The 119,762-nt window shown below is 45.3% G+C and overlaps 2 protein-coding genes and 1 long non-coding RNA gene across 3 annotated transcripts; 2 read left to right on the top strand and 1 right to left on the bottom strand.

The window, feature by feature from the left end:
- Window positions 1-26,439: 26,439 nt before the first annotated feature.
- On the bottom strand, window positions 26,440-46,349 carry LOC146961044 (uncharacterized). Its single transcript, XR_015035216.1, has 3 exons — window positions 46,309-46,349; window positions 26,708-26,757; window positions 26,440-26,542 (listed from the first exon to the last, which is right to left on the bottom strand). It is a non-coding gene; the product is annotated as an uncharacterized LOC146961044 (long non-coding RNA).
- Window positions 46,350-52,547: 6,198 nt separating this feature from the next.
- LOC146961043 (inverted formin-2-like) lies at window positions 52,548-78,768 on the top strand. The gene is made up of 22 exons (XM_085771644.1): window positions 52,548-52,678; window positions 55,567-55,834; window positions 56,758-56,873; window positions 59,000-59,159; window positions 59,278-59,311; window positions 63,023-63,164; window positions 63,293-63,425; window positions 64,254-64,925; window positions 67,861-67,991; window positions 68,082-68,143; window positions 68,540-68,642; window positions 69,348-69,433; window positions 70,751-70,851; window positions 71,018-71,088; window positions 71,760-71,873; window positions 73,623-73,693; window positions 73,812-73,932; window positions 74,574-74,738; window positions 75,550-75,631; window positions 76,188-76,313; window positions 77,877-78,161; window positions 78,665-78,768. The coding sequence occupies exons 1-22, from the start codon at window positions 52,550-52,552 to the stop codon at window positions 78,766-78,768; spliced, it is 3,276 nt and encodes a 1,091-aa protein (XP_085627770.1). The 5' UTR covers window positions 52,548-52,549.
- A 4,054-nt stretch (window positions 78,769-82,822) lies between these two features.
- On the top strand, window positions 82,823-114,311 carry cep170bb (centrosomal protein 170Bb). Its single transcript, XM_085770951.1, has 24 exons — window positions 82,823-82,827; window positions 84,689-84,826; window positions 87,355-87,444; window positions 87,550-87,628; window positions 87,803-87,861; window positions 88,174-88,288; window positions 89,075-89,176; window positions 90,030-90,533; window positions 91,936-92,406; window positions 93,162-93,553; window positions 94,697-95,023; window positions 97,448-97,624; window positions 97,803-97,917; window positions 98,857-99,198; window positions 99,694-99,899; window positions 101,021-101,864; window positions 102,651-102,971; window positions 105,642-105,870; window positions 106,779-106,929; window positions 109,348-109,485; window positions 111,272-111,360; window positions 113,104-113,197; window positions 113,296-113,347; window positions 114,103-114,311. The coding sequence occupies exons 2-24, from the start codon at window positions 84,722-84,724 to the stop codon at window positions 114,309-114,311; spliced, it is 5,211 nt and encodes a 1,736-aa protein (XP_085627077.1). The 5' UTR covers window positions 82,823-82,827; window positions 84,689-84,721.
- Window positions 114,312-119,762: the final 5,451 nt, after the last annotated feature.

Below are 119,762 nucleotides of genomic sequence, written 5' to 3'. Positions count from 1 at the left end.
AACGTTGGTTCGGGTGGATGGCGGGTGGATGACGACTTTTGTGATGCGGTTGCGGATGAAATAATTGCCTATCCGCGTATCTCTACCCCCTAGGTTACATTCAAGTCAGCAAGTCAGGTTATATTGTAGCCTACCGTTCACCACCAGAGCCAAGATTCTAGTTCAGGATCTTTGGAAGGAACAACTCGGCTGGGATGAGCCGATCCAGCCACAGAGCCTCCGTGACAGATGTGTAGGAGCCGCATTTAAGTTTCCTTAATTTATTTACATATTTTGTTTGATTTTGTGTTTGTTCATTAACCTGAATTTTTTTTGTGTGAGCTCCTCCCTCCTCAGGTGGTGAGGGCAGGACCTACCGAGGTTTCAAATGGGCTGGGGGATGGCACAATCATTGGCAAAACTGTCATTGACCGCAGCCAGGCGCAGCATTGTTGATACATTGTTGATTCATAATTAATTACTTTTTGTTTACTATAATAAAACAGTCAACTTCTATACGCTACTCACTCTCCTGACCTTTTGTTTTTGCGTGCGCTCCTGCGCGTCAAGCACTTTGTCCTTTTTTAGTAGCGGCCACAGAAAAATAGGAAAAATAAAGGAAGGAAGGAAATAAGTTCTTTTTTTTGCCGCTACAAGATGGAACGAGAGATTCCAGACCTCATCCAGATGGAGATCCCCAGATGTTTTGCACCAGCGTCTGCATCCTGAACGCTAAGCCCCTTGGTTATGTCTCGTCAAGCGACGTAACGACGTACGACGTAGCTGATCCAGATCCCATCAGGCCTAGCATCCTGCTAATGGGACGCTATGATGCATCTCTTCCACAAGCTGTTTACGACCCCAGTAACACCCTCGGGAATCGTCGATGGCGACACGGCCAAGTCCTCGTCGACCACTTCTGGTCACTATTTGCCCAGCCTGCAGGAGAGACAGAAGTGGCTGAAGGACGGGAAACAGCTCGAACCAAACCAAGTGGTGCTCATCGTGGTTCCACAGCTTCCACGAGCTCTATGGCCTGTTGGGAAGGTAACAACCACTTACCCTGGAGCTGATGGACGCATCCGGACCGCGGCCATCAAGGTCAAAGAGCAGACATACGTCCGACCAGTAGCTCGTCTGGTCCAGCTCCCTAAGCTGGAGGACGCGGCCGAAGATTCAGTTACCTGAGTGGACTTTCTATCATGGATTCGACTGTCTGTGGAGACAGTCGGGGGCGGCTGTGTTAGAAAGCCCATGTTGTTTGTGATGTTAATATGTTCGGTGAACCAAATACCATTCAGTTACATTGTGTTTTTATGTTAGTTTACGTATTTCCGACGCTCATGAATGCATCGTGGTAATTCCAATGTTCGTGAACGCACCACACCTGAATGTGAGATGCCGTAGCTGCAAAGTTTACTTTCCTTTTCTCCTGGTGCAGCAGTGGACAGCTCGTACTTACCCAACCTTCACCTGTACATCCGGGGTTTCTGTGTGTCAATGCCAGAAGGTGAGTTATGTTGTTTACTGTCCAATAAGAACGCTACGTTGTGTTAATGTGTATTGTTTATCTACTAATGCTGCTGTTGTGATGGTCAGATAAGCTGTGAGCCTTGTGTGAGGTCGTTGTTTACATCATATCATTCATATTACTGAATACAGTCCTTTATGTTAGTGTTATATCATTATGTACATTATGTATGGTGTGTTCTGTACTGATGGTTGCTTTGTATCTTTATTATTATTATATTAACACATCAGATAAATCACCATAAACTGGACATCTGCATCCGTGTGTTTTAACGGACACACACCAACACCTGGCTGCTCTAATAATCCAGATAAACAACACTTTCTCCTTTTTAGTTCAACTTCTTCAGTGTTATGACAGCGTTTTGGGTTTTTTCAGACTTCTTCTGCGTTTTGTCCAGTAGGGGGCGTGGTGGTTTCACTGTGTAAAACATATTACGTAACCTGTCAGTGCTGTGATTGGCTGAGCTTCAAACATACATGAACAGAATAAAGGTCACATTCAGTGACTAGTTAGTTAGTTTAAGTTTATTTCGGACATGTTAAAAGAAATAAAACATAATACAGTAATGGACAGACATAACAAAAATACTTTGCAAAGACAACATGCATGAACAAAAATAAAATAATTAAAAATAAAGCTTTTTTTGTTTGTTTTTTCATATCCAAAAAGGAGTGGGAAGAAGAACAACGTATTTACTCCCACCCCCTATTCATAAATTAGCTATCAAGCTTTCTGTCATTACAATCTATACAATAAATTAATTTATGAGTTTATCCAGCTGGATTTATTCTAATATAGTATCACTAATCTTTATCTCTATAAGTATACATATATAGATTTATTCTAACATATTATCACTAATCTTTATCTCTCTAATATATAAGTATACATATATAGATTTATTCTAACATATTATCACTAATCTTTATCTCTCTAATATATAAGTATACATATATAGATTTATTCTAACATATTATCACTAATCTTTATCTTTATTACTAGAACTGATACAACTTTTATAGAAATGTTTGTATTTTTAAAAGAAAACGAAATGATGATAAATACAAGTATATGTATTAAAATCATAACAAAAATAATAATAATAATGATAAAGTAACACACACACATTCACTGATCACTATCTAACAGGCCAATCACACACAGTGTGTTTACTGAGACACGGTGGTGATGATCTGCTGCAGATCAAACTGAGCATGAATGAAGAAGAGAAAGGTGATTTAAGTGACTCTGAACGCAGCTTGGTTGTTGTTGTGAGCGTCTCACTGAACTTTTCACCACAAACATCTCTGGATGGTCCTAAACAGAGAGAAGATCCAGTGAGTCAGACTGGGTGGAGCTGATAGAAAGACAACAGAAACTCTTCTAACCATTGGTTATAAGAGACAGAAGCATCATGGGAGGACGAACCACCCAGTGCTCATATCTCTGTGTGCCACAGGGCAGCTGCTATCTGGTGCAGACGTGATAATAAAGACTTCTATATAGGCTATATAGGCTTATATTATAGGCTAAAGCCGTTACTGGACGTCTTATTGCTCTATGTCGTTCACCAGAACACGGAGAACAGAGACAGAGACACCATGGCTGAATTCAGATGGACTGAAGTGTTTGTGGTGACGCTGCTGCTGCTTCCACTCACAGGTAAGAACACACCTTTTATGTAGAAATGACCGGATCAGTACAAAGTACAAAGTACAAAAATTCAGTGTGTAGCCTACATAGAGACGAAACCTATGAGATAGGGGTGGGGGAAAAAAATCGATTCATGTAAGAATCGAGATTCTTATTCTGTAAGATTCTGAATCGATTCATAATCTTCAAAAATTGATTTTTTATTAATTTTCCCCCGTCTCAATACGCGCCCTCACTGCGCCGTACACAGCGCTGCAGCACGCCATGGCGCTAAAAGAGCAGCGCCTTTGTTACAGGTGATACATGTCTATGTGCATGTGCATGAGAACTGATTTTGAATCGAATAGACACCCAAATATTCACATCCCTTCAGTCCAGGCTTTTGAAATGAGAGTAGTAGTAGTAGTAGTAGCCTATAAAATCAGCTTCATGTAGCAGTTTACTTTAAAATGGTTCAAATATATTGCGGCTGAATAAATCTGAAACATGTGATGTGCATTTTGGGGGGGGGAATATGGCTTCTGATATAATAGTCTGTAGACATCATCATCATTCAACTTTTTCACATGGTCTGGTGTTAACAAAGCAAACTAAAAATCGCAAAAATAAAATCAAGAATTGGTTGAATCGAAAATCGATTTTGAATCGAATCGTGACCCTAAAAATCGGAATCGAATCGAATCGTGAGCCACCCAAAGATTCACATCCCTACTATTAGACCCGATCTAGCATGTGGCACATGGAGATACGGTGGTGGACGTGGGCAGGTGTCCAACAGGACCCCAGTCACATTAAAAGGACATAATTATCTTCTTACCACTCATTTACACATCACGTCAGAGACTGAGTGGACACAGGTGATAAACCAGTTGAGTTTAGAGCGTTGAATAGGAGCCACTTCCTTGACGCATGTACAGTACATCTATTGAGGTAATGCCTCAAGTCATCTGAAAGGTCAAAAAGATCAAGGTTTGTGGTGAGAAACAAACTTTGCTGATGCCCTTTTCCATTAGTTACCTGAACTGTGTTGGTCAGTGGTCCCATCAATTCATTATGAACCAGGAAATCATTTTACACTTCTCAATAGCATAAAATATCTCTAAAGTTGTTTTCTGCAGTGATTCCCAAATCAGTCAGCCCCAATTCCTCAAAGTGTCTCAGCTAGGAATTCTCCAATGACATTAGCGTGTGGAAACTTAAAGAGTGGGTGAACATGTAAAAAGCCTTTTTGCCATTCATAATGTCATTGTGGAGCTACTGTAGGCCTCAGAGGCTGTTTCAACATCTCTGTGTTCAGGATTTAATTGGTGGGTCTGAAATTAGGGCTGCAATGAGGTCAGTCCACTATTAAAATCACGTAAACAATCAATCAAACATCCTCAGTCTAATCTCAGATTATTCTCTTGTTTCTTTTCTCAGAAGTCACAGCTTCAAAACATTTATCATCAGTCACTGTCAAAGAGGGAGCTGACGTCACTTTGTCCTGTGAGAACGTGAGAGATGATCAGGATGGATGTGACAACACCACCTGGATCTACAGCGAATACGGGAGCGTTAAAATAACACTGATTGAACATGGGAAGATCCACGAAGACGCTGGAGAAAGGTCAGACAGACTGAGAGTCACAGAGAACTGTTCTCTGGTTATACAGAAGGTCTCATGGTTTAGTGATGGTGGTCTGTACATCTGCAGACAGTTTAGACAGTTTAACACATCAGGACGACCACAAGCCGACGATTCTCTGCTTCTTCTAAATGTTGTCCTCAGTGAGTATTTCATTTTCATTTCATTTTCCTTTATTTGTTCGAGAGGGACAGTGTACATTAATGAACATTTTAAAAAGATAAAATGTTATTTTAGCCAATAGGCTGATTTCCGTTGGCAGTCCCCCTGCCGGATGGAGCACGGCAATGAGACCTAGAATAAAGGAAGCAAATTACATTAAGGCTGGATTGCACCAACAAGGTTTAATTTAATCTAAGATTAGCTCTAATCAGAGATTAGTAAAACTCAGTTTAAAATGAGTTAATCCATGTTTAAAATTAAGCAGAGCTCTGTTGCACCATTTAAAATTAATCTCAGTTTAGTAAAACTCAGTTTAACTGAATTTAAACTGATTTAAATCAGTAGGGACAAGTGTGTATAAAGGAAACTAATTAAATATGCAAAATGGAGTTTTGTTCATTGCAGTTTGTAAACAAAACATTCAAACTGGGCGGGCTCAACTGTGTAGACTAGCCTCCTGCCACTGACAGCAGCAGTCAAGACCGCAGAGGAAACGAAATACAGTCTGGGCCGATACCCGCTGTCACCAACACCAGCCTCTGGTGTCACATGATTTGTTTTGTTTTTTAAACAGGAGAGCCGAGCTGGGAAGACGGTGTTAGCGGTGGATGCTAACCACTACCACTAGCCGGAGTTAGCATCGAGCTAGCTCCCCACAACGGTCCTCATACTTGTTACCAGTCGAGGCTTTAGTTGTCAGTGACGGTCAGGAATCGGTCTGCAGCTCCAGCGCTCCAGACTGTATTTCTTTCTTTTGTCCTCCTGACTGCTGCTGCTGAGAGAGAGGGAGAGACGTGCTAGCACTCGTTAGCATCAGAGACAGCTAGTGCAGCTAGCAGCCCTGAGCCTCCTACTATGCTGCAGTAGCTTCACCTGAGCTTTGTCAGAGAAAACACCGTCTCTCTCCAAGTGGAACTCGCTGCAGAACCACAACTCCAGCATCAGACAACACAGACAGAGCCTGTCTCTCAATTTTCCTCAAGGAACTTCATAATTTTGCTCACTCCAGCTCAAAAATGCAGCCATTGAAAAAATTAAACCTCCTCCACTGTCAGTTTAAAATTAACCCTAGATCACAGTTTAAACTGGAGTTTAAAGTTCTGGTGCAACAGGATTAAAATTAAACTTAGTTTAGAGTAAAAATTAAACTGAGGTTTAAAGGGAGGTTTAAATCTAATCTGTCTTAATTTTGAACTAGGTTTAAAGTTTAGTGCAACAGAATTTAAACTTAAACCATGATTTAATCTGGTTTTAAAGTTAAACCTTGTTGGTGCAATCCAGCCTAAGACAAAATAGCACAATATCTACAACAGCAACATTACACTTTAACCCCCACCCCTCCCACCCATACGCACACATGCACAAACACCATCCAATCCACAACCAGTACTCCCTTTACCCCTCAACCACACAGTAATGTAGACATCCCCATTCAGACAGGGGAATATTCATATCAACAACAAGAACAACAAGTACATGTCAGATTACACTTAATTAATTAAACCATGTACTACAGGGGATTCAGGGACTAGTGTTCACAAATGTGGTTTTCTATTAACCATTTCTTTAGATTGGCTTTAAATGCACCGTATGAAATGGACTCTCTTATGTTTTGTGGTATTGTATTCCACTCTTCGCCTGACCTACAGGAAAACACTGACTGACCAAATAAAGTTTTTCTAAATGGGATCTCGCAATCTCCTCTAGCCGCCCCTCTTGTACCACTTGTTGCAGGTGATCTGAATTGTATAAGGCTGCTGTGACGGAGATTGTATATACATCTACATCTATACATTTACATCCAACTGTGTTAGAAACATCTCAGTCATTCTGATTATTACAGTGATGAAGCTCATTTCTCTCTCACTGTCTCCGTCTTCACAGTGTATGAACAGAAGGACGATGAGAACGTGACGTTGAACTGCCATTACTCAACATATGGACTGTTTCCACTCTCAGTGAGGTGGTTGTATCAGGGTGAAGCTGTGGGTGGAAATCACAGTGACTTGTCGACGTCACAATCTGACTCTGCGGCCACTGTGAGGTTTCAGAAATATCATCACATTTATGGATCAAGCTCTAACTTCCTGTCATGTGAAGTCCTCGATGATTTATTTGGACAGCCGGCGACCTTCTTCCTCCAAACCTCACCTGAGAAGTCAGGTAAGAACATGTGGAGCTACTGAGCATTTACCAGCTGCAGGCAGGGATCAAACTTACATTTTTGGTTTACTCACCATAAAATCTACTAATTTGAGTCCAAGATAGCCTTTCTACTAGCTACTGGAAAGCTACAGGCTGTCTCCAAACAATGTAACACCTATTGTGAAGAACTCCATGTTAACTGGCCTGATCAGAAACCATTCTATTTCTGGTCTCCCCAAAGTGAACAGACAGATAGAGAAGACCGTTGGCCACAGCAAGTGGGGCTTTGGAGATAGAAATGGTTGTAGTGCTTTGAGCTTTCAAGGCCACCGTAGGAAACATCCTCAGTCTAATCAAAGACGGTTTATAAACCAAGACCTTTCATGACGAGTCAGCTTCCTGTATGCATGTCACGTGGGCTTCTGCACGGCCACGCCCCTTTAGAGAGACCAGAGGCAGCTTGGAGTGTATTGATTCCTATGGGACAATTTAATGTGAACACCGATTATGGTCGGGTCTTTCTCCCCACGGTCACTGAAGCAAATTTTGGACTCATTTCTCACAAGCCACATCTCTTCTGAACAGTTTGACACCAAAATGGTAATTTTCAGACGGAGAGATCCGGAGAAAATACACTTTGTTCCAGACTTGTCTCTGTCTCTACGACACACTCTCGCCAGATTTGGCTCAGATCTCCATGGCAATGTCAAACAAACTGCGAACTCCCGTGAAAATGATTTAAATTATTTTTGTCATGCTAAATATGACTGTTAGTAGTGTAAAGATTTAATGTTATCATAAGAAAATATAAACATCTCACTTTCATCTACCTACAAATTGTATAAATCCACACACACACGATCACAGACGAGGTGGTGACGGTTGGCCACGCCCATTTTGAGAGACAGGAAGTGAAACTGACGGTTGGCCACGCCCATTTTGAGAGACAGGAAGTGAAACTGACGGTTGGCCACGCCCATTTTGAGAGACAGGAAGTGTATACCATTTCATATCATTGGAGCAGCCGCTCATGGAGTATCTTACCATTTATTGAATATCTTTGGTCTAATCTCAGATTATTCTCTTGTTTCTTTTCTCAGAAGTCGCAGCTTCAAAACATTTATCATCAGTCACTGTCAAAGAGGGAGCTGACGTCACTTTGTCCTGTGAGAGCGTGAGAGATGATCAGGATGGATGTGACAACACCACCTGGATCTACAGGGATAATTGGAACATAGAGACAAGAACACTGAGTGAACATGGGAAGATCCACAAAGACGCTGGAGATAAGTCAGACAGCCTGAGAGTCACAGAAAACTGTTCTCTGGTTATAGGGAACGTCTCAGTGTCTGATGCTGGTCTGTACGCCTGCAGACAGTTTAACACCTCAGGACGACCACAAGCCAACGATTCTCTGCTTCTTCTAAATGTTGTCCTCAGTGAGTATTTACATCCAACTGTGTTCACCACTTTCCGGAGAATGACGCTGGGTGTCGCCATGACGCTCCATTCCACCGTGACTGTATTGTTGATAGCATAGACTGGTTGATAGACATCGGCCGTGATGACTTTTTTTATAATCATCACCTAATTTTAATGAGAATACAGACGAGGTTTTAGCTTTATGTCACATTTTCACGTCACTATATCACCGTTGGAGGCCCTGGGAGGGGTGCTGGAAAGTGCCCCAACTGGGGACTCCATCGTTCTGCTGGGGGACTTAAACGCTCACGTGGGCAGCGACAGTGTTACCTGGAGAGGTGTGACTGGGAGGAACGGCCTCCCCGATCTGAACCCCTGCGGTGTTTTGTTATTGGACTTCTGTGCTAGCCACAGTCTGTCCATAACAAACACCATGTTCATGCATAAGGGTCCATCAGTGCACGTGGCACGAGGACACCCTAGGACGGAGATCAGTGATCGACTTTGTAGTCGTGTCATCTGACCTCCGGCCGTATGTCTTGGACACTCGGGTGAAGAGAGGGGCTGAGCTGTCAACTGATCACCACCTGGTGGTGAGTTGATCCGCTGGCAGGGGAGGAAGCTGGACAGACCTGGAAGACCCAAGCGTTATCGTGAGGGTCTGCTGGGAACGTCTGGCAGAATCCCCTGTCAGGGAGGTCTTCAACTCCCACCTCCGGGAGAGCTTTGACCGGATTCTGAGGGAAGCCGGAGACATTGAGTCTGAATGGACCATGTTCTCCACTTCCATTGTTGACGCGGCCGTCCGGAGCTGTGGCCGTAAGGTCTCCGGCGCCTGTCGCGGCGACAATCCCCGAACCCGGTGGTGGACACGGGAAGTAAGGGATGCCGTCAAGCTGAAGAAGGAGTCCTACCGAGCCTGGCTAGCTCGGGGGACTCCCGAGGCAGCTGACGGGTACCGGCAGGCCAAGCGGGCGGCAGCCCGGGCGGTCGCAGAAGCAAAAACTCGGGTCTGGGAAAAGTTCGGGGAGGCCATGGAGGAGGACTACCGGTCGGCCTCGAGGAAATTCTGGCAAACCATCCGACGCCTCAGGAGGGGGAAGCAGTGCTCCGCCAACACTGTTTACAGTGGAGGAGGGGAGCTGTTGACCTCGACTGGGGATATCGTCGGGCGGTGGAAGGAATACTTCGAGGATCTCCTCAATCCCACTGACAGGCCTTCTGTCGAGGAAGCAGAGGCTGAGGACTCAGAGGTCGATTCATTCATCACCCAAGCTGAAGTCACTGAGGTAGTCCGGAAGCTCCTCAGTGGCAAGGCACCGGGGTTGGATGAAATTCGCCCTGAGTACCTCGAGTCTCTGGATGTTGCGGGGCTGTCGTGGCTGACACGCCTCTGCAGCATCGCGTGGCGGTCGGGGACAGTGCCTCTGGACTGGCAGACCGGGGTGGTGGTCCCTCTCTTCAAAAAGGGGGACCGGAGGGTGTGTCCCAACTACCGGGGGAAGTCTATTCCAGGGTGCTGGAGAGGAGGATTCGGCCGATAGTCGAACCTCGGATTCAGGAGGAACAATGCGGTTTTCGTCCTGGCCGTGGAACACTGGACCAGCTCTACACCCTCCGCAGGGTGCTCGAGGGTGCATGGGAGTTTGCCCAACCAGTCCACATGTGTTTTGTGGACTTGGAGAAGGCTTTCGACCGTGTCCCACGTGGCATCCTGTGGGAGGTGCTCCGAGAGTATGGGGTCGGAGGCCCTCTGCTGAGGGCTGTACGGTCCCTGTATGACTGGAGCAGGAGCTTGGTTCGCATTGCCGGCAGTAAGTCAGACCTGTTCCCGGTGCGTGTTGGACTCGGGCAGGGCTGCCCTTTGTCACCGGTTCTGTTCATTATTTTTATAGACAGAATTTCTAGGCGCAGCCATGGGCCGGAGGGGGTACGGTTCGGGAGCCACTTGATTTCATCTCTGCTTTTTGCAGATGATGTGGTCTTGTTGGCTCCCTCGAGCCAGGACCTTCAGCATGCACTGGGGCGGTTTGCAGCCGAGTGTGAAGCAGCTGGGATGAGAATCAGCACCTCTAAGTCCGAGGCCATGGTTCTCGACCAGAAAAAGGTGGCTTGCCCCCTCCAGGTCGGGGGAGAGTTCCTGCCTCAGGTGGAGGAGTTTAAGTATCTTGGGGTCTTGTTCACGAGTGAGGGGAGAACGGAGCGCGAGATCGACAGGCAGATCGGTGCAGCGGCCGCAGTAATGCGGTCGTTGTATCGGTCCGTCGTGGTGAAGAAGGAGCTGAGCCGAAAGGCAAAGCTCTGGATTTACCGGTCGATCTTTGTTCCCACCCTCACCTATGGTCATGAACTCTGGGTCATGACCGAAAGAACGGGATCCCGGATACAAGCGGCCGAAATGAGTTTCCTGAGGGTGGCGGGGCGCTCCCTTAGAGATAGGGGGAGGAGCTCTGTCACCCGGGTGGCGGGGCGCTCCCTTAGAGATAGGGGGAGGAGCTCTGTCACCAGGGTGGCGGGGCGCTCCCTTAGAGAGAGGGTGAGGAGCTCTGTCACCAGGGTGGCGGGGCGCTCCCTTAGAGAGAGGAGCTCTGTCACCAGGGTGGCGGGGCGCTCCCTTAGAGAGAGGAGCTCTGTCACCAGGGTGGCGGGGCGCTCCCTTAGAGAGAGGGGGAGGAGCTCTGTCACCCGGGTGGCGGGGCGCTCCCTTAGAGAGAGGGTGAGGAGCTCTGTCACCAGGGTGGCGGGGCGCTCCCTTAGAGAGAGGGGGAGGAGCTCTGTCACCAGGGTGGCGGGGCGCTCCCTTAGAGATAGGGTGAGGAGCTCTGTCACCAGGGTGGCGGGGCGCTCCCTTAGAGAGAGGAGCTCTGTCACCAGGGTGGCGGGGCGCTCCCTTAGAGATAGGGGGAGGAGCTCTGTCACCCGGGTGGCGGGGCGCTCCCTTAGAGATAGGGGGAGGAGCTCTGTCACCAGGGTGGCGGGGCGCTCCCTTAGAGAGAGGGTGAGGAGCTCTGTCACCAGGGTGGCGGGGCGCTCCCTTAGAGAGAGGGGGAGGAGCTCTGTCACCAGGGTGGCGGGGCGCTCCCTTAGAGATAGGGTGAGGAGCTCTGTCACCAGGGTGGCGGGGCGCTCCCTTAGAGAGAGGGGGAGGAGCTCTGTCACCAGGGTGGCGGGGCGCTCCCTTAGAGATAGGGTGAGGAGCTCTGTCACCAGGGTGGCGGGGCGCTCCCTTAGAGATAGGGTGAGGAGCTCTGTCACCCGGGAGGAGCTCGGAGTAGAGCCGCTGCTCCTCCACATCGAGAGGAGCCAGCTGAGGTGGCTCAGGCACCTGTATAGGATGCGGCCTGGACGCCTCCCTCGTGAGGTGTTCATGTCCCACCAGGAGGAGGCCCAGAGGAAGACCCAGGACACGCTGGAGTGACTACGTCACTCGGCTGGCCTGGGAACGCCTTGGGGTCCCCCCGGAAGAGCTGGAGGAAGTGTCTGGGGAGAGGGAAGTCTGGGGATCCCTGCTCCGACTGCTGCCCCCACGACCCGGACTCGGATAATGCGGCGGACAATGGATGGATGGATGGATGGATATATCACCGTTGTGACTACTCTGATGTTTATGAAGTCTATAAAACAAATTGTTGAACAAACATTTTAGATTAGCTGGGCTAACCGTTAGCTGTTAGCCGTTAGCAGTGTCAATAAACAATAACTCAATAAACGGCCCATGAAAAAAATATTTTCTCCAGTGGATATCCTAGTTCCAACATGACTGAGCTAACTGGAGTAGTTTCATGTCGTGTCCGACAACGGGAGGGTTTTAACAGCTGACGTCCTGCTGTTAGCTTAGCTGCTGTTAGCTGTCAGCAGCAGCAAAGCTAACAACTACGACAACCATGACTAATTACAAAAACGTGCACACAGAAATAGTAATGTTTGTTCAATAATTCGTTTTATAGACTTAACAAACATCAGATTTAGTCTAAACGGTTTTGGCAGCCCGGAGCCCCCACATGTGGTACCTACACCGGTGGCTAACGCTACCAGTTAGTCGCTAACGCTACCAGTTAGCCGCTCGCTAGAATGCTACTAAAACCCACTTCCGTTGTGGTGTGACGCAATGGATCATGGGAAAATAAAGTGGTGGATTAGAAACATCTCAGTCATTCTGATTATTACAGTGATGAAGCTCATTTCTCTCTCAATGTCTCTTTCTTTACAGTGAAAAAACAGAAGAACGATGAGAACGTGACGTTAATCTGCCATGTTAGGACGTTTGGACCGTGTCCACACTCAGTGAGGTGGTCCTATCACGGTGAAGCTGTGGGTGGAAATGACAGTGAGGTGTTGACATCACAGTCTAGATGTAGGGCCAATGTGAGGTTTCAGAAATCTCATCACATTTATGGATCAAGCCCTGACTCGCTGTCATGTGAAGTCACTGATTTAACCAAACGGCCGATGACCTTCTTCATCGACCTCTCACCTGAGAAGTCAGGTAAGAACCTGTTGAGCTGATGAGCATTTATCAGCTTCAGGTGTTTTCTCTGTCCTCCTTCTCTGTAGGAAGTGGCTGATATTAAGTTATATTTACCTAGTGTGTTTTCATGTTTTCATTTGCACGTCATGGTGTGGGTCAGAGTGAGGCCTTCCTGGTCTGTGCAGAATGTTTTTTTAATTTTTTTTATCCCTGTGGTATTGAAGATGGTATCGAGTATTGAATATCTTTCTGAATATCGATATTGAGTTGAAAATGTTAGTATCGTGACCATTGTCGTGACAACCAGTGCCAGTAACTGTAACTGTCCATCTGATTGGCTCTGGGCAACTGCAGTGTCAGAAGGTCAGAATGGAGAAGTTGGTGCCAAGGAGCTAAAAGATGATGGAGACCAGTGTATTGATGGAGAAGGGACGAGTTTGGAACCCCTTCTGTTTGTCCCTCTCTAAAGTCAGAAACACTGATCAAGTGACCCTTCTGTTTCCAGTGGACTGGTGGTTATTTGCTGTGGCTGTGGGTGCAACAGTGTCCATCACCATCTTCATCATCGCCATGATGAGAAAGCGCATCTCCAGAGCTGCGGCTGAGACCAAACAGAACAGGAACAGGAACAGGTACACAACAGCAGCGGATGAAGATGAGGTGAGTAGTTCCCCCTAAGGGATAAAATGTCCACTTCCAGCGTTTGAGCTAAGCTAATTAGCGACTTTAGGTGGAGGCAGGCTAACACTACCTATACACTCCCAGTGTTTGAGCTAAGCTAATTAGCGACTTTAGGTGGAGGCAGGCTAACACTACCTATACACTCCCAGTGTTTGAGCTAAGCTAATTAGCGACTTTAGGTGGAGGCAGGCTAACACTACCTATACACTTCCAGTGTTTGAGCTAAGCTAATTACGGCGATACGGCTCTATCTCCCTTGTTACTACACGCACAGTGGAAAGGATGGTGTCTATCTGCTGGTCATGGACTCGGGAGTGAGGCAAGACACGGACAAAAAGAATGTTGGCATATCCCTTTAAACCAGCAGTGTCTTTATGCTGAACTGAAACTGATCCATTTGTCTCTGGACTGAGCAGAGCGTTAGGAAGTTCACCTGCTGAAGCTCCTCCGACCTGCAGCTCAGGGTTTTAATCTGAACGTGTTGAAGCTGCCTCTCGGTGTTTGGTTGCTTTGTTTTATATTATTTGCATGTTTGGTTTCAGCCACTGACGCTTCATTCAGTTTGTGTGAGGAAGCTGATGAGGAAACGCTTCACTCACCTGTCGCTCACCATCACTGGACCACAGGGTCTGAAGGTTTCTGATGCTTCTCCTAACACAACCCTGTTTGGGAAACTCAGAGAATTCATAATATAAAGTTTGATTCTTGTTAATGATCCAGAACAAACAGGACCTCGACTTTTACTGACCCTTTTATTTGAAATGTCTGGTAGTAAAACGCCTTCATTCTTAACCAAGTGTTCTACTTGACGAGACAAACTGCTGAAGCTTCGTTGTGTCGTGTTTGTCGGAGCAGACGGAGGGAGGCGGAGTCTCCTCCAAACAAGATGGCCGACCTCCTGGAGGAGAACCAGGTGGAGCTGAGCCGCCGTCTGAACAGGTACAGAACAGCTTCAGTTTCTACACCTGAGCAGCAGAAACATGAAGCCACACATTTACTAACATTTATCTGCTTTAAAGGTATAGTACAGCGGTACTCAATAGGCGGCCCGCGGGCCGCATCCGGCCCGCCGGACCTTCCAATCAGACCCGTGACTGAGTTCTACTAGTTTACATGTTGTATTTCTCGGGCTCCATGCGCCTGTAAGTCAATGCGCTGGGACATGGAAACACGTGCGGAGCGTTTGTGTGTGCCTGTGAGGCGCTGCACTGGGATACAGAAACGCTGACGAACCCAAATCACCATTCGCGAGTGTTTGGGGAGCGGGCTGGACTGCAGGGTTTTCCCTGCCTGTCTGCAGAGACCGTGGGTGATTTTCACCGCCGTCTTGGTTCAACTGTGTGTGCATCATGCATGGGGGGCCGTTCAGATGAAGCGTCTTTTGCGCGCGCTCAAACCCATTCAATGTAGCCGCGCGTCACGCTCACAACTCAAAAGCCGTAGCTGCGCGCATTTGATGAGACGCAATTGTTTTTTCGTGCACGTCTGCGGCGCACAGCTGCACGACCTGCTTCTCCCCCGGTGTTGTGTCCCGGTGCCCTCGGCCTGTGTCTCTCCTACTGTTTCCCACTGAGCTCTGCCTCGTTTGAAAGGTGAAGGAAGTCCATGTGTGGAAAGACGTCTCCTCCGAGATGTAGAATGTGTATTATAGAAGAGAAACACACATTTCAGGACCAATGACTTGTATCCTCAGAACAGAGTCAGACGTCCTGTGATGGTCAGGTCATATTTAAGCTGAAAATCACAGGGCATGTCTGAGGATACAAGTCAGCAGTGTAAAGCTCATGATATGTAAATTATGATATGATAATGTCAAGACATTTACAAAACACCATGAAGTGTATAAATAAAAATTATGTGCTTACAAGTAAAATAAAAATATTTAAATTATTAGACGAAAAAGGTGAATTTAATTTCAATCTCGGCCTATTTGAATGTTCGGCCCCCAAGGTGTCTGTTAAGAAAAATTTGGCCCTTCGACAAATGTATTTGAGTACCCCTGGTATAGTACGTAGGAATTCCCCCCCATCTAGCGGTGCGGTTGCATATCTGAACGTATTCTTGATGTTGCATTCAGGTGAAATGGGGCAGACGTCAGACAGACAACAGACGCTGCATGTAACAGGATAAACAAGTGGTCCGTGACAACATGTTGTCATGGCGATGTGGTATTGTTTTACCTTTGTCTTTCTCTGGTGGAGTAAAATGACATCCGGTTGGTTTGCCGACGGCCGTCTGCCTGACTGCACCTGAATGCAACACCGGTGCCTCCGTCCTTCCTCACACTACACAGCGGTGACAGTTTTAACAGGCCGTTTCCGTGGTTACCTACGGTCACGAGGCAACATGGCCGCCTCGGTTCGGTGCGTCGCCCACTTATGTATTTGTAACGACTTGTAACAACTCATTCTAAGGAACCAGAAAGCTTTACTCTGGATGCAGCTGTGATTCACCTTCAGTCAAATACGGATTTATGAAAGACAGGTTTGATTTTTGATCATAAAAAGACAAATAAGTTACAGACTGGGGCTTTAAGCATTAGTTAAACATTAATAAATACTGATTTATTCATTTATAACACATAATACTCATTAGTATGTAGTTTATAAACAGTTAGTGCTTAACAATGATGAGTAAAACATTTTAAACTGTGTTTATAAACTACATACTAATGAGTATTCATGTGTTTTAATGATGAATTCAGTATTTATTAATGCTTAACTAATGCTTTATAATAAAGTGTTACCGAGATCAGGTGCATTGATACCTCTGCAGGTGGATGCACAGTAAAGTATCATGTTATATATAAACATTAGAACATTACACACCGGGGGTTTAATGTCTCAATAGCTGGGTTTCCATCCAAGTCGTATCGAATTTAAGAGCGGATTTTGTGAAAATGCGCAAAAAGCAAATGCGAATGTATGACCGTTTCCATTCATTAGTGTTTTGCGATTAGGAGGAGTGGAGCGCCGTGAGATTACGTCATAAGAGAGCGTGAATGTATCCAACAGTTGACACTCAGCTGACACTCAACATCATGGACAATTTACGTACTTTCCGGACTATAGACGCACCTGTATAAGCTGCACCAGCTACATGTTAAAAGAAAATACTGTACATATCTATAGGCTGCACTGGAATATAAGCTGCAGGTTTTCATGTTGTAACATGAGATATTTACACAGAAAGACAGTAGGAACAGTGACAGTCTGTTCTGGTTACCTCCTCTCCTCCATGTGCATCTGTTTAGAAAGCCGGCGAAACATCAATAAATGCGGTGGAAAATGTTACATAACATATACGATGTTACGGCATGTGATTGTGTAGTCTTAACCGTCATAAACAGAAGATTACGGGTTACGGAGCGTTTGTGTTGCGGTGCAGAGACGAGAGCTGGGACACCGGGGCGTCGCTGGGTGAAGTCCAGCAGCTTCACCCACAAACTCTGCCTCAATTCACATCATCTGTTTCCATAACAACAAGTCGCATTTTCATTTAATCGATACGCTGACAAATCCACCCCCCCAATAAAAACTTTTATGCGCCTTTTTTCGAATTTCTGGCGTTTCCATGCAAGTATTTATTCGCAATTTTTGAAAATGCAAATAAAAAAAGGTGGATGGAAACACAACTACTGTTGGATCTCGGAATCTTGGAAAAACGGTTGTGATGATCATCTGTATTTTCTTCTCTTCCAGCTCGCCACCGATCCGCTGCTGCAGACGACCTCAGAGTCTGGACCGACGGTGAACTCTGACCCTGCTGCAGAACCTCTTCTGACCTCAGCTCCTCCTCAGAGGTCAGAGGTCAAACTGAACCCTGCAGAGCGTCCTGAGCCGCCGTTGGCCACGCCGGACTCAGACTCCAAGACGCTGAGCAGCGCCGAGTCGTCTGAGGAAGAGGAGGAGGAGGAGGAGGAGGAGGAGGAAGAGCAGCAGAGCGCGGTCGTCAGCATCCTCCCGTCCTCGGTGCTGGACCGAGCCGGCGCCATCGCTCAGCACTTCACCAGCAGTGCCAAGCGAGGCAGCGGCAGCGGCGTTGCTCCGGACGACGCCCGCTCGCTGGGCTGCCCGTCGTCGCGGTTACCCAGCAGGAACAGCAGCAGCCTGAGCCTCCGCGCCGAACTAGAGCCCAGCAGCAGCGGCCAGTGGTTAGAGGACGCCGCCGCCGCCGTGGAGACCTTCACCACGGAGACCGATCAGACTCTTCTGTCTCCGCTGTTGGACGGCGACAGAGCGAACAGCCTCTCCTACATCCCCACCGGCCTGGTCCGCAGCTCCGTCAGCAGCACCGAGACCGAGACCGCCGAGGACCAGAGGGACCGAGAGACCACATCCACATCCACATCCACATCCACCAAGTCTCAGCTGGTTTCACCCTCAGACCCTCACGGCCGCTGCATGGTCTCTAGCGACTCTCTGGACTCTCTGAGGTCGGACCAGAGGAGCACCGACCCAGAAGACTCAGGACAAACCCCGTCGAGGTCCCAGTCCCAGAGCCTGCAGGACAATAATAATCCGTCTGAGGAGGATGAGGAGTTCAGACCTTCATCCGAGATGATCAAGATCTCCAGATTGCAGAGTGAAGACCGAGACCGAGGGCGAGGGCGAGACCGATCCAGAGGAGCTCCTCAGACCTGCAGAGCCGCCGTCGGCCCGTCGACCGGAGCGTCCGACCACCCAGAGACCGGAGCGTCAGACTTCTGCGCTGTCACCGAGGAATCCACCACCAGACCGAGTCTGAAGGACACGCTGAAGGTCTGTAGAAGAACAATAACATATAGAACGTATATATCGTCCTATTTGGGGCTTTACACTTTTCCTTCTCCATTTAAGTAAAATAAACTCAAAAACTCAAAACACGACACTGGAAAACATTAGGGCTGACCCAAAAAAATCAAAGCTTCGAAGCTTCGTTCGTTGCCATGGAAAATCGATCATGAAGTCTGTGATCGATTGTTTTTTTTTTTCTTCCTTTTTGACACCGGTTCTCATCGGCACTTGTTACATTACAATGAGTAGGCTACTTGGCATCCTGGAAACCTGCCTGATTTTTGCCATTACTTTCATTATTTCCGCTACGGTCGTGCACCCCGCCGGCCGTCGAAGCTTCAATTAAAACCGATTTTATGTCCCCAAAGCTTCGATTACCAAAATATGATAATCGGGTCAGCCCTAGAAAAGATGGATCTTCAAGTAGAGTTGTCTTTAATTCACTTCAGAACAAAGCAAAAGAAAACCAACCCGAGTCGCATACATAGACAAAAGATAAGAGAAATAAAGTTCAGAACTTCGTGCACTGCAAAGAGAGCGACAGAGCGATTGATTTCATATCATCCGTGTGTGGTTTATATGCTCCTGAGCCTGTACTTCCCCAGTACTTTCCCATCCCGTGGCCTTATCTCTGCTGACTGCTCTGCAGCCTTGAGTTCAGCCCTGTATCCTTCTCTATCAAGCCCTTCTGCCGTTGTCTTCCAAGAGGCCGTAGACTTCTATACGATTCCCTGAGCCCTTTCTCAGCCCTTTCTCAGCCCTTTCTCAGCCCTTTCTCAGCCCTTTTCTCAGCCCTTTCTAAGCCCTTACTCAGCCCTTTCTCAACCCTTTCTCAGCCCTTTCTCAGTCCTTTCTCAACCCTTTCTCAGCCCTTTCTCAGCCCTTTTCTCAGCCCTTTCTAAGCCCTTACTCAGCCCTTTCTCAGCCCTTTTCTCAGCCCTTTCTCAACCCTTTCTAAGCCCTTACTCAGCCCTTTCTCAGCCCTTTCTCAACCCTTTCTCAACCCTTTCTCAGCCCTTTCTCAACCCTTGCCTAGTGGACATTCAATGGATTTGCACGAGCATAACAACTTTCAGGAAAACACCAGGTGTTACAAGGGGTCATACATAGTTCCCTCTTGTCTCCTGACTCTCCACTTTGCCTTGTACTCCCTCATCCATTAAGTGGTGCTAAAGAGCATGTTGCAGTGTTTGTAGGCAGATGATGGCAGTCAGCAATGATAAAGCCACGGTGGAGTGAAACAACATAAGAACATGAAAAATAATGATATTCTAACTATTCAAACCAACACAGAATAACATCAAATGTAATCTGGTTGTTGTTGACTTGATCTTTAAAGGTGCAGAACTTTCTTTTCATTGGTCTTGTTGTTTTCAACCTCACCAGGTGTTTGGACATGAGGCCGTGGTGCTGAGAGCTGCAGCGCCGCGCGTCGCCCAGCTGAAGGCCGAGGCAGCAGGAGGACCGAGGACCGCCGAGGACTCAGAGGACCAGACGGACGACGGAGACAAAACCAAGAGCAAAGTCCTTCACCTGGCTCGTCAGTACAGCCAGAAGATCAAGAGGGAGGCTGCAGGTAGGACTCATGTACCGCTGTTTCACCAACTGTTCCCAGTTTGTCTCTTCTCAGGGAATAAATATATAGATAATAAAGAGAACACAAATACTGACACTGATTTAAATATACAAATGAGCAGCATTTAAAGGGACAACCAGGAGTTTCTCCGCCGGCAGAACAAAAAATTCCACGACAATAAAAAAGTCTCATATTAATGAGGATGAATCTCCGTTACCACTTGTTAATGGTCCATTTTAGATAAATCTATGGTTTTGTCTCTATGGTTATTTTGTTATTATTAGTGGTGGTGGAAATGCTGGGCGAGCCGACCAGCGTTTCTTTACTTTCGGTTTCGTGGCGAGTCATGAGAATAACGCCGCCGTATGAATCTCCGTTTATGGTGGGAACTACGACGGTATGTGATCGTCTTCCAACCTCTGACTTTAATTCTTGATGAATGAAAACATGAGTCTGTCTTGCACCGGTCAAAGAATTTCACGGTGCGGAGGCTCATAAATGTAGTGTGAAGACACCTCGCTTTCCAAAACTCCTCGTTGTCCCTTTAAGGTTAAATCAAGATGTTGGACTTTAGAAGGTACTTTAAAGCAGAGGTCTTCAACAGGGGGTCCGCGACCCCTAGGGGGTCCGCGGAGGTACTGCAGGGGGGTCGCGAAAGTTTTGGTTGAGGGAAAAGAAATATGACAAAAGATATGGAAGTTATGAAAAAAAGATCCATAGGGGCGTTCCCTGCTGCTGAACATCGGATTTTTACATACAAGTCCTTTGTTTTCCTATAATATAGGTGTCAGGGAGCCTTTGTATTGTATCTGATACAAACACTGCGCACCGTCTCTCTCTCACTCTCTCTCGCTCACTCCCCCCCACCCCCCTCTAAAATCAGCCCGATGGCGGGCGCGCGCGCACACACACACACACACCGCTGTCACTGGTGCTGTGACACTCGGCCCCTGAACCGTCAGCTACACAACGATGGGACTTTAGTTTTCATTCTCCATACACACTCGTTAATTAACAGCACACACTCATACGACGGTGACATTAACGTGCGCCGCCACGTCTGCTCATAGCGCAGCGACAATGAAGCAGCGTCAGGCCGTGACACCGTCACTGAAACGCTCCGTGGAACCGAGACATGACACGGCGGGCCCGGTGTAAATGTTCTCAGAATCAGCTCCGGTGACCGCGCCGCTGACGAGTGGGGGTGAGTTGCGAGTCTTGGTAGAGCACGGCCGCTGCAGCGACCCTCCGACAGTCCCATTGCTGCGTGTCAATCCCCCCTCTCACTTTCTCTCCGTGCCCCCGTCTCTCTCCAGCTGCCCTTTCAAAATAAAAGCATAAAAAGCCAGAGAAAAAAACAGTAGGGGAAACACTGCTTTGTTTTCGCTGTCTTTTTATGGTTTAGTAATTCTTTCATTGGTGCAGTAGCAGCATTCAGTTACCACGAGCGTAGTTGTGACCTGTTGTGATCATGGCATGGCATATATTTTTTATATAAGTCCCTTTGACTAAACTCCTAAAAAAAAGCGTGATTTATAGTCCAGAATATGGCACTTTGGGCATATGGCACCAGGGCCGTTGCTAGGAATTCTGGGCCCCCTGAAAGAATACTAAAGTGGGCCCCTGCCCCCTGACTTTTCCACTTTTTTTCATAGACTACGTATGTATTATCATTTCCTGGCAATACAGGACTCGTTAAATATAAAACACAATTTTATACAATATAAGTAGGGGGTCCCCGCTCCATCTCTCCATCAGTTTGGGGGTCCTTGGCCTGGAAAACGTTGAAGACCCCTGCTTTAAAGCAACTACAAATAACTTTCACTTTGTGTTGATTTGGCGCCCCCCTGTGGACAAGAGTGGTAGTGTCGTCCAATATCAGACAGGACAAAAATATAGAGATGAAACTGAGCTCGGTTTCAACTGGCTAGCATAGCAACAACTCAGTGCTAGTTGATATCCTGGTCAGGTGAAGCCGTCTGAGTGAGTGAATGGTTTGGTCCGGTGGACCGACCCATCGCTGCCTCCTGCAGCTTTAAGAGTTAAACTGTTTAGAAACAGCTGATGTTCCCACCGACGGCCTCATCTGCTGCTGGAGGTCACTCAGAGCTAAAAGTTAAAGGTTCTTTGTAGTTGCTTTAATGAAATGATAAAGTTTCTATCAGGGTTAGTCAATGGAAGAGGAACAAAGACTTGACGTCCCTCTCTGATAACCCTGTCACCCAGGGCGGCAGATCCGATGTCAGGATTGGGGGGGACACAGTGAAAAAAAGTGATTTTTTTTCTTACCCGTATGCAACTCATACTATGCCGCCATAAATCACAACTTTGTAGAGGCTCGCCCTATCATTCAAAAAGTCCTGCACAGGGAATCATTTATTGTGCTTCCCTGTCTTGTTTATTTGTCCTAAACAACCCACAGTGCGAATCACTGCTTACTTAACTGTTATATTAGTAAATCATAATTTTAAGGGTCTCGGGTATGTAATGTTCTTATCTTTCGCCTCCCTCCGACCCTCCCAGATCCCCAATTCTTCTCACCATCTTCCTTTTCTCCCAGTGTATGGAACTACTACTACTATACATGATTCATTGATATGGATGAATATCAAAATATGAAGCCCTAACCAAGTTGTGTAAACCAACTGATCATGTTTTTACAATGCCAGTTGCTGGTAATGCTGGTAAACGGTTCTAAAATGTGAAGAATGTGAAGTCCAAAAATACATTTGTTCAGTTTTGAATAATTTAGGGTATTTTTTATTAGGGGGGACATTCATGTTCTGCACCCATGCTGTCGGTCTTTTCTTTGTGATAATGAACTGGAATTAAACTTGACATTTATGATTGTTTGTGTTTCTCGCAGGAAACCCCGTCCTGCCCCTGGTGTCTCAGAAGAAGTCGTCCTCTCTGCCTCTGAGCTCCGCCCCCTGCAGCTCTGGCTCCGCCCCCCTGCCCCCCCCGGCTCGGCCTCGGTCCCGCAGCCCCCTCAGTCCCACCGAGAGCTTCCAATGGCCCGACGTGCAGGAACTCCGCTCCAAGTACTCGGACCACGGCGTCCGGCTGCAGAAGAGTCCTGTGGGCCGCAGCCGCTCCACGCCGGAGCAGATGTTCCACTGGGGTCTGAGACGACATTCCTCCTCCGGCCTCCTCCTCCCGCCCGGAGCAGCAGCAGCAGGTTCCCATGGCGACGCAGCAGCAGCAGAGCAGCATGGTGAAGAACCTGAGGGAGAAGTTCCAGAGCCTCAACTGATCAACTGAACTGGAGAAACTGTTTTAATTCAACTGTAAAGAGTCGTATCGAAGCTCCGAACGAATGAACCCAAAGATTTGGAGCACTGCAAAAACTCTACATCTTTACAAGAATATTTGTCTCATTTCTAGTCAAAACTAATCTCTTTTCACTTAAAATAAGACTCATCACCTAAAAATTAACTTGTTTTTAGATCATTTTCACTTGTTTCAAACTAATTTTCACTTGAAATAAGTAGAAAAATCTGCCAGTGAAAGCAAGTTTTTTGTGTTTGTAATAAGAAAGAAAAACTTGCTCCACTATCAGATTTTTCTACTTATTTCAAGTGAAAATCTGCTTGAAAGAAGTAAAAAGTGTCTAAAAACAAGCTACTTTTAATGTGATGAGTCTTATTTTAAGTAGAATGAGATTAGTTTTGACTAGAAATAAGACAAATATTCTTGGTAGATGTAGAGTTTTTGCAGTGAACCAGGTCCACGCTGGTCCAGACGCTGGTCCAGGGTCGTTAAAGGGTTAATTGTACTTATAAATAAACATACAGTATATATGAGTATTGTGGTTTTAGGAGACAAGGCAGGTCTGTGCTGATTGGCTCGTTGTGTATAATATATATAATATCTGGTCTGTTTTTCTACTGGATGGTGTGTACAGTTAAAGGGACATGCCCCCCCCCAGCTCCCACTTTCACTCCTGCTGCTGCACAAACAACCACTAAACTGCCCCATGCTTTTATTTTGAAGGTGAAGGGAAAGTCCAGGGTTTGACTCACCTGTCCACACTGGGAAAGAATGGTGGACTGCTCCTTTAACCTTCACGCGTCACATGAGAAACCTGTGTGTTGGAGCCGCCTGATGAAATCTAGACTGAGATTAGCAGCTGACTCAGCTGGATGTGGAGGAGCCCACCTGCAGACCTTCAGCATTAAAGGATAATTACCGTTTTTTTTTTACAATCTGGACCTTATTTCTATCATAAACTCCGATCATTTCCCCCCCCAGATAACTTTGGTGTCATTCCAAGTGGTTGTGATGAAATGAGCTCCAGCCGAGAGGCGCGTATATCCGTATAATGGAGTCTACAGGGCAGCAGAATGCAGCCTCTAAATAACACATTATCTGCAGAGAAACTCCTTCATTTCACCAATATTTAGTTCTGATAGGCTAGTGCTATTCCCCTCTGAGTCCGGGGTTAGCTGTTATCAACATCCGGGGTCTGTAGGTTGACCAACAATCGATTCATAATCTTCAAAAATCGATTTTTTATTTGGTTTCCTCCGTCTCAATACGCGCCCTCACAGCGCCGTACACAGCGCTGCAGCACGCCATGGCGCTAAAAGACGCTCGCTAACTGCCTACAAACGTTAACTGATCTGATTTAAATGCTCTATTGAATGTCTGTGACGAGGCTTGTGTACATCAGCAACCCACACACGCGCTCCAGCTGAGCAGCCACATCCACTGCGCTCTGGATCAGCTGATCGGTGCTCAGGTGACGTTAGATCTAGGGATGTCCCGATCCGATATTGATATCGGATTTATGTCCGATATCAGCCAAAAAAACGAATATCGGATTATATCGGACTGCATCTAAAATCTCCGATATAAACGCTCCGATAAAAGCAGTCCATTATTCCGCTCCAGCACTTCTGTCCCATATGAACAGGTGACTGGTTCACACTCCAACACAGTAGGTGGCGCCGTGGCGGTAATGCACCTTAATGTTGGTGCGCCGCCTGCTAGAGAAGAAGAGCGGCCGGCTGCAGCATGCAGAGATCACATGATCACAACAACAAGCGTGTGTGCGACACACACACACGCGCACACACACACACACACACACACACACACACACAGACACAGGTGCATGGACAGGTCGCGCTTGTCCGCTAATAAACGGTAAATGCGCTATATTGCTCTAAAGGTCGGTGGTCAGATTCTTCTGGAGGAAGACCAGCTGGTCCACATGTTGTGCCGTGTTACGGTGCGTTCACACTGGGCGCGAGTAACAGTGCTAAAGCCAGCATTAAATTAACGATGCTAATTTCTGTTAGCCTGTCTATGGCGTTTTACATTATATGTTAGCATTAAGCTAGCGGGCTTTATGCTTAGTTGTGACACTGGCTGTGTGTTTTGAACGTTGTTTCAAACTATGTGGGTTTGATTAAACATCTTTGATGCTTAAATATTGCTGCTTAATATATTGCTTTACTCCTCTTTTTATTTTATGTATGCCATTTTTACTGTAGGGCAGGCTATAGCCTAATCTTCAATTTTGACAAATAAAACCTTGAAGCAAGAAGATTTTGCCTTTTGTTTGACATTGACAGTAATTCAATAACAGTTGTAAATAAGGTTTATTTTTTAATATTTTACAGTTCAAAAGTAAGCTCACTACTGTCTGTCCCATAGAAGAACATGACAACAGCAGCCTGTCAGTCAGGACTCTCCTTGGTATTAGAATTTGAAAAATATAAATAATAGTTTTTTTTCACCACCCCTAATATCGGAACAATATCGGTATTGGGTGATATTGGAGGCTGCAATATCGGTATCGTATCGGAAGTGAAAAAGTGGTATCGGGACATCCCTAGTTAGATCTTCACTTTTCTAAACTCATACAAAGTGCAGCCAAACAGCAGGCTGAAGAGAGAGGACCAGCAGCAGCAGCAGCTCTGTGGCGCTGCAGAGTCAGACAGGCTGCAGGTGAGCTGGCGTGAGAGCGGAGTGCCGTCTTTTTTTTTTTTTTGCAGCGTCTTTGTTACAGGTGATACATGTCTATGTGCATGTGCATGAGAACTGATTTTGAATCGAATAGACACCCAAATATTCACATCCCTTCAGTCCAGGCTTTTGAAAAGAGAGTAGTAGTAGTAGTAGTAGTAGTAGCCTTTAAAATCAGCTTCATGTAGCAGTTTACTTTAAAATGGTTCAAATATATTGCTGCTGAATAAATCTGAAACATGTGATGTGCATTTTTGGTGGGGAAATATGGCTTCTGATATAATAGTCTGTAGACATCATCATCATTCAACTTTTTCACATGGTCTGGTGTTAACAAAGCAAACTAAAAATCGCAAAAATAAAATCTCTTGTAAATTTACGACTTCATTCTGGTAATGTTATGACTTTTTTTACGATTTTATTCTCGTAAATTTACGATTGACGTCACCTGCATGTCGAGCTCAGGACGGATCATCTCCTCCCACTCTTTGACCCGTCGGGACAGCGCCGTCTCCTGAGTGTAGCCCTGGCTGTTCACCACCAGCTGCTCCTGCACACACACACACACACACACACACACACACACACACACACACACACACACACACACACACACACAGACACACACAGGAAGTCACACCACCTTTCACAATAAGAGCACACCACCTTTCACAATAAGAGCACACCACAGGTGAAGTGTGTGTTGAGGACGAACCACTCGCAGCTTCACCAGGTCCTCGTAGTTCAGCTCGTCTCTCTGGTCATCTGCACAAACACACACACACACACACACACACACACACACACACACACACAGATGCACAAAAAAACACACGTCATTATTCATCATCTCACCTGTGTAGCTCTGATCCATGAACTCACCTGTCGCAGCCTCAGGTGAGTTACAACAGATCAACAGAACAGAACTCCATAGAGAATGAATGGGAGGAGGTCAGAAAACGAACAAATCATTGGACTGTTCATACTGTCTACTGCTCAGGCATACTTTCACCTAGAGACTCCATTTAAACTTTAAACAGTAGACACAAGTCTTGTGTATTGTCGTATTACTCCACGTTTTGATAGGTCATATAGTTTTTGATCAATCCCTGATCAATGACCATGATCATTTTTGGAGAAATTATGAGATTATAATGGGTGTGTGTTGCACGGAATGTTCGTGTCAGAGTGCGTGACATCATCGGTTAGAGTGGGAGAGAGCTCAGAAAAATTCCAGATTTTTCCTCTTTCCACACTCGGCCCGGCCACAATTTACACTCTACACACATGATTGTTTCCTAATTTGTAGACAAACTTGTTCTGTCTCTCACCATGTGCTCAAAATATCAGAGAGATTTACAGAATTTGAATTGTCAGCCTCTAAGTGCAGCCACGTCTGTCTCTGCTCCTCATTGACTCCAATACAAAGATTTTCTGAGAGAAGCAGAACGGACCGATGTTTTAAACTTGCACGTTTCTGCAAAATATTTACTGTAGAAACACCAAATCGTACCACATTTTTCAGGAAGTCCTTAGAGCGATGATGGTCTGTGTTTTGTTCTGATAGGAGTTACCGTTTTGTCACAGTAAGCCTAAATGTGAGACCGGTGCAGAGGCAGAAAATCACTCTTTTTCTCCACGTTTCTGTCTGCCTCAGCCTGCGGGGGCCCTATCACCGTGGTAACCACCTCAAGTTGCCGTGGTAATGTCTGATTCTCAGGCCAGAGCTCGTTAACATGTTTCTAAACACATACACATCTATCTATCTATCCATCCCACCTGCTTGTATGACTTCTCCACCACCAAACTCTGCTGGGATGTCGTCAGGAAACGCTTCGTGGTCGTTGTCCGAGTCGTCGTCTCCGCCTTTAAAAGACAAAATTTAAACTTTACTCAACGTCAAGAAGTTCCAGTTCACAAACACTGAGAGTCTGAGGCTCCTTTTGTCCCCAGTAAAGTTAAAGAAATACATATTAAAGGACAATTCCAGGCGAATTCAACTCGAGGCTGTATGTTCCTAACATTTTAGGTCTAAAAGAAGGAATCTGAAGGTTTTCAGTTGGTAGTTGTGTCTGTCCCCGCATTGCCACGGCAGCGATGAATGGGAGCGGATTGAAGTTCTGCTGCTTAGGCTGTTTCCATCCCTCAAAGCCACAGACAGCGTCAGATGGAGACTCAAACATGCAGCCAGAAGTTTATTTTTTCACTTCAAGCCAAGTCCAGAGTTGATATTCCTGTGTTTCTGACACAAACGGTAGCAATTCCCACTGCACCTGAACACACCGCGCACGGCAACTGGGTCTCGACTCCGGGAGACTTTGAATTAGATCTAGTTTTACAAACATGTCGGCTTGCTTGAAGTAAGGAAAATACAGGGTGAGTTGAATTTGCCCGGAATTGACCTCTGGCTAAGCCCCGCCCCCTCCACTCACTCGGACAAACAGTCAACATTGGGTGACAGTTGCTATGACAACAGCTGTCACAGTAGAGACATTTCACAGGAGACAGAAAGATTAAATATCATGTTGAAGTCACCAAAACTTCACTTAGCTTTACTGCTATGGCTGTCGGTTGCCGCGAAACGCCGATAGTGACGGGCTAATTCCTGTTAGCCTGTCTATGGAGTTTTACATTATACGTTAGCATTAAGCTAGCGGACTTTATGCTTAGTTGTGATACTGGCTAACATCCAAACATCTCTGACAATATGTTGCCTCAAATACGTTGTTGACTTAACTTAGAACAGATGTAGACATCCTTGTTAAGTTTATCCAGGTTTAGTTGGTGTTGTGGTCTACTGCATAACTTTATCCAGAGCAGACACTTCTCTCGGTTGAGATGTGGCTTTGGAAAACGTAAAATAATCCCCCCCGTGGCCCAGCCTCTCAGGATACCTAGTGTCAGAGTTGCATGTACCCCATGAACACCGTTTGACCATTTTAAACTTAAAATGTCAAGAAAAAACATATAAAAACCAATGAAAACTGACTAACTGCAATGCATTTCAATGGACGTGGAAGCAGAGAATGTCCAGTGTATGGGCTAGCTATGCGCACTGTGATTGGCTCATCATGTTTGGGGGCGTGGCTTAGCCAGAGGTCAATTGTCCTTTAATGTCTATAAATCAAGATAAACCAGATACAACCAGTGTGTGTGTGTGTGTGTGTGTGTGTGTGTCACCTCCTCTAAGTAGTCGTTGAGCTCCGAGGCCACGTCGATCTCCCAGTTCTTGGTGAGCTCTCTGATTGGCTGCAGCAGGTGAGCGTACCTGCTCTCTGTCGACTCCATCGCTCGTCACTGTGGACCAATCACAAGGCCACGACAACCAGGTTCATTACAGAATAATAATAATAATTAATACAGAGATAACATAATAATAATAAAAGTGTTTGTACATTACACTGCACAATTATTCACCACGCACCGAGTAGCTGCTACTAGTTGGGCAAATAATACAACAAGAACAGACGTCATATTTCAGAGATGAAACCATGAATAAAATAAACAAAACATAAAATATCAAATAAATGAGGATTAAATAACTGTTACGCTTCTTTAGTAAATTCATTGTTGAACACTGAATAGATCTTTGGTAAGTTTAATGTCTCAACAAAATAAAACAAAGTAGTTTTATCCATTGTTCAGATTTCTGTTCTGGAAATGTATGAAAATTTATTGCGGTCTATGCGGTCTATGGTTATGGATATTTATTAGATATTGCCTAATTTACATATCTAAACGTAAAATTGGACAAAACTTGTTGAGCACTGCTTCCCCCTCCTGAGGCGCCGGACGGTTTGCCAGAATTTCCTCGAGGCAGAACGATGGAGTTCGTTCTGCTGGGACATAATTTTCAGAGAAAGTAAAAATGTTTATTGACTATTCTGACATTTTTAAAATATTCCAGTTGCTGTTGCTCATCAAAAAAGCACAACAACTTAAATAAAGTTTTTCATTTATATGAAAAAAATAGAATAAAAATAGAATTTTGCACAAAGTTTGGCCTCCATCGTCTGATAGATGAGTTATTACACTAATTTTATGACCCAGAGTGGGCTCAAATTCAGTTTTCTTTTCTGTACAGCTTTAACAGATGGAGGTCGACCATGAACATCCTCCTCCACAGTCTAGTAGGGCTGACCCATCCATCCATCCATCCATCCATCCATCCATCCATTTTCATCCGCTTATCCGGAGTCGGGTCGTGGGGGCAGCAGTCGGAGCAGGGATCCCCAGACTTCCCTCTCCCCGGACACTTCCTCCAGCTCTTCCGGGGGGACCCCAAGGCGTTCCCAGGCCAGCCGAGTGACGTAGTCACTCCAGCGTGTCCTGGGTCTTCCTCGGGGCCTCTTCCCGGTGGGACATGCCCGGAACACCTCACGAGGGAGGTGTCCAGGGGGCATCCTATACAGGTGCCCGAGCCACCTCAGCTGGCTCCTCTCGATGTGGAGGAGCAGCGGCTCTACTCCGAGCTCCTCCCGGGTGACAGAGCTCCTCACCCTATCCCTAAGGGAGCGCCCCGCCACCCTGGTGACAGAGCTCCTCACCCTCTCTCTAAGGGAGCGCCCCGCCACCCTGGTGACACAGCTCCTCACCCTCTCTCTAAGGGAGCGCCCCGCCACCCTGCGGAGGAAACTCATTTCGGCCGCTTGTATCCGGGATCCCGTTCTTTCGGTCATGACCCAGAGTTCATGACCATAGGTGAGGGTGGGAACGTAGATCGACCGGTAAATCCAGAGCTTTGCCTTTCGGCTCAGCTCCTTCTTCTTCTTCACCACGACGGACCGATACAATGACCGCATTACTGCGGCCGCCGCACCGATCCGCCTGTCGATCTCGCGCTCCGTTCTCCCCTCACTCGTGAACAAGACCCCGAGATACTTGAACTCCTCCACCTGAGGCAGGAACTCTCCCCCAACTTGGAGGGGGCAAGCCACCTTTTTCCGGTCGAGAACCATGGCCTCGGACTTAGAGGTGCTGATTCTCATCCCAGCTGCTTCACACTCGGCTGCAAACTGCCCCAGTGCATGCTGAAGGTCCTGGCTCGAGGGAGCCAACAAGACCACATCATCCGCAAAAAGCAGAGATGAAATCAAGTGGCTCTCGAACCGTACCCCCTCCGGCACTTGGCTGCGCCTAGAAATTCTGTCCATAAAAATAATGAACAGAACCGGTGACAAAGGGCAGCCCTGCCGGAGTCCAACACGCACCGGGAACAGGTCTGACTTACTGCCGGCAATGCGAACCAAGCTCCTGCTCCGGTCATACAGGGACCGTACAGCCCTCAGCAGAGGGCCTTCGACCCCATACTCTCGGAGCACCTCCCACAGGATGCCACGTGGGACACGTTCGAAAGCCTTCTCCAAGTCCACAAAACACATGTGGACTGTTTGGGCAAACTCCCATGCACCCTCAAGCACCCTGCGGAGGGTGTAGAGCTGGCCCAGTGTTCCACGGCCAGGACGAAAACCGCATTGTTCCTCCTGAATCCGAGGTTCGACTATCGGCTGAATTCTCCTCTCCAGCACCCTGGAATAGACTTTCCCCGGGAGGCTGAGGAGTGTGATCCCCCGGTAGTTGGAACACACCCTCCGGTCCCCCTTTTTGAAGAGAGGGACCACCACCCCGGTCTGAAGAGAGGGACCACCACCCCGGTCTGCCAGTCCAGAGACACTGTCCCCGACTGCCACGCGATGCTGCAGAGGTGTGTCAGCCACGACAGCCCCGCAACATCCAGAGACTTGAGGTACTCAGGGGCGGATCTCATCCACCCCCGGTGCCTTGCCACTGAGGAGCTTCCGGACTACCTCAGTGACTTCAGCTTGGGTGATGAATGGATCAACCTCTGGGTCCTCAGCCTCTGCTTCCTCGACAGAAGGCGTGTCAGTGGGATTGAGGAGATCCTCGAAGTATTCCTTCCACCGTCCGACGATATCCCCAGTCGAGGTCAACAGCTCCCCTCCTCCACTGTAAACAGTGTTGGCGGAGCACTGCTTCCCCCTCCTGAGGCGTCGGATGGTTTGACAGAATTTCCTCGAGGCCGACCGGTAGTCCTCCTCCATGGCCTCCCCGAACTTTTCCCAGACCCGAGTTTTTGATTCCGCGACCGCCCGGGCTGCCGTCCGCTTGGCCTGCCGGTACCCGTCAACTGCCTCGGGAGTCCCCCGAGCTAGCCAGGCTCGGTAGGACTCCTTCTTCAGCTTGACAGCATCCCTTACTTCCGGGGTCCACCACCGGGTTCAGGGATTACCGCCGCGACAGGCACCGGAGACCTGACGGCCACAGCTCCGGACAGCCGCGTCAACAATGGAAGTGGAGAACATGGTCCATTCAGACTCAATGTCTCCGGCCTCCCTCAGAATCCGGTCAAAGCTCTCCTGGAGGTGGGAGTTGAAGACCTCCCTGACAGGGGATTCTGCCAGACGTTCCCAGCAGACCCTCACGATACGCTTGGGTCTGCCAAGTCTGACCAGCTTCCTCCCCTGCCAGCGGATCCAACTCACCACCAGGTGGTGATCAGTTGACAGCTCAGCCCCTCTCTTCACCCGAGTGTCCAAGACATACGGCCGGAGATCAGATGACACGACTACAAAGTCGATCATTGACCTCCGGCCTAGGGTGTCCTGGTGCCACGTGCACTGATGGACACCCTTATGCCTGAACATGGTGTTCGTTATGGACAAACTGTGGCTAGCACAGAAGTCCAATAACAAAACACCGCTCGGGTTCAGATCGGGGAGGCCGTTCCTCCCAATCACACCTCTCCAGGTAACACTGTCGCTGCCTAGTGAGCGTTGAAGTCCCCCAGCAGAACGATGGAGTCCTCGGTTGGACTCCAACACATGGCGGCTGAGCTGGGGAGCTATGAGCAAGCCCACACCAGCTCGCCGCCTCTCACCGTGAGCAACTCCAGAGTGGAAGAGAGTCCAGCCTCTCTCCAGGAGTTGGGTTCCAGAGCCCAGGCTGTGCGTGGAGGTGAGCCCGACTATCTCTAGCCGGTACCTCTCAGCCTCCCGCACGAGCTCAGGCTCTTTCCCCCCCCAGCGAGGTGACATTCCATGTCCCTAAAGCCAGAGTCGTTGTCCGGGGATTGGGTCGCCGGGGCCCCCGCCCACGGCTGCCACCCAAAACACACGGCACCGGCCCCTTCTGAACCCTCCCGCGGGTGGTGGGCCTACGGGAGGGCGGGCCCACGTCGCTCCTTCGGGCTGGGCCCGGCCGGGTCCCGTGGGCGGAGACCCGGCTACCAGGCGCTCGCCTGCGAGCCCCAACCACAGGCCTGGCTCCAGGGTGGGGCCCCGGCAGTAGGGCTGACCCGATTACCATATTTTGATAATCATAGCGTAAATAATGAAAGTAACGGTAAACAAACACTGCATGTCTCCAAAGTCAGGCAGGTTTCCAGGATGCCAAGTAGCCGACTCATTTTAATGTAACAGTTGCCGATGAGAACCGGTGTCAAAAAAAACAATCGATCACGGACTTCATGATCGATTACCATGGCAACGAACGAAGCTTCGATTTTTGTGGGGTCAGCCCTACAGTCTAGTTAAACCTCTGTCATCCAGAGTCTGGAGGATGTTTCTCTTATTTAACCTTTATTTTAACAGGGTAGATCCATTGAGAGCGAGTCTGTAGCACACAGAGATCATAGAAGATCAAACATCAAATCAACACAATCCTGTTTTGTTTTTGTTTTTTTTCCTGTTTGTTTGCTTGTTTGTTAGCTTTTATTTTTTTGCCTAATGCCTGCCATTTTATGTCCTGTCTAGTAATGTCTGATATTGTTTGTGCTAATGTCTTAGCTATGTGTGCTACTTGCATGTGTTTCTAGCTGTGCTTTTTTCTCTTGCTCTTCTTCTCCTTGTCTGCATGTTATGTCTGCATGCCATGAGCTTTTGTTATGTTGTATGTCAGACTTCTTACCTGTTTTACTTGTTATTAGGAGCTTTTACTAGGTAGATTGTTATGTAAGTTGTGTTTTGAAAGTACTTAGCCTAATTGTTGCCCCTTTTTTTTGGCTTTTAGGTTGCCTTTAACATCTGGCCAGGGACAACGGAGGAAAACTAGCCTTGTTGGCTAACTCTGGCCCACTTACAGTTTTTCTTTTAACTCTGTTGATTAGTGGTGCACTGTCCTTATGAAATAAACTAATAAATAAATGAAATGAAATACAGTTATGAAAACAAGAGTAGTAAAATCACTAACTGAAGCGAGTGCACGTCTGAGCCTGAGCCCCCAATGCTGTGGTGAGAAGTCGGTTTTTGAACTGTCTTTTGACTGTCTGTCTGTGGTTTCCTCCTCTGGAACTCTGACCTGTGGCACTGCATGGCGCGGCTCGGCACTGCATGGCGCGGCTCTGCATGGCTCGGCACTGCTCGGCACTACATGGCACAAAGGCTCTGCATGGCGCGGCGTGGCTCGGCACTGCTCGGCACTGTATGGCGCAGCTCGGCATGGCACGGCACTGCTAGGGCACCAATTGGTGCGGCGTGGCTCGGCACTGCTCGGCTCTGCATGGCGCGGCACGGCTCCACGTGGAGCGGCGCGGCTCGGCACAGCTCGGCTCTGCATGGCGCGGTACGGCTCGGCACAGCTCGGCTCTGCATGGCGCGGTACGGCTCGGCACAGCTCGGCTCTGCATGGCGCGGTACGGCTCGGCACAGCTCGGCTCTGCATGACGCGGCACGGCTCGGCACTGCTCGGCACTGCTCGGCACTAATTGGCGCGGCGTGGCTCGTCACTGCTCCGCATGGTGTGGCACGGCGCGTCACTGCTAGGCTCCGCATGGCACGGCACGGCCCGGCACTGCTAGGCTCCGCATGGCGTGGCACGGCCCGGCACTGCTAGGCTCCGCATGGCACGGCGCGGCCCGGCACTGCTAGGCTCCGCATGGCACGGCGCGGCTCAGTACTAAAAATGGTACCTGGTACTATTTCTACTACTCTTCTACTATGGAAAAGCAGTTTCCGGGCTCGTGGCTGTGAGCACCCAACTCAATAGGGTTTGAATGGAAAGAAGACGCCCAGAGCGCTGAAAACGCGCCTGGTGGACACAACCCCTAAGACTGTAGACCACTAACAACAGAATTCAAAACAGGCTGGGATAATAAATCAAAGGAAAAGTTTATCAAAAAAGAAATATTGCTCAACTCCCCAAAAACAAAAACTACAGTCTGGACAGACAGTCGTGACATGTGCCTCAGCTCATTTGATTTTGTTTCTAGTAGAGCTGCAGCCGATATCCGAGTACTCCAGTACCGAGCGCCGTTTCCCTACTCGGATTCCTTCAAAATTTAAGACTTTATAAAGTCGTGAAAAGACTTTTTAATACTTTTCAAGACCCCGCGGATACCCTGATCAATGGGCTATTGAAACTTATTGTGTGACCAACATATATAATGTAGACATGTATTGACATCATGATATGTAAATACTACGTACCACTGCTGACCTAGGGAGCTGTCTTGTATTGTCTTGTATTTTTGTGTATCTGTTGGTATTTCCTTGTGTTTTATGTTGTATTTGAACATGGATTGTAAAGTATGGGACGTAAATTGCATTATGTAAGGGATAATGTATAGTTCGGAGGTTGTTATGGAGAAATAAACCCCGACAGGTTGTATGGAAGTGGTTTCATACAACATGAAGGGGTTTATTTCTCCATAACAACCGACCAACTCTACATTATCCCGCTTATTACACGGTTTACGAGTGAAATAATTAATTTGAAACATAATGTTGATCAAAATACGACTTTCATCGATTTAAAATTGCATTTAGCGAATCTGCAAGACCGGGTCACTTCCGCTGTTTTGCCGAGCAGAGGCTCTGATGCAGGTCTGGTTTCCAGCAGCGGTGTGGAAGGAGCCTCCACTCTCCTTGTAGTCTCGCTTGCCAGACCCTCCTCCAGAAAAGTTACCAGTCATTTATCTAACATCACTAATAGTCCGAAGCTGTTTAATGACGGTAAAAATGAAACACAAGGTAATCCTGCATAGTTTCTCTTTTCTGTGCTGCGCTGATCAGAGCGGCGTCCCTAGCAACGGTCTGTTATACATGACGACGGTCCGTTATACAGAAATAACAGACCGCAGAACGCAGCGCTGGACCAATCAGAGAGCAGCATTCAATAGAGCCGTGTAATAATACACTGTAAATATGTTGTATGGACCCCAGGAAGAATAGCTTTGGCATTGCCATAGATAATGAGGATCTGAATCAATCAATCAATCAATCTGTCTCCATGGGAACCAGCTACTGAGGATGAGGATGATGAAGCACTGACCTGCAGCAGAAGCTCCTGTCGTGGATGGGAGTCAGTTTGTCTGTGACTCTGTTGGCGATGTACGCGCTGATGGACGGAGAGAAGACGGAGAGAGAGAAAGACAGAGGTTAGGGTTATCGTTCTGTTGTTACTATTATTATTAATTAATAATCTATGTATTCTGGTTCTGTTGCCCTAATGCTTTGGTAATAATGTACAACACAGTCCTGTCAATAAAGCTTGTTGAATTGACTTTGAATATTTTTTTAAATTGAGAGAGAAGGAGAGAGAAGGAGGGAGAGAGACAGATGGAGAGAGGAAGAGAGGAAGAGAGAAAGATGGAGAGAGGGAGAGAAGAGAGAATGATGGAGGGAGAGAAGAGAGAATGTGTAGTACTGTAGTAGTTTCTACTAGTCTCTACTAGTCAGTGATTAAGCAATATCACAGTAGAGGGAGTGCTGTTGTACTGTATATCAGCACGGCTGTGATTGGGTCAGATAATCCCACCGTGCTGATACAGTACAACAGCACGACCTCCAGTGTGATATTGCTTTTATACAACAGTGCTACGAGCGCATTTTAGAACAGTAATAAACTACAAGAGATTATGATTTGTTTGTTTATTTAATCATTTATTTGGCTCCGCCAACAGAAATAGTTCTGCAACTGGAAGGGAGACAAGGCTGTTGCCAGGCAACACATAAACATTTCATACTAGCTTGTTGCTACTAGCTACAAGCTTTTCCACCGAGCTGCTTCCAGTGCTGGTTCTGGTTCTGAGCCCGTGTCTGATCAGCACCGGAGCAACAGGACCAGCGTGAAGACACAGAGACGTTATCGATACCGTATTACATTTGTTTATCTGCTATGTAATCAATATAAACACAGCTGAAGCTAAGTAGCTGAGCTACGTGGCTAACAACAGCTAACGCTAATATCAAAACACATCGCCGTCAAAACGTAGTTGCCCCCGCAGCGATTTTTTTCCAGCCGTGTTTAGTAGAGATTTATCTCCAATTAGACGGACGAGGTCAGGTCCAGGTTTTAATGTTCAGGTCCATTTCTAACTGTAGTAGCAGCAGAGAGATGGTTTAATGTTCAGGTTTCTAACTGTAGCAGCAGCAGAGAGATGGTTTAATGTTCAGGTTTCTAAGGCTGTCTTTACACTGCAGGTCTTGATGCCCAATTCCGATTTGTTGCCTATATCCGATTTTTTTGACGGTCTATTTACATGTTCTATCAGAAGTGACCCAGATCTGATAATCTGCATTTACACCTGCTGTGCCTGCATGAAACGACCCGCTGGAAATAAACTAGTGATTTCAGGAAATTGTCACGTAATAATATAAGAATATTTTTAAACAAAGGTGAGTCTGGTGTTCAGAGTTTATATCCAACACGTCACTTACAAAGTGAACGTTACAAAATAACGTTAGTGAAGTGGCTGCGTGGAGCCTTTTTTTTTACAGTCTATGCGTGGAGCGGAGCTGCTGTGAGATGAGCAGCTGAGTGACGGTGACAGTTGTGCCACCGTTTGATCCTCCGTCGCTCACGTCGTGAGGACGGGACAGCCTCACACATTTGTATACAATGTTTGTTTTTCCTCTCTTGATTTCTTATCGGCTCCGTTCAGTTTTTGCCGGTAGGAAAACGTGAAATCTGGTGTTTATCTCGTGCTCCCTCGCTTGCCCTCGTATCGATTCGCATAGAATGTTACTGTAGTGGCTATGTGAAAACAAGAACTAGTGAGGGGGAAAAAAACAGACGCGCGGACACCACAAAAATTATTTTTTTTATTTATTTAAACCTTTATTTTAACTCGTTGGTCACTGAGGTTTCCCTCATTTACAGGGACGACGAGTTTATTAAACACTGTAACGCCTGTGACAGTGATTACAGCTGGCCACGGTAGTCCCGGTCAGCCCCACGTGTCAATCACGGACTACAGAGGTTCAGCGAGACGCGTGAGCACGTGAATTAATATTATCATTGATGACGTATGACACGCATTGCCAGGGAAGATCCGATCTGTCTGTTTAGACTGCAGTCGCATTGGCAGAGATCCGATTTGTATCTGATTTATTTCCACATATAACGGGGGCCTGAATCTGATCTGACAATATCCGATTCCATGCGCATTTGTCCCGTTTACACATTCATGTTACAGATCCGATCTGAGCCACTTGAGAGAAAAAAATCGGAATTGGGCCACTTGAACCGTGCAGTGTAAAGACAGCCTAACTGTAGTAGCAGCAGAGAGATGGTTTAATGTTCAGGTTTCTAACTGTAGTAGCAGCAGAGAGATGGTTTAATGTTCAGGTTTCTAACTGTAGTAGCAGCAGAGAGATGGTTTAATGTTCAGGTTTCTAACTGTAGCAGCAGCAGAGAGATGGTTTAATGTTCAGGTTTCTAACTGTAGCAGCAGCAGAGATGGTTTAATGTTCAGGTTTCTAACTGTAGCAGCAGCAGAGAGATGGTTTAATGTTCAGGTTTCTAACTGTAGTAGCAGCAGAGAGATGGTTTAATGTTCAGGTTTCTAACTGTAGCAGCAGCAGAGAGATGGTTTAATGTTCAGGTTTCTAACTGTAGCAGCAGCAGAGAGATGGTTTAATGTTCAGGTTTCTAACTGTAGTAGCAGAGAGATGGTTTAATGTTCAGGTTTATAACTGTAGCAGCAGCAGAGAGATGGTTTAATGTTCAGGTTTCTAACTGTAGCAGCAGAGAGATGGTTTAATGTTCAGGTTTCTAACTGTAGCAGCAGAGAGATGGTTTAATGTTCAGGTTTCTAACTGTAGCAGCAGAGAGATGGTTTAATGTTCAGGTTTCTAACTGTAGTAGCAGCAGAGAGATGGTTTAATGTTCAGGTTTCTAACTGTAGCAGCAGAGAGATGGTTTAATGTTCAGGTTTCTAACTGTAGCAGCAGAGAGATGGTTTAATGTTCAGGTTTCTAACTGTAGCAGCAGAGAGATGGTTTAATGTTCAGGTTTCTAACTGTAGCAGCAGAGAGATGGTTTAATGTTCAGGTTTCTAACTGTAGTAGCAGAGAGATGGTTTAATGTTCAGGTTTCTAGCAGCAGCAGAGAGATGGTTTAATGTTCAGGTTTCTAACTGTAGTAGCAGAGAGATGGTTTAATGTTCAGGTTTCTAACTGTAGCAGCAGCAGAGATGGTTTAATGTTCAGGTTTCTAACTGTAGCAGCAGAGAGATGGTTTAATGTTCAGGTTTCTAACTGTAGTAGCAGAGAGATGGTTTAATGTTCAGGTTTCTAACTGTAGCAGCAGAGAGATGGTTTAATGTTCAGGTTTCTAACTGTAGTAGCAGAGAGATGGTTTAATGTTCAGGTTTCTAGCAGCAGCAGAGAGATGGTTTAATGTTCAGGTTTCTAACTGTAGTAGCAGAGAGATGGTTTAATGTTCAGGTTTCTAACTGTAGCAGCAGCAGAGAGATGGTTTAATGTTCAGGTTTCTAACTGTAGCAGCAGAGAGATGGTTTAATGTTCAGGTTTCTAACTGTAGTAGCAGAGAGATGGTTTAATGTCCAGGTTTCTAACTGTAGCAGCAGAGAGATGGTTTAATGTTCAGGTTTCTAACTGTAGCAGCAGAGAGATGGTTTAATGTTCAGGTTTCTAACTGTAGTAGCAGCAGAGAGATGGTTTAATGTTCAGGTTTCTAACTGTAGCAGCAGAGAGATGGTTTAATGTTCAGGTTTCTAACTGTAGTAGCAGCAGAGAGATGGTTTAATGTTCAGGTTTCTAACTGTAGTAGCAGCAGAGAGATGGTTTAATGTTCAGGTTTCTAACTGTAGTAGCAGAGAGATGGTTTAATGTTCAGGTTTCTAACTGTAGCAGCAGAGAGATGGTTTAATGTTCAGGTTTCTAACTGTAGTAGCAGAGAGATGGTTTAATGTTCAGGTTTCTAACTGTAGCAGCAGAGAGATGGTTTAATGTTCAGGTTTCTAACTGTAGCAGCAGAGAGATGGTTTAATGTTCAGGTTTCTAACTGTAGCAGCAGCAGAGAGATGGTTTAATGTTCAGGTTTCTAACTGTAGTAGCAGAGAGATGGTTTAATGTTCAGGTTTCTAACTGTAGCAGCAGCAGAGAGATGGTTTAATGTTCAGGTTTCTAACTGTAGCAGCAGAGAGATGGTTTAATGTTCAGGTTTCTAACTGTAGCAGCAGAGAGATGGTTTAATGTTCAGGTTTCTAACTGTAGCAGCAGAGAGATGGTTTAATGTTCAGGTTTCTAACTGTAGTAGCAGCAGAGAGATGGTTTAATGTTCAGGTTTCTAACTGTAGCAGCAGCAGAGAGATGGTTTAATGTTCAGGTTTCTAACTGTAGCAGCAGCAGAGAGATGGTTTAATGTTCAGGTTTCTAACTGTAGTAGCAGCAGAGAGATGGTTTAATGTTCAGGTTTCTAACTGTAGTAGCAGCAGAGAGATGGTTTAATGTTCAGGTTTCTAACTGTAGCAGCAGCAGAGAGATGGTTTAATGTTCAGGTTTCTAACTGTAGTAGCAGCAGAGAGATGGTTTAATGTTCAGGTTTCTAACTGTAGCAGCAGCAGAGAGATGGTTTAATGTTCAGGTTTCTAACTGTAGTAGCAGCAGCAGAGAGATGGTTTAATGTTCAGGTTTCTAACTGTAGCAGCAGAGAGATGGTTTAATGTTCAGGTTTCTAACTGTAGCAGCAGCAGAGAGATGGTTTAATGTTCAGGTTTCTAACTGTAGCAGCAGCAGAGAGATGGTTTAATGTTCAGGTTTCTAACTGTAGCAGCAGCAGAGAGATGGTTTAATGTTCAGGTTTCTAACTGTAGTAGCAGAGAGATGGTTTAATGTTCAGGTTTCTAACTGTAGCAGCAGCAGAGAGATGGTTTAATGTTCAGGTTTCTAACTGTAGTAGCAGCAGAGAGATGGTTTAATGTTCAGGTTTCTAACTGTAGCAGCAGCAGAGAGATGGTTTAATGTTCAGGTTTCTAACTGTAGCAGCAGCAGAGAGATGGTTTAATGTTCAGGTTTCTAACTGTAGTAGCAGCAGAGAGATGATTTAATGTTCAGGTTTCTAACTGTAGCAGCAGCAGAGAGATGGTTTAATGTTCAGGTTTCTAACTGTAGCAGCAGAGAGATGGTTTAATGTTCAGGTTTCTAACTGTAGTAGCAGCAGAGAGATGGTTTAATGTTCAGGTTTCTAACTGTAGCAGCAGCAGAGAGATGGTTTAATGTTCAGGTTTCTAACTGTAGTAGTAGCAGAGAGATGGTTTAATGTTCAGGTTTCTAACTGTAGTAGCAGCAGAGAGATGGTTTAATGTTCAGGTTTCTAACTGTAGCAGTAGCAGAGAGATGGTTTAATGTTCAGGTTTCTAACTGTAGTAGCAGCAGAGAGATGGTTTAATGTTCAGGTTTCTAACTGTAGCAGCAGAGAGATGGTTTAATGTTCAGGTTTCTAACTGTAGTAGCAGAGAGATGGTTTAATGTTCAGGTTTCTAACTGTAGTAGCAGAGAGATGGTTTGATGTTCAGGTTTCTAACTGTAGCAGCAGAGAGATGGTTTAATGTTCAGGTTTCTAACTGTAGTAGCAGCAGAGAGATGGTTTAATGTTCAGGTTTCTAACTGTAGCAGCAGAGAGATGGTTTAATGTTCAGGTTTCTAACTGTAGCAGCAGAGAGATGGTTTAATGTTCAGGTTTCTAACTGTAGCAGCAGCAGAGAGATGGTTTAATGTTCAGGTTTCTAACTGTAGCAGCAGCAGAGAGATGGTTTAATGTTCAGGTTTCTAACTGTAGCAGCAGAGAGATGGTTTAATGTTCAGGTTTCTAACTGTAGCAGCAGAGAGATGGTTTAATGTTCAGGTTTCTAACTGTAGTAGCAGAGAGATGGTTTGATGTTCAGGTTTCTAACTGTAGTAGCAGCAGAGAGATGGTTTAATGTTCAGGTTTCTAACTGTAGCAGCAGAGAGATGGTTTAATGTTCAGGTTTCTAACTGTAGCAGCAGCAGAGAGATGGTTTAATGTTCAGGTTTCTAACTGTAGTAGCAGCAGAGAGATGGTTTAATGTTCAGGTTTCTAACTGTAGCAGCAGAGAGATGGTTTAATGTTCAGGTTTCTAACTGTAGCAGCAGAGAGATGGTTTAATGTTCAGGTTTCTAACTGTAGCAGCAGAGAGATGGTTTAATGTTCAGGTTTCTAACTGTAGCAGCAGAGAGATGGTTTAATGTTCAGGTTTCTAACTGTAGCAGCAGAGAGATGGTTTAATGTTCAGGTTTCTAACTGTAGCAGCAGAGAGATGGTTTAATGTTCAGGTTTCTAACTGTAGTAGCAGCAGAGAGATGGTTTAATGTTCAGGTTTCTAACTGTAGCAGCAGAGAGATGGTTTAATGTTCAGGTTTCTAACTGTAGCAGCAGAGAGATGGTTTAATGTTCAGGTTTCTAACTGTAGCAGCAGAGAGATGGTTTAATGTTCAGGTTTCTAACTGTAGCAGCAGAGAGATGGTTTAATGTTCAGGTTTCTAACTGTAGCAGCAGCAGAGAGATGGTTTAATGTTCAGGTTTCTAACTGTAGCAGCAGAGAGATGGTTTAATGTTCAGGTTTCTAACTGTAGCAGCAGCAGAGAGATGGTTTAATGTTCAGGTTTCTAACTGTAGCAGCAGCAGAGAGATGGTTTAATGTTCAGGTTTCTAACTGTAGCAGCAGCAGAGAGATGGTTTAATGTTCAGGTTTCTAACTGTAGCAGCAGAGAGATGGTTTAATGTTCAGGTTTCTAACTGTAGTAGCAGCAGAGAGATGGTTTAATGTTCAGGTTTCTAACTGTAGTAGCAGCAGAGAGATGGTTTAATGTTCAGGTTTCTAACTGTAGCAGCAGCAGAGAGATGGTTTAATGTTCAGGTTTCTAACTGTAGTAGCAGCAGAGAGATGGTTTAATGTTCAGGTTTCTAACTGTAGTAGCAGAGAGATGGTTTAATGTTCAGGTTTCTAACTGTAGCAGCAGAGAGATGGTTTAATGTTCAGGTTTCTAACTGTAGCAGCAGAGAGATGGTTTAATGTTCAGGTTTCTAACTGTAGCAGCAGAGAGATGGTTTAATGTTCAGGTTTCTAACTGTAGCAGCAGCAGAGAGATGGTTTAATGTTCAGGTTTCTAACTGTAGCAGCAGCAGAGAGATGGTTTAATGTTCAGGTTTACGCCGGGTTCACACCGGACGCCGAAGCGCCGCGAATAGCCGCGGAGCGGAGTCCGCTTCCATTCGGCGCCCTCGTTAACTGGTGTTGTAGTTCAGACTAGACGCGGAGCGTCGCGGTCCTCCGCGGTCGGCTCGCGCCGTGGAGCGCCGGTTTCGGCGTCTGCTCTATTTTGTGCGCGAGCCGCGGCCGACCGCATCAATTCTGGCAGGAAGTCACACAAAGAAACACGAGAGAATCCGGTCAATTTTCAAAATAAAAGCGATTTTCAAAATAAAATACCGCGATTGACAAATGCGACCGTATTTATATTTGTCAGACTCAACAGAGAACAAGAGAGATGAAAACACACACACACAGGATAGGGAGACACGGAGTGGGCTGGCTGCAGGGAGGAGGAGGGGGGGTCAAAACACACAAACAAACAGGGAAAGAGAGAGAGAAAGAGAGAGGCAGAGACGAGTTGTTGTAAAGTGAAGGAGGACGTGAAATTAATCTTGGAAGTGAAGTACAGGGAGTTGTTTGACCCACAGCACACGGTGTTATAATTATATGAGGTTATTTACTTATCCATGATGTAAAAAACACAGCTCTGAATGTGAGTAAACAACAGCTGAGGAGCAGAGGCGCTCGCGACCGCCGCGGAGAAATCAGCGTCTGGTGTGAACTGGAGGGACGCGGCTCGCGCGCGATTTCCGCGGCCGCTCCGCGTCGCGGCGCTTCGGCGTCCAGTGTGAACCAGGCGTTATAACTGTAGCAGCAGCAGAGAGATGGTTTAATGTTCAGGTTTCTAACTGTAGCAGCAGAGAGATGGTTTAATGTTCAGGTTTCTAACTGTAGCAGCAGCAGAGAGATGGTTTAATGTTCAGGTTTCTAACTGTAGTAGCAGCAGAGAGATGGTTTAATGTTCAGGTTTCTAACTGTAGCAGCAGAGAGATGGTTTAATGTTCAGGTTTCTAACTGTAGCAGCAGCAGAGAGATGGTTTAATGTTCAGGTTTCTAACTGTAGCAGCAGCAGAGAGATGGTTTAATGTTCAGGTTTCTAACTGTAGTAGCAGCAGAGAGATGGTTTAATGTTCAGGTTTCTAACTGTAGCAGCAGCAGAGAGATGGTTTAATGTTCAGGTTTCTAACTGTAGCAGCAGCAGAGAGATGGTTTAATGTTCAGGTTTCTAACTGTAGTAGCAGCAGAGAGATGGTTTAATGTTCAGGTTTCTAACTGTAGTAGCAGAGAGATGGTTTAATGTTCAGGTTTCTAACTGTAGCAGCAGAGAGATGGTTTAATGTTCAGGTTTCTAACTGTAGCAGCAGAGAGATGGTTTAATGTTCAGGTTTCTAACTGTAGTAGCAGCAGAGAGATGGTTTAATGTTCAGGTTTCTAACTGTAGCAGCAGCAGAGAGATGGTTTAATGTTCAGGTTTCTAACTGTAGCAGCAGCAGAGAGATGGTTTAATGTTCAGGTTTCTAACTGTAGCAGCAGAGAGATGGTTTAATGTTCAGGTTTCTAACTGTAGCAGCAGCAGAGAGATGGTTTAATGTTCAGGTTTCTAACTGTAGCAGCAGCAGAGAGATGGGGCAGCTCCTGTATGGGGAGCCTGGCTCTGATTTAGCTCCTGTCCAGCTGAACAGCGGAGTGATAATGTCTGTTTCCAGTGCTCTAGTCGGAACTAACTGTTGTATAATCAGCGTTAAAGTCTAATAACAAAGACCTGAGTGGTGTTTTATTCTCCGTGGATTCACCGACAGACGCAGCTGTCACAGCTTCACAACAACACGACGGAAAACATCTCCCGCCTTCAATAAACTAGTTTGTAACAGTAACAAGTAACGTTAAACCGTCGGTAACGTCGAGTTGTAACGTTGTTCTACGGTAACGGGGGGTATAAACGTTAATATAACCCATAATAACTCACCTTTAGCGTAAGTCCACAGTTCAGCGGCTAGACGTCCAGTAGCGGTTAGCAGCAGCAGACAGTCAAACTACCCGCGCAGTCAAGAGTCTCTGCCGGTTTGTTTTGGTTCACTTCCGGTCCGGTGTTGCCCCCTGTCGGCCTGAGTGGTCGACGCGGCCGCCATCTTGGTGAGGGCGAAGCCGCGTCTACTTCCTGCATTAGAGTCAACAGAGGCAGGGCTCTATCAACCGATTTTCAAGCCGTTTGGTTTATTAGGGCCACGGGCAATCGCACCGGGCACTGGTCCCAACAGCTATGAAATAGCTGCAGGGACCAGTGCCCTACTGTTATTGTGTGGATTTTTTCCTAGTTATTATTATTTTTCCACTTCCGGCCAGATTTCGATGTGCTACTAGTCCTGCAACTCGAAGAGTTGCAGGACATATTATATATCAAAACGTGCGTCCTGATCGGGATCGCTGTGCTATTACTTTTCTCAACAGTTTACGAATTTTTCGCGACGTAGTCGCGAAAAACTGCGCAAAAATTTTGCATGTAAGTCAATGGGACGGGCGAAAAAAAAAAGACCGAAAAAGACCAATCATTGGAGTTTAACAAAAGTCTACTGCTCAGGCATACTTTCACCTAGAGACTCCATTTAAACTTTAAACAGTAGACACAAGTCTTGTGTATTGTCGTATTACTCCACGTTTTGATAGGTCATATAGTTTTTGATCAATCCCTGATCAATGACCATGATCATTTTTGGAGAAATTATGAGTTTATAATGGGTGTGTATTGCATGGAATGTTCGTGTCAGAGTGCGTGACATCATCGGTTAGAGTGGGAGAGAGTGAAGAAACATTCTGTATTTTTTCTGGATAAATTGCCACCACGGCCACAATTTACACTCTACAGACATAATTTTTTCAGAATTTGTAAGACAAACTTGTTATCTCTCATGTCATGTGCTCAAAATATCAGAGAGACTTACAGAACTTACAGAATCAGCCTCTGAGTGCGGCCACGTCTGTCCCTGCTCCTCATTGAGTCCAATACAAATATTTTCTGAGAGGAGCAGAACGGCCTGATGTTTTAAAACTGCCAGCGTCGCCAAAATATTTACTGTAGAAACACCAAATCGTACCGAAATTTTCAGTAAGTCCTTAGAGCAACGTTGATCTGTGTTTTGTTCTGATAGGAGTTACCGTTTTGTCATGCTAAGCCTAATTGTGAGGCCGGTTTAGAGGCAGAAAATGGCTGTTTTTCTCCACGTTTCTGTCTGTCTCAGCCTGCGGGGGCCCCTATCGCCGTGGTAACCTCTTTGATCCTCAGGCCAGGGCTCGTTAACTTCATAAACAATCCACCTGGCACTCGTTTAAATGTTTATAAACACAGACACAGCTAAATCAGACTGACACAGGATGCAGCTACTAACTAACTATGTGTCAAGTCAGTCACACACACACACACAGACTCTAGAGCCAGCTTCATGTGATTACAGTTACACACACACACACACACACACACACACACACACACACACACACACACACACACACACACACACACACACACACAGGTAACCTAATGTGGTTACAGCTCCTCCATATCAGTGCTTATAGAAAGATGATCATGTGTCTGTCTGATCAGCTCTGTCTTGACCTTAAGATCGTGGGTTTGATTCCCATGTTGACAGAGATGGCACAACCCGCAGTAGCTCCCGTGGCCCATTCAAAATTTCCCGAGAGGAAATTTTCTAGTTATAAATGTCAGACAGATATTTATGATACAACAACAACATTTTTTTTTTCATATTTTTATTTTTTATTGTATTAAATTAAAGGTTGAATATGTAGAATATTTATTAAAAGCTATATTTTTTCAAAAATAATACATCCATGGGGCCTTTAGAGGGGTTCATACCTGCCTGTAGCCGACATGTGGCTCAGTTCTCCGCTGTTTTCCTGCCTCCTCCCGGTCGTATGCGTTTGTTTCCAACCAAGCCTTTTTAATAATCAATCGGTGGATCAATGGATTATCACTTGTTAGGATGGGTGTATGTAGCGTTGCACACATCACCAGACAGCTAAACACTTTTTAACTCGACTGAAGTATCTAGGTATCTTCAATGATGAGTAGGCAAGACGTGCTGTCGAGATGAACTCCGTTTTATTGAAGGTCAGGGCCGTTGCTAGGAATTCTGGGCCCCCTTAAAGAATACTAAAGTGGGCCCCTCGCCCTAACTTTTCCTTTTTTTTCTTAGACGACGTATGTATTATCGTTTTTTATTTAGCCTTCTTTGTTTTGATGCTAATGCAGCATTACACTGCAAAAGCTCAAGTATCTTAGCAAGAATATTTGTCTTATTTCTAGTCAAAACAAATCTCATTCTACTTAAAATAAGACTCATCATATTAAAAAGCAGCTTGTTTTTAGACACTTTTTACTTCTTTCAAGCAGATTTTCACTTGGAATAAGTAGAAAAATCTGATAGTGGAGCAAGTTTTTCTTCCTTATTACAAACACAAAAAACTTACTTTCACTGGCAGATTTTTCTATTTATTGTGAATTTAAGTGAAAATGATCTAGAAACAAGTTCATTTTTAGGTGATGAGTCTTATTTTAAGTGGAAAGAGATTAGTTTTGACTAGAAATGAGATGTGTTCCATGTGTCGTCGTCTTTTACATCATCGCGAACCAGAAGTCGGATGAAGGCCTGAGGACGAATGGGTTAAAGAGGAGACACGGTGTCAGATGAAGAGTCTCTTTTGCCAACAACATAGTCAGATTTCTGAAAGCATTACACAACTTAGCATGCCTTTATACTGAAGACTGTGTGTGTTATTCCCAGATGTTTCCTGTTGTTCTGTGGACTAACATGTTCAACAACACAGTGAGAATCCTGAGGTTCAGATGCAGTTTGCAGTTCGTCTCTGTCATTAACGGTTCAGAAGTGGTTTAATGTTTTGTAAAACATGTTCAGCCTCATTGATGATAAAAAAAACAAAACAACTGTCACTGAATTAACTTGAAACTGACTAAAGTTCTAACGGGTAAAAGTTCAGTGAATGAAAATCAGACGTTGCTTCTGAATCGTGGTTCAACAGAATTATTAAAAAAAAACAAATGAATGAAACTCGTTTGAAACTTTAACTTAGAGGTTAGGATTAGGGTAACACTACATATAGGACTTTATATCGGCTGCTATATAATGTAAATGTACATAGACAAGGCAGTTTGATTTGTACACTGCAAAAACTCAATATCTTACCAAGAATATTTGTCTTATTTCTAGTCAAAATGTCATTTCTAGTCAAAGCAAATCTCATTCTACTTAAAATAAGACTCATCACATTAAAAAGCAGCTTGATTTTAGACACTTTTTACTTTTTTCAAGCAGATTTTCACTTGAAATAAGTAGAAAAATCTGACAGTGGATCAAGTTTCTCTTCCTTGTTACAAGCACAAAAAACTTGTTTCACTGGCAGATTTTTCTACTTATTTCAAGTGAAAATTAGTTTGAAACAAATGAAAATGATCTAAAAACAAGTTAATTTTTAGGTGATGAGTCTTATTTTAAGTGGAAAGAGATTAGTTTTGACTAGAAATGAGACATTTTGACAAGAAATAAGACAAATATTCTTGGAAAGACTTTGAGTTTTTGCAGTGTAGCCTGTTATTACACAGTTAGTCTCATACATACATAGCTACACATCTAGAGAAGGTCAAACTGAGTTCATCTGCAGGGTCAGAACATTCTGAAACTTCACCCTAAAGCCCAACGTCTTTAACTTTAAAAAAAAAAAAAAACTTTTAAAATAAAGAAAGCAGTTAGTTCATGAGTGGATATGAAACTTTATTTCTTCTAGTTGAAATCAAACACAACAACTTTCTGTTTGTCTCTAAACTTTTCATCACTATCTCTGGAATGTCAGTGTGATCAGATGTGACGTCATCTCATGGTTCTCTCCTGGTTGCCTCGGTAACTATCTATGCTGACAGCGCACCGCACGCGGCCAGATGTGTCACGGGCACGGGTTGCTATGGTTCTGTTACCACGGTAACCACGGTGACCGCCGCCCTGACCCCGCCCCTCTCCGGCGGGCGGTGCCGGTTGTTCCTCCAGACTGTGACCGACAGACAGAGACCTGCAGCGGGGAGAGAGAGAGAGTCCTCCCCGGTCCTCCCGCTCCACGGAACCACACGGCTACGGTAAGGACACACACAACTACCGACACAACTACACAACACAACTACCGACACAACTACTGACAGTCTGCGCTGCAAAAACTCAACATCTTTCCAAGAATATTTGTCTTATTTCTTGTCAAAATGTCTCATTTCTAGTCAAAACTAATCTCTTTCCACTTAAAATAAGACTCATCACCTAAAAATGAACTTGTTTTTAGATCATTTTCACTTGTTTCAAACTAATTTTCAATTGAAATAAGTAGAAAAATCTGCCAGTGAAAGTAAGTTTTTTGTGCTTGTAATAAGAAAGAAAAACTTGCTCCACTATCAGTGAAAATATGCGTCTATAAGTGTCTAAAAACAAGCTGCTTTTTATGTTATGAGTCACATTTTAGGTAGCCTATAAGGAGATTTTGTTTTGACTAGAAATAAGACAAATATTCTTGGTGTAGAGAGATGTAGAGTTTTTGCAGTGTGAGTGTGAGACAGCGCTGCAGCTGGACAGATGTTTCAGAGCTGCAGCTGGACAGATGTTTCAGAGCTGCAGCTGGACAGATGTTTCTGAGCTGCTTCAATCACCGTCTGATCGGTTCTGATAGGAAATCAATAAAGTTTTATTGGAGTGTGACAGTCCGTCAGGATGAGCTCAGTCCGGTCCAACACTGGTCCCTGTGTCGGGCTGTGGCGGGTCAGCTGACCTGGGATCAGCTGACTGGAGGACTAGACAGACGGTGTTTGTTCTGAGGTCAGAGGTCAGCTGGTGCTGGTCCTGTTTGTTCTGTCTTATCATCGATCACTGACTGATCTGATCAGTTCTGTTCCCTTATTGATCTGCATCTCACCCTGGAGCTGATAGAAACCAGTTCAACAGCTTTAAATACATAAAATAGATCCACATCAGTCAAATACACAGTGAATATTTTTTTTCCATCTGTTTCAAATTCAAACTTAAAATTTAATTTAATTCATTCATTAATTAATGAATGAATTAAAAGTTCTCCATCTGTGTGATAATCTAAAGTTCCTTTATTAACTTTATCACTGTGATGGTTTAAAATCTAAATCAATAAATGTATAAATATGTGACATGATAAATGTTGTTTATTTGAATCTAAATCCCATGTTGTTCCTGAATCCACCAAACTGGATCAGAATAATCCTGAGGTTCTGGATCAAAGTTTTCCTGATCCCACTAAAACGTTCTGATCAACACATTTCAACATTTGATCCAGAATCTGATCAGATTATTATGAACAACTGGTCTCTGTCTCAGTTTCAGTTTCAGTCTGAGTCTGAGTCTTGGTCCATGTGACCTCCAGTGACTCTGTCCATGGGGTCAGGAGCTGAACAGGGACCAGGTCTCAGTACACTGCAGAAACTCCACATCTTTCCAAGAATATTTGTCTTATTTCTTGTCAAAATGTCTCATTTCTAGTCAAAACTAATCTCTTTCCACTTAAAATAAGACTCATCACCTAAAAATGAACTTGTTTTTAGATCATTTTCACTTGTTTCAAACTAATTTTCAATTGAAATAAGTAGAAAAATCTGCCAGTGAAAGCAAGTTTTTTGTGTTTGTAATAAGAAAGAAAAACTTGCTCCACTATCAGATTTTTCTACTTATTTCAAGTGAAAATCTGCTTGAAATAAGTAAAAAGTGTCTAAAAACAAGCTGCTTTTAATGTGATGAGTCTGATTTTAAGTAGAATGAGATTGTTTTGATGAGAAATAAGACAAATATTCTTGGTAGATGTAGAGTTTTTGCAGTGTCAGAACCAGGTCTAGGGAGCAGAGCGGACTGAAGCGGACTGAAGAGACTCGGTCACAGGACCCGGTCTGTGGTGACTCAGCACTGAAACCACGAACTCTGCACGACTCAGCAAATCCAGATCCACATGAGACCAGCAGCCGCTCACAAACAGGAAGTGACCGCGCTGACCTCAGGTTGTGAAATAAAAACCACCAGTAAGAAGAAAACAACAACAACATCAGAGTGAAATAAACAAAGTGGGCGGAGCCTGAAACACCTGTCACACCTGTTCTTTATGACAGTGGTTTCAAGGGGGTGCACGACTTTTTCTAGATTTTTTTCTTTTTTACGTTTCTTTTTGAGAATTTTTACCACTTTTTTCTAGAAATGTTTAAAAGTTTTTGGAAAAATACCACTTTTTCTCTACAATATTTCCACAAATTCACTCCGTTGGCCCTAATTTGAATGAACATTGACTAAAAAAGTCACGTTCTTCAGCCTCAGAACAAATATTTGTGTATTTCTGGTGTTTGCTTCGTGGTCCGTGGTCTAGTTAGTGCCAGTTTAGGGTCTTTGGTGTAAAACAGTTAGAGAGCCGCTGCTTTATCCCTGTAAACTGTTTTATCTGTCCTGTTATTGTGTTGTAGCCTATTTTTAATGTGACCTGCCAACGGACTACAGATGCAAATGAGCTTACAGCTATAATCTGGTACAGTGCATCAAATGACAACATTTATGTTTGAACTGTACACTGTCCCTTTTAAATAAATTAAAATTGAATTTATGAGGTGTGAGGTCATCATGTTGGTGGGCAGGGCCAACCCAGGCAGCTGAGCCCAGGGTTCCTACGCAAGTATGGAAAGTATGGAATTTGATTTTATACAGTTCCAGGTCTGGAAAAGTATGGAAAATGGAAATTATTGTATGGAAAGATATTTATCTTAATACTTATCTTGGCTTGGTCTTATCTGAAGTTATCTGGGTTAATTATTTTTGTATGCGCTATTGTACCTATAGCTCCAATCTCCTGGAAATGATTTGGTTACATAATAACATACAGAATAATGAAAACAAATGATTAATTGCATGATTTTTTAAAACTATTTTTCAACTATTTACTCAAATATCACAAGTTATTTGATTTTCTTTTACCGAGAAGTCTGGAAATTAGGGTCTGGAAAAAGTATGGAATTTGGAAATTTCAAATGTGTAGGAACCCTGTGAGCCAATCAGAGCGGCAGCACTGATTTCTAACTTTGCTTTCTCTCTAATCTTCTGTGTAGTCGTCGTCATGGCAGCAAGAAACAAATGGGGGGCGGTGAAGGAGCGTCTGACCGGAGGCCCCGCCCTCGACCCCGACGCCGCGCTGGAGGCCAATCTGGAGAACGCCGACGCCGAGCTGTGCATCCGCCTGCTGCAGGTAGGACCAGCGCCCCCTGGTGGTCAGAGGGAGGAACTATGGGATGTTACTATCACTATGTTAGCACTATGTTTCATTTCTACCATTTCTTTCCTCTAGTCTGAAAGAAGACATGTTAAAGGGATAGTTCAACATTTAGTCAAACTGGCCCATCACCATAATCCCTATAGTCATAGCAGTAGGTTCGTTACCTTTAATTGTCGGTGCAAGCTGTTTTTAGAACGGCGGAGCAGAGCCGTGAGCTGCTCAGAGCTACGCTACTAATGGAGGCTCATTATGGGATTTCTTGGTTTCCCTCATCATCAAACTCATCAAATACACAATCCAACAACTCCACAACGCTCTGGTGGACAAGTTGTGAGCTGCACATTCACCACGCTATGAGATAATAACACAACGTTACCACACAGAGTTGTTTTAGAGGGAAATTCATGTAAAACCACTGATGCACGTTGCCTTCAGGGACAGTTTTTCATCATCAGTCTCTGCAACCTCTTTGCACCGAAAACAACTTGGTAATGGGCCAATTTGCCAAAATGTTGAACTATCCTAGCCTGACGCACCAGACTACATCATGAACATGTCTAGTGTGACAACGAGCGGTAGACCTGGGCTCAGTCCAGGGGGCGGGATGAAGGCTGTCTGTCAAACTGCCTCTGCACCAATAGGGTAGCGCTACGACCAATCAGAGCAAAGAGCAGGATGACGCTAGCCTGATGAGCCAATTAAAATGTATGTCGTCATGGCGTTAAGCCGCCCAACGACTCTCTAAACAGATAGAGCGCTGTGATTGGTCGACACAATCGGTGTTCGAGACTCAAAAAGTTCCTATGGCTCGTTTCTAGACCCACCTACGGAGCAAAGAGATCTGCTGCTGCTAGGGGGCAGAGAGATTTATAGGCTAGAACTATCCCTTTAAAGGAAGCAAAATAGCTCAAAATCTCAAAATTGCTGTTTTTGCCTGTAGTGTCTCTCCAAATCATTTTTATCTGGAGTTTAGAAGTTTTATGACTGTAACAGAAATATTATCACAATTAGGGGTGTAACGGTATATGTATTCGTCCCGTGCCGTCACGGTACGGGGGTCACGGTTCGGTGCACACAGTCACACGACGAATACGTCTGAATGAATATAAAAAAAAAAAAAAGTCGAGTCCTCACTCGAATCCAGGTGGCGGTAATGAGCCTTGAAGCTGCCTGCAGCCGTCATAGCAGACGAAGAAGAGAAGTGATGAGAGAGTGAAGTTAGAGGAGGAGAGCTGTCTGCTTCATTCATGTCACTGTGGCTTCTCAATGAAACAAACGGCGGCGGCTCGCGCGACTGGTCCACCGGACAAAGTCCGTCGGCGATGTTTCACGGATGCGCGGTGCGTCGCTAGAAACGTATCCAACACGTAGCGCATGTTCAACCCGATATGTCAATCACTGGTGCAAGTAAAAAGACAAGTTGTGTGCAACAACTTATCTGCTGCTTTTAAGCCTCTTGACATGAACACAGACAGGTGAGGAGAAAAGGAGACCGCACACTATATATAATCAGACACATTTTGTCTGATGAAGGGCTGACGCCCGAAACGTGTGAGTGACATTAAACTGTCACGGGAGCTTTTAACTAGTGTGCGGTCTCCTTTTTTCCTTACCTGTGTCTTTCTTGGTGGTCCAGCACCTAGTCTTCAGTTTTTTGGGGGATGTGCGTGTAGCTGCCTAATATGTTTTATGAACACAGGCAGGACCAGAAACATCACCAAAGTAACTGCTAGTCTAATTTAACTGTGTAAACCAACATTGATGTCAGTTTATTGTTTTGTTTTTTTAATAATATTTTTTAATAATAATAATAATTTAATAATTCGAATAATAGTTGCCAGTTGTCAAGTGCACGTTTTTTTCCCTCTATAATGAATGAATGGCATTATAACACTCCTAATGCACTTGTTTTATTTTGTATTCTTTTTTCTTTTAACTTTTATAACACAAGACAGATTTTAGTTTTACATTCAATTAGTGTCTGTTGTACCGAAACCGTACCGAACCGTGACCCCTGAACCGAGGTACGTACCGAACCGTGACTTTTGTGTACCGTTACACCCCTAATCACAATACATTTGAAAGAAGAACATTTTTTGGTGTTGTTAATATTGGCCGCTCCGGGCTTCCATAGCGGAGTTAGGTAGATTTAGAGCGCTGTAAAAGAGAGTAAGGACAGCAATGGTCCAATGGCAGCGCCTCCTGGTGGAGGAATATGGGTTTTACAAAAGAACTGACATCTCTGCATTGTTGGTGAATGAGCAGTGTGGTGTTTTCAATAATTTAAGGACATTTATAGATCACCCACGTTAATAGCATCATTGAGGATCCTTTACAGATAAACATTAACACATAGGAGAGTAAAAAAAACAGTTTTCTACATTAATGTTTCAATCTACATTTTGTAATAAACAAATTCTAAGTATAATCTGATATGACCAAGACACCTAAAAACAAAAACACGGCCGTTTTCATCAATTTACCAGCAAGTGGGCAACACACATACATTGGAGTGAATGGGTTTTCTGGGCGTTTTTGCAATACCCATATCCTGCCACTAGGGGGCAAAACCCTTAAACCCTTAAACCCTTAAACCCTTAAACCCTTAAACCCTTAAAGCCTTAAAGCCTTCAACCCTTAAACCCTTAAAGCCTTAAACCCTTAGACCCTTAAACCCTTAAAGCCTTAAAGCCTTCAACCCTTCAACCCTTAAACCCTTAAACCCTTCAACCCTTAAACCCTTAAACCCTTACCACGGGAGTCAATGGTGGTGTCCTTACTCTCTTTTACAGTGCTCTAGGTGGATTTTCATGTATCGATCAGTGTGATGTCAGAGTCAACCCGTAGCTCCTCCCCTGCAGGTCCCCAGCGTGGTGAACTACTCCGGTCTGCGGCGGCGGCTGGAGACCAGCGACCAGGTCTGGATGCTTCAGTTCCTGGAGCTGAGAGGTCTGGACCTGCTGATGGAGGCGTTGGAGCGGCTGTCGGGCCGCGGCCGCGGCGGCGCCCGCATCGCCGACGCTCTGCTGCAGCTCACCTGCGTCGGCTGCATCCGAGCCGTCATGAACTCGGCGGCCGGACTGCACTTCATCCTGGACCACGAGGGCTACGTCAGGACGCTGCTGCAGGGTGAGAGGCTCTCCGCTAACACATCCATTCACAGAAGAATCACAATTATCCTTTAAAGGGACAACCAGGAGTTTTGTTAAAGTGAAGTGTTTCCACACTACATTTATGAGCCTCCGCACCATGAAATTCTTTGACCGGTGCAAGACAGACTCATGTTTTCATTCATCAAGAATTAAAGTCAGAGGTTGGAAGACGATCACATACCGTCGTAGTTCCCACCATAAACGGAGATTCATACGGCGGCGTTATTCTCATGACTCGCCACGAAACCGAAAGTAAAGAAACGCTGGTCGGCTCGCCCAGCATTTCCACCACCACTAATAATAACAAAATAACCATAGAGACAAAACCATAGATTTATCTAAAATGGACCATTAACAAGTGGTAACGGAGATTCATCCACATTAATATCAGACTTTTTATAACCAAATACAAACTCCTCGTTGTCCCTTTAATACGATTCAGAATCAATAAAATGTCCCAAAATCGCATCTGCTGCTGTCGGTCTCCGTTTCCTTAGAATTTAAAAGGCAGCATGTTTAACTGCACTATTCTTTTTTTTAAATAAAGAGGCACTTTTAATGTTGTAATGTGATATTGCTTTTATGCAACAGTTTCAACAATTCCATCTAAACATGGATAAATGTTTAAAACTCAATAAAAGTGAAAAAGACACTTCAGTCGTTCTGTCTTGTGAAGCAGACTGGAAGAGAGTACTCTTAGTAGATCATGAGGATCCTTTCACACCGACAGACTGAAGCAGAAATCATTAGGAATTGAATTGTTTTGAATCGAAAATCGACTTTGAATTGAATTGTAGCCCCCAAAATCAAAATCAAATCTAATAGTGAGATAGTAAAAGATTCTCCGTCCTCTCCTTGGTTGTTGTGGAGTCACTGAGCCGTGTCCCCATGTGTCCTCAGCTCTGGACACGTCCAACGTGATGGTGAAGATGCAGGTGTTTGAGCTGTTGGCGGCTCTGGCCCTGTTCGATCCCCGAGGACACCAGCTGGCTCTGGACGCCTTCGACTGCTACAAGGTACCGGTTTGACTTTACGGTGCCTTCATGTGCTGTGGTAATTATGGTAAATACCAAAAGACGAGGTGAAAAGTGCACATGAACACCCTCTCATGTGGTATTTTCCACCGGGCAGCTTGTAGAAGTTTTTGATGCCTGACTCGCTGCCGAGATGAGAATAACCTTTGACCTTTTCAACATGGCGGCGAGCAATTAACACAAGATTCGTTAATGGTAATGTACACTACTAAACGTGTTCTGCTACAGTTAGTGGATAGTTTGTGTAGCCTATAAAGTGTTGTTCCATTGACAACTGTAATATGATGCATTAACTACCTGAGCTCCATGATTGGATTGTCTCAATGGAAAGTTCTAGAGAATGAAGTCACACACGATGAAGATTACAGGGTTCCTACGCAAGTCTGGAAAGTATGGAATTTGAATTTATACATTTCCAGGTCTGTAAAAGTATGGAAAATGGAAAATATTGTATGGAAATATATTTATTTTATTAATCTTATCTTGGTTTGGTCTTATCTGAAATTATTTGGGTTCATTATTTTGTATCTAGCTACAATCTCCTGGAAATGATTTGGTTGCATATTGGCAGACACATTCAGAGTAATGAAAACAAATGATAAATTGTTTTCTATTTACTTAAAGCAGATATCAGTGGAATGTTTTTGTTAATATAAGTCCTAAATAGTCCTATTTTCCGTCAGCAATCACTTACATGAAGTATTTCAGCCTAAACACGAGTCTCTCCGTCACTCTGCTCTGCTGTAACCCGAGGAGAAAATTTTCCTTGTGGGATACAAGTGTTATCCAATGAGGGGAGAGAACGGCATGAAGGGCTGTGTGTGCAGCCAAGGGATGCGCGTGAATGTGGTGACGTAGCACGAGGACCAATTGATGCCTGACAAAGGCGGGGGCTGCTAACTCATGGTGCGTTCAAGGAAACTCGTACTTTGTGTTTTTCCTTCCTGTGAAGTCATACCAGTTCGATCTGGTACGAGTTCACGGGTCGGAAGTTACGAGTGGCCGTTATAGGGAACTTTCACAGACAACAGGACGGTAAAAACACGAGCTACGGGTTACCTGGAACGCTACAAAGTCGTAGTTGTGACTTGAAGCTGTAACTTACGGTTTCAAAAGCCTGCCTTGAACACAGCATTAGCCGAAACGGCCGTGAAGCTGATATCTGCTTTAAATGTCACAAATTATTAGATTTTTTTTTACCGAGAAGTCTGGAAATTAGGGTCTGGAAAAAGTCTGGAATTTGGAAATTTCAAATGTGTAGGAACCCTGAGTTTAGCCGTGGCTACAGAGCTACATGAGCAGTCCCAGTCCCAGTCCCAGTCCCAGTCCCAGTCCCAGTCCCAGTCCCAGTCCCAGTCCCAGTCCCAGTCCCAGTCCCAGTCCCAGTCCCAGTCCCAGTCCCAGTCCCTGTCCCTGTCCCCGTGGTAACACCTAGGAACCAGCAGGAACCGGTCAGAGATGTGGTCAGTGTGTTGTGTGTTGTGTGTTGTGTGTACCATGAGGGTGTGACGGCCGATAAGAACCAGAAAACCCGGGTCATAATCAGGACTGAACTTCTATTGTGCTACGTGGTTAAACATTAACTGAATATCAGATTCTGATATATTTATATTTAAATGGGAACAGTGCATATTAATGAACACTTGTGTAAATATGTGGGATTGTAGCCAAGTGGTTAATCTCCCTCCCCAGTCCCATTGGCAGGTTGATGTTAGACATAAAAACAATGACGAGGCAGGACTACGACAATAGAACAATGCATCATGATAACACCTTGACATCTTACACAAACATATATGACATGTTAATTGGCCGAAAAAGTATTAAGGGGACCACGAGATCACAGAGCAGTTATATATGTGTTTCCATTTTTTATTTTCTTTTTTTTAAAATATCTTTTTCTACATTCCTATGACACCACTACAGAATGAATACTGTTGTCCTGAACAAAGGGAAGTCAGTTAGTTGAGGTTTCTAAAGGGTTTATACACCAGGAGAGAGAAAGACGCCACAAACTCAGAGCGTCGTCAGTTTTCTCTCTGTCTGTATAAACTGTTGTTGTTGTGTTGTTGTTGTTGTGTTGATTGTGTTGTTGTTGTGTTGCTCAGAGCCTGAAGAAGCAGCAGTACCGCTTCAGTGTGGTCATGAACGAGCTGCACGCCACCGACAATGTGGCCTACATGGTGGCGCTGATGAGCGTCATCAACGTGCTGCTGTTTGGAGAGGAGGAGCTGAGGAGGAGGAGCCGGCTGAGGCACGAGTTCATCGGTACGACGTCGCCACGGCGACACAGGGGTTGCTACGGCGATACAAGGCATCCATCTCTGTGCTGAAATGATGGGACATGTTGAAATGATGGGATGTTATCTTCTCACTGTTGTTGCAGGACTGCAGCTCCTGGACCTGCTGCCCAGACTCAGGTACACACAGCTCCCCTTCCTCTACAACCCCCATCAATGATCAATAATCAACGATCAATAACTGATACGAGTCCTCGGTCTCCAGGGAGACGGAGGACTCGTATCAGTTATTGCTTTCAGCATTCACACTATTGTTCTTCGGGTCGGGTCTTTATACTTATTCCGAGTTCTTCTTCCCTTTTTTGGTCTTTAAAGGGATAGTTCACCCTAGAATGATATTTCGCTCATTATCTACTCACCCTCATGTTGACTAAGGGCTGGAAGAATTTTCAGAGTCCACCGTCCCTTCTCTGAGTTACAGGGGGTCTCAGCGTAGCAGTGCATGTCCATATAACGGTTGCAAAGGGACACCAGAGCTCTTCGTAAAAAAACACACACAAAAAAACATCCAAATACCTCCATGATGCTCGTATGTAATGTCCGTCTTGTGCTGAAGCCCCAAATTGCGTAATTGTCCCGAAAAAAATTAAATAAGTCTATATTTTAAGCTTGTTTGTAGCGGAAGCTTCTCGAAGCTCCTCTTCCTGGTCCGTCCAAATCTCGCGTGATTTGCGCCGGCGTCAGTGCGGTTACTGCGAATTACATACGAGCATCATGGAGGTATTTGGATGTTTTTTTGTGTGTGTTTTTTTACGAAGAGCTCTGGTGTCCCTTTGCAACCGTTATATGGACATGCACTGCTACGCTAAGACCCCCTGTAACTCAGAGAAGGGACGGTGGACTCTGAAACTTCTTCCAGCCCTTAGTCAACATGAGGGTGAGTAGATAATGAGCGAAATATCATTCTAGGGTGAACTATCCCTTTAACTAGTCCTTCATACTTTGTGCTATTTCAACAATTCATATTTCAAATCGTGCAACTGGACTTTCTGGACATTATTGGAGTGACTTTTCTCTTTTTAACTATTTAAACTTTTTAAAATATTCAAATAGTTCAGATTTTTTTTTGTCCCATAGGAAATACATTGGAACAGTCTTCAAACTCTGAAACTACTGGTCCTACTTTGAACCTCATTTGCTTCCACATACTTTCACCTACAGACTTCATTCAAATTCTGATCTGTAGACAAACTTCTAATGTATTCAACCTGTGTACAACTTTTTCATATCATGCACCGTTTTTGAGATAAATCCTTTAAAAAGGACATGTGCATTTCTGACTAATTTCACACTTTTCAACAGGGGTGGAAAGTAACTAGTTACATTTACTCAAGTTACTGTAATTAAGTAGCTTTTTTGTGTACTTGTACTTTTTTGAGTAATTTTTAAAATCAGTACTTTTACTTTTACTTGAGTACATATTGTTGGAAGAAATTTACTTAGTTACATTTTAAATAGCTTAAGTTACAAAGTAAAAAATATATAACTCTGTGTGGGTTGTCAAAAGTAGCTACGCTGCTGCCGCCTCTCTCTCTCTCTCTCTCCCTTCACAGACGCACACAGCAGCAGCAGGTACACACCTCTCCCCCTCACCGCTATGTGTGTTAGTGCATAACAGGGCTCGTCGCTATGTTGTCGTCTTAATATTAGCCATTAGCCACAGCTAGCGGTTAAAAGCTGACGTTAATGATTAAAGACAACGTTATCAGGCATGTCCATCTATTCGGCTACGTTTATGGTGACCGTGCCAGACACACCGGGGCTGAAGGCCGGACCGGCGGTCCGTTGAGTTAAATGTAGGAGCCCAGTCAGATCCATGGCCATGCTCAGAGGAACAGACAAGCAGCCCACTGCTTCAGAGCAGTTACAGTAAAGAGGCAAGAGAGAGAGAACCTACAGTAACCCCCCCCCCCTCCTCCTCCTCCTCCTCCTCCTCCTCCTCCTCCTCCTCCTTGAGAGCAGACAGGAAAGACAGTAAAAAAACAGGTGTGTGTGAGTGAAAGAGGGAGAGAGAGATTTTTCTTTTCTTTTTTTATCCGTATTGAAAATGGTATTGAGTATCGAATATTTTCCTTAATATTGATATTGAGTTGAAAATTTTAGTATCATGATCATGGTCGTGACAACCTTAGTGCCAGTAACTGTAACTGTCCATCTGATTGGCTCTGGACAACTGCAGTGTCAGAAGGTCAGAATCAAGTTGGTGCCACAGGAGCTAAAAGATGATGGAGACCAGTGTATCGATGGAGAAGGGACGAGTTTGAAACACAGAGACATGCACGGAGAATGTTAGGCCAATCTCTGGCCATTATAGCCCCCCCCCAAAAAAAAATAAAAAAGTAACGAAGTAACTTTTACTCTGAGTAAATTTTAAATGAACTACTTTTTACTTTTACTTGAGTAGATTTTTACACCAGTACTTTTACTTTTACTTGAGTAAAATTTCATCAAGGTAACTGTACTTTTACTTGAGTAGATTTTTTTGGTACTCTTTCCACCCCTGCTTTTCAATGAGTGTGTATTGCGTTTGGTCAGAGTGGTGACATCATCGTCAGAGTGCAGGAGAGCCAAAAAAGCGACTGGAACTTTTCTTCTTAAACTGCCACCAAAGCTACAAATGACACTCTACACACAAGGATGGGCCACAGTTTGTAGCCACACTTGGCTAACAATCTGGTCAAAAACACAAAGACACTTAGAGAATAATTTTAAATATTTTTTAAATGCAGCCTGGGTGCTCTCTCTCTGCCATTCACCCCAGTACAAGTTGTTTAACAGCAGAGTAGAAGGAGCTCAACTTTGTAATTCACTGGAATGGGCATTATACTTTGTTTGAATTCACCACAAAATAGTCACACGTCACAAAACAGTCCTCTACTTACTTGTTGTGGCTCATTTCTACTCTTTTCTTTTTTTTAAGCAGAAGCCAGTGAGCCTCTTATACAAGAGACTATAGTCAAGTGGTTAGGTCACTGGGCTGATGATCATAAGGTTGCAGGTTCAAAACTTCCCTCAATGCCAATGCAATATCATTCAGCTATCATTCCACAGTCTATAATTCATGGCAGTGAGAAACTCTGCATATTATGTGATGCATGAGCAACCTTGATAATGCATATATGCCCCCCACCTTTTCTCTTTACCTCTTTCTATCTACACTTTTCTTTTTTTAAGCAGAAGTCAGTGAGCCTCTTATACAGGGGTTTCTTTTACCTGCTTCTCATTGAATGCAATTGTAGTCAAGTGGTTAGATCACTGGGCTGATGATCCTAAGGTTGCAGGTTCAAATCCAGCCCCAACAACTTTGTTAGTGAATCATTCCCCCAGTCTTCCTATGTTGATTTCTGATAACTTGCTCCTTGTTTAAACTATTCAAACTGATTTATCACGGTATAAAACTCGATATGTTTCATCTTCTCTGTGGTTGAGAGGTTAGTTTTCCGGGTTGCCAATCATGAGGTCCAGGGTTCGATTCCTGCCTTAGTTGCTTGTGTTACATGCCAACTGTAACTACTACCACTTGGTCTGGCTTATTTTCAGATCTTGCATGAGCAACCTTGATAATGCATATCTGCCCCCCACCTTTTCTCTTTACCTCTTTCTATCTTGGTTTGTCTTAACATGTTTCTTGTTTATACCACTGCTCTAAGACGACTGTGTGCTCTCTGTGGCCTAGTGGCAGAGTAAAGGTCTACTTCAGCACAGAGAGAAAGGTCTACTGGCCATGAGCTTGTGGGTTCGATTTCCCCTTTGGTCATACTATTTGCTAATTCAGCAATGGCGTTCAGCTGCTTTCAGCCTTCACAGTTGATTATTGTCCTGTGTCTCCAGGGAGACGGAGGACCAGGACCTGAACGTCCAGTGTGACGGGTTCGAGGAGTCTCTGGCGGAGGACGAGGAGGAGATGGAGAGACTGTACGGAGGAGTCGACATGAGCAGCCACCAGGAGGTCTTCACCTCCGTCCTCACCAAGGTCACTGCTCCTCCTCCTCCTGTTCCTGTTACTCCTCCTCCTCCTCATCCTTCTGCACCTCCTGTTACTCCTTCTCCTCCTCCTCCTCCTCTTCTCCTCCTGTCTGACCTCCTCCTCCTCCTCTCCAGGTGTCCAGCCGTCCCTCCTCTGTCCAGCTGCTGTCCATCCTTCAGGCGCTGCTGCTGGTGGACCCGGGCCGAGCGGCCGTCTGGTCGGCGTTGGAGCAGCTGGCGGACCGGGCCATGCTGCTGGCTCAGGACCGTGAGTCTCTAGATCTATCCACCACTTTATTTTCCCATGATCCATTGCGTCACACAACAACGGAAGTGGGTTTTAGTAGCATTCTAGCGAGCGGCTAACTGGTAGCGTTAGCGGCTAACTGGTAGCGTTAGGTACCGGTGTAGGCACCAAATGTGGGGCTCCGGGCTGCCAAAACCGTTTTGACTAAATCTGATGTTTGTTAAGTCTATAAAACGAATTATTGAACAAACATTACTATTTCTGTGTGCACGTTTTTTTAGTCATGGTTATCGTAGTTGTTAGCTTTGCTGCTGCTAACAGCTAACAGCAGCAGCTAAGCTAACAGCAGGACGTCAGCTGTTAAAACCCTCCCGTTGTGGGACACGACATGAAACTACTCCAGTTAGCTCAGTCATGTTGGAACTAGGATATCCACTGGAGAAGATATGTTTTTCATGGGCCGTTTATTGAGTTATTGTTTATTGACACTGCTAACAACTAAAGGCTAACGGTTAGCCCAGCTAATCTAAAATGTTTGTTCAACAATTCGTTTTATAGACTAGTGTAGTAACAACGGTGATATAGTGACATGAAAATGTGACATAAAGCTAAAACCTTGTCCGTATTGTTCTCATTAAAATTACGTGATGATTATAAATAAAGTCGTCACGGCCGATGTCTATCAACCAGTCGATGCTATCAACAATACAGTCACGGTGGAATGGAGCGTCATGGCAACACCCAGCGGCATTCTCCGGAGAGTGGTGGATAGATTATTGATTATATTGATGATTGATCAGTGATGTCATCTATGATGTGGACGGTTGTCTCTGTGTTTCTGTCTGGCAGCTGATCTGGACTCAGTCTCCTGTGTGCTGGAGAGGCTCCTCCCCCACAAGGCGCTCTCAGCCAATCACAGCGTCCGGACCGTCGACCGGGCGGTGCAGACCCGGCTGCCCGACGGTCCTACGGGCCAATCAGGGCCAGCCGAGTCCCAAGCTCCTCCCACTTCCACCTCACCTGAGACCAAGGCCACGCCCCCTCCCCCTCCTCCCCCTCCCTTACCTGGTATGGGAGCCCCTCCCCCTCCCCCTCCTTTACCTGGTATGGGAGCCCCTCCCCCTCCCCCTCCCTTACCTGGTATGGGAGCCCCTCCCCCTCCCCCTCCCTTACCTGGTATGGGAGCTCCTCCCCCTCCCCCTCCTTTACCCGGTATGGGAGCTCCTCCCCCTCCCCCTCCCCTACCCGGTATGGGAGCTCCTCCCCCTCCCCCTCCTTTACCTGGTATGGGAGCTCCTCCCCCTCCCCCTCCTTTACCTGGTATGGGAGCCCCTCCCCCTCCCCCTCCTTTACCTGGTATGGGAGCCCCTCCCCCTCCTCCAGGTGACATCATCGCGGCCCAGGCGGTTCAGGGTCTGGGGTCGTGTTACGGCGCCCCCCTCCCCACAAGCCCCGCCCCCTGCCCCACCCTGCGCATGAAGAAGCTGAACTGGCAGAAGCTCCCGACCCGAGCGCTGACAGGTCAGTGAAGTGGTCTAGACCAGGTCATCACATAATCTCTACAGTCATAGCAGTAGGTTCTAGGGGTGGGCATTGCCAAGGACCTCACGATACGATGCATCACGATACTTGAGTCACGATACGATATGATATTTATATTGCGATATTCTACATAGTTCACTGAAAAATGTAAAAGGCATTATGCATCTTAAAATTCGAGTTGTAGCTATGTACATCAGATGATAGTGATAATTCATGGGTCAAAACAATGTTATTTAAATTATCCATGCCATTTTATTGTAACTATACAAGTGTAAGTTACATAACAACAACATATCTGCATGAACAACACACTGTCTGAGGTAGCAGTACAACGACACCTCGAGGAGCAGAGGTGCAGAAGTCGTACTGGATTTACGTCTGAAACATGATTTATTATTTGAAAAAAATTGATAAATCGATCGTATCGCGATACAAAATATCACGATATATTGCCATGTCGATATTTTTCCCCACCCCTAGTAGGTTTGTTACCTTACGGCCCTGCTCCATCTTTCTTTCTTTTTTGTGTCATTGTCGTGTGAGCTACTGGACTAATTTGAATTTCCCTCCCCTAGGGATGAATAAAGTATATTCTACTCTACTCTACTTTAATTGTTGGTGCAAGCTATTTATAGATCGGTGGAGCAGAGACGTGAGCTGCTCAGCTAACGCAACAGAGGCTAAATAAACTAAATACACAATCCGACAACTCCAGCAGCCGTGTCTGGAATGTAATTCCGGCTGCATTTCCCTCTAAAACAACTATGTGTGGTAACGTTGTGTTATTATCTCATAGCGTGGTGAATGTGCAGCTCACAACTTGTCCACCAGAGCGTTGTGGAGTTGTTGGATTGTGTATTTGATGAGTTTGATGAGGGAAACCAAGAAATCCCATAATGAGCCTCCGTAGCGTAGCTCTGAGCAGCTCACGGCTCTGCTCCGCCGTTCTAAAAACAGCTTGCACCGACAATTAAAGGTAACAAACCTACTGCTTTGACTATAGAGGGAGGATCTGACTAAATGTTGAACTGTCCCTTTAAAGGGATATTCCTGCGTAAGTTTAAGCCATGGTCCAATGCACCGTAACACCTAGTTAGACCCCCCCCTTGAGAGATGAAGTCTGCTAACCGCTAGCTTCTCTAGCTGTAGCAACTTTAGCAATGACCGCACCATAACAAACAGCGCAGTATACGGATCCACTAGCCACCGATCAAAAAGCCACTTATAGCCACAAATAATGCTCAGAACAGCACCAAACGGCATCAACAGTACAAACAGGGTCGCATCCCATAATACGAGGCATCAAACATCTGTTAGCTTAGCCTGGTTTCTATTGAAAAGAGACGAAAACAACTCACCCACTCTGCTCCAGTTATACGCTATGCAGCAACTTTCAGTGTCCAGCACAGAGTCCAGGCGCTGACAACACACGTCTGAGGCCGACTGGCAGCACAAACATCTGGTTTCAGCACAGACATCTGGTTTCAGCACAAACATCTGGTTTCAGCGGCCACCGACAGCACAAACATCTGGTTTCAGCACAGACATCTGGTTTCAGCACAAACATCTGGTTTCAGCACAATCATCTGGTTTCAGCACAAACATCTGGTTTCAGCGGCCACCGACAGGCAGTGACCACCAAACTGACCACTTGATTCTGTGATGTCTGCTTGTTGTAGCCATGGTTACAGGTAGTCAGCTGTTGTAGCCATGGTTACAGGTAGTGAGCTGTTGTAGCCATGGTTACAGGTAGTCAGCTGCTGTAGCCATGGTTACAGGTAGTCAGCTGGCGTGGAGGCGATGACAGAGTGAAGTAGAGTCCCGCAGCTCAAGGATGAATGTGTGTGTATTACTCCATATAATGCAGCTAAGTTCCTGTGTATCTTCATCAGTTTATAAAAGTTATTATCGAGTGTTCACAGGGAAATGAACCGAGAGAATCACGTAAACAAGCGCGAGATTAGACGCAACGTCACACACGCGATCAGGACGCCGTTTGTTGCCGGAAGAGACTGTCTGTAATTTAGTGAAGGAAACATCACGGACACGGCTGAGTTTATGGAGTTTGAGAACAACAACGACTGGTTTCATTTCGATGGGCGCTGCTATCAGTTAGAGACCGAGTTCACTGAAGACGAGCTGAAGGAAACGGAGGAGGAAAGTGAAAGAGGGGCAGCTGCGGTCGAGACTATGTGCTGGACCTGGGGGAATCAAGTGGTCAGTCTGGTGGTCACTGAAACCAGATGTCTGTGCTGAAACCAGATGTCTGTGCTGAAACCAGATGTTTATGCTGAAACCAGATGTTTGTGCTGAAACCAGATGTTTGTGCTGAAACCAGATGTCTGTGCTGAAACCAGATGTCTGTGCTGAAACCAGATGTTTGTGCTGAAACCAGATGTTTGTGCTGAAACCAGATGTTTATGCTGAAACCAGATGTTTGTGCTGAAACCAGATGTTTGTGCTGAAACCAGATGTTTGTGCTGCCAGTCGGCCTCAGACGTGTGTTGTCAGTGCCTGGACTCTGTGCTGGACACAGAAAGTTGCTGCATAGCGTATAACTGGAGCAGAGTGGGTGAGTTGTTTTCGTCTCTTTTCAATAGAAACCAGGCTAAGCTAACAGATGTTTGATGCCTCGTATTATGGGATGGGACCCTGTTTGTACTGTTTATGACGTTTGGTGCTGTTCTGAGCATTATTTGTGGCTGTAAGTGGCTTTTTGATCGGTGGCTAGTGGATCAATAGACTGCGCTGTTTGTTATGGTGCGGTCATTGCTAAAGTTGCTACAACTGGAGAAGCTACCGGTTAGCAGACTTCATCTCTCGAGGGGGGGTCTAACTCGGTGTTATGGTGCGTTGGACCATGGCTTAAACTTACGCCGGAATATCCCTTTAAACATGATGTGGTCTCTCTCAGCTCACCAGTCCATGTGGACCTCGACCTGCTCCGACTCTGTGGAACCAGACTACTGCAGCATCGAGCAGCTGTTCAGCCTCCCGCCGACCGAGACCAAGACCAGGACCAGGACCCGGGCCCAGCCCAAAGAGGTCAATCAATCAATCGATCAATCAATCAATCAATCAATCAATCAATCAATCAATCGACCGATCATCAGCAGCTGTTGTGTCCTCCAACAGATTTCCTTCATCGATGCCAAGAAGAGTATGAACCTCAACATCTTCCTCAAACAGTTCAAATGGTACAAACTCTCAGCCAATAGAAACACACCTCTGTGATGACATCACACTCACCTGTCTCTACCTGTCTCTACCTGTCCCTACCTGTCTCTACCTGTCTCTACCTGTCTGTCTCACCTGTCTCACCTGTCCCTACCTGTCTCTACCTGTCCCTACCTGTCTGTCTCACCTGTCTCTACCTGTCTGTCTCACCTGTCTGTCTCACCTGTCCCACCTGTCCCTACCTGTCTCTACCTGTCTCTACCTGTCTGTCTCACCTGTCTCACCTGTCCCTACCTGTCTCTACCTGTCTGTCTCACCTGTCTCACCTGTCTCTACCTGTCTGTCTCACCTGTCTCACCTGTCTCTACCTGTCTGTCTCACCTGTCTCACCTGTCTCACCTGTCTGTCTCCTCCAGTTCCCACGAGGACTTTGTGTCTCTGATCCGGAGCGGAGATCGGTCCAAGTTTGACGTCGAGGTTCTGAAACAGCTGATGAAGCTGCTGCCGGAGAAACACGAGGTCTCACCTGTCCCTCACCTGTCACCTGTCTGTCCCTCACCTGTCTCACCTGTCTCTGTCCCTCACCTGTCTCCACATTCATTTTCCTGTCCTAACTGTCCCTCACCTGTCTCTTTACCTGTCCTCTTGTTGTCTCACCTGTCTCTTTACCTGTCCTCTTGTTGTCTCACCTGTGTCTTTACCTGTCCTCTTGTCTCACCTGTCTCTTCACCTGTCCTCTTGTCTCACCTGTGTCTTTACCTGTCCTCTTGTTGTCTCACCTGTGTCTTTACCTGTTCTCTTGTTGTCTCACCTGTGTCTTTACCTGTCCTCTTGTCTCACCTGTCTCTTCACCTGTCCTCTTGTCTCACCTGTGTCTTTACCTGTCCTCTTGTCCTCTTGTCTCACCTGTCTCTTCACCTGTCCTCTTGTCTCACCTGTGTCTTTACCTGTTCTCTTGTTGTCTCACCTGTGTCTTTACCTGTCCTCTTGTCTCACCTGTCTCTTCACCTGTCCTCTTGTCTCACCTGTGTCTTTACCTGTCCTCTTGTCCTCTTGTCTCACCTGTCTCTTCACCTGTCCTCTTGTCTCACCTGTGTCTTTACCTGTCCTCTTGTTGTCTCACCTGTCTCTTCACCTGTCCTCTTGTCTCACCTGTCTCTTCACCTGTCCTCTTGTCTCACCTGTCTCTTCACCTGTCCTCTTGTCTCACCTGTCCGTCCCCAGATAGAGAACTTGAGGTCTCACCAGACAGACCGGGACCAGTTGTCCTCAGTCGACCAGTTTTACCTGCAGCTGCTGGACGTCCCCAGGTAGGAGGACGATACACCTGAGGACACACCTGTCTGACTGACTGTCTGAATGAATGAATGAATTTATTTATTTAAAACAGGGACAATGCATAAAAAACATTAATCTTGTAAAACAAGAAGAGATGCTCTGAGCCAGGTTATAGCAACAATTGCTAATTTCCGCCTGTCGTCCCTGGGCAGGTAAAGTGGGAACAGATACAATATTAAGATTAATTGAAATAAGACATAATAACCATAATATTTAAAAAGTTGACAGAATGCACTAATAAAGCAGGGAAACAGGAGCCAAATCATAAAGTGCACAATAGGGACTAACAGCACACACACTCTCTCTCACTCTCATCACACATTCAAACACAAACACATACAATACACAGATAACAATCATCCTCCTCTAATAACCACACTCACATAATACTCAACAATGTGTGCAAACTTGCTTCCTCAGTAACCAGCGCTTTGACCAGCAGGAGAATGTGTGAGGATTTGTACATAGAATCAGAAGCCCATGTTCTTTTGCACTGTGTTACTTATATGGACATTCGTGCTGATCTATTTAGTACACTTTCTAAGTTTTATTTTAATTTTAATTAATGATTTTGATGATATGAATAAATTGTGTGTCATTTTAGCTGGTAAACATTGTATTAATGAATGTGCCAAAGCCTGCCACCTCATCCTCAATAGAAGACTGTGTCTTATGAGTTCCAGTTCATAAAATAATTGTTTTGCTTTGTTTTGTTTTGTTTTGTTTTTTGTTTGTTTGTTTTGTTTGTATGGTACCATAATGTGCGTTTCTATTCATGTTTGTAGTAGTTGGTGTCTCACAACTCTCATTTTGAGTGGTCCCCAACACTTTTAATTTTGTCAAGGGGGAACGGGTTATTTTGTAATCAATACTGTATTTTTATATTGTCTCTGGATTTTTATTGTGTGTTGTGGAGTGACACCGAAATAAAGCTTATCTATCTATCTATCTATCTATCTATCTATCTATCTATCTATCTATCTATCTATCTATCTATCTATCTATCTATCTATCTATCTATCTATCTATCTATCTATCTATCTATCTAGAATAAGTTCAGACTCATGGCCACATGAAAAAGAAGTTCTACTACACTCGCCCCTCGTAACAGATCTAGTTAGACGTGCTGTGTTTTCAGAGCAGAGTGTCACAGACTTTTTCAGAGGGGGGGCATAAGCATTATGAATAATTTTGTGAAGTAGACAGTGTCTCCTTCACTGACTCTGTGTGTGTGTGTGTGTGTGTGTGTGTGTGTGTGTGTGTGTGTGTGTGTGTGTGTGTGTGTGTAGCTACCCCCTGAGGATCCAGTGCATGCTGCTGTGTGAGGAGAGCAGTTGTGTGTTGGAGACTCTGAAGCCCAAAGCTGAAGTTCTGGACCGAGCCTGTCAGAGTGTGTATAGCTACACACAACCACAGACACAAGCACAGACACACAACCACAGACACACAGACCAACTGACACACAGACCAACTGACACACAACGTATTGTATTATGAATAACAACAGAACTGACAGTGGTTCATCTGCTCCTTCTGTTGTGTTGTTGTTGTTCCAGGTCTCAGAGAGAGCACTCGTCTGCCGAGCTTCTGTAAACTCATCCTGAGCGTCGGAAACTTCCTCAACTACGTGAGTCAAACAGATGTTCAACATTAAAGGGACAACGAGGAGTTTTGTAAAAGTGAAGTGTTTCCACTCTACATTTATGAGCCTCCGCACCGTGAAATTCTTTGACCGGTGCAAGACAGACTCATGTTTTCATTCATCAAGAATTAAAGTCAGAGGTTGGAAGACGATCACATACCGTCGTAGTTCCCACCATAAACGGAGATTCATACGGCGGCGTTATTCTCATGACTCGCCACGAAACCGAAAGTAAAGAAACGCTGGTCGGCTCGCCCAGCATTTCCACCACCACTAATAATAACAAAATAACCATAGAGACAAAACCATAGATTTATCTAAAATGGACCATTAACAAGTGGTAACGGAGATTCATCCACATTAATATCAGACTGTTTATAACCAAATAGAAACTCCTCGTTGTCCCTTTAAATCGAAAGCAACTGGACTTGGTTGTTTGTCTAGAAGACGTTTCACCTTCATCCAAGAGGCTTCATCAGTTCATGTAGCATCTGACCAGTCCCAGTCTGAAACATCTTCCTAGACAAATAACCAAGTCCAGATGCTTTTGATTTAAAACTCCTTTGAGACATTATGACCTGGACAAATGAGAATACGCACAGGCTGATTCTACTGGTGTGTTAGCAATGTATGACACCAGGTGTTGTGTGTGTCAGGGAACCCACACGGGGAACGCTGAGGGCTTCAAGCTCAGCACGCTGCTCAGACTGACGGAGACCAAGGCCAACCAGAACCAGTCCAGGATCACACTGCTGCACCACATCCTGCAGGTACCAGAACCACACCACAACCACACCACAACCACCACAACCACCACAACCACTCCAGAACCAGAACCACACCGGTCTGACTGGGGCCTCGTCCACACGAACACGGGTATTTTTGAAACCGGTTTGTTCTTTCATCCACACGTAACCGCAGTTGTGGCTGAAAAGTCTGGTTTCAGCTTCACGTGTGGACAGGAAAACCAAGGAAAACTGCAATTTCTTGACGACATTGTTCGACGTCACACTGTGCGAGGGTAAACAGTAAGTTGTTGTATCCATGGAGACCTGTGGAGCTCTAGACGTGACCAGCTGACAGAGTTGCTGCAGAGCCTCCAGTCTCTGGTTGCTGTTACCGGGTGCTATTTAGTGTGAATGCTGAAAGCATTTACACTATTTCAACAATTCATATATCAAAACGTGCAGCTTTTTTGGAACAAGTATGCTATATATTTTCTCTTTTCAACTATTTATACTTTTTAAAATATTTTACCTTTTCTGAAATGTTTTTCTCATAGGAAATGAATGGAAACAGTCTTCAAACTCTTCAAATCTTGTGCTTCTTTCAGCCTCTAATAGCTTCAGCATACTTTCAGCTACATACTTCAATCAACTTTTAAACTGTTCACAAACCTTTAAACTATTCAGCTGTTTCTCAGCTTATTGATATCTTCAACAGTTTCAGATATTTGGCAGTTTTAAAATCATTAAAATGTCTGACAAAATTCAAATTTATAATGAGTGTGTATTGCGCAGAATGTTCAGAGTGAGAGAGGTTCAAAAAATCCTCTGACACTTTGCTCTCTAACCTGTCACCACGACCACAAATTACACTCTACACACATTATTTTCTCCACTTTTGTAGACAAGCTCATCCTCTCTCTCTGCATGTGCTCAAAAAACCAGAGAGACTTACAGTTTTTTAACTTGGAGCCTCTGAGTGCGGCCAGTTCCTTCTCTTCCTCTCATTGACTCCCATTCAAAAGTAGGAGCTGTTTTTTTGAGAAAAGCATAAATGACCCCCTTTTCTAACTTGTGATAGTGAGAAAAGTTTTTGCCCTACAAACATTTAATGCACATCACCACGTTCAGGAAGGTATCTATCTCTTTCAAACCCTCTGTCTCTTTTTTATCTCTTTTTCTTCTTTCTTTCTTTCTTCTACCCCCTTCATCTGTATTTTAACTTCTTTCTTTCTTTCTACTCTCTTTCTCTTTCTTTTTACTTCCTCTCTTCTTTCTTTGTTTCTTTCTCTATCTACCTCTTTCTATATATCATCCCCCTCTCTCGGTCTCTTTTTTCCCTCTTTTTTCTTCTTTCTTTCTTTCGTCATTCGTCATTCGTCTCTCAGTTTTCAAGTTTTATATTTTAGCTTTAGCCTTTTCAACATTGCCTAAGCAGTTTCTTCAGCTAACTCAGCATTGAGCATCGAAATGCCATCTTTTTCTATTTAGCATTTAGCATTTAGCATAGCCATTGTTGTTTTTCCTTGTGATTGGCTAAAATGGCCTTCCTGTTAGGAGTGCTATCGCCACCTACTGCTTTGGCATGTGCATGACATTGTTTCAGGCGGATTTTGCGGTCTCATGTGGACGGAGATATTTTTTATCACACCGGTGATGTGGACGCAAACAATTTTTTAACCGGGGGCCATAAAAGTTTGGTTTCAAAAATACCCGTGTTGGTGTGGACGAGGCCTGGGACAGAATCACTAGACTCTAGAGAGTTCTATGTTCTGACGTTCTTTGTGTCAACAGGAGGTGGAGAAGAACCACCCCGACCTGCTGCACCTGCCAGACGACCTGGAGGTCTGTGAGACGGCTGCTGGGTGAGACAACCTCAACGAACCACATAGACCACCGCCTCTAAACTCTGTCAGCAGACGCTCTCTAAACTAACAGTTAAAGGTGTAATACTCTGTGTTCCTGACTGTCCGTGTGTTGCAGGTTCCACGTGGAGTCGGTTCAGTCTGAAGCCAACACTCTGATCAAACAGCTGAGGAACGCTGAGACCAGAGTCTCCTCCTCCACCGAGGACCTGAAGCAGCAGTACCTGTCCACCATACAGGTGAGACGCAAAACATCTATACATGGCCATGTGCATTTGTTTACAACTGCCGAAAAATCAATATATGGAGCATGAAATAAGTGTTTTGAAGTGCATCCACCTTATTGTTCCACATCGTTAGCCAAGATAACATTTCTGAAATTCAGTTTACCAACTTTTCAGTCCCCAGCACTAGCGTTAGTGCCCAAAATAAGTGATTTGAGGGCATCCCAAAAAATGTTTTACTTAGCGCATGATAGGACATTCACATTCACTGCGCCCCCTCCAATTTTTGGGCTGCATGTGAATACAGCTATCAAGATACAGGTGAGAATAGGGGTGGAAGAAGAAAGCGTGGCCTGAAAGAGGCGCATGGTGAAGCAGAGGAAGCAGCCTAACCCTAAAGGCTGGTCCAGGCCAAAAGATTCTAAAACATTAGTTTTGATTTTGCTCACTTGACCGGTTTTATAGCACACAGCCATTCTTGCCACTACAGTGACAGGAACTTGAGGTCTTCTGTCTTCTGTCCTCTGTCTTCTCCTTCTTTCTTCTTTCTTCTGTCTTCTGTCTTCTGTCTTCTGTCTTCTGTCTTCTCCTTCTTTCTTCTTTCTTCTGTCTTCTGTCTTCTGTCTTCTGTCCTCTGTCTTCTCCTCCTCCTTCAGGAGAGCCTTCGGTCCTGTGAGCAGCTGCAGCAGCTGTTGTCCTCGGTGGAGGACAGGAGGACAGAGCTGTCCGCCTACCTGTGTGAAGACAGCACCAACTTCTCCCTCGACGAGCTCTTCAACACCATCAAGACCTTCAGAGGCCTGTTCCTCCGAGCCATCAAGGTCAGCCAATCACAGGGCGGCACAGCCAGCAGCCAATCAGAGAGCAGAGTCAAGGCCCCCACATAGTCGGGCGTACTGTGAAGGTTAGGTCTAGTCGAGCGCAACGGTGTCACATTTATAACAGGTCGGTGTGAAGATTTCCCACCGAGCAGTCTGTTGTGTGACACCGAGTCCGTGCGGTCGTAAAAATTAAGCTTTGCGCCGACTTGTGCGTTTTCTGTTCAGATCGTTTCCGTAGAAACGTAGCCTTCTTTTGAGTCGTTTGTGTTCACATGGTAACAGTCCCAACCGGTCCAAAGTTGTAAACAACCGCCGTGTGCAAACCAACTGTTGAAGCCCGATCACAACCCGAGTCATTTGTGTTTATTTTTGGACAAAACTTGACGTGAACACCCCCCTCCCAGGAAGAATAGTTGATGTAAACTACATCAGCTAATGGGGATCCAAATCAAATCAAATTAAATCAAATCAAATCAAATCAAATCAAATCCTCCCAAAGAAGGAGGCCGACTCGAGTCCTCCTCGGTATTTTTGGCTCAAAACAGCGCGTCCGGTTGTTCAGAACCATGGACCTTCAGCAGTTTGTGTGGCTAGTTTGTTTTTTGGAGTCAGTTGTGTCGGTTGCTGAGTCGATTACGTTGTTTCTGCAAACGAATGGAAACGAGTCGGGACCAGACCGGCTCTTCTAAACGAGCTCAGACAACTCGTTTTATTCCACGTCCGAGCGCGATTCGTTGGGGTGAAACGCTCCCAAAGAGCCTGAAGGTCTGAACTCCCTCAGACTCAGTGGTTGGTGGTTGGTCTCTTCCAGGAGAACGGGAGTCGCCGGGAGCAGGAGAGGAGGAGGAAGCAGCAGGAGGAGGAGAGGAAGCTCAGAGGAGACAACAAGATCAGTGAGTCCAACGCCGTCATTCCACCTTAAATCTCAGCCTCACCCGTCCTGCAGCAGCACAGTGTGTCTGGAGTAGTTTCATGTCGTGTCCCACAACGGGAGGGTTTTAACAGCTGACGTCCTGGTGTTAGCATGGCTACCGCCATTAGCTGTCAGCAGCAGCTAAGCTAACATCTACGATAATCATGACTAATTACAAAAACGTGCACACAGAAATAGTAATGTTTGTTCAATAATTCGTTTTCTAGACTTAACAAACATCAGATTTAGTCAAAACGGTTTTGGCAGCCCGGAGCCCCCACATGTGGTACCTACACCGGTGGCTAACGCTACCAGTTAGCCGCTAACGCTACCAGTTAGCCGCTCGCTAGAACTGGTGGCTAACGCTACCAGTTAGCCGCTAACGCTACCAGTTAGCTGCTCGCTAGAATGCTACTAAAACCCACTTCCGTTGTGGTGTGACGCAATGGATCATGGGAAAATAAAGTGGTGGATAGACCAGAGTCTGGACCAGCAGCCGGTCCGGTCTGGTCCAGACTCTGTCCTCTTGTCTCCAGTCAGGAAGGACGTGTCCAACCAGGACGCCGGCGGCTGCATCATCGACAACCTGCTGGCTGAGATCAGGAAGGGCCACAACCTGAAGAAGACCAGACCGCGATCCGAGGGGGGCGGCCGAGGTCCAGGTGAGGACCCGGTCCACCTGGTCCTGGTCCTGATCCCAGACCAGTTGGTCCCTGGTTTTGTTTGTTTGTTTATTATTCGGATCCCCATTAGCTGCGGCGAAGTTGGAGCGATATAGCGCATTTAGCGTGCGCCCGTGTCTGTGTATCTATGTGCAGGCAGAGATCAGATATCAGAGATGGTGGTTTTCACTCAGCCTCTCAAACTGCCGCCTCTCTCGTGTGCGGGCGCACCGCACGTGGGAAACACTGCATATAGATTCATTCTGCAGTTTACACATTATAATAACCCATATATATCTATATATCTATAAAAATATACAACATATTATACATATAAATATACCATGTTTTCCTATTTTGCTAAATACTTTTTTATTCATATTTTGAATTGCTTTATGTTAGTGGTTAGTTTGATATTTTTAGGCAGTGAATTCCATTCTTTCATACGTCTATACAGCACAGTGCGCTTGATGGTCCCAGACCAGCTGGTCTCTAAGGGGGCTTTCACACCTACCTCGTTTGGTCCGGACTTTCGGACTTTCCAGATAGTTCGGATCAAATTGACAGGTGTGAAAGCTCCCCCGGACCACGGTCCGGACTAAAGACCGAGTCTTTGGTCCAGCCTCAGGAGGTGGTCTCGGTCCGGACTATCCTGGACCAAGGTCCGCTGCTGCGTAGTGTGAAAGCATTTTTTTGGAAGGTCCGAACTATCAGACCAAATACAGGAAATAACGTCAGATGCGCTCGTGCCGAAAAAAGTAAATAAACAGAAAAAAAGGAAAGAGGAGCCGCGGCAACCGGCGGCAACACTTGGGGAGAGGAGGAGATCATATTATATCCAGATTTGGTCAGAAGGATGGGTGTGTCAGTGTAGGCTACACTTGTAAACGTTTACACGGAATTAAACAGTAGAGTGTTTAATATAAATCCCCAAACGATACATGCAAGCCTATTTTTTTATATAATGACCCGAATATATATTTTTTCCGCCGAAAAAAGTCTGAAAAAGACGGATCAGCGGGTGACACCAAACAACGTCTGCCCCAGCAAGTCAGAGCTTTTATTTCTCTCACACTCACAAGTGACCTGGAGCGATGCAGCCGCATCTGACAGGAGGATCACGCGTGTGTGCGCATAGCGTGTGTGTGTGTGTTCCCCTCCACTACACAAAACAGCTGATCGCTGCCACTCTGATCAATGAGAGCATTTCGCCGCGGCACAATCCTCTTTTTTTCTCTCCTTTCATCAGCTCTAAACTCACTCTTCTGCACCGCGATTACAAACCACAGCGTGCTTTGCAGCAGTAGGCTATATTTTTTCTTTTTTTTTTTACACATATTTTAATTTTATTTTTTTCAGAGCACTTTCTATGCGCTAACGTCAGACGCACGCTCATCCGTCATGACGTCGGTAGATCCTTTAGTCCGCTGTCATAATAGCAGTGTGAAAGCGAACTTTACTGGACTATATGGAAACAATGTAACAAAAAAAAAAAATTAAGTCCGGACCTTGGTCCGGACTATTAGGTGTGAAAGCGCCCTCAGTGTCTCTGCTGCTCCTCAGATCACCCCGGGGTCATACAGAGGTCGGCCGCCGTGGACCGGCCAGAACCAGACCCAGTCCCGGTCCCTACCGGTCCACCAGCAGGAACCAGACCAGGACCAGGACCAGGACCCGGGTCGGGCCAGACCGGCGGCGTCGCCACGGAGACCGAGAACCTCCCTGAGCCTGAGACGGACCAGAACCAGACCAGAGTCCTGGACCCGGAGCTGGAACTGGACTCTGGACTCAGACCAGAGGAGACGACATCAGAGGGCAGACCGGCCAAGTCCAGGACCCGTGAGCCAGGTACAGTCTAGAGGTCTAGAGGTCTGACTATACACCGAGTCGGTAACCAAGGAAACGTCACTTCCGGTCAGAGCCGTGGGGGAAAACAAACCCATTCCCTCATAGACATACGTGTGAAAACGCAGCATTTTAACCCTTTGTCTAACGCTTGTCCTCTGTCATGTCTTAGTCTGAATCACTTGTATCTGCTGACAAAGAGCTAGAGATTAAAAACTCATCACCATCCGGTCGATTGTTGTCGTACATTTTAAAATATTGGCTCTTTCCCAGTCAGTCACATCCGTCTGTCTATGGAGGAAGTGTTTGTCTTCCCCCACGGCTCTGACCAGAAGTGATGTTTCCTTGGCTACTGACTCGGTGTATCTGGCGGTTTATCTTCAGGTGTGTGTGTGTGTGTGCAGATGAACTGACCAATCAGCTTCCTCCTCCTGCAGGTGCCAGCAGGTCTGGGACCAGGTGTGTTTCTCACTGAGGTGAGTTCTTCCCTCAGCTCCGTCTCTCAGGTTCAGTTCTTCCCTCAGCTCCAGGTGAACCAGGTGGACGGACCAGGACTCGTCTCCACGGCAACAGGACTGAGTCTGTCCTCGATGTGAAACATGACAAATAAAGAGAGTCAGTGGTTTTAAAGGTTTTTTGTTGTTGTCAGTGTGTTTGTGTCACGTGAGCCCAGAGGTCAGAAACATCATCACCACCACCACCTTCACATTGACATTTACTTTATTTATTATTTGTTACAAACTCCTGAAATCAACACAAAGTACAAGTAGATAAATAAAATATTATTATTAAAATAAAAGCAGAATAAGAACAGAATAAAATAAGATCAAATAGAAAGAGAATAAATGAAAATGTACTTGGCATTTGGTATACTCAGTATACACAGTTGGAGTTCAGAGTTAAACAGTTGGATAGCAACAGGCAGATTTAGTTTAGTTTAGTTTAGTTTATTTAATTTATCAGGGACAATGTGCAATAACATGAATCATCCACAACAAATGGTTGCAGCAGTTTTAGCTGTAAACTCATGTCCATCTGTAGTCCTGACACATAGCAGACACATCCCATAATCTAAAACCCCTGAGACATGAGATGACACAGATGAACAGTGGACAACACAAAGAGTTTTTTCCCCCTTTGCTTTATTGAAAAAGTACAAAAATAAACAATACTGGCACTTTTCATAGTACATAGTACACAAGTGTCAAGGGAATGCCAGGTGAACATCAACCAACATAAGTGCAACCTATCTCACAATAGGAACATACACATTAGTGCTTCAATAGAATACATTCAGTCAGTAACCCTAACCCTATAGTCAAAAATAAAATAAACATTGATTTCATATTCATTTCAGTGGGAAAAGTCTTTAAGTTAAATTATCATATAGTTTCTGTGCCTTTATTTCTCTTAGGAGTTTTAGTGATTTCATGTACAATTTAAATTCATACATGAACACAATAAATTTGGGGGATGACTTCATAACTCTATTCTAGTGGATGAAAAGTTTTGCTAGACAAAGAATGAAATTGCAACAGAGTTCATCATATTTGTTTTGTAAGATCAAACCGAAAGTGACATCATCACAAGAGATAGCAGCTGGAAATAAAAATAAATAATAATTCTATTTTTTGTTTGATCCATTGTGGATGTCAACCCAGAATGTTTGTGTTATATCACATGGTCAGAAGATACGGTCCGTGGTCTCATGTCATTTTCACAGAATGTGTATGAATTGTCACCGATATTAAAGCGTAGTCGAAGTCATTCTTTAGAAGGATAAATGTTGTTCATCATTTTAAAGACAACACAAAGATGACACCAGGGTTGTTGTTGTTGTTGTCGTCCTGTTTTAACTAGTTAACGTTGCGTCTGGTCTGGTTGTCATGGTGGTGAAGGTTCGCTGACGGTTCAACTCTGAAGCTGCGTTCCGATCCACAGTTTACTTGGACAGAGCCCCCTACTCCCTACTCCCTGCACAGGGAATCTGCCGTAGGAAACTTCATTTAACCGATATTACACCAATCGGAACACCCTGCAACGTCACAGCTGTTTCCGGTCGAGTTCAAAAATAAAGTTTTTAAGTTTCAAAATGTTTCACGCCACTATCACCGTTTAGACAGATCTGAAATTATTTAAGAAACATTACTATTTCTGTGTGCACAAGCAAAGCAGTTTTGTGTTACAATGCGTGGTATTTATTCAGTTTGGGGGTATCAGGATGTGTAGAAAGCATCAGTGGCTCAGCTGACAGGAAAGCTAACGGCTGTTGCTAAGCTAACGGCGGTAGCTAAGCTAACGGCGGTAGCTAAGCTAACGCAGCTAAGCTAACAGGACGTCAGCTGTTAAAACCCTCCCGTTGTGGGACACGACATGAAACTACTCTTGTTAGCTCAATCAGGTTGTAACTAAGATATTCGCCGGAAAAAATATTTTTTCATGGAGCGTTTATTGAGCCACTGAGTTATTAAAGTTAGACAGGTAACCATTAGCCCTACCAATTTACGTAACGCACGTAAACGGACCGCAATGGCTGATGGGTAATATCGGTTGTCAACATCCGGTGAACTGGGCGAAGTGAGGAACCGTTGTTCACTCCCTCCCTGCACAGTTCACAGTTCCCTTCAAACTGCTCCCTGCGGTTTGGAACCACACTTAACATGGCGGCACACCCTGTGTAGTCCACTGCTCAGGGAACTAGAGGGCCATCGGAACGCACCCTAAAGGTCGATCGGAACGCACCCTGAGTTTTACTGTGAAAACCTGAAACGTTTCCTTCCTGTTTGAACTTATGACGTCACAGTGAGAGTGGGGCTCCTTCACAATAAAAGCAGAACATTATTATTATTATTACATCATCAGTGTGTGTGTGTGTGTGTGTGTGTGTGTGTGTGTGTGTGTGTTAATTATGCTGCTGATCATGTTCACCTTATGGGCGTTGTCATGACAACCTGGACCACAGTGAAGAAACGACGCCATCCGGTGTTTGACCGAGGAAAGACACACAGACCTGATAGATACCACCTCCATCTTCATCTTCATCTTCATCTTCATCACCATCATCATCATCACCTTGATTTCACTTTTTTTTTTTTTTTTTTTTTTTTTAACTTTTTTAACAATTATATACAAAACAAAACTGTTGAGCCAGGGGAAGAAAAAATATATAAAAGTATAAATATACAAAGAGTATAGAAGTATCATGTATAAAAAAATGCATTGATGTAAATAAAATCATATTGATTGATTGATTTTCAATAAGATTTGTACATTCAACCAAAACATTTGACAATATAAACAGTGAAAAAATAAATGTGCAATAGATTCATCAAACAAGCCACAGAAATCACAGAGTATTCAATATCAAGCCTGTGCATGTTCTCATTTGTCCAGGTCATAGTCCAGGTCATAGTATTTCAAAGGTGGTTAAATAAATCCAGTTGCTTTCGATTTAATAAAGTTTAAATCTTTCTAATGTTTTTTTTTGTGGATATATTTTGTGTATAATTTTGAAAGATACTTCCTTGATCTTATTTATTTATCACTGATCAACCACATCTTAGTGTGTGTGAACCTGCAGCAGGTCGATCAGCTGAGCATCAGTTCATCCACCGACAGCGGAAGTCACCCTGCCTTCACAATAAGAGCACCAGGCGCGTGTCTTCCCGAGGTCTGAGTTTTTATTAATTTTTTTTTTATTAGTATTACAAATCTCACAAGCAGAAGAAATTTCAATACAAAATACATTTTGAAACTGAGCTAAACATGTCAGCATTTCAATAAAAGTTTAACACAGTAACAGATGGAACAGGAAAGCCATGAAATAAAATAAAAAAAGGCTATAGGCTACTGTATATATATAAATTATAATTGAGGTAAAAAATGAAATAAGTAAATAAAATAAATAGATATTTAATACAAAGAAGGTAAATGAAATAGAAAACAAACAGAAAATTAGGATCATATATAATATATCATACATCACATTAGTTTTCTGGGGTCTGGTGAAGGGAGTCACAAAAAATAGAGAGCTCTTTTAAGAAAATAGAAAAAAATGGGGGTTACATCTAGAGATTTACATTTATGAATGAAGTATTTTGCCAATATTATGAGGTTATTTAAGAGAAATTCCAACTTTGAGTCTTTCAAAGAGACACCAAACCTTATGTTACTGTAGCCTATGTTACTTTTGACAAAGACAGGTTGTTATTCAGAAGACAATGACAAAATGCATCCCAGAATAAAACAGAAACATTACAAGAGAGAAGAAAAGCTGAGGTCTGAGTTCTGGTCTCTAGCTGTTTCCACGAGGAGCAAAAACCTAAAAATGTAAAGCGAAGCGCGTTGGGTTTTTTAATGCAGAGGCTTTTATTTTGAAGGCTGGGTCCGGGCGCTTCCTGCGTCTTTGCGTCTTGACGCAGCGGGTGGCAGCGGGTGCGTCAGGAGGAGACGGCGGAGAGAGAGAGAGAGGGAGGGAGAGAGAGGGAGATGCCATAGCAGCAGCAGCATCATCCTCAGCATCAGCATCATCAGCAGCATCCTGTCGGAACCAGCCGAACAGAACCGAACGGGACCGACTCGACTCTGATGCTTTGTCCGCCTCGCAGCGCGTCAGCCCCGGATTGAGCGGTCGGAGCGGAGCGGAGCAGCATCAGCATCTGGAGCAGAGGTAGAGGAGGGGGGGGGGGGCCGGGCGTGGAGGAGGGGAGAGGACCGGACTGTCTCCATCTCTGTCTGCCTGTCTGTCTGTCTGTCTGTCTGTCTGTCTGCCTGTCTGTCGTCATCCTCCTCCTCCTCCGGAGCTTCTCCCCGGGGGAGGACAGCCTCTCTCCCCGGCTGGAGGCGCCTCTCCTCCGGCCTGCAGCCGCGGAGGAGCCGCTGAAGCCCGGTGGGAAATCTATGACGAGCCGCTAGTTCATCCATCCAGCATCCTCTGTGTGTGTGTGTGTGTGTGTGTGTGTGTGCGCGCGTGTGTGTGTGTGTGTGTGTGTGTGTGTGTGTGTGTGTGAGATCATGGGCGTGGCTCGGTTCAGGTGAAACAGTGATGATGTCATAGATCTCCAAGGACACCGTCAGATTAAAAGAGGCTTCAGAGAGAGTGACAGGTGACGTCACGTGATCGGCGACGAGGGGGAAACGGAAATCAGCTGACGTCACAGATTTGATGGATTAACTGATTATTTATTAAAGGGATAGTTCACCCAAAATTGAAATTTCCCTCATGATCTCCTCCCCCTCATGTGGACTAAGGGCTGGGAGAAGTTTCAGAGTCCTCCGTGGCTTCTCTGAGTTACAGGGGGTCTCGGCGTAGCAGTGCATGTCCATATGACGGTTGCTAATGGATACCAACTGTCTTCGTAACAAAAAGACACACCAAAAAACATCCAGATACCTCCATACTGCTCGTATGTAATGTCCTCTTCCTGGTCTGTCCAATTTCGGACCAGGAAACAAGCTTAAAATATAGACTTAATTAAAGGGACAATCAGGAGTTTTGTTAAAGTGTTTTCTCACTACATTTATGAGCCTCCGCACCGTGAAATTCTTTGACCGGGTCAAGACAGACTCATGTTTTCATTCATCAAGAATTAAAGTCAGAGGTTGGAAGACGATCACATACCGTCGTAGTTCCCACCATAAACGGAGATTCATACGGCGGCGTTATTCTCATGACTCGCCACGAAACCGAAAGTAAAGAAACGCTGGTCGGCTCGCCCAGCATTTCCACCACCACTAATAATAACAAAATAACCATAGAGACAAAACCATAGATTTATCTAAAATGGGCCCTTAAAGCTGTACAGAAAAGAAAATTGAATTTGAGCCCACTCTGGGTCATATAATTAGTGTAATAACTCATCTATCAGACCATGTAGGCCAAACTTTATGCAAAATTCTATTTTTGAGTAAATCCAGGATGAAAGTGTGTTTTGTTTTTTTCATATTGGATAATGCAGGAGCACGGATTATACGTCAGCCTGTACACGATTCATCAGCCACTGATATTGGATCCGTCATCCGTCAATCAAACGTCTGAGACACGCACACACACACGGAGCTCGGTCTCGCCCCAAGCTTTGAATATCCCGCCCGCTCGATAACGACCAATCAAATTAATTTTCCTTACTCGGGTAAACTCGCGTTGCAGCTCGTGACGACTCGGCGCGACAAACAGGACAAACTGCCATTTCTGTACAGTGTGGGTAACGTAGATTCATCCACATTAACGTGAGACTTTTTTTAAAAACCAAATAGAAACTCCTCGTTGTCCCTTTAATTTTTTTCTGAGCAATTTGTCGGGGCTTCAATACCAGAGGGACATTACAGACGAGCAGCATGGAGGTATTTGGATGTTTTTTGGTGTGTCTTTTTGGACGAAGAAAAGTGAGCTCCGTTCTCAACCGTCATATGGACATGCAGTGCTGGTTCTGGTTCTGGTTCTGGTCCTGGTCCTGGTCCTGGTTCTGGTTCTGGTTCTGGTCCTGGTCCTGGTTCTGGTCTCTAACTCTCTGTCCGTCTCCGTTTCCCAGGATGCTCTGGCGTTTCCGTGGCGACCAGTGAAGATGAGTGTGACATCGTGGTTCCTGGTGAGCAGCTCGGGGACTCGGCACCGACTCCCCAAGGAGATGATCTTCGTTGGACGGGAGGACTGTGAGCTGATGCTGCAGGTGAGACGGAGAGGATCGATTGATTAGTCTTTATTTTGAACATATTAAAGGATAATTACCGTTTTTTATAACCTGGACCTTATTTCTATCATAAACTCCGATCATTTCCTCCCCCAGATAACTTTGGTGTCATTACAAGTGGTTGTGATGAAACCGCGTATATCCGTATAATGGAGTCTACAGGGCAGCAGAATGCAGCCTCTAAATAACACATTATCTGCAGAGAAACTCCTTCATTTCACCAATATTTAGTTCTGATAGGCTAGTGCTATTCCCCTCTGAGTCCGGGGTTAGCTGTTATCAACATCCTCTGCCGCTGCATGGCGCGGCTTGTTGCTACCGCTAATGCTATGGTTCATTTCTGCGTGTTTCTGACTTGTCAGAACAAAATGAGCAGCTGGATGAAGTTCAGCTTCCACAGGCTTCCTCTCCTCAACCTGGACTCACTAAAGCTCCGGTTGAGATAAAAATGGACCTGAATGCCGAAGCAGAATGATTATTATCAGAATGAGCCGCGCGGCGCTCAGAGTTGAGATCATCCAGGTCAGAGGTCAGTAGGTCAACCTACAGACCCCGGATGTTGATAACAGCTAACCCCGGACTCAGAGGGGAATAGCACTAGCCTATCAGAACTAAATATTGGTGAAATGAAGGAGTTTCTCTGCAGATAATGTGTTATTTAGAGGCTGCATTCTGCTGCCCTGTAGACTCCATTATACGGATATACGCGCCTCTCGGCTGGAGCTCATTTCATCACAACCACTTGGAATGACACCAAAGTTATCTGGGGGAGGAAATGATCGGAGTTTATGATAGAAATAAGGTCCAGATTGTAAAAAACGGTAATTAACCTTTAAAAAAGATAAAGAAAGAGAAAAAAAGTCATATACAATCAGTAACACATTCTAGTGTCCTAAAAAACAAGTCCCATATTTAAGTCAAAGAGCTTTTCAGTTCTCATCCCTTTATCACTACTCCATCATTCCATCATCAATGAGACCAGATAAACAGAAGACAAGAAGACACAGTCACAGACTCACCTGTGTAGTCAAGATGAGATTTAGTGTGAATGCTGAAAGCAGTTCGGCCATTTTCTTGATACTTATTCCGAGTTCTTCTTCCCTTTGAACCTCATTTGCTTCCACATACTTTCACCTACAGACTTCTTTCAAATTCTGAGCTATAGACAAACTTCTAATGTATTCAACCTGTGTACAACTTTTTCATATCTTGTACCGTTTTTGAGATAAATCCTTTAAAAGCACATGTGCATTTCTGACAAAAAAGGTTAAATAAAAAAAAAAGTCCTCTACTTACCTGTTGTGGCTCGTTTCTACTCTATCCTTTTTTTAAGCAGATGTCAGTGAGCCTCTTATACAGGGGTTTCTTTTACCTGCCTCTCATTGAATTCAACTGTAGTCAAGTGTTTAGGTCACTGGGCTGATGATCCGAAGGTTGTAAGTTCAAATCCAGCCCCAACAACTGTTAGTGAATCATTCCCCCAGTCTTCCTCTGTTGATTTCTGATAACTTGCTCCTTGTTTAAACTATTCAAACTACTGCTGCATCGGACAGTGTTTGATTTATCACGGTATAAAACTCAGTATGTTTTATCTCCCTCTGTGGTTGAGAGGTTAGTTTGCCGGGTTTCCAATCATGAGGTCCAGGGTTCGATTCCTGCATTAGCTGTTTATACCACTGCTCTAAGATTTAAATGCACTGGAACTTTGAAAACCAAGAATGCAACAGAGAAAAGCAAACGTCTTGAATGATTTGTATCCATCAATTCTTGTCCTGCGCTGCCCTCTAATGGACGTCACAGGCAGAATTCACCTCCCCTCCCCCGCTTTCAATTAGCTACAGGTGTTCGTTAAGAGACTTTTTAAATTTTAAGCAGAAGTCAACGGGCCTATTATACAGGGGTTTCTTTTTTTTAAGTATATATTTTTTTTGGCTTTTTTGCCTTTATTTGATAGGTCAGTAGAGATACACAGGAAAGGGGGAGGCAGAGAGACGGGGAATAACGTGCAGGAAAGGTCCGCCCGACGCGGGATTCGAACCGGGGCCGCCTGCGGTGAGGACTGTAGCCTCTACATGGGGCGGCCGCCTTAACCACTGTGCCACGCACCGCCCCACAGGGGTATCTTTTACCTGCCTCTCATTGAATGCAACTGTAGTCAAGTGGTTAGATCACTGGGCTGATGATCCTAAAGGTCTACTCACCATGAGCTCGTGGGTTTTATTCCTCCCTTGGTCATACCTTTGCATGTTGATCACTACTTGCACTATTTGTCAATTGCATTTGCTAATTCAGCAATGGCGCTTAGCTGCTTTCAGCATTCACGCGTATTTCCTTCAGGAAATACAATTTCTAGTCCAACCTACTTTTCCTCATTCTCACATATTTTTAGAAACATGTTTTTATATAATTTTTTTAAACAGTTTTATGTTCGTGCTATTGTGCTATGATGATGATGATGATGATGATGATGATGATGAAGATAATGATGAAGATGCTGTGCTCCTCAGTCCCGTAGTGTGGATAAACAACACGCCGTCATCAACTACAACCCAACAACTGACGAACACCTGGTCAAAGACCTGGGCAGCCTGAACGGGGTGAGACAGGACACAACAACACAACAACACAACAACACAACACAACAACAACAACAACAAACAAACCCTTCTGTTGTCATGGTTTCCTTTTCCTTTTTGTTGCAGACGTTTGTCAACGACCTGAGGATCCCCGACCAGACCTACATCACCCTCAAGCTGTCTGACATCATCCGCTTCGGATATGATATCCTTCACAGAGAGTGTGTGTGTGTGTGTGTGTGTGTGTGTGTCTGTGTGTGTGTGTGTGTGTGTGTGTGTGTGTGTGTGTGTGTGTGTGTGTGTGTGTGTGTGTGTGTGTGTCTCTATGTGTGTGTGTGTTCTCTGATGATGTCACAGTTGGTCTTAACCTTTTCTCCACATTCACACGTCTACGTTCTGGAGAAGAGTCAACACAAAGTCCCCGAGGAGGCTCTGAAGGTGTGTGTGTGTGTTTGTGTGTGTGTGTTTGTGTGTGTGTCTGTGTGTGTGTGTGTGTGTGTGTGTGTGTGTGTGTGTGTGTGTGTGCGTGTGTGTATGTGGTCAGCAGTGATTGGCTGTGGTCACTGTGACTGTCGTAACCATAGCAACCTGGCCTGTCAGTAATAAAGCCTGTGTGACCTGAATGTGATGATGAAGCAGTGTCGACCTGTCACTTCTATTAAGGAGTGTGTGTGTGTGTGTGTGTGTGTGTCTCTGTGTGTCTCTGTGTGTGTGTGTGTGTGTGTGTGTGCGTGTGTATGTGTGTTGCAGCATGAGAAGTACAGCAGTCAGCTGCAGATGAGCCTGAAGGCCTCAGAGGTGAAGAAGGTGGAGCTGGAGGACCGAGGCCGAGTGGAGAAGAGTCAGAGCAAGACTCTCACACAGGGTACCAGTACTACTACTACTACTACTGTTATTACCACTAATACTACCGTTATTTAAAAATATAAAAATCTGAGTAGCCTATATCGATTAAGTATTAGACAATAATTGATGACATAAGTGGTTTGACATATCAATGACGAAATTTGGTCATCTGTGTAAAGAGTAGGGGCTAAAATCTGGCCGACCAATCAAATTAGTCTCAGACAACTTTGGTTGGATGGCCCGTCTGTCAGTCAACGTGCACGCTGTTCTGCCCATGCGCTCTAGTATGCAAGCACTTTGATTGTAGCTACACTTTTTGACAGCACATCACAGCCAGCCAGCCCGCAGCTAGAAAGCTAGGCATTCGTCATGGCACAGCCGGATATCCAACCTCTGACTGCACCTCCTAGTCAACCACCACCCAAAAAATCTAAAACCTTCATTGAAAGTATGAAAGACCGTCAGAAGTTACTTAATTGGCTTGTTTTCTCCCCCGGGATGACGACGGAGGTTGGCCCCGGCAGATCAGCTCAGTAGAGCGGCTGCTGCTGCTGTGACAGTCGCTGCCACTGCAGTAGTACTACAGTATCACAGTAGTACTACAGTGGTACAGAGTTGCACCGAGGGGTTAACAGTCATTAAGTGGTGAGGTTTTTACCTGTTGTCCCACGCAGGTCAGATGATCCATTAGATACGGTCATGGATTTTATTTTGAAGGGCTGGCGTTTCCTTTACTGCTGTGAATGTAAACGTGTGTGTTGCGTTAACTGATGTTAACGGTCAAACTGTGACGACTCTGCAGCAGACGCTCCGGTGAGTCGGCCCACGCCGCTGTACGGCCAGCCGTCCTGGTGGGGAGAGGAGGATTATGGGAGTAAAGCTCAGACCAGCGATGAGCCACATCCAGGTAAACACAAACGTTTTAATTTGGCTCATTTTGGACCCAAAAATAGAACTAATTGTAATATAATTTTTTTTTTTTTACCATGCATCATTTCTATGAGGTGTCCAGAACAACATACTAAAAGTCTTAAGAAATCCTAGTTGGGGAAACATGTTTAATTCTCATCAATCCAACAGTGATTTACTGTATAAAGTCTATGGTGCCAATAAGGCCAGAAAACAATACACCCCAATGGGGATATTTTTTTCCTTTACTGCTATCACAATGAAACTTTACAAAAGTATTCATGAAATGTAACATTTTTTGTATTACAAGTTTCTTTGAAAATGAATTTGAACATGCAAATGAGCCATACACTAATGGAATATGCCCAAGATACACCCAAATAGGCTTTTTTTTTTTTTCCTTTACTATTTGTGTGTATTTGGGGCATATTCCATTAATGTATGGCTCATTTGCATATTCATATTCATTTTCAAAGAAACTTGTAATACAAAAAATGTTACTTTTCATGGATACTTTCATTGTGTAAAGTTTCATTGTGATAGCAGTAAAGGATGTGTATTGTTGTCTGGCCTTAATGGTACCATAGACTTTATACAGTAAATCAATGTTGGATTGATGAGAATTAAACATATTTCCCCAACTAGGATTTCTTAGGACTTTTAGTATGTTGTTCTGGACACCTCATAGAAATGATGTATGGTGAAAAACATTCTGTTACAATTAGTCTGTTGTAAAATGTTATTTTGCCTGGACTATTAGGGTTTAATCCTGTATACGCACTCTGTGATCAACATTAGACATTTATTTAGTGAAGGCTCTTATTCCATTATGACGTCTGTGTTTCCTTCAGAGCTGCACAAAGACGCTCCGTCCGTGGACGCCGACTTCCCCGTGTCCGACCCTCAGTCGAAGACCGTCTTCCCCCCGTACCACCGGGAGCCCAGCTACTTCGAGATCCCCACCAAGGACTTCCAGCACCCAAAGACCTTGGGGGCGGAGCTCCACGAGATCCCCACCAAGGACACGGACACGCCGCTGAGCCCGCCCACGCCCACGCCGCCCGTCGTCCAGAGCCACGCCTCCTTCACCATCGAGTTTGACGACTGCATGCCCGGCAAGATCAAGATCAAAGACCACGTGACCAAGTTCTCCACGCGCCAGAGGAAGCAGCACCAGGCCCCGCCCACCAGGACCAGCATCATGGCGGCCACGCCCGCCGAGGTGATGTCAGCGGAGAGCAAGGTGGCCGATTGGCTGGTCCACAGCGATGTCAGCATCATGAGGAGACGTCCCACGTGTGAAGACGTTTACAGCACCAAGAGCGACCTCGCCATGAACATCAAGACCCTCAAAGGTTTGTAATCGGAGCGCCGTTTACAAACGTAAATGTCGTCTTTCCGTAAAGAGTTTAAACGGCCTAAGATCCGTCTGCTCCCATCCTACGTTGCCGTGGCGATGCAAGGACAGACAGATTAACATTAATAAGACAATCTAAACATTCATTCTGTTAGAGCTGAAATATTAGAAACTAGAGCCACGGGTTGAATTTGACTGGAATTGTCCTTTAAGTCTTCTCCTTAAGGTGCTTAAAGGGATAGTTCAACATTTAGTCAAATTGGCCCATCACCATAATCCCTATAGTCATAGCAGTAGGTTTGTTACCTTTAATTGTCGGTGCAAGCTGTTTTTAGAACGGCGGAGCAGAGCCGTGAGCTGCTCAGAGCTACGCTACGGAGGCTCATTATGGGATTTCTTGGTTTCCCTCATCAAACTCATCAAATACACAATCCAACAACTCCACAACGCTCTGGTGGACAAGTTGTGAGCTGCACATTCACCACGCTATGAGATAATAACACAACGTTACCACACAGAGTTGTTTTAGAGGGAAATACAGAGACTGTTGATGAAAAACTGTCCCTGAAGGCAACGTGCATCAGTGGTTTTGCATGAATTTCACTGCGTCCGAAGACGGTGCAGACTTTGGGGATGGAGAGGTCAGGGTTTCCCGCAGCGCTTTCCTGTTAACTTCCAATACAAAGAATTGGGACTTACAGGCGGCCGCCTTAACAACATAGGACCGCCGCCTAAACTAACGTCTTCAAAAAAAAAAAAAAAGTAGCGATATTCCCCCCCCGCCGGACAGTAGTTCCGTTCATTCATCTCCGCATACCGCATCCTCACACACACACAGCAGCCGACGGACAATCGATCGATCCGGTCGCGCGCGCCCCCCCCCCCCCCCCGGACGGACGATCTGCTCGCGCAGCGTGTTTCTGGTCAAAGATGACGCATTTGGTTTTTTTGGTGTTGAGGAGAAGATGAAGGCTATGGAAATGCTGTTCAACAGAAGTGAGACTGTGTTGTAGTGTGGCCGCAGCAGAGTGGAGAGAAGTATAGGATGGTGTCATCAGCGTAGAGGTGGATCTTGGAGTTGCCGGCATTCCTGCTTATGTCGTTAATGTAGATGAGGAATAGTGTTGGGCTTGGAATAGAACCCTGTGGCACCCCTTTGGTGATGGTGAGAGGGGCTGATTTGATGTTTTCAGATTTGACTTGCTGGACTTGCTGGTTTAGGTAGCTGCCGAACCAGTTGCAGGAGTGTGCATATAGATTCATTCTGCAGTTTACACATTATAATAACCCATATATATCTATAAAAATATACAACATATTATACATATAAATATACCATGTTTTCCTATTTTGCTAAATACTTTTTTATTAATATTTTGAATTGCTTCATGTGTCCTCAGGTCACCATCACGAGGACGGCACCCAGAGCGACTCCGAGGACCCGGTGCTCCAAGGCCGGAGCAAATCCCACCACTCCGTCCAATCAGAGCAGTCCGAGGCGTCGCAGCAGACGGTCCAGTCCAGTCAGTCCGTCCACTGCCAGCCGCCGCCGCCGCCGCCTGCTCCCACAGCAACGCCCACGGCAACGCTCCACCACCAGCCGCTGCAGTACTCTCCCCCCAGACCGGCCCCGCCCTCGCCGCCGGTGGCGCCGGAGCGGCCACTGTCCCAGAGCCCCCCCCCCCGGGCGCCGTCCCCCACCGCGGAGACGCCGAGGCCGCCGGGACCGCCCGAGCACCTCACGCAGCACGCCTTCATCATCGAGTTCTTCGACGACAACCCTCGGAAAAAACGCTCGCAGTCCTTCACGCACAACCCGGCGCACGCAGACTCGTACTCCGCCCTGAAGGCCAAGCTGGAGCGCCGCAAAGGTAGAGATGATGTTGTCATCTCTGTTTGTTAAGATGTGTTATGGCATTTGGGGAAAAGCTGTTTGTAAATCTGGTGGTTCTGGATTTGGTGGACCTATAGCACCTTCCAGAGGGCAACAGTTCAAACAGATGATGGGTTGTGACCTGGCTGTGAATTGTCCTTGATGATGGTTTCTGCTCTGGAGAGAATGCGGGAGTGTGCAATGTCTGACAGAGAGGGGAGGGGGCAACCGATGATTTTCTCTGCTGTCGGGAGTGTACCTATGTTCCCTTTTTGAAAAAGGGTCCTATGTTCCCCGGTCGCAATACACACTGGGGAACATAGGACCCTTTTTCTGAAAAAGGGTCCTATGTTCCCCGCTGTTGCTGGTCGATGGACTCTTTCTCTATCTGGACTCTACTTATCTGGCCTGTCTAACCTCTACCTGGTCTTTTTACTAAACTTAACCAACTCCTTTCTTCATTGCCTAAACCCAACCAATGGGACAATTACACTTCTCACTCAAAGTCACAACTCAACTTCTCACTCAGAAATAGGCAAAAATCTGCAAAGTCACTCACAACTCCACTTCCGGGTATGGGTACAAAAATTGCATGTTCCCCGGGTCCTTTTGGGGAAAAGCAGGGAACATAGGGATGACCCCCTGCTGTCTAGGTGATTCTCTCCAGAGCCTTCTTGTTTGCAGCAGAGCACTCTGCAGACCACACAGAGATGCAGTATGTCAGGATACTTTCTATTGCTGTATGACCTGTAGGTGGCGAGAGGCCGGCGTCCGTGCACGGCCACATCCCTCCGACGCAGCAGACGACGGTCCCGCTGAAGGGCCACGGCCACGGCGTTCCCGGCGTTCCCCAGAGGTCCAGCTCCCTGAAGCGGGAGAAGACCGAGGGCGAGACGACGACGACAACGGCGCCGTCCTCTAGTTCCTCCTCGCGCTCGTCCTCGGGCGGCGGCGGCGGCATCGTCGTCAGACCCTTCGGCAGCGTCGGGAAGAAGTCCAAACTCGTCCAGGACTTCGCTGCTGAATTCCTGAAGGACTCGAGTCCGCGTGACTCGTCCCCGACCCGGGACAAGATGTCACCGCCACCGATGTCGGCACCGCCCGTCATGGTGTCGCCGGCTCACGCTCGCATCCCCTCCCCACAGGTACAGTAGCCCTGAACCAATTTATAGCTACGCTGCTATAGGCTTAGACTGCTGGGGGACACATCTGGTTACATGGAGCCCTCTCCTTTCTCCTCCTCTCCTCTCCTCTCCTCTCCCCTCCCCTCCCCTCCCCTCCCCTCCTCTCCTCCCCTCCCCTCCTCCCCTCCCCTCCCCTCCCCTCCCCTCCTCTCCTCTCCTCTCCCTTTTCCATGGAGTTTTTCCTCAATCAATGTGAGGGTTTAACTGTGCGTTCACACCAAAAGCTTCCAAAGCGTCAAAAACGCTCAAGGGTGGGCGTCAGACAAGACAGCTCCCAAAAACAGCAAATATTTTCAGCTGCTTTGGTCGCTCGTCACGTGACTGACGTTAAAGTTCGATCATGCTGGTCATTGGGGCCGAAATACAAAAGAAAGAAAAAAAAGCTGCAGACGGACGTCTCTATTCTGACAGGCTGCCGCCGGTTGCCGCTGAACCGCGTCATAGCTCATTACCCTAAAGTTAACCAGGGCTCAACTTCTCCTCCGGTGACGCTTTGGAAGCTTTGGAAGCTTTGGACGCTTTGGACGCTTTGGAAGCTTTGGAAGCGCGGCGACGCCTGTTGACACTTTGGACGCTCAGTGTCGCCGGGCTCTCATTGAAAATGAATTGACTTCCGGCGTTTTGACGCTTTGGAAGCTTTTGGTATGAACGCACAGTAAGGACAGAGGATGTTGTTATGATGGGATGTAATAATAATGGATTACATTTATATAGCGCTTTTCTACCGTTACCCGATACCCAAAGCGCGTACAGTAACCATTATTCATTCATACACATTCACACCGGTGGTGGTAAACTACGTGTGTAGCCACAGCTGCCCTGGGGCAGACTGACGGAAGCGTGGCTGCCATTTCGCGCCAAACGGCCCCTCCGACCACCACCATGATCATTCATACGCATGCACACGAGGCAAGTTGGGTTAGGTGTCTTGCCCAAGGACACTACGACAGAGACTGGGAGAGAGCGGGATTCGAACCGCCAACCCTCTGATTATTGGACGACCCGCTCTACTGCCTGAGCCACTGCCGCCCTTTGTAAAGCCCTTTGAGACCAACTGGTGGTAAAAACGGGCTATACTAATAAAACTGCCTTGCCTTGCCACAGGAGCCACCGGCGGCGGCGCTGTCTTCAGTCTCCTACCCGCCTTCGCCCGTTCTACCGCCGCTAGCGATCTCCCAGTCCTCCTCACCTGCGCCCCCTGCTGGCCAGACCCAGACCCCCTCCCCGCTCCACTGCTCCTCCGCTGGGCCTCAGCCGTCGTCCTCGCTGCTGCTGCCGCTGAGCGTCGTCCCAGTGGGAGAGGTGAAGCTTCCCCAGAGGACGGCGATGAGGGCCGAGGAGGACGACAGTCTGAGCGACGCCGGGACCTACACCATCGAGACGGAGTCGCAGGACAAGGAGGTGGAGGAGGCTCGCAACATGATCGATCAGGTGAACTCACACACCCTGAGGGACATCACATCCAGTGTCCTAGTTAGTGTTGGTGGAGAAATGGCTCTTAAGTAAAAAATCTTGACCAATGAAAAACCTCCTGCCTCGTTAAAACAACTGCTCCAAGTTTGACATCAGAGGGTTTACTATAAGATAGGGGTGTACAGCCAGTACACTATTCGGATTCGGTTTTGGATTCGGGCTTTTAAAAAAAACTTTGGATTTGGATTCGTATTCGGGAAGAAACCGGTGTCGGTACCAAATGTGACCGGCGCCGCGACTGGCGATGACGTGGCGCATCGTGATTGGTCGTGAGGATTTATAAAATAAGTTGTAGGTAGAAGAAAGTGAGCTATTTATATTTTCTAATGATAACATTAAACATTTACACAACTAACAGTGACGAAAATGATTAAAATACTGTAATTAGCGCGGGCGTTCACCAACGTTTGTTTGACGTTGCCATGGAGATCCGAGCCAAATCTGGCCAGAGCGTGTTGTTGAGCCAGAGACAGAGACAGGTCTGGAACAAAGTTCATTTTCTCCTGAGTCGCCATTTTGGTGTCAAACTGTTGAGAAGAGATGTGGTTTGTGACAGATGAGTCCAGTATTTACTATGAGGCAAAGTGACTAACTTCACTAACATCCGCGGTAGCATCCAAGTAACGCATTACGCCACCACGACCAATCAGGATGTGCCACCACGTCATCGCCAGTCGCAGCCCCGGACACATCTGGTACCTACACCGGAAGTGGGCGCACTGACTTCAGCCGAGCTAGTGCTACGCCGAGCTAGCCGGCTAACTTCAGCTTTAGCTCTGGGCTAACTAGAACGGGAATAAAATAATTTAATGGTGCGGCTCTTGTAGACTTTCCAAACATAATCGGACTGAATGGATCAAATCCTGGTAGTGAAACGAGTCGTTTCACTACGGGGGGTTGTGACACTCCAAAAAAAATGATCCACCGTTTTATAGCCGCTAGCTTCTTTTCCCCATTACTGTCTATGAGAAAAATGCTAAGTTGTTGAACGGTGAGCACTTCCTGTCTACTGTAACGCAATGCATGCTGGGAGTTGCTGTTTCTTAGCAACCCTAACGTGAACTAGACAGAAATGAAACCTTGTGTTTGGCGCTCTACTCGTGTTGTGCTTCTATGGCGGGGCACCAACGTTAAAGGAGAATTCCGGTCATTTTTTACCCCTAAATCGTTGTCCTGATGGTCACCCAGAGCAAAAAACGCGACTAAAATTGATGCAGGCAAACCGGAGTTATACTGTAAGTTTATACTGTTTATACTCAGTATAACCGTACAGTTTATGAGTTCAGCGGTGTGTCATAAGGATTCGAGCCATGTAGCCTACCATAGATATTTGAGTGTTTGTTGTGGTTGAAAATATTTCCCTCATACTTTAGCGTTGTCGATATCGCTAGCGCCGGGTAGCCATGGTAACTCCGGTTTGCCTGCATCAATTTTAGTCGCGTTTTTTGCTCAGGGTGACCATCAGGACAACGATTTAGGGGTCAAAAATGACCGGAATTCTCCTTTAAGGTGCATTATTAGCGCCACCTACTGTGTTGGAGTGTGAACCAGAATCACCTGGTTATGTGCTGTTGAAGAAAAAAGCTCTTCGGGATCAAAGCATTATTCGTGTACTTCCGAATACGTATTCGGGTTCGGGTACACCCCTACTATAAGAGTGATGTAACTTCCACAGTTAGAAGAGAGTGTGTTGCCCATTCCCCCTCATCCCCACCCCCCTCACCCCCTCACCACCACCACCACCTTCCCTAACCGGGGCATCCACAGTAACACTGCTCTAAGCACAGATCCATGGGCCCTTGGTGTTCAGTGTCAGAACTGGAGCTTTCCTCATGTCAGACGTGTTCATAGAAACAGAATAGGTAACACTTTACTTGAATAGGTATTCATAAGATGAATACCATGATATAACAGCTGTCATAAACACCAATGAATACTTATGACAGCTGTCGTTAAGTGTCATTCGGTAAGTTATGTCACTTTTGATCCAAAGTTGACATTGTTTGAGATGTTTTTGTTCTGACAACTTGACATAAAGACAGTTTAAACTGTCATAGCAGACCTAATGGAAAACTTTAAAAATGATGTCAAGTTCTCATAACAAAAACATCTCAAACAATGTCAACTTTGCATCAAAAGTGACATAACTTACCGAATGACACTTAACCACAGCTGTCATAAGTATTCATTGATGGTTATGACAGCTGTTATGTCATGGTTATGACAGTGTTATGTCAATCTTATGAATACCTATTCAAGTAAAGTGTTACCACAGAGTATTTGTATTTGCAGTAGGGATGCATGAAACCTCTTGTCCTTCTTGCTCCTTCCTGTTGCCGTGGCGCTGCCGCCCCTCCTCATGCATGCCCTGTGCTCCGACAGGTGTTTGGTGTCCTCGACTCTCCAGAGTACAGTGGTGTGAACACAGGAGTCTATAGACCTGTAATAAATGATGGCAGAGATGAGCAAGCTAAGCTGCCTAGTGATGGTAGCACTGTGGACCCGTTGCATGGCTTTATCCCAGCTGCTATCAGTGGCCCCCCATCAGGCCCCATACAGGTAAAAAAACACCTCCAAACAACAGTACCAGAACCTGGAAGAACATCTGTAGTATGTTCTGACCCCAGTGCATGCAGACTGGTCTTCCCTCAATTTCTCCTGTTTCCTGTGCTGTTTTAGACAATGCTTCTACACGTCTGTTATCTGGTAATGTTGCTCATCTTCCTCTGTGTCTCAGGTTCCAGCTGCTCCGGCTGCAGGTCTGGACGGACCCAAGTGGGTTTCCCGATGGGCCAGTCTGGCAGACAGCTATGAACCCGGTTCAACTCCTCCTCCAGGGGAAAGCCTAGAAGGTGTTGTCAAACTTCTGCTTCAGCCTTTTTTTTTAGGTCGCTTTCACACTAGCCTCGTTTGGTCCGGACTTTAGGACTTTTCACTTTGGTCTGAACCAAAATTTCAGGTGTGAACAAGCGGACCATGGTCCCCCAAAAAAGTCGGGACTCGGTCCGGTTCGAAGTGAACCACGGTCCGGTTCGCTTCAGGTGAGAACGTAATCGGACTTTTAATAGGACCAAATACAGGAAGCAAACCAAAACAGCAGTGTTTCCCATAATAAATTATGTCAACCACAAATAGATTTTTCGGCTTTTGGCTAGACCATCGCAATATCGTTTCATTCATTCATGTAGCGCTCTTTCTCCGTTATTGCCGTTCACACACACACACACACACACACACACACACACACACACACACACACACACACACACAGAGAGCATGCAGGACAGCAGGGGGCGGTGAAAGCCTGCCACAGTTTCCTTGCAAAGGAGAACTGTCAAAGTTGCTGCTCCCCATTGTTGATGAATAGGAAAGAAAAAGAAGAGTTCCCGCACACATGGCCAACTTGCAGAATTTATTGTATTGCAGCATTTCTCTTCTTTTTCTAATTTGGACTTAATTGTCACCCTCCGACGCACCTGCCTAAGAAATACTGTAGATGTGCGAAGATTTTTGTTTTTTCTGATGAATAGGAAAAAAATGACAGAAAGTGATTTTCCCTCACAAATTTTCTGACCAATAGCTGAACGACCTAACCCTGTGTTATTTGTTTACAATAAAGGTGCTTTTTGACAAGGGACAGTGTGAACACAGACCGGACCAAAACTTAACTGCAACAATGTCTCATTTCTTCCCTCTGGTCCGGACCGTGGTGTCCGGACTTCCAGGTGTGAAAGCGACCTTAGAAGACACCAGTAATAAAAGTTGAGTAATGTGACCAATTGTTTTTGTAGATTTGCGCCTCCTGAGCCGGTCGATGGGAAGCTACAGTTATGACAACTCTGAGTCTGAGTCGAGCCACAGCTCCCGGACCAGACGGCTGCTGCCCCCGCTGCCCCCGGAGAAGCTGGACAGCAGCAGCGTCACTCCGAGCATCCTGATCCGCCACGAGTCCTACCACGGCCCCGAGCCTCTGGACAGAGTTCCCACCCGCCCACACGACTCCTCCTCCACGCAGCGCCTCTTCGTCCAGGACGACGTCGACCCGGACAGCCTGAGTGACGCCAGCCGCTCCGACGACGGCCCCGTTTCAGAGAAAACCAAGAAGAGTCAGGCCACGAGTCCTCAGTTCAAAGGTTTGATTGATTGATTGATTGATTGATATCTTTATTTCGATCATGTAAACGACAACACGGCAAAAACTCTACATCTTTCCAAGAATATTTGTCTTATTTCTTGTCAAAGTGTCTCATTTCTAGTCAAAACTAATCTCTTTACACTTAAAATAAGACTCATCACCTAAAAATGAACTTGTTTTTTAGAAAAATCTGCCAGTGAAAGCAGGTTTTTTGTGCTTGTAATAAGAAAGAAAAACTTGCTCCACTGTCAGATTTTTCTACTTATTTCAAGTGAAAATCTGCTTGAAAGAAGTAAAAAGTGTCTAAAAACAAGCTGCTTTTAATGTGATGAGTCTTATTTTAAGTAGAATGAGATTAGTTTTGACTAGAAATAAGACAAATATTCTTGGAAAGATGTAGAGTTTTTGCAGTGCATCTCATAAGCAAGGCAGTTTACATGAGCGTAAAGGAGTAGTAGGAAGTATAAACTTGTCTAATCCTACCCCCTATCAGGTCAGGAGAAGGTGTCTCCATCCCCCAAATCCACCTCCTTCTACATCGGTTCTGAAGACCAGAGTCCCTTACAGTCTGAGAGGACCCGAGACGCCCCGGCAGCCAAGGCTCCTCCCACCACCGTCCTCATCCGACACCTGAGTGGACACGAGCCCCGGCGGACCGGCGTGAAGCCCAACAGCTCCGCTCCAAACCTGCAGACTCAGGTACCGTGACATGAAAGCTATTTCTAGCTTAGAGGCTGATCAACTACATATTTTCACTAATGGTTTGCGTTGTAATGTTAATTTTGTGAAACATAAGTTATTTCTTGAGTATAAAGAAAAATGGGCGAATGATATCTGGTTTAAACCAAAACTCAGAACCTGTTGCCAGTTGAAAAATGTATATTGTTCAGAACCCGATGTGACTTTGCCATTAGATAGATCCAAGAGATCTTTATGTGGCCAGTTGAGGGCTGGATTCTCCCTCTGGCAGTAGAAGTAGGAAGGTTTAACTCAGACTGTCACATTATGTAATCTAAATGTAATGGAGGATGAACTGCATTTTGTGTTTCATTGTCCGTTATATGACGAAGCCAGAACAGGCCGTTTTTGTTTCAGAAAATGCAAAATGTGAAACCTGAGTTGTTTTGGGTTGATGATGATGATGATGAGGTAAAGTTGGAATGGTTCTTCAGAAAAGAAGTCTTTACTAGAGCTACTTTCATAAAAAGTGCCTGGTCAAAAAGAAAAAGTGAATTATTGATGTGAATTCCATCTGGTTTCTGTTTTTGTTTGGTTTTGTCTGTGCTCTGATGATTTTGTTTGGTGTCTACACTGCAAAAACTCAAAATCTTTCCAAGAATATTTGTCTTATTTCTTGTCAAAATGTCTCATTTCTAGTCAAAACTAATCTCTTTCCACTTAAAATAAGACTCATCACCTAAAAATGAACTTGTTTTTAGATCATTTTCACTTGTTTCAAACTAATTTTCAATTGAAATAAGTAGAAAAATCTGCCAGTGAAAGCAAGTTTTTTGTGCTTGTAATAAGAAAGAAAAACTTGCTCCACTATCAGATTTTTCTACTTATTTCAAGTAAAAATCTGCTTGAAAGAAGTAAAAAGTGTCTAAAAACAAGCTGCTTTTTAATGTGATGAGTCTTATTTTAAGTAGAATGAGATTAGTTTTGACTAGAAATTAAATTTTGACTAGAAATAAGACAAATATTCTTGGTAAGATTTTGAGTTTTTGCAGTGTAAATATGATGATAATGTGTCTTGTATAAGCCCTGATAGGCTGGTGCATGACACGTAAATAAATCTAAATTCTTTCATTCATTGACAGGACAAGGACTCGGTCCCGACTAAAGACGGCTGCTTGTCGTCGTTCGTCCGTCAGGAGAGCTTCACTAAGGAGCAGCCCAGCGACACGGTCCAGATGAAGAAGCTTCCTCACATCTCCAGCCACCCGTCCATCAGAGACCTGGAGCAGCGGCGGGACAGCGTCCAGGACGACACGCAGTCCTTCCTGCAGGACGCCGAGGGGACGCTGTCCTCGCTGGACGCTCTGAAGTTCCCCTCGTCGGGCTCGGGCCGCAGCTCCAAGCGCGGCGGCTCGTCCAGCCACATGGACGACTCTCTGTCCGGGGAGTCGGACGTGGACACGGCCAGCACCGTCAGCCAGGTCAGCAGCAAGAACGCTCCGGTGGTCGGGTTACCCGCCGCCTCTAAGAAGCGGCCGGCCATCAGCGGCCTGCAGAAGGAGAAGTCCTCGTCCAGCCCGTCCATCCAGGAGAAGGGCCGGCAGCTCAGCGCCCGCGAGCGCCTCTCTGAGAAGCGCCGCAGCCAAACCACCGCCGCCGATAAACCCAGTAAAGCCGAGGCGGCCAAGCACCTGCAGATGCGGCGCAGCGCCGGGAACCGCGGTTCTCTGGACCTGTCTGAGGGCCAGCAGGGTTCTGGTTCTGGTCCACACTGGACCGAGTCCACGTCGTCCGACCACGAAACCTCCCGTCCGTCCGGCCGCAGCAAGAAGCTGATCGCTCCTCTGCAGAAAGAAGACAACGGCAAGACGTCCAAAACCCCAGCTCAGCAGGTCCTGACTCGCTCCAACAGCCTGTCAGCGCCGCGGCCGACCAGAGCCTCCATGCTGCGCCGGGCGAGACTGGGCGAGGCCTCGGACAACGAAGGTGAAACTTAACTCCGTCCTTTCTAATCTTTCCTTAAAGGGATAGTAGCATTTTTTAAAAGTGGGGTTGTATGATCTACAAATAGCTCCTAAGTACTTTAATTGCAGTAGAAGACTCTCTGCACTCCTCCCGCCCGCCAGCCCATAATTGCCCTGCCCAGACATTGAACAGACCCAAAGAAACGGCCTATTTTCACGGCCTAAAAGAGGTTTTACCTGAATAAAAATAGTTCCATTGTTCACTATAATATAATTTTTTCCAGCCCTTCAAAGTGCAGGAAAAACACAGTTTTTATTTGGACCTAACCAACTGCTGATCGGCGGGCGCTAACCCTGGGCGGAGGGATACGTGAGTTGGTTAGGTCCAAATAAAAACTGTGTTTTTCCTGAACTTTGAAGAGCTGGAAAAAATTATATTATAGTGAACAATGGAACTGTGTATTTTTTTTCAGGTAAAACCTCTTTTAGGCCGTGAAAATAGGCCGTTTCTTTGGGTCTGTTCACAACACTGTATGTTGTAAATCTCTGGGCAGGGCTATTATGGGCTGGCGTTGCTAACGGGAGGAGTGCAGAGAGTCTTCTACTGCAATTAAAGTACTTAGAGGCTATTTGGAGATCATACAACCCCACTTTAAAAAAAATGATACTATCCCTTTAATGATTTTACTGTATCTTTTTAGTACTTTCCTGCAGCTCTTCTTTTGTGCTGTTGTTGTCTTGTTGTGAAGCAGCACTGCTCTCTGTCCCAGAGACTAATAAATGATTTTGAACTTGTCTTGACTTTGAGGTACCGAGACGGACCGGGCTTCCCAGAACTCCGACACTCTGATCACCGCTCCGGTGAAAGTGTCCAGCGAGGGGAAGAAGCTGTCCAGACTGGACATCCTGGCCATGCCGAGGAAGAGGACGGGCTCCTTCACCACTCCCAGCGACAACGAGTCTTCCTCCGCCGGCCGCTCCGGCTTCTCCAACCGGAACGAGTCCGCCGCCGCCGCCAGGAAGACGTCGGTGGGCGACGCCCGGCAGACGGCCGCTAGAGGCAGCGGAGCGTCTGGGAAGCAGCCGCTGACCCGAACCCGGTCCAGTGGAGCCAAGTACCCCAGTACAGGTGAGTCCTGATCACCAGCTTTCAGTTTTCTTTTTTGTTTTTGTAATTTATTTTTTACTGACATTCTTCTTGCATCTGTTGTCTGCCCTAAATGCCGAAATAGTATTTTAGTTTATATCCAAGTTATGAGCAGTATGATGTAAATTTCTCCAATATGTGGTTAACAAAAGCTGTTATCTTTTCCATTTTATAAATGTCCATTGTGATATCCATCCATAGATTTATGGTTGGGCTCTCCGGTGAGAACCATTTTCTGGCAATACTCCTTTTACAGGCCACCAGCAAAATATTTACTAAGTGTTTATCTCTTTTCAGCCAGTCCTGAGGTACAGTATGTGTCCAAAGAACATAGTCTTACTGTCAAGGAGTATTTCACATTTGAAGATATCCTGTAGGGCGTTGTGTTTTTCTCTCCAGTCGTCCCTCAAGACAGAGCAGTCCCAAAAAATATGGTGGTGGTGGTTTGCACTTTGATTTCCACAGTTCCTCCAGCAGACAGGAGAGTTATTATCATAGTGAGACTTCTGGGAGGGGGTTATAAAGTACCTAATTAGGCTCTTCCAGCCGAATTCCCTCCACTTTTGCGAGCTGGTACACATCCATTGATACCTCCATATTGCCGTCCATTCTTCCTTAGTTTTCAGTTTTCATGGACATGTTATATTCACACGTGGTTAAGCACATCGTCTCACTGTGTGGGACTCGTGGATCTGAAGCTCCAGCTCCAACGTCTCTGCTGCTGCCTGATCCGGTCTGGTCACCTGTCACACCCAGCAGATCCAGGTTCATGTAGCTCCACAACTTCACCAGTGTCCCACACAGGAATCCAGTACATGACACGTTATAGCATGTGATGTATGTCCAATGACACATGAAGATGTTTACAGCATATGAAGTGCTCATGGTGAAATTAGTATCTGTAGATGTATTAAACATTAATACTGGCCAGTCGGTCAGTGGTCAGGTGGTTAGAGCACATCCCATGTTGACGTACCAGTAGTTTGAAGATTAAGATTAAGATTAACAGTGATCGCCTGTTCGACTCCCGACTGTGACAGTCTTTACTGCATGTCATTCCATCAGTTTCTCTCTTCACTGTCCTCTCCCACAAAATCATCAAATAGATAGAATAAGAAATCATGATAATAATCAGTCACACATGTGTTGCCTATATATTATTTTATATATTCTATATTAAATGATCAATAAACATCAATATATAATAGCCTACTGTATCTATTATATATTGATGTTTATTGATCATTTAATCAAATATGTATATTGTCTTATCAAAACAACATACTATGTGTTGTATGTTTATATGTTTTTCTTGCTGTGAGATGGACGTAGCTACGTGTCGTCTGTCCACATCTGTATATTTATGTGTATGATGAGCTAACACAATCAGAAACCAACCAAGCTGGTGGACTGTTACCGTGGCAACAGCAAAGACTCCCTCTGGTGGAGACATTTGCCCTTAACTATCACTGCGTTACCATGGAAACACATGGTTCTACAGCACCGGTCCTGACTGAACAGCGGGGTCAAACCATGACAGTGGATTCATCACGCTGAAGTGTCGGCTGCTGTTGCCATGGAGACGCATTTAAGATCAGTTCCATCCCACTCATCACCACAGAGGTCACCGGTCTGTCTGTCTGTCTGCGCTGCCCCGGTGCATTCTGGGAGTCTGACTGACTCTCTGCAGCTCAGTGTCTCCTTGGTCCTGATGATTCAGGTTAAAGGGACAGTCCAACATTTAGTTGTGAGCTGCACATTCACCACACTATGAGATAATCATGTAACATTAGAGACAGAGGGCTGGATTTACTAAAGGTTTGTGTGTATTAAAACGTGTGCAAACGTGCGATCCATTTAGCGTGTTTGTCTTGATGAATATGTAAATATGGGCGTTTCAGCCAGAACGTGCGAAATACTGGGAGGAGTAGATGCAAATGGATTTATTTAGCGCGGCAATGTGATTTACCAAACCAGGAAGAGATTGCAGTGGCTGTTTTTGCATCACTATATGACGAGTTGGGCCCTGTAGCGATTTGTGTTTATTTATCTAAACAGGCAAGAGAGATGAACACACATGCTGTCTTTGTCTGCATCGGATCAAATGTCATTCTGTCCCTTCGTCCGTCCAGTTCTCTGTCCACTCTCTCCATGGCGGAAACCATTACCAAGCGCAAAACCCTCATTTACATATTGCGGTTTGCATGTGTTTTCATTTAGCGGGTTACTCTTAGTAGATCACCTGTTTTGCGTGCACTAACCAAACACGCAATATTTTAGCGGGCGCAAACAATTTAGCGCCCGTTATCTGGGACCTTAGTAGATCCGGCCCAAAGTTTTAGAGGGAAATGCAGCCGGAACTACATTCCAGACACGGCTGCTGGGCGGAGGGATTTCAGAAGAGAAAGTAGTTCAGAGGATTTGCTTCATGTGTCGTAATGTTACATAATGTTACATGATTATACGTTATTATCTCATAGCGTGGTGAATGTGCAGCTCACAACTTGTCCACCAGAGCGTTGTGGAGTTGTTGGATTGTGTATAACTAAAGGTGATGAACCTGCTGCTATGACTATAGGGGTTATGGTGAGAGGAGGATCTGACTAAATGTTGAACTGTCCCTTTAACCTTTGTTTTTCGTGTCCACAGCAGCTTCGCGGCGCCGAGTGAAGGGCTCAGACTTCTCCTCCTCCTCTGAGGAAGAGTACGAAGCGGCCGCTGCCTCGGCTAAAGCCAAGCGCTCCTCCCACCCCCCCGCCTCCTCGCACCGCGCCGCCGCCACGCGCTCCAAGTCCGTTTCCCTGGAGACGGAGGAGGACGAGGACCAGAACGACCTCGACCCCTACCAGAACTGGTCCACGCACAGCGCCGAGATCGCCAAGTAACCGTTCCCTTAGAGACCTAGAGCAGTGGTTCTCAAACTTTTTACACCAAGTACCAAGCAAGCTGTCTTAAAGATCATATTCTGACTCGTATTTCACCAAAGGTTTCATCTTATAGCTAACACTGCAAAAACTCTACATCTTTCCAAGAATATTTGTCTTATTTCTTGTCAAAATGTCTCATTTCTAGTCAAAACTAATCTCTTTCCACTTAAAATAAGACTCATCACCTAAAAATTAACTTGTTTTTAGATCATTTTCACTTGTTTCAAACTAATTTTCACTTGAAATAAGTAGAAAAATCTGCCAGTGAAAGTAAGTTTTTTGTGTTTGTAATAAGAAAGAAAAACTTGCTCCACTATCAGATTTTTCTACTTATTTCAAGTGAAAATCTGCTTGAAAGAAGTAAAAAGTGTCTAAAAACAAGCTGCTTTTAATGTGATGAGTCTTATTTTAAGTAGAATGAGATTTGTTTTGACTAGAAATAAGACAAATATTCTTGGTAAGATGTTGAGTTTTTGCAGTGTATTTATACAGTCTATATTCTACGCTATCATCACAACATCCTGCAAATGCATTTTCGGCCGAAAATATGCGGCTGCCCAATTTTTGGTGCACCTGAATTTTATTTTATTTTCTTTATGTTTAATTCAGTGAGTCTGAGTCACCTAGAGGGAGCCCGTGTACCACTAGTTGCGTTTCCATTTTTTTTTCAGCTGTTTAGATGCGCATCCGTAGATGGAAACACACAGGATTCAAATTTCTTTTAATGCGCATTTCCCAGTAATTCGAATCACTTTGGATGGAAACATGGCTACTGTTTGAGAATCACTGACGTAGCTCGTTGAGAGTTCAGGTGGTGAGTGCAGCTCCATGTGACTGTGTGTGTGTGTGTGTGTGTGTGTAGACTCAGTCAGGACTTGGCTAAAGACCTGGCCATCCTGGCCAAGGAGATCCACGACGTGGCCGGTGACGGAGACGCGCTGGGCGCCGCCTCCTCGCCGTCGCCAGGTTCGATGCCCAGCACGCCGGCCTCAACCATCTCTGCTAGGGAGGAGGTGATGAACACACACACACACACACACACACACACACACACACACACACACACACACACACACACACACACTGACCAATCACACACCACAGACCACGCCCACTGTGAAGGCCACTGTTGCTGCAGATGTTTCCTTGGCGACAGCAGGAACTTCATGTTGATTGACAGACCTGCAAAAAAGGTTCAATGTTCCCCTGTTAAAGGGACAACGAGGAGTTTCTATTTGGTTCTAAAAAAGTCTCATATTAAAGCAGAAGTAAGCGATCCGGTGGTTTTGGCTAATGCTGCGTTCCAGGCAGGCTTTTGAAACCGTAAATTACAGCTTCAAGTCACGACTTACGACTTTGTAGCGTTCCAGGCAACCCACTCGTGTTTCTCCGACCTGTTTTACCTGTGAAAGTCACTATAACGGCCACTCGTAACTTCTGACCCGTGAACTCGTACCAGATCGAACTGGTACCACTTCACAGGTCAGAAAAACACCAGTTACGAGTTGCCTTGAACGCACCATAACGTCTTGTCAGCCGACGGAGTTAGCAGCCCCCGCCCTCGTCATGGATCTATTGGTCCTCGTCCCTACGTCACCACATTCAGGCGCATCCCTTGGCTGCACACACAGAGAGGACTGCCCCTTTATGCCGTTCTCTCTCCTCATTGGATAAAGGTTGTAGGATACAAGGAAAGTTTTCTCCTGGGCTCAGAGCAGAGCAGAGTGACTGACAGACCCGTGTTTCAGACCAAACACTCTATAGAAGTGATTGCTGTCGGAAGATACAACTATTTAAGACTTAGATTAACACAAACATTCACCTGACTGCTGCTTTAATAGAGATGAATCTCCGTTACCACTTGTTAATGGTCCATTTTAGATAAATCTATGGTTTTGTCTCTATGGTTATTTTGTTGTTATTAGTGGTGGTGGAAATGCTGGGCGAGCCGACCAGCGTTTCTTTACTTTCGGTTTCGTGGCGAGTCATGAGAATAACGCCGCCGTATGAATCTCCGTTTATGGTGGGAACTACGACGGTATGTGATCGTCTTCCAACCTCTGACTTTAATTCTTGATGAATGAAAACATGAGTCTGTCTTGACCCGGTCAAAGAATTTCACGGTGCGGAGGCTCATAAATGTAGTGTGGAAAAAAACACTTCGCTTTAACAAAACTCCTGGTTGTCCCTTTAACCAAAACAGGTTCTATTTGATTGATTGATTGATTGATTGATTGAGTACTTATATTGTCAGAATCACTTCTGAAATGTTTCTTGCGTCCAAGACACTTGTTCCTCGTCACAAAGAAACATCACAAATATAAACACAACACAACACAACACAACACCAAAACAAAACACCAGACAACCATCAGATAAGAGATCACATTCCCCCGTTACCCTAGCAACACCCAGCAGCCTTCATCTTCATCCTCAGACTCACGGTCCATCTCTCTGTCCCGCTGCTCAGACGCCATCTTGTCCATACTCACCTGGGGTTCGACCGTCTCAGGTGTCCAACTCTGACTCATCACAACTCCTGCACTGTGATTGGTTCTCCTGACTGCCCCCCCCTCACCCCCCTCACCCCCCCATCACTGATCCTAACACTCCCTCTCACCGGTGTTGGATTATTACTGTGAAGCTAACGAGTAGTTTAGTTTGTGTGTTTGACCGACTGGCTGCTACAGAGGACCGTCAACAACTGGACCACAGACCAGGTTCTGGTTCTGGTTCTGGACTGAGCTGCAAAAACTCTACATCTTACCAAGAATATTTGTCTTATTTCTAGTCAAAACAAATCTCATTCTACCTAAAATATGTATATTTATACACATACATACATGGTTATACATAAAAAGCAGCTTGTTTTTAGACACTTTTTACTTCTTTCAAGCAGATTTTCACTTGAAATAAGTAGAAAAATCTGATAGTGGAGCAAGTTTTTCTTCCTTATTACAAACACAAAAAACTTGCTTTCACTGGCAGATTTTTCTACTTATTTCAAGTGAAAATTAGTTTGAAACAAGTGAAAATGATCTAAAAACAAGTTCATTTTTAGGTGATGAGTCTTATTTTGAGTTAAAAGAGATTAGTTTTGACTAGAAATTAGACATTTTGACAAGAAATAAGACAAATATTCTTGGAAAGATGTAGAGTTTTTGCAGTGTGGTTTGAACTGGTTCTGGGTCGGTTCATGAAGCTGGTGACCAGTCGGATCCTCCTGCACCCCCACCCCCCACCCCCCACATGTTGTTTCTTTGCTGTATCCCAGCAGAACTAAATTCACTGCATATACACTGTGGAGCTCCACCATGGCAGCTGCATGTTGCCTTGCTGCATGCGTTCAGCTCAGTCCACGCAGCTCGGCTCGATCAGCCTGCAGCTCGGCCTGCAGCCGGTCTGAGCTCAGCACTCTGCTCTCTTTGCAGCTGGTTCAGCGTATCCCCGAGGCCAGCTTAAACTACCAGAAGGTTCCTCCCGGCTGCGCTGCCGCCTCCGACCTGGACGCAAACATGAATGAGCCCGAGACCGGCTCTAAGCAGCGCCGTCCATGGAACCGCGAAGAGGTCACTGTCTAATCTCTGAGGCTATGTTCACTCTAGGGATGTGCACGGTTATGAATTTATTATCAATTCACTGCAAAAACTCTACATCTTACCAAGAATATTTGTCTTATTTCTAGTCAAAATGTCATTTCTAGTCAAAACAAATCTCATTATAATTAAAATAAGACTAATCACATTAAAAAGCAGCTTGTTTTTAGACACTTTTTACTTCTTTCAAGCTGATTTTCACTTGAAATAAGTAGAAAAATCTGATGAAGTTTTTCTTTCTTATTACAAGCAGAAAAAACTTGTTTCACTGGCAGATTTTTCTACTTATTTCAACTGAAAATTTGTTTGAAACAAATGAAAATGATCTAAAAACAAGTAAATGTTTAGGTGATGAGTCTTATTTTAAGTGAAAAGAGTTTAGTTTTGACTAGAAATGAGACATTTTGACAAGAAATAAGACAAATATTCTTGGAAGGATTTTGAGATTTTGCAGTGTTAACCTACGATTTAAAAAAACGTCACGTTAGAGCAACAGTCTAGTGGATCAAACTACATCATCAGGCCGTGGTTCAGCTTTTTGTAGTGTTCAACAGTTTCGGATCAAGCAGCAACGTGATTTTCTGCTGTGTAAAAGCGTTTTTGGATCGAGCCTCGGACTTTCAAACCTTCTGTGGTGGTTCCCTCGGCGACGACAGGTGTCATCAAGTCTGGTAGAAAATCTGCTGCTTTCAGTTTACAAACACTCTGAAACCTTCCCAGTTATTTCCTGAGATGATGCGAGGCAGAGAGGAGCGAAGGCACCAACATGTAGTGTAGACTAATAAATAAGCACCGCTAATGATTTAAAAAAACAGTTTTCTCCTCCGAGGCAGCCGCGGCATAAAGATGCACATCTGCCCCGTATGTGCACTGCAAAAACTCAACATCTTACCAAGAATATTTGTCTTATTTCTAGTCAAAACAAATCTCATTCTACTTAAAATAAGACTCATCACATTAAAAAGCAGCTTGTTTTGACTTCTTTAAAGCAGATTTTCACTTTTAAAAAATCTGATAGTGGAGCAAGTTTTTCTTTCTTATTACAAGCACAAAAAACTGGCAGATTTTTCTACTTATTTCATGTGAAAATTAGTTTGAAACAAGTGAAAATGATCTAAAAACAAGTTCATTTTTAGGTGATGAGTCTTATTTTAAGTGGAAAGAGATTAGTTTTGACTAGAAATGAGACATTTTGACAAGAAATAAGACAAATATTCTTGGAAAGAGAGTTTAGTTTAGAGTTTTTGCAGTGATATTTAGTCTGACGACGCTGTGTGTCAGTAATGCGACTGTCTGACGGACAGAGCACATTTATGCCCCGGCTGCGTTCTGTCCGTCAAACATGACGTCATTTTATTTTTTATTACAGTATTGGGTTACCCTGGTAACACCAGGTTAGGATACTCGGTTAGAAAATGATTGGAAACGCCCATCGCTAGTTCACACTCAGCTCGGTAGCGTGCTAGCGTTAGCCTGTTCCCCGGTGGCCGGCGTGTCTGTAGTCGCTGTGATGTCATACCTGTGATGTCACAGCTGTGATGTCACAGCTGTGTGTCTGTGCTCGTCCTTAGGCCCCGCCCCCCCGCCCAACAGGACGTCACCTATAGATCCCAGAGGAGTCGCAGCGTGAACGTAGCCTCCGATAAACTGCTGCAGTTAGTTTTGTTGTGCTGGGAAACAGGATGTGATGATGTCATTGCGTGGGTGTGATGTCACAGAGCTGTGAGGTCATCGCCCCCCCCTCTCACGTGTCCTACAGGTGATTCTGGACAACCTGATGCTGAACCCGGTGTCCCAGCTGTCTCAGGCCATCCGCGAGAACACGGAGCAGCTGGCCGAGAAGATGAAGTAAGGATGTGTGTGTGTGTGGTGTCTAACCATTACTTACATTATCTATTAATCTGTTGATTATTAAAACGATTCATCGATTAGTTGTTTGGGCAATAAAATGTTAAAAAATGTTAAAAACATCAATCAGTGTTTCTCAAACCACCAGACGACATCGTCCTCAAATGTCTTGTTTTGTCCACAAACCATGAGAGACTCAGTTTATTGTCATAAAGGAACAAAGAAACCAGAAATATTCACATTGAAGAAGCTGAAATCAGAGAATCTGGACTTTGACATTTCACCTACTCAAACCGATTATTAGATTATCAAAATAGTTGACGATTAATTTAATAATTGATTATTCTTTGATTAATCAATTAATTGTTGCAGCTGTAGTGGTGTCTGTTCATGAGGATCGACCCTCCAATCAGGAGACTGTTTTATTTTACAATACAATAAAACTTAATTGTCTACCAGGTGGAAAATTGCCTTTGACTCAACATAAAAAGATACACATGTCATTAGACACAGTTAAAAACACATTTAAACAAATATAATAAATTAAATGTTAGTTCAGTGTTAGTGCGCTACTAGTTAAAGGGATATTCCGGCGTAAGTTTAAGCCATGGTCCAACGCACCGTAACACAGAGTTAGACCCCCCCTCCAGAGATGAAGTCTGCTAACCACTAGCTTCTCCAGTTGTAGCAACGTTAGCAATGACCGCACCATAACAAACAGTGCAGTATACGGATCCACTAGCCACCGATCAAAAAGCCACTTACAGCCACAAATAATGCTCAGAACAGCACCAAACGTCATCAACAGTACAAACAGGGTCCCATCCCATAATACGAGGCATCAAACATCTGTTAGCTTAGCCTGGTTTCTATTGAAAAGAGACGAAAACAACTCACCCACTCTGCTCCAGTTATACGCTATGCAACAACTTTCCGTGTCCAGCATAGAGTCCAGGCACTGACAACACACGTCCGAGGCCGACTGGCAGCACAAACATCTGGTTTCAGCACAAACATCTGGTTTCAGCACAAACATCTGGTTTCAGCACAATCATCTGGTTTCAGCACAGACATCTGGTTTCAGCACAAACATCTGGTTTCAACGGCCACCGACAGCACAAACATCTGGTTTCAGTGGCCACTGACAGGCAGTGACCACCACACTGACCACTTGATTCACCCAGGTCCAGCATTTAGACTCCACCGGCTCTCTCCCTCTGTCACTTTTAGCCTCCATTTCCAGCACATAGTCTCCACCGCAGCTGCCCCTCTTTCACTTTACTTCATTTCCTTCAGCTTGTCTTCAGTAAACTTGGTCTCAAACTGATAGTGGCGCCCATCGAAATGAAACCCTGAACCCTGTTTGTTGATGACGTTTGGTGCTGTTCTGAGCATTATTTGTGGCTAGTGGTGGCTTTTTGATCGGTGGCTAGTGGATCCGTATACTGCGCTGTTTGTTATGGTGCGGTCATTGCTAACGTTGCTACAACTAGAGAAGCTAGCAGTTAGCAGACTACATCTCTCGAGGGGGGGTCTAACTCGGAGTAAGTTGAGGAGGCGGGTTGCATTAGGGATGAAGGGCTTTGTAAAGACTCCCTTGGCCAATGGGACTCTGTCTGTAGCGTCTCCCAGACTTCAGGAGCTCTGATTGGTCGGTGAGGGGGTGGGAGGAGCTTTCTGCTGTCATTCATTAACACAGAGTATCAGGTATTATCGGAGTCTCATCAGGTCCGTTTGTCTCAGGGTTCTGTTCCAGAACAAGGCCGAGGTCTGGGAGGAGATCGAGGCCAAGATCAACGCTGAGAACGAGGTTCCCATCCTGAAGACCTCCAACAAGGTGGGTTCCTCTCACACCTCCAGATGTTCCAGATGTTGTTTAAACTGTCAGTTTGGTGTGAGAGCAGATGAAACCAGCTGTTCTCTGTCCTGCTGCAGGAGATCACCTCCATCCTGAAGGAGCTGAGGAGAGTCCAGAGGCAGCTGGAAGGTAACAGACGCTCCAGACCAGCACCAGTTTGGAGTATCTCTCTACTAAATTCAGGATTTAGTCTTTACTAAACCACTACTAAACCCTTAGGAATTACTAGAGCGCTGTAAAAGAGAGTAAGGACACCACCATTGACTCCTGTGGTAAGGGTTTTGCGCCCCTAGTGGCAGGATATGGGTATTGCAAAAGCGCCCAGAAAACCCATTCACTCCAATGTATGTGTGTTGCCCACTTGCTGCTAAATTGATGAAAACGGCCGTGTTTTTGTTTTTAGGTGTCTTGGTCATATCAGATTATACTTATAATCTGTTTATTACAAAATGTAGATTGAAACATTAATGTAGAAAACTGTTTTTTTTACTCTCCTATGTGTTAATGTTTATCTGTAAAGGATCCTCAATGATGCTATTAACGTGGGTGATCTATAAATGTCCTTAAATTATTGAAAACACCACACTGCTCATTCACCAACAATGCAGAGATGTCAGTTCTTGGGCGCTTTTGTAAAACCCATATTCCTCCACCAGGAGGCGCTTCCATTGAACCAATGCTGACCTTACTCTCTTTTACAGTGCTCTAGACATTACTAGCTAGTTTGCAACTAGTTGTTTACTAATTTCGGTTGCACCAGACCAGTTTAGTGTGAAAACGCTTCGCTTTTCCAAAACTCCTCGTTGTCCCTTTAACTACTATTTATCACCCCTGACAGTCACATATCTGTTGGGTTGACTGTTGTCTTCTTGTCCTCGGTGCAGTGATCAACACCATCGTGGAGCCGGGGGGGGGTCTCCAGCCTGCAGCCGTGGTGGTGGGGGCGTCGTCGTCTCTCACTCCGACCAGACCGTCGCCGTCGTCCCGGGAGAAGAAACCGTCCGCTGCCTCCAAACCGCGCGGCGCCAACGCCAACGAAAGCACCAAACGACCGCCACCTCGCGGCCCCAACGGGGGCCACCACATGGCCTGACGGGGGCCACCGCACGGCCTGTCGGGGGCCACCACACGGCCTGACGGGGGCCACCACATGACCTTAGCGGGCCACCGTAGCAGCTGAGGACAGAGACTGTGCATCCATACCCTCGGTCCTGCAGAGGAGACTCAGACCAGCGGGGAGCTAAGCTAGGAGCTAAGCTAGGAGATGTAGCGCAACGCCAACGCCCACAGACTGCGTCATGATGTGTCATTAGCGGCTTGTCAGTCCTAGCCTCGTAAACCAGCCGCTCCCGGAAATGCATTTCATTTCATTTCTGAGGGAGAGTCTGGCCTCATCCCCGTTGTAAACGTTTGGCCTGAAACCCTCAGAAGGCCTAAGAGCCAATCAGCGTCGCCGCTCAGATTTCTGTGATTGACACAGCACGTTGGCCAATCAGGGACCGACTGGTGCAAAGCCCCGTCACTACACCAACTTGCTGATTGGCTGAATGGGGTTGTCTGTCAACGCTACTACTCCCGCCCACCCCAAACGCTGACAGGGGGGATGAGGCCAGACTCTCCCTCAGAAATGAAATGAAATGAGATGAGATGAAATGAAATGCATTTCCGGGAGCAGCAGGTTTACGAGGCTACTTCAGTCCTGCTCTGGAAACTGAAATCCTTGATAGTAAACGGTCTTGATCACTCACGCAGCAGACCGCGTCCATTATGGTCAATAGAAGCTGCTGCACTGGCCACGTAAACGGCTACACGGTCCTCCAACAGGTAAAAACTACATAGAACTGTAGTTTTTTTGTGTACTTCGTCTGTTAGTTCCAGCTGTGTCCAGGTAATAGACCCCCCCCCCCAACCCCACCCACACAGAGCTGATGTCAGTGTGTAGAGTCCGTGAGAAGAGGATTCCTCCTAACCCCCCGTTCTCCTCCTCAGCACTGAGCCGTGACACGCGCTTAGTAGTTTCAACGCTCGCTCACCAAGTTGACTCTGAGACTTTGGGGGCGGGGCCAGTGGCTGAAGCCCCGCCCCCCTGCTGTGATTGGTCAGGACAGCTGAGGATCTGTTCGACCGATCTGACTGGACGCCACCGGGGCCGCTGACTGGACGCCACCACACAGCAAAAATTCAAAATCTTACCAAGAATATTTGTCTTATTTCTAATCAAAATAAACGTTTTAATTTTTTCAATCAAATTTTCCACTTGAAATAAGTAGAAAAATCTGACAGTGGAGCAAGTTTTTCTTTCTTATTACAAGCACAAAAAACTTGCTTTCACTGGCAGATTTTTCTACTTATTTCAAGTGAAAATTAGTTTGAAACAAGTGAAAATGATCTAAAAACAAGTTCATTTTTAGGTGATGAGTCTTATTTCAAGTGGAAAGAGATTAGTTTTGACTAGAAATGAGACATTTTGACAAGAAATAAGACAAATATTCTTGGAAAGATGTAGAGTTTTTACAGTGCAGGGCCGCTGACTGGACGCCGCTGACTGGACGCCACCGGGGCGGCGGTCTGAGGCTCCGGTGGTGTCCAGGTTTTGTAAAGCACAGATGTTGTCACGTTTTTAACCCCTCCCTCCCTGACCGCCCCCCCCCCCCGGCTGTGTGGATGCACCGGCCCCGTCCTACCGACCGTCCTCCCATCGTGTCATCGCTCCGCTAGAACTCTGTAACCGTGTAGAAGCAGCTCGCCACCGCCACCGACGCCGTCCTGTCTGTGCTTAGAGAATCTGTCGCTGCTTCAACAGCTGATTGTTGTTTATCTGTCCTGAAGACCTGAAGAGACCACGGCTTCTGTCCGCCGGTCCTTGAACGCACCGCCGGTCTGAGGTCTGACCAGTCCGGTTCCTGTGTGTGATTGGTCAGAGGTTCAGCCACACGCCGTCTGCTGCTGACGAACGGCGACTCGCCTGTAAAGAGAGTTCATCTATGTTCCCCTGTTACCCAAAAAAGGTTCTATGGACCACTTGCACAACGTAGTGTGACGTACTTCCACTTTAAGAAGTTACGGGTTGTTTACTTCCGGCGGTCATCTTTACCGTAGTGCTGCTGTATTTAGATTAGCCTAACGTTACATCTAACACTTTACACCTAACTCTCTCATTCTACACTCATAGTTATGTTTTTACATGTTGTTACTAGTATAGTCAGTTCAGTTTGTATTTTTATAGTGGTCGAAGCATTTGTGATCATTATTGATCGCATTTTGCCGTTAGCCGCTAGTGAAAAGTCACGGAGAATTAAGACATGAGGAACAAAGAGAGGCTTAAAAAAGTCCTTCTAAACTCCGTAGAGTTGGTTGCCCTCTTCATAAACATTACGGTATTTTTTTTTTTTTAAATAAAAGCCGAGCGGGTAACTAGCCGCTAACGGCTCATTGCGCTAATGGCTAGTTAGCCGCTAGCCAAGTGGCTAGTTAGTCATATTAAAAAGTTATTTAAAAATTATAATTATTATTTAAAAAATAAAAAATAAAAAACACACGTAATGTTTCTGAAGAGGGCAACCACTCTTTTTTAAGCCTCTCTTTGCTCCTCATGTCTTAATTCTCCGTGACTTTTCGCTAGCCGAGCGGCTAACGGCAAAATGCGATCAATAATTAATGATCACAAATGCTTCGACCACTATAAACATGCAAACGGAACTGACTATACTAGTAACAATATGTACAAACATGAATGAAGAATGAAAGTGTTGTTTGTAATTTTATTTAGCCTCTAATTTTCATTGAGTCAGTATGCTAAGTTAGCCGGGCAGCTAACGGCAAAATGCGATCAATGATTAAATGATAAAAAATGCTTCGACTACTATATATAAAAATACAAACTGAAGGGGTGGTGTTTAGCTCAGTTGGTAGAGCACCCGCCCCATGTGTTGAGGCTATAGTCCTCGCTGCAGGCGGCCCCGGTTCGAGTCCCGCGTCGGACGGCCCTGTCCTGCGTGTCGTTCCCCCCATCTCTGCCTCCCATTTCCTGTCACACTCTCAACTGTCCTATCGAATAAAGGCATGAAAATAAAAAAATACTTAAAAATACAAACTGAAGCGACTATACTAGTAACAACATGTAAAAACATAACTATGAGTGTAGAATGAGAGAGTTAGGTGTAAAGTGTTACATGTAACGTTAGGCTAACCTAAATACAGCAGCGCTATGGTAAAGATGGCCGTCAGAAATGAGCAGACCCTAACTTCGTAACCCGGAAGTGCGTCACACTACGTTGTGCAAGTCGTCAATTTCCCAAGTTACCCCAAAAAAAAGCTTCTATGTTCCCCGCTCACCTGAAAAAGAGTTCTATCTTCTCCGCTTATCCAAAAAAGGTTCTGTGTTCCCCGGGTTCTAACTCTTTTAGTAAGCGGGGAACATAGGGATGACCCCTCCAGTGTGTGTGTGTGTGTGTGTGTGTGTGTGTTGAAGCAGCGGGGTGTGGCTGCTGTACAGATGTGAGGAGGAAACAGCTGCACTGACTGAAGTCCTGCTGTAACTAGGAGCCGTGTGTTGTTGTTTAGCGTAGCTTAGCATAAAGACTGGGAGCAGAGGGGAACTGTTAGCATTAGCCCATTAGCCCCCCCCCTCTCTGTCTTTGTGCAGCGCTGCTAAGCCGACTGGAAACAGGAAACAGGACTTCACTCAGCTGTTGAGCTGGAGAAACAGAATACTTCAGGCTTTTATTTTGAAAGGTGCATGTTTCCTGTAGCTTGAGGCGTGAGGGTGCGAGTTGGAGGCGAGTTCACCAAATGTGCACTTTTTCATTTGACTCACCTGCAGTCGACAGGTGAAGCTGAGTTTTATTTTTTCAGTCATGGTGCGTTTGTGCTCTGCAGCCATCGAGAATGTATTTATTGATTTATCTATTTATTTATTGACCACCTGCCCACACAACACTCACACCTGATTGGCTGTTGCTGTGATGATGTAACTGCTGCTGCTACAGGTGATTGGTCTCTTTTGTTACCGTGCATGACGCTGTAGAAACAGGCTGAATAGACCGTGGTGGTTCATATTTACTCTGGATGTTTCCTGTTCTCAGAAATACTTTTTTATGCATCCGTCGTGTGAAGGTCCTTTCACAATAAAACTTCCTGTTATTTATTTATTTATTCCGTTCCAATGATTCGCAGCTGGACTCATGTGTTCATCATCATCACCAACAACAGGATTTTATTTGTATCACCACCTCATTTGTAATAAACTGATTTCATTCACTCTGCTGTATGATGTCATGATGACCGCCGCCCTGTCGCAGCATTCACACACACATTCTTTTTTTTTTTTTTTTTGTAATTCACTTTTTATTAGTTTTTCAACAGGTAAAATACATAGGCTACATACATACCATAATAACACAAGTCAAACACAGGCCAAACAGAGCCTCGACAAAATCAAAAAACAAAGACCAACAAACGTACAGAGGGAGTCCAACAGAGACCGTATTACTACACCAATAGACAGAGGTTAGCCTAAAGGTGCAACCCACCATTCTATCAAGATGCTGCAGTGTAAAGGCCCCATACTTTCATATATAAGTCTTCAGTTCCTTGTCTTGCAATCTATAACTAAGGCCCAATCCCATTTCACCACTTACCCCGACCCCTACGTTTTGCGCGTTCACGTGCAGGGGTGTCCCAATTCCCTTTAGGACAGAGGGGTAGGGGCAAGTGGTTATTTCTTGCTGTAGCGCTGTTATTACGTAACTTTATTAAGTTTTAATATTTTTTCATTCGAGAAAGTAACTGTTTAGATCCCAAATATACGGCCAGTTTATCCAAACGACGGCTGGTTAGAAGTTTGCTCCGACGTTTTTTCGGAGAAGTGAAGCTCTGACAGAGACAGCAGCCGGTCTGCAGAGCTGCTCGGCCGGCCAACCTCCGTCGTCATCCCGGGGGAGAAAACCATCGCTAATTAACTTACCCGCAGGTTTTTAGAGGTTTACCACCGGCTGGTTAAATTATTTCTAGGAGATAAATGTTGGTCTCATTGATGAAATCTAACAATTGTGGCAGTAGCATTGTTTGTTTGAATGTAAAGTGAAGCTTCATGTGTATTCTTGGATAGAAGAGCAGCGCTGCCTCTGGACTCTGTACGTACAGAAATCACCACATTTACATCAATAAATAAATGTTTTACAATGAGCCGATCAGTCTGCATTAAGTTTTATCTTATTTTATTAAGTTATATGGTACAAGGCGATTGGATTTCTGGCAAAAGCTCGCCACATCAGCTTACGTAAAAGCCAGTGGAGACTACGTGATGACGTATGTGGCTGTTGAAGGGGTGTCCCAATTCATAGGGGTCGACTTTCTACCTCTACCCCTTGTAGAGGCCCCTCTCCCTTGCCCCTTGCCCCGTTTCAAGGGGCAAGGGGCAAGGGGTAGGGGTAAAAAAGAGAAATGGGATTGGGCCTAAAAGTCGTTCGTAGGAAGCAATCTTGGCCATCTCATCGAACCATTCCTTCACCTGTAAAACTTCTTTCGTTTTCCAGTGTCGCAA

This window comes from Trachurus japonicus, chromosome 24, assembly GCF_045865225.1.
Source record: "Trachurus japonicus isolate A0001 chromosome 24, Traja_1.0".
Classification (NCBI taxonomy): Eukaryota; Metazoa; Chordata; class Actinopteri; order Carangiformes; family Carangidae; genus Trachurus; species Trachurus japonicus.
This window is presented reverse-complemented; position numbering and strand designations above follow the sequence as displayed.

What these genes read in the sequence shown, in the direction of transcription:
- LOC146961043 (XM_085771644.1), top strand. Translation starts at nt 52,550, where the DNA reads ATGGCAGCAAGAAACAAATGGGGGGCGGTGAAGGAGCGTCTGACCGGA. An exon ending in TCACCTCCGTCCTCACCAAG is followed by an intron (nt 63,165 to 63,292) that starts GTCACTGCTCCT and finishes CCTCCTCTCCAG; the next exon opens with GTGTCCAGCCGTCCCTCCTC. An exon ending in CCCGGGCCCAGCCCAAAGAG is followed by an intron (nt 67,992 to 68,081) that starts GTCAATCAATCA and finishes GTCCTCCAACAG; the next exon opens with ATTTCCTTCATCGATGCCAA.
- cep170bb (XM_085770951.1), top strand. Translation starts at nt 84,722, where the DNA reads ATGAGTGTGACATCGTGGTTCCTGGTGAGCAGCTCGGGGACTCGGCAC. An exon ending in CTCCAAACCTGCAGACTCAG is followed by an intron (nt 99,900 to 101,020) that starts GTACCGTGACAT and finishes ATTCATTGACAG; the next exon opens with GACAAGGACTCGGTCCCGAC. An exon ending in CACAGCGCCGAGATCGCCAA is followed by an intron (nt 105,871 to 106,778) that starts GTAACCGTTCCC and finishes GTGTGTGTGTAG; the next exon opens with ACTCAGTCAGGACTTGGCTA.